Source organism: Oncorhynchus keta, chromosome 12, assembly GCF_023373465.1.
Source record: "Oncorhynchus keta strain PuntledgeMale-10-30-2019 chromosome 12, Oket_V2, whole genome shotgun sequence".
Taxonomy (NCBI): domain Eukaryota; kingdom Metazoa; phylum Chordata; class Actinopteri; order Salmoniformes; family Salmonidae; genus Oncorhynchus; species Oncorhynchus keta.
Genome location: NC_068432.1, coordinates 33,368,793 through 33,482,591, shown reverse-complemented (window position 1 = coordinate 33,482,591; position 113,799 = coordinate 33,368,793). Strand labels below are relative to the sequence as shown.

The following is a 113,799-nucleotide window of genomic DNA, read 5'->3' as shown; positions in this document are numbered from 1 at the left end:
GGTCCTAAGCCATCATTGAAAATCAGAATTTGTTCTTAACTGTATCCCTAATTTACTCATGTTTTCTTTATTTTGGCAGTAACCTGTACTATGCTAGTCAACTCTATATAATGTAATTATAAAATATTAACTTACAGTAGCAGGCACTGTAAGTGACATAGAAGTTTAGGAGCTGCATACAAAACAGGACTAAATGTTCTTTGCAAAACTTCCTGTGTTACTTTGTCCATCAAAGAACCTAGATTTGTCATTCCTTTGGGGTGCAGTCTGTCAAGGCACACATCTTGTTCGAGTAGCAGTTTGTTGCTGGCGAGAACAGGCTGTCAAACAGACTCAGTACTAATGGTGCTATTTAAGAAACTACAGTATCATGGAAACCAATCGTTTGTTACTCTGACCATGGGGAAAACAATCCTAACATGAAATATACATTGTCTTTAATTATAACTTTCATATTTTTCCATGATTGAAGTAAGAGCAAGCATTTCAACAGAGTCATAGCTCTACTACTCATACTACATTGTCTACTCTATTTTGGTTAGGCCAGGGTGTGACTAGGTTGGGCATTCTAGTTTCTTTATTTCTGTTTTCTATTTCCTTTTTGGCCGAGTGTGGTTCCCAATCAGAGGCAGCTGTCTATTTTCCCACCTGTGTTTTGTGGGTAGTTGTTTTCTGTAGAGTTTATTTGCCTTACAGAACTGTTTTTTTCTCTTTGTTATTTTGTTAGTGTTTTTTGAGTAATAAAGAATCATGACCACTTACCATGCTGCCCTTTGGTCCGATCCTCATTCCGACGAGAGCCGTAACAACTAGTGTTTCATGTTTTCTAAAACATAATTGCAAAGCAGCTTTGTCTTGCTGAAAGGATGGCATACTTTGTCCATGATCCCATCTCATTCAAAGGCTTTTTGGTCGCTGTCAGAATTGATGAAATAGCTGCAAAATTAACATGTTTTCGGTTGCCACAAGATTTCAATGAATTTATTTGAATCAGGTACGCATCCAAAAGCAAATATGTTATATATATGCAATCATCAGATCATGCCAGTTAAGTCTATGTCTCATATTGTATAACTGTGCTGTGTGTCTTTCAAAGTAAACAACACATTTGCTACTTTCTTCCTGGTCTTTATTATTTTTCTAAAATGGAGTCATTCGCTTGTTTTTCCATTTATCATAACACTCTTCACACTGTTCAATACCAGCAATCTTATCCTTTACTTTCTACTCAAGATGGTCTTTCTACTTAATGTCAACAAACAGGTCAACTCAAGAGCATCTGACATTGAATGTAGAGACCAAAGAGATTCCTGATGAATGACCAAACTACAGTGTATATTATCTAATTTCATCTCATATTACATGAGAATAATTCTCTCATGTTTTTTTAATCACAGATAAAAATACAACTTCAGACCTGGCTGAGAATCACTGGGGAAGCAGCAGAAATTATTGATAACAGAGCTCATGATCTTTCTTCTCCTGTTTCTCCTGTTTCTCTTGCACTCACGCTACCAAATCCTTAGATCATTTTGCTCTGCTTAGTCACCTCACATATGCACTCTCTCTTGGGTTCTCAGTTCAGCCTGATGGACACAATCAGAGCTCAGATACTGATTGTGAGTAATCAGAAATTTCAATAGCTGCTTTCTCCTCCCCTCTGAGCAGCTAGGAATGTTTTCCACTTGACAGTCAGCAGAACCACTGCATTGCATTCATCAGAACAGAATGGAGTAGAATCAATGCTTCCTCCAGCCCATGCCCAGCATAGCCCATTCACTTCACTTCACACTATCTTGATAGAAGGAGTATATTACTTTCCCCAGCAGGACATCTGATTGATATATCCATGTGAACATTTGAGCTGTGAATGGAGTCATGGGAGATTGGAGAGATTGAAATTGTATATAAGATGGGTTATGAAACGTGACTATTTTCTAGTCATACACTCAGACAATTTTCAATTTTTGTTTGATGGAACATGTCTGTAAAAGGAGAGGAGTAGAATTCTGATGCCGTCATTTACTCTCTCTGGTTGGTAGACATAATGCATACAGTCTTGTCTGCCATGTGTCTTCCTGTGATAGGTCACCGTAGATGGATCGTTTAATTTGAACATCAATAGTAGATGTATTTTTGACTGGGTCATTCTCTGTCTAGATGGAGGTGGTGCACATAATGAAGGCTATGTGGAAAAGGTCTGACCCTGTCCTAAATAAAGAACTTTGACTAAGATTAGTTGTGGCTGCATTCTCCTCTGGACTCTTTTGATGGGGATTCAGTTATTACTCTTTTCCTAAAATGTAATTATTTGTTCCTCAGTGTTGCCAGAATATCAGTTATTAGATTTATCAGCAAATTACCCTCGTTATTGTATTCTTAAACACAGGCATTAAGATTTTGTCAAGGGTTCTGTGTGGTCAGAAAAGTTGCACTTGATTTTAATTCCTCTTGCCAAGTGTGAAGAATTAGCATTCCTTCATGTCTACACAAGTGTAAACCATAAGCAAAATATGCACAAAGCGTAAACAGTATTTTACATCCCAATCATACCGCTTTCTCTCTCTCTCACACACACACACACCAGTCTAGATGACCTGATTTACCTCAACACAGAATCATTAATTCTGAATCAGCAATGACAGCCGTAAACTTAGACATTATAGCCAGCTATCTGTGGTACACAGACATGTAGGCATACTACTGCCAAGACACTATATTTTATATGAGGGAAGTCTGGTAGACAGATAAACAACAAATTAATGAATGCTTCAAAGAGGCAATGAATTAAGCAATTGCACAGATGGTTCCATGACTCATCTGCCCCAATCCCTCACCTTTTTAAAAGTAATTCATTTGGACAAAGAAAAAGATGGTAACACCTCCATTTAAGTGGTCCTTACTACAGTGCAATTACATGTGTAATTACACTGTAACAAGTATTGTAGGAAACTGTAACAACTCATAGTTACAATGTAATAACAACATGTAACTGGTAGTAATTGCTGTCTGTAATTACAGAAGTGTAACAATGAATGCTTGTTACAAATGGGCAAGTTTCCACTAAATTTACAAACTTATACAGCACATTACCCATCATGACATCCTGGCCCTCATTTTCAAGCTTCTGGAAGTGCGATCCAAGTGGGATGATAAATACAAGTAATATCTGCAAGTGTACAATGTAATTACTAGGTGTTACACAGGATTTGGCTAGTTAAAATGGAGTGTATCTTGAGGGGTACTTGTGATTATAGTTTACCAACATCCAGTGGTGGAACTCATTGTTCTATCTTGCTCTATACAGTTTCTATTCCCAAATCTAGAATATGTTATGAACAGACTCAGTAGACTGAGTTTTTTTTAGACTTTACAATTTGCCAGAGTTTCTAAAAATGGTGTTGTTCAGAAGGAGTGCGAGGGCAAATTGAGTTATTGCCCACACGCACTTCACAGACTAGGTGTTACCTAATGGAAATATGAAAATTTAGTTAGTTGGTGTTAGCATGCACGCTTATAGCTATCTGGATAACACAAGGACTAGCTAGGTAGCTAGCTAGGTAACATGCTGTTACGGTTTTCTAATGGTGAAGGAGAGTCGGACCAAAATGCAGCATGTAGATTGCGATCCATGTTTAATCAAACAAACGTAACACGAATCAATACAAAAACACTACAAAACAATAAACGTAACGAAAACCGAAAACAGCCTATACTTGTGTCAACTAACACAGAACAAGGACATCAGGACACTAAGGACAATCACCCACCACACAACCAAAGAATATGGCTGCCTAAATATGGTTCCCAATCAGAGACAACGATAAACACCTGCCTCTGATTGAGAACCACTTCAGACAGCCATAAACTTACCTAGAACACCCCACTAAGCTACATACAAAAACCCATGTCACACCCTGGCCTGACCAAATAAACGAAGATAAACACAAAATACTTCGACCAGGGAGTGACAGAACCCCCCCCTAAGGTGCGGACTCCCGAACGCACCTCAAAACAATAGGGAGGGTCCGGGTGGGCGTCTGTCCATGGTGGCGGCTCCAGCGCGGGACGTGGACTCCACTCAACCACTGTCTTAGTCCCTCCTCGCGTCCTTGAATAGTCCACCCTCGCCGCCGACCATGGCCTAGTAGTCCTCACCCAGAACCCCACTAGACTGAGGAGCAGATTGGGACTGAGGGGCAGCTCGGGACTGAGGGGAAGCTCGGGACTGAGGGGAAGCTCAGGCAGGTTGATGGATCTACCAGATCCTGGCTGACTGGCATATCATGGCTGACTGGCGGATCCTGGCTGACTGGCGGATCCTGGCAGATCCTGGCCGACTGGAAGTTCTGGCGGATCCTGGCCGACTGGCAGATCCTGGCCGACTGGCAGATCCTGGCCGACTGGCAGATCCTGGCCGACTGGCAGATCCTGGCCGACTGGCAGATCCTGGCCGACTGGCACCTCTGGTGGATCCTGGCTGACTGGCACTTCTGGCGGATCCTGGCTGACTGGCACTTCTGGCGGATCCTGGCAGACTGGTGGATCCTGGCAGACTGGCGGATCCTTGCAGACTGGCAGCTCCTTGTAGACTGGCAGCTCCTTGTAGACTGGCAGCTCTTTGCAGACTGGTAGCTCTTTGCAGACTGGTAGCTCTGGCTGCTTCATGCAGACTGACAGATCTGGCTGCTCCATGCAGGCTGACAGCTCCTTGCAGACTGGCAGCTCCTTGCAGACTGGCAGCTCCTTGCAGACTGGCAGCTCCTTGCAGACTGGCAGCTCCTTGCAGACTGACAGATCTGGCTGCTTCATGCAGACTGACAGCTCTGGCTGCTCTGAACAGACAGGAGACTCCAGCAGTGCTGTAGAGGAAGAAGGCTCTAGATGCGTTGAACAGACAGGAGACTCCAGCAGCGCTGTAGAGGAGGAAGGCTCTAGATGCGCTGAACAGACAGGAGACTCTGGGCCGAGAACACGCACAGGAAGCCTGGTGCGGGGAGCTGCTCCCGGAGGGCTGGTGTGTGGAGGTGGCACAGGATGGGCTAGACCGTGAAGGCGTACTGGAGATCTTGAGAGCAGTGTTGGCACAGGACGTGCAAGGCTAGGGATGTGCACAGGAGGCCTGGTGCGTGAGGCTGGCACCAACTTCACCAGCCGACTAACACACACCTCAGGACGAGTATGGAGCGCTGACCCAGGTGCCATCAAATCCCTGACACGTTCCGTCAGGCGAATTCCATGCAAAAAGCACCAACACAGCAACTCCCTCATTTCTCTCTCCTCCAATTTCCCCATTAACTCCTTCACAGTCTCTGCTTCGCTCACCTCCAACACCGGCTCTGGTCTCCTCCTTGGCTCCTCACGATAAACAGGGAGAGTTGGCTCAGGTCTGACTCCTGACTCTGCCACTCTCTCCCTGAGCCCACCCCCCAATACATTTTTGGGGCTGACTCTCAGGCTTCCTTGCCAACCGTGTTCCCTCATATCGCCGGCTCCTCTCTCCGGCTGACTCTGCTCTCCTCGCTGCCTCCACCTGTTCCACCTTTGGGGGGCTACACTCCCCTGGTTTAGCCCAGGGTCCTCTCCCGTCGAGGATTTCCTCCCATGTCCAGAAATCCTTAATATGCATCTCCTCTTTGGGCTGCTCCTGCCTGTTGACACGCTGCTTGGTCCGTTTACGGTGGGTGATTCTGTTATGGTTTTCTAATGGTGAAGGAGAGTCGGACGAAAATGCAGCGTGTAGATTGCGATCCATGTTTAATCAAACAAACGTAACACGAATCAATACAAAAACACTACAAAACAATAAACGTAACGAAAACCGACAACAGCCTATACTTGTGTCAACTAACACAGAACAAGGACATCAGGACACTAAGGACAATCACCCACCACACAACCAAAGAATATGGCTGCCTAAATATGGTTCCCAATCAGAGACAACGATAAACACCTGCCTCTGATTGAGAACCACTTCAGACAGCCATAGACTTACCTAGAACACCCCACTAAGCTACAATCCCACTACATACACACCACATACAAAAACCCATGTCACACCCTGGCCTGACCAAATAAACGAAGATAAACACAAAATACTTTGACCAGGGCATGACACATGCGCCGAACACAACGAAACCTTACCATGAAAGGCTTACTTACAAGCCCTTAACCAACAGCGCAGCTCAATAAATAGAGTTGTGAAGATATTTACTAAATAAACTAAAGCAGAATTTTAAAATGTTTTTTAAAGCAACACAAAAAAAAAAAAAACAACGAGGCGATATACAGAGGGTACCGATACCGAGTCTATGTGCGGGGTACTGGCTAGTGGTCTTTCTGTGGTCCTTCTGTAGCTCAGTTGGTAGAGCATGGCGCTTGTAACGCCAGGGTAGTGGGTTCGATTCCCGGGACCACCCATACGTAGAATGTATGCACACATGACTGTAAGTCGCTTTGGATAAAAGCGTCTGCTAAATGGCATATTATTTTATTTATTATTTAGTTGAGGAAATTTGTACATGTACTGTAGGTAGGGGTAAAGTGACTATGCATAAATAATAAATAGCGAGTAGCAGTACTGTAAAAACAAAGGGGTGGGGGATAGCAGTTTTATGGCTTGGGGGTAGAAGGTGATATCTAGTATTGGGTAAGGTAGTGTCTAATGCTGAATTGTCATAGGCTACAGATTTGAGTAGAGTCTTATTCCTCACCTGGGATGACACTCATATTAGATCTGTTTTCATAAGCTCAACCGACTTAATTTACCCATATGGCTTTATTTTGGGGACAAGTGCTAGCAATAACTTTGACTGGCGATATATTTTCAGCAGTTCACATTCATGGGTAGGCCATAATAGCATAGGCTATAATCTCCCAGACACCCAGCACAACCACAAGGGATCCCAATCTCAGTCACACTTGTTAATGAATCGGATGCAGCTGAGAAAACCCCGAAAAGTAAGTTGGTGATTTTAGTGGAAACCTGTCCATTTGTAACATACATGATAAAAATAATTTGTTGTTACACTTCTGTAGTTACAGACAGTAATTTGTGGTGAGGTGCGTACTGGCGGCAAAGAAGTCAGAAGCAGGAGAGCGAAAGCTGATTTACAGCAGTGTCATTTAATATCCATAAACCACCGTCAACAGAACAATACAATAAATGGGTCAAACAAAACCCGGTAAATACCAGAATACCGTGCATAATCACTATATGAAACAATTACCGACAAGGACGTGAGGGGAAAGAGAGGGTTAAATACACAACATGTAAGGCTGTAACATGTAAGGCTGATCGAGACCCCAGACGTTCCATGAACGCCTTCCAGACCCTAGACGTGAACTGGGGACCCCGATCAGACACTATATCCTCAGGCACCCTGTAGTGCCAGAAGATGTGTAAACAAGTAGGGCCATAGGGAGACCAGGCAGAGGGAGGAGACAACAGGACTTAGAGAAGCGATCCACAACGACCAGGATCACGGTGTTACCCTGTGAGGGTGGAAGATCAGTCAGAAAATCCACAGGTGCAACCAAGGCCGCAGGTGCAACCAAGGCGCAACCAAGGCCGCTGTGGAATGGGTAAGGGGTGTAGCTTACCTCTGGGCAGGTGCCTAGGAGCCTCACACTGGGCGCACACCAAGCAGGAGGAAAGGGTTAAAGAGGGGTTAAATACACAACATGTAATTGATGGAATTGGAACCAGGTGTGATGGAAGAAAAGACAAATCCAATGGAAAATGAAAAGTGGATCAGCGGTGGCTAGAAGGTCGTCGACATCGACCGCCGAACGCTGCCCGAAACAAGAAGGACAGTAATTACTACCAATTACATGTTGTTATTACATTGTTTCTATGAGTTGTTACAGTTTAACTACAATACTTTTTACAGTGTAGTTACACATGTAATTACACTGTAACAACAACCCCTTAAAAGGACGTGTGAATTATTATGTGTATTATAATTAACTGACATTTCTGTAGGGCTCAATACATTTTTAGTTAGGATAAATCAAGTCTGACATTTTAAAGTGGAAATGACAAACTTTAGAAACCTTTTTAAACCTTGAATACCCTAAAATTTGCATTTCCTGCTGCACAGGAAAATTATCTGTTGTAACAGAGTGATCAAATTAAGATAGTACATCTGTGTAGAGGCCAACAACCATTGCAAGCTCAACTCAATGGGCAAAGCCCATAGAGAATGATAGAGGCCTCTAGTGGCCAATAGGCCGTGTTATGCCATTTTGGGCATGCCATTTTAATGTAGCCAACTGGGTGGGACTCAAAACGGTGCTGCCCATGCTGTCACAGACGCTATAATGGTACAGATACCAGTATGGCAAAGCCATACTCTTTACACCACCCCATGGGGAAATTGTATATGTGCTCACATTCTGAGAATGGTGGTCAAATCTGGAGGAGGTGGTGTGGCAGCCTAACATTTCACAATCTTGTTAAAGGCTCAGTTGTTCAAAACAATCTTGGGTCAAATCCCCCCCCATAAGTAAACTTACTCACAGCTCGTAAAGCAGTGTTGTAACGTCGGACGCAGATGGATTGATGATTGAACAGATGGGTTGCAGGCTTTTAGTACTTATGATTTTTAGCCCACTCATTACTTGTCTTGGAGCCATTGGTTGTATGACCCTGGCAAATACTGCAGTGATTGAACTGATGATTAATTGATGCAACGTTGGAAAATAGAGGTAGAGATACTTTATCATACATAATTCCAGCTGTCATTATGTATTTTTAACGAATGCTAAATTGTCATACATTCTTCCTCTCTAACACAGATTTCCACAAGGTCTCAGACTCTAGGGTGGAAAAATGCTTACAAGAAAGAAACAGATGAAGACAGACAGAGTTGTTGATTTCCATTGTTACTTCTAATGTTAAAAAGGGGAGAAAAGGACAATCCCATTTTCTAAATTAGCTATCTAAGCTACTCACTCTATAATATAATATAATAATATATGCCATTTAGCTGACGCTTTTATCCAAAGCGACTTACAGTCATGTGTGCATACATTCTACGTATGGGTGGTCCCGGGAATCGAACCCACTACCCTGGCGTTACAAGCGCCATGCTCTACCAACTGAGCCACAGAAGGACCACAACTCTATAGGCTACAGATTTCAGTCACCACTAGAATAGTTATTTTTATGTTGTATCTTTGCATCGTCTAATTCATCAAATTATTAATCTAACAATAAAATTCTTAATTGTTTTGTAAGATGTTCCAGCTCATCTATTGTTTGTATGCATTTTCACATGGTATTGAGTAATTATACAGAAATATTACTAGGCAAGTCAGTTAAGAACAAATTCTTATTTTCAATGAGAGCCTAGGAACTAACTGCCTTGTTCAGAGGTAGAACGACAGATTTGTACCTTGTCAGCTCAGGGATTTGAACTTGCAACCTTTTGGTTACTAGCCCAACGCTCTAACCACTAGGCTACCCTGCCGCCCCTGTGTATTTGCACTTCTGTAGATATTAAATTCACTCTGTGGAAAACAATGGACAATTAACACAAAATCTGACACACATAACATCTTATACTCACATTCTAATATCTTCCAAAACAGCAAGTGCAATCATTCAACATACTTGTATAACCTTTACTATTGCAATTGACCTTTCATACAATCTAATATTCAGGTTAATTCCAACATACACTGTATCACTGGCTGGCTGGTAATTCATTGACTGCAGTATCAGTGTCAAACCACCCAGCCTATAACAACAGTTCATCTTTGGAGAGTTAATTTCCCTGTCTGACTCCAATCGCTTACATTCTGCCTTGACCAGGCAGCAAACATCAGACTTAGTGCCTGTGATAACTCTGCTGTCATTCTGTCAAATATTATTTGAATACTATATTTATCCTTGTTCCATCCTTCACACTCCCATTCCTAAGTGGACCTTGTAATGCACCTCAATTATCATTCTAAAAGACATAGCACATTAATATTGTCACGCCCTGACCGTAGAGAGCTTTATATGTCTCTATTTTGGTTTGGTGAGGGTGTGATTTGGGTGGGCATTCTATGTTCCTTGTTCTATGATTTGTATTTTTGTGTGTTTGGCCAGGTGTGGTTCTCAATCAGAGGCAGCTGTCTATTGTTGTCTCTGAGAACCATACTTAGGTAGCATTTTCCAACATGTATTTGTGGGTAGTTGTCCATGTATAGTTGCCTGTGAGCACTACGTAGGCTTCACGTTTTCGTTTGATGTTTATTGTTTTGTTGGCGACAGCTTAAAATAAAGAAGTATGTACGCTCCCCACGCCGCACCTTGGTCCACTGTTTCCACCTTAGACGATCGTGACAAATATTGGCAACGCTGTAATAGTGGCATTGATATATCTACATCCTTGGAAAGACTGTTCTCATGAAACTTGTACTGCCAATTAATGTAAACTAACTTTTGTTGCCTATTCTCAAATTATTTATCACAATTTCAAAATTAGACAATTGTCTGTGACAGTGTATAATCATTTAAATGTTTCTCACATACATTAGACATGCTGTCATTATGAAGAAAATAAAATGACTCCGTGTTGTAAGTTGTCTCGATCGATACCTCTTCTGCTATGCTCAAGGCATTCTGCAGCTAACTAGTCTAGTGGCATAATGAAACTTCTAGAAATCAACTAGACAGGGTTTCCTCTGATCTACAGTACGATCCAAACCACAGAGTAGTGAGTGCCCAATTAGTCTTATATGAGAGCACAACAAAAACAAGATGTACTCACAGCTATAACTAACAAACATTATTCTGTCTGATCCCTGGTGTTAGAAATACATGCTCAGAATAAATGGAAAGTTGTGGTGTTTTTAGTTTGAATGTATGAAAACTTCTCTCAGATACTCTGATATATATAGGTATAGATAGAGAGGCTCATATCTGAACACCATGTGATAGAGATAAAAGAACAGATAAAAATACACCTTATGGATCAGAGGGGACTGTGAACAAACATACACACACACACACACACACAACAACATACGCACTATATACACATGTACACCTGGATTTTGTGTTGTAGATATTGTAGTGTGTGCTCTCAGGCCACTACTCTACTACTACATATTATGTGGTAGTAGAGTAGTGGCCTGAGGGCACACACTTAATGTGTTGTGAAATCTGTTGTGCAATGTATTGTAATTTAAAAAAAATGGTATAACTGCCTTAATTTTGCTGGACCCCAGGAAGAGTAGCTGCTGCCTTAATAAATAATAAATACAAATACACACCTTTAATAACAGATCACACAAAGGATTTCCAAATATTCCCCCCCAACAGGTCTTGACAATTACTTACAGTACTTATCAGCAAAGTAGTGATATTCCCTGCTTCCAACTGAAAGATTAGTTTTATACCCTTACGAAAACACAACGTTCATTGGCCCTACAGGGTTTTCTTATGTCTGTTAAGCCTGTTATACAGTGGGGCAAAAAAAGTATTTAGTCAGCCACCAATTGTGGTGCACCATAATTTGCAAATAAATTCATTAAAAATCCTACAATGTGATTTTCTGGATTGTTTTGTTTATTTTGTCTGTCATAGTTGAAGTGTACCTATGATGAAAATTACAGGCTTCTCTCATCTTTTAAGTGGGAGAACTTGCACAATTGGTGGCTGACTAAATACTTTTTTGCCCCCCTGTATATACACTGCACATGCCCAGGTGGCACTGAAGGGACAAACAGAACTACTGTGGTTTATCAACTGAAACTCACCCACTGTTCAAGTCCACTGACTACACAAACCACCCACATACACATATTGAGGCGTGGGAAGTTGATGTATTTAACATTCTCAGCACTCAACCACTTCCTTTATTAGAATGCTAAGATATGTACCGGTAATATAGTGGCACTAAAATTATTGACATGCACAATGCAGTGTAACTACAATATTGGTACCAAGGTTATTCTATTAAATGAAAACTGAAACTAAAATAAACACTCAAATTGAATAACTATTTAGTAAACTAAAGTAAAAATGAAAATGAAAAACATGTCCTGAAAGTACTATATTTGACTGCAAATTGAACTAAAATAAAATAAAAACCATCATAAATTATGTTTAGTTTGAGTTTTTTTCTACCTGGCTAAAATCAAATGGGGTTTACAAGCATTTTTTCTAATGGGGTTTTTGAGCTTGTAAATATGGTGGGTAAATGCTGCAAGTTAGATGCAAATATTTCAAATAGGCCTAGTTTGTGCATCATCATCACTAGCTATCACTAGCTAATGGAAGAAATCCGAGGGCGAGCACAGAGCTTGACTGGGGCAAGCTAGAGCAGCTTGTGAAGTTGCTGGAGCTGTTTACAATCTACATCGACCAACTTCAAACTGAATCCTCTGGCAGCCATCTTCGATCCAACCCCTGCAGCAGCTTGCTTGATGGACCCAAGAGTGACTCTGGCACTTTGCTCAACAGAGATGGAGCCACTGATGAGGGAAGCAGAGTCTTTGTACTTCAGCAAATCAGAGCGTACAGCCGTGGAGCAGTAGGACCCCCAAAGGTGCCAGCACCTTGAATCCAGCAAGCATCTCGACCACAGTTTTTCTGAAATATAGCTTTGTTGCATCAAAGATTGTGTCTTAGGAGGAGGGTCAACCTGTCAGGGAATTAAGTGCCCCTTGTGAGCTGCGAAAATACCTGGAAGAGGTAAATGGGGCATGGTTACAGATTCAAGTCTCCAGTTTTGTCAAGCAAAGGATGGCTGTTTATCCAAAGCTCTACCCTGTGGTGCTGGATCTGGTTTCTGCCCCTACATCCCAAGCGTTTGTGGAGAGAATATTCAGCCTGTCATCATGCTTGAGAAACCGAACATCCACCTGTCTGGAACGCAGAGTCTACTTGAAGATAAACCAGAAAATCGTGTTTGGTTAAACAAACAAACAAACAAACAAACAAACAAACAAACAAACACATAAACAAACACACACACACACACACACACACACACACACACACACACACACACACACACACACACACACACACACACACACACACACACACACACACACACACACACACACACACACACACATTAAATCATGGCACATTTGACATGTTGTGTTTACAGAGCATTCGGAAAGTATTCAGAGCCCTTGAATTTTTCCACATTTTGTTACGTTACAGCCTTATTCAAACATTGATTCAAAAAATATATACATATATACAGTTGAAGTCGGAAGTTTACATACACTTTAGAAAAATACATTTAAACTCAGTTTATCGCAATTCCTGACATTTAATCAGAGTAAAAATTCCCTGTTTTAGGTCAGTCAGGATCACCACTTTATTTTAAGAATGTGAAAGTCCGGGCTCTATGTAGTCCACTCGAGGACATTCAGAGACTTGTCCCGAAGCCATTCCTGCGTTGTCTTGGCTGTGTGCTTAGGGTCGTTGTCCTGTTGGAAGGTGAACCTTCGCCCTAGTCTGAGGTCCTGAGCGCTTTGGAGCAGGTTTTCATCAAGGATCTCTCTGTACTTTGCTTCGTTCATCTAACCCTTGATCCTGACAAGTCTCTGCCGCTGAAAAATATCTCCACAGCATGATGCTACAACCACCATGCTCCACCATAGGGATGGTGCCATGTTTCCTCAAATGTGATGCTTGGTATTCACGCCAAAGATTTCAATCTTAGTTTCACCAGACCAGAGAATCTTGTTTCTCATGGTCTGAGAGTCCTTTAGGTGCCTTTTGTCAAACTCCAAGCAGGCTGTCATGTGCCTTTTACTGAGGAGAGGGTTCCGTCTGGCCCCTCTACCATAAAGGTATGATTGGTGGAGTGCTGCAGAAATGGGTGTCCTGGAAGGTTCTCCCATCTTCACAGAGGAACTCTAGATCTCTGTCAGAGTGACCATCAGGTTCTTGGTCACCTCCCTGACCAAAGCCCTTCTCCCTCGATGGCCCAGTTTGGCCAGCCGGTCAGCTCTAGGAAGAGTCTTGGTGGTTCCCAACTTCTTCCATTTAAGAATGATGGAGGCCACTTTCTTGGGGACCTTCAATGCTGCAAAAATGTTTTGGTGTCCTTCCCCAGATCTGTATATGAAATATGAAGAGTGGTACCCAATGATGTGTTGTGTTGGATTTGAAACAAAAATACCACTTTGTGATCAGGAGAAAAGGTACATTTCTTTGCCACATTTTTTGCAGTATTACTTTAGTGCCTTATTGCAAACAGGATGTTTTGGAATATTTGGAATATTTGTATTCTGTACAGGCTTCCTTCTTTTCACTCTGTAATTTATGTTAGTATTGTGGAGTAACTACACTTGTTGTTGATCCATCCACAGTTACTGTATCTCCAGTGTTGGGGAGTAACATTGCATGTAAGGGATTACAAAAAACGGTAACTGTAATCCGTTACATTACTAGCAGAAATATTATAATCAGATTACAGATACTTTGAAAAACTAGAGGATTACTTCGAGGATTACTTTTAAATTAAGAAACGATGTTTGCGAAGAAAAAAAATATTGGACACTTCTGTTTTCTCAATGACATTCAAATCAGCATCGACAAAAGGCGCAAGTTTAAGTTTGTTCCACCTCAGCAGAGATTGACCACAAATCAGAGACCCCTATGATGACACAACCAATGTGTTTGATGGATCGCGGGGAAAGAGGAAGGAACAGATTTTTGCACGCTATAGTCCAAGCTACAGTATGGCATTCAAAGATTATCCAATTTGAAAAAAAACTTTTGGAGGTAATGATGACAGCAGTGGTGTAGTCTACTGCGATACGGATATAACTTATTATTGATATCTACATATCGCATTGATGTGAATCACACTATTGCTCTCTCAATTAGCTATTTGCGGCTTATTGATTGGGGTTGTTGTGGATGGCTGTTCGCAAATCTAAATGTGTATTTGAACCCAATAATGGTTGAATTGAAAAAGTTTAATCTGCCTATTGTTATGACGTTGGCCTGGGGGTAGGTTTATGACAGTCATAAATACCTCTTCCCCCCTTTTTCCTCTCTCTACCCTACTGATGTTACATTTGCAAACCCCTTTGGTTAACATAGAGATTCTGGGAACATCAAAAGGTGGGGGAAATGAACTATATTCTGGTAATCTGACCAATTGAACATATGCGGTGGTACTTAATGAATATGATGTCAGTTCGGTTGTCATCTGAGACATTCTCATCAATAATAAGATGACATAAACTCTACAGTGGAAAGTCTACACATCAGAGTTATCGGATTCACATGGAATTGTTGTTCAATTTAAATGTTTGAATATGAAATTATTCTTGATGGGATGAAATGTGAATTTAGCTTCTAAAATGTGAGATTTGGGTTTTCATAAGGTAGGGCTCTGCTCAATCAGTGGCCTGCCCCTGTGAAGGGACATGGGCTATAAAACTTTTCAAACACACCCTCCTCTCCCTTCCTATATAAAGCCTTGATGACAATGTAACCTCCTGTTCCGAGGACGTGAGGACGACAGTCCGATATCAGAATGGTTCAGATAATAACTACAGAATGAAGCCAACATCAGCGTGAGCTTTGGTTGCGAATGGTATGAACCTTGAACTCTTATTCCCTACAGAAGTGATATCTCCTAGCCGTTGAGTTAGCAACAGCAGACAGAGTATCCTGTCTATCAAGCAACGACGTTACTACAACGTATCCAATTGACAACCAGAGACATTCTTCAAAGGACAAAGGACTCGGTTGGACAACACGGCCTTCCATCTACCACCAACCTACTGAAGCGCAGCTCAGAGCAAATATTTATTGCATTTTCCTTTTCCAAATGGGCGGTAATTTAGAATGCATAAGATACTGTATTTACGATAGCACAGCTTCACCCTTCGTTCCTCAGTCTTCCCGCTCTTTCACTCAAACCCAGCCCCTTTTCTTTTGTGTAACAAGCTGTCATATCTGTTCCACCCGCTAGGGACGTTTTCCTTTATGACGTAATTTGTAATCAATGATTTAATTATGTGTATGTGTAATTCTGTGTGATTAGTTAGGTATTTTAGTAAATAAATAATTAAACCCAATTTTGTATTGCTGGTTCAACTTGTTTGCCAGGGTTCGTGAAGAGAACCAAGAATTTACAACTTTCAGATGAGACTGAATTAAGATGACGATTAATATTGACTGCTATTGATGTAAAATATTACTAGGTCTTTAAGAGTTTATTCGGAAGATAACAGCTCTATAAATATTATTTTGTGGTGCCCGACTCTCTAGTTAATTACATTTACGTGATTTGCTCAATCAGTTAATATTAATTACAGGGAAATTATTTTATAGAATAGCATGTCATATCACTTAATCCGGCATAGCCAAAGACATGACATTATCAATCATTGTTTTTGAAACCAGTGCACAGCCAGTACAAAATATGCCCTTGCAAGAGCTGCATAGTGTGGATTCAAGCCAACGGAATAAAAGTGGGGCTTTCCTTCTTAATGTGTTTGAGCCAATCAGTTCTGTTGTGACAAGGTAGGGGTGATATACAGAAGATAGCCCTATTTGGTTAGAGACCAAGCCCATATTATGGCAAGAACCTCTCAAATATGCAAAGAGAATATGACAATCCATCATTACGTTAAGACATGAAGGTCAGTCAATGCTGCACATTTCAAGAACTTTGAACGTTTCAAGTGCAGTCGTAAAAACAATCAAGCGCTGTGATGAAACTGTCTCTCATGCGGACCGCCACAGGAAAGGAAGACCCAGAGTTACCTCTGCTGCAGAGGATAAGTTCATTAGAGTTACCAGACTCAGAAATTGCAGCCAAAAAAAATGCTTCACAGAGTTCAAATAACAGACACATCTCAACATCAACTGTTCAGAGGAGACTGAGTGAATCAGGCCTTCGTGGTTGAATTGCTGCAAAGAAACCACTACTAAAGGACACCAATAATAAGAAGAGACTTGCTTGGTCCAACAAAACACGAGCAATAGACATTAGACCGATAGAAATCTGTCAATTGGTCTGATGAGTCCAAATTTGAGATTTTTGGTTCCAACAAGCCGTGTCTTTGTGAGACGCGGAGTAGGTGAACAGATGATCTCTGCATGTTTTGTTCCCACTGTGAGGCATGGAGGAGGAGGTGTGATGGTGTGGGGGTGCTTTGCTGGTGACACTGTCGGGGATTTAATTAGAATTCAGGACACACTTAACCAACATGGTTACCACAGCATTCTGCCGCAATACGCCATCCCATCAGTTTTGCACTTAGTGGGACTGTCATTTGTTTTTCAACAGGACAATGACACAACACACCTCCAGGCTGTGTAAGGGCTACTTGGAGGAGAGTAATGGAGTGCTAGATCAGATGACCTGGCCTCCACAATCACCTGACCTCAACCCAATTGCGATGGTTTAGTATGAGTTGGCTACAGTTTCAACTGTTCTGCCTTATTATTATACGACCATGCTGGTCATTTATGAACATTTGAACATCTTGGCCATGTTCTGTTATAATCTCCACCCGGCACAGCCAGAAGAGGACTGGCCACCCCACATATGCTCTCTCTAATTCTCTCTTTCTTTCTCTCTCTCGGAGGACCTGAGCCCTAGGACCATGCCCCAGGACTACCTGACATGATGACTCCTTGCTGTCCCCATTCCACCTGGCCGTGCTGCTGCTCCAGTTTCAACTGTTCTGCCTTATTATTATTCGACCATGCTGGTCATTTATGAACATTTTAACATCTTGGCCATGTTCTGTTATAATCTCCACCCAGCACAGCCAGAAGAGGACTGGCCACCCCACATAGCCTGGTTCCTCTCTAGGTTTCTTCCTAGGTTTTGGCCTTTCTAGGGAGTTTTTCCACCGTGCTTCTACACCTGCATTGCTTGCTGTTTGGGGTTCTAGGCTGGGTTTCTGTACAGCACTTTGAGATATCAGCTGATGTACGAAGGGCTATATAAATAAATTTGATTCGATTTGACCGCGAGTGAAGGAAAAGCAGCCAACAAGTGCTCAGCATATGTGGGAATTTCTACATAACTGTTGGAAAATCATTCCAATATTCTGCCTTACAAAGCAAAAAGGCAGTAATTACTCAGATTGGAACTGAGAAAAAATACTTTTATTTTCCTTTGTTTCACAGTAACTTTCTGTAGTTCCTGCTAACAAAAAACAAAACAATAGGCAGGATACTTGTCCACATGATTAAGCATGTATTTAATGTAGCAAAAAAGACATTAACTAATTTGACCAAATGAGCAGTTACTGCCTTCACTATTATTCTACAATGTAGAAAATAGTAAAAAAATAAAGAAAAACTCTTGAATGAGTAGGTGTGTCCAAACCTTTGACTGGTACTGTGTATACAGTGGGGAGAACAAGTATTTGATACACTGCCGATTTTGCAGGTTTCCCCACTTACAAAGCATGTAGAGGTCTGTCATTTTTATCATAGGTAACCTTCAACTGTGAGAGACGGAATCTAAAACAAAAATCCAGAAAATCACATTGTATGATTTTTAAGTAATTCATTTGCATTTTATTGCATGACATAAGTATTTGATCACCTACCAACCAGTAAGAATTCTGGCTCTCACAGACCTGTTAGTTTTTCTTTAAGAAGCACTCCTGTTCTCCACTCATTACCTGTATTAACTGAACTCGTTACCTGTATAAAAGACACCTGTCCACACACTCAATCAAACAGACTCCAACCTCTCAACAATGGCCAAGACCAGAGACCTGTGTAAGGACATCAGGGTGAAAAATTGTAGACCTGCACAAGGCTGAGATGGGCTACAGAACAATAGGCAAGGTAAGGAGGCAACAACTGTTGGCACAATTATTAGAAAATGGAAGAAGTCCAAGATGACGGTCAATCACCCTCGGTCTGGGGCTCCATGCAAGATCTCACCTCGTGGGGCATCAATGATCATGATGAAGGTGAGGGATCAGCCAGAACTACACTGCAGGACCTGGTCAAAGACCTGAAGAGAGCTGGGACCACAGTATCAAAGAAAACCATTAGTAACACACTACGCCATCATGGATTAAAATCCTGCAGCGCACGCAAGGTCCCCCTGCTCAAGCCAGCGCATGTCCAGGCCCGTCTGAAGTTTGCCAATGACCATCTGGATGATCCAGAGGAGGAATGGGAGAAGGTCGTGTGGTCTGATGAGACAAAAATAGAGCTTTTTGGTCTAAACTCCACTCGCCGTGTTTGGAGTAAGAAGAAGGATGAGTACAACCCCAAGAACACCATGCCAACCGTGAAGCATAGAGGTGGAAACATCATTCTTTGGGGATGCTTTTCTGCAAAGGGGACAGGACGACTTCACCGTATTGAGGGGAGGATGGATGGGGCCATGTATCGCGAGATCTTGGCCAACCACCTACTTCCCTCAGTAAGAGCATTTGAAGATGGGTCATGGCTGGGTCTTCCAGCATGACAACAACCCGAAACACACAGCCAGGGCAACTAAGGAGTGCTCCGTAAGAAGCATCTCAAGGTCCTGGAGTGGCCTAGCCAGTCTCCAGACCTGAACCCAATAGAAAATCTTTGGAGGGAGCTGAAAGTCCGTATTGCCCAGCGTCAGCCCCGAAACCTGAAGGATCTGGAGAAGGTCTGTATGGAGGAGTGGGCCAGAATCCCTGCTTCAGTGTGTGCAAAGCTGGTCAAGAACTACAGGAATCGTATGATCTCTGTAATTGCAAACAAATGATTCTGTACCAAATATTAAGTTCTGCTTTTCTGATGCATCAAATACTTATGTCATGCAATAAAATGCTAATTAATTACTTAAAAATCATACAATGTGATTTTCTGGATTTTTGTTTTAGATTCCATCTCTCACAGTTGAAGTGTACCTGTGATAAACATTACAGACCTCTACATGCTTTGTAAGTATGAAAACCTGCAAAATCGACAGTGTATCAAATACTTGTTCTCCCCACTGTATATTTATATATACTGTACCACTTGGCAGTATGTACATCTTGTTGTTTTATTCCTTTTGCTTATTTTCCGAATAACTGTAATATGTAAATATTGTTTCGTTCCTGGAAGCTGTTGCCGTAGTGATAACCAACAGATACCTGTGTATATATATACAGGTATTTGCATTTGTTCCTTATTCCTCATCTCTAAATGTGTGAATTGTACACTCTTAAAAAAAGGTCCTATATGGAACCTAAATGGCTTCTTTTGCCTTCCCCATAGGAGAACCCTTTGAAGAACCCCTTTGGGTTCCATGTAGGACCTTTTCCACAGAGGGTTCTACATGCAACCCAAAAGGGTTCTATATTGAACCAAAAAGGGTTCTCTCTGGAACAAAAAAAGAGTTATCCTATGGGGACAGCCGAAAAAACCTCTTTGAACCCTTGTGTATCATGTAAATTTGATGAAGCCAACAATGCAATCAACCAAATAGAGCTAGTGCATTCATGCTGTATATACCATATAGGTGTGACTTTCTCTCAGACTGTCGCTGTGTCAGTGACATCCATTCCGTCTGGACTGTGTTGAATGGGTGTTAGTGGCAGAGACAGTCCCTCCTGCCCCAGTCCATGCTCCTGATCCTGCCTCTGCCCCTGTCTCAGGCCCTGGCAGCTGTGTGTCCCTGCATTGGCTCTACTCTCCTCCAACATGGCACTAGTCCACAGCCCCTTGAAGACTCTGTTGAGCCCCACCTTAGAGAGCCACAGGCAACATAGAAGGTTCCGTAAGGCTGAGCGAAACTCTGGGCTGTGGCAGTAGATGATGGGGTTGAGGCCTGAGTTCAGGTAGCCTAGCCAGTTGAGCAGAATAAAAACGTCCCTGGTGGGGATATCTGGGTCAAACACCTTGATGATGTTGGACACAAAAAAGGGCAACCAGCACAGAGTAAAGGTCCCCATGATGATCCCCAGGGTCTTGATGGCTTTGTGTTCCTTTAGGACAGTTACCCGAGTGTGCCTGCGGCCCTGGCTTCTCCACTGTATGGAGTCGAAAATGAAGCTGCTCCCAGCCCTGCCGTTGTTCCCAGTCCTGTTCATGCTCCCAGCTCTGCCAGTGGTGCTCCCAGCCCTGCCAGTGATACTACCAGTGGGACTCACAGCCCTGCCAGTGATGCTCCCATCCCTGCCATTGGGACTCCCAGGGCTGACTATTTGACACTCTGATGGGGGGATGTCACACCAATTGAGGAAACGCAGCTTGTTTTCATTCATAAGCCTGACCTGCCGTGTGGCGATGAGGAAGACTCTGCTGTAGATGAAGATCATGATCAGCAGGGGGACGTAGAAGGACACAACAGAGGACACGATGGCGTATGGCATGTTGGTGATGAAGTCACAGCAGTGTGGCTCCTCGTAGCACTGCATGCTCCCGGTGTCGTTATGAGCACGCCACGACTGGCTCATGATTGGGACTATAGAGATGAGGGCTGCCACACTCCACACCACACACACCATGAGCCACGCCTGACGTTTCCCAAGCAGAGACTGGTACCTGAGAGGCTGTGTGATGGCGATATAGCGATCCACAGCGATGGTGCACAGCGTCTCAATGCTGGCTGTCACACAGAGGACATCCATGGATGTCCAGAGCTCACAGGCTGTGCCGCTAAGGAGCCAGTCCCCCGTCACCACTAGGGAGGCCCCCAGAGGCTGCACCAGGCAGCCCATGATAAGGTCAGCACAGGCCAGGGAGATGACAAAGATGTTGGTGGTGGTCTGGAGGTGGAGGGTGCGGGCGATGGTGAGGATGACCAGTAGGTTGCCAGCAACCGTCACGAAGATAATTACCACCAGAACAGGCATCACCAATGGTTCAGCCGGAGGGTGGTACGATCCAGAACTGTGGTTGTTCATACTCTACACAGTCAGTCAGAAGACCACTAAGAAAGCCCTGAAGGACACGAGAGGGAATCATTTAATCACATGTTAAGTGATTGCTCAGTTTCTAGTTAGCAGGTCAAACAGGTGAAATAAAAGCATGCAGTCTGTTCCTCAATAGCTTCTCTCTCACTCTCCTAATCCACTTTCAGTTCTTTCAGAGTATTACATTATATTCTTGAAGTGATATGATTTTGATGAGCAAAGTGCATAATATGCTTGCACCATAGCACTTTGACTAGGTGGAATCCAGATTTGATGGCTTGATCATCAAGACAAAGGAAAATAAGGAGAAGTTTGTCAAACTGCAGCAGCTCACAGCAGACAAGTTAGATCTGCCGCAAAATGTCTTCTCCACTGTTGGACCTTGTTCAGTTTTTTTCTTGACAAAGAGAACAACAATAGCAAGACAAAAAGCAAGGTTTGGATCATCCAAAAGCGTCCTAAATAAATAATGCTTATAAGGAAACTTAGTACCTCCAATTCTTTTTTTAATTTCAATTTATTAAACTCAAGCATTTTAATATGTACACTGTATATCTGTTTTCTACTGACTCTATTATAGATGATTAATTATGATGAATTAACTTTTATAAAATAAACTAATAAGCCAATAATAACAACTCTATCAGTAGAGAAAAGTGATTACATCACAACAACCATACCTGAGTGAAGGTGCTCTCGGAGAGTTTGTTTGTTGGTTTGATGTCACCTTGGTGGTGGACATAATAAAAAAACAGTCCCACTTCAAAACATTCAACAAGTTATGATCTCTGGTACGGAAGTTGCTCATGCAGAGCAGCCTTCTTGCTCATCTCTCTCCATGCACATGCAGTGTGACCTAAATGTATCTTGCAGAGCCAACTCTGTGGTTTTGTCTATTGCAAAAGGGCTTCTCTTATTTTTGCTTTCTGTGTGACAGATGAAACATCTAAGTCTTCACCAGTTTTCCCCTGGTATAAGCTGATGCTATAGGTTGACAGTCTTCAGAAACTTCAGATAGCAAACTGATGATTCTTCCCATTTTCTTCTGCCTTGGCTTTTGGAGACTGACTTCTGTTCCATGGAACTTTTATATGCCTTAACTTTTATATTATATCCAGTCCACCAGTGTGCGGTTCAGGTTCAGGCTGTGGATAAACTTTCCACACAGACCATTTCAAATCAAATTTATTTATAAAGCTGTTTTAACATCAGCAGATGTCACAAAGTGCTTATACAGAAACCCAGCCTAAAACCCCAAATGCAGAAGCATGGTGGCTAGGAAAAACTCCCTAGAAAGGCAGGAACCTAGGAAGAAACCTAGAGAGGAACCAGGCTCTGAGGGGTGGCCAGTGCCCTTCTGGCTGTGTAAGGGGAGAGACAGAACCCAGGCACACCATTTTCACTGACCCTTTAACCCTTATCTTAAGAGTTCAGACTTTTCCCCCCTCAGACCTCACGGTGACTGAAAAACTTAAATTGAAGATAGTTTTATTTTTTTCTGATGGTATTGACCTTATAATCTCATGTGAATTCAATGACCATAGCTATTCACATCTCATCATGGGGTTAAGCTGCAGTGACGTTAAATTAGGCAGCAGTTCTCAGTGCAGAGAAAATCTTGCATTTTGTCTTCTTAATCTTTTGAATAGACTAGAGTCAGAGCATGTCTCCTCTGTGGAGGAATTCAAATCAAGTGTTTGCCTGTCTGGCTTCCCTTTCTGAGACATGTTTGTCTTAGTGGTAATTGTACCCCGACATGGAACACCAACCTGGGTATCCATCACCTGGTATAAAGATGGACGTACAGTATCGACCCCATATTGTGTGAAGTGGAGACACGACATGGTGTAATTAGTGCTGGTTAACACTGGATCATCCAGCTGCAGACCCCAAACCCTGTTGGAAATGTGTTGTTCTGGCTGTTTGTGTCAACAGGATGTTGACTGTAGGTGTGATAGGGTGGTGGTCTGATCAGGATCATTACAATAGCCTGTATAACAGCCTGGACTTGGAACTTGATATATAGGAACCTCACAGAACACTAAAACCCAGGTATGATTCAAAACAACCCAAACAAAACACAAAATTCCCATTGAGCTTTGGCATTGTGAAAACAAACCACAAAATATGCTTATAGAATGAAGTTAACTAGATGCGTGTACTGATGAAATTCCTGTTAAATTCCCAACAAGGCTGTGTACTTGTACAAAAGCTTGTATTCAAGACAATGTACCATATAGAATGATGCAACTGTTTCCAAAGTCATGCAGTTTAATATTTTAACAGTATAAGGTCTCTCTTCTCAGAGCCAGTGAAGTGATCCACCAACTGTAAAGCTTATGGAATAATCTTTAGTTTAGACCCAACAAATAAACTACAAATTATGTTTCCAGCCACCTAAGATTTCCCGAAACAGAGAAGCTGCATTTAGATCAATCTTAACTCGTTCCTGAGTTTATCCCACACCAGAGAATGGTAACGGCGCCACCCCATGGTTTTAACAGGTACTACCACATCTTCCCTTATAAAGGATTCAACATTTCAGAGTTTGATTCTCACAACTCTCTGTGATTAGGCTGTAGGCGTATGAGGGCCTGGGTGAAATGATTAACTACATAGTCTGATTTGGAAGGAAATTAAGAATCATCCAAAAAAGTCAAATGACTCAGAGCTGACTCAACAAACGAGCCATTCAAACAAATGAATTAAACGGACTTCAATCAGTCAGAGATGAAAATGTCCTTCTGCTGAGACAGAGGTGGAAGGCAGAGGTCAATAAGGTCCATATATTATGCTTCCTGAGATGTGTGGCAACAGCTCTCTCTCTCTAAACAACATGAATTAAAGCTGAAGCAGGGGATCAATAAAGACATGCAGGCAGCTGTAAAATGTAACTTGTCTTTGGTTTAATTAGTAATACAAACTGTGAAAAAAGGCATCATGGTTAGTCTCTGAAATGTTTGGGCCACAGAAGAGCTGAGGATATTGAAAGAGCTGGAAGCAAAGGAAACAGCAGATAGGAGATGCACCAATGGTGTTGTTGCAGAGTGAAGTCATCGTTGAATGATGTCCTAGACGTTCAATGCCCTACTCTCCACATAACTCCAGCAAGATTTTGCGGTAATCTCCAGATGAGTCTCCCTTAACAATACAGAGACACTCGGATTACTTCAAGATAACAGAAAGAAATGGGCACAAATCTACATTTTAAATCATTACTCAATCTCTAGTGACCAGGGTCTCACATTGATGAAGGAATGGAGAGTCTTCCCATACGCCTTAGAGAACTCGGTCTTGATGTCCAACATGTCAATTTCTGCCCGAGCCACCATGATTCTAATCAGGATGCTGTCTGTAGTTCCCAGACCCTGAGGAGACAGGAGGGAGCGTCAACATTCTGACCAATTCTGTCTGATAACCCATAAGTGTAGGCATCATGAAGTGCTTTGAGAGACTAGTCAAGGACCATATCACCTCCACCCTACCTGACACCCTAGACCCACTCCAATTTGCTTACCGCCCAAATAGGTCCACAGATGATGCAATCTCAACCACACTGCACACTGCCCTAACCCATCTGGACAAGAGGAATACCTATGTGAGAATGCTGTTCATCGACTACAGCTCGGCATTTAACACCATAGTGCCCTCCAAGCTCGTCACCAAGCTCGAGACCCTGGGTCTCGACCCGGCCCTGTGCAACTGGGTACTGGACTTCCTGACGGGCCGCCCCCCAGGTGGTGAGGGTAGGCAATAACATCTCCACCCCGCTGATCCTCAACACTGGGGCACCACAAGGGTGTGTTCTGAGCCCTCTCCTGTACTCCCTGTTCACCCACGAATGCGTGGCCACGCACGCCTCCAACTCAATCATCAAGTTTGCGGACGACACAACAGTGGTAGGCTTGATTACCAACAACGACGAGACGGCCTACAGGGAGGAGGTGAGGGCCCTCGGAGTGTGGTGTCAGGAAAATAACCTCACACTCAACGTCAACAAAACTAAGGAGATGATTGTGGACTTCAGGAAGCAACAGAGGGAACACCCCCCTATCCACATCGATGGAACAGTAGTGGAGAGGGTAGTAAGTTAAGTTCCTCGGCGTACACATCACAGACAAACTGAATTGGTCCACCCACACAGATAGCATCGTGAAGAAGGCGCAGCAGCACCTCTTCAACCTCAGGAGGCTGAAGAAATTTGGCTAGTCACCAAAAGCACTCACAAACGTCTACAGATGCACAGATGGTACGGCAACTGCTCCGCCCACAACCGTAAGGCTCTCCAGAGGGTAGTGAGGTCTGCACAACACATCACCGGGGGCAAACTACCTGCCCTCCAGGACACCTACACCACCCGATGTCACAGGAAGGCCATAAAGATCATCAAGGACAACAACCACCCGAGCCACTGCCTGTTCACCCCGCTATCATCCAGAAGGCGAGGTCAGTACAGGTGCATCAAAGCTGGGACCGAGAGACTGAAAAACAGCTTCTATCTCAAGGCCATCAGACTGTTAAACAGCCACCACTAACATTGAGTGGCTGCTGCCAACACACTGACTCAACTCCAGCCACTTTAATAATGGGAATTGATGGGAAATGATGTAAAATATAACACTAGCCACTTTAAACAATGCTACCTAATATAATGTTTACATACCCTACATTATTCATCTCATATGTATACGTATATACTGTACTCTATATCATCTACTGCATCCTTATATAATACATGTATCACTAGCCACTTTAACTATTCCACTTTGTTTACATACTCATCTCATATGTATATACTGCACTCAATACCATCTACTGTATCTTGCCTATGCCGCTCTGTACCATCACTCATTCATATATCTTTATGTACATATTCTTTATCCCCGTATACTTGTGTCTATAAGGTAGTAGTTTTGGAATTGTTAGCTAGATTACTTGTTGGTTATTACTGCATTGTCGGAACTAGAAGCACAAGCATTTCGCTACACTCGCATTAACATCTGCTAACCATGTGTATGTGACAAATCAAATTTGATTTGAGATATGCACACTTCATGGGAGAGTATGTAAAAAAGGCTTCACCTTCATGGATTTGTATAACCGCTCTGCAAAGAATGCTGGCTTGTTTCGGAGACACTTCACTGCAAAAAGAAAGAAAAAAAAAGCGATATATCAGGCATGGTAGCTGAACAAGATTTAGTTCCAAATTAGTATTATAAACTGGGTGGTTCGAGCCCCGAATGCTGATTGGCTGACAGCCATGGTATATCAGAACGTATACCACGGATATGACAAAGCATTTATTTTTACTGCTCTAATTACGTTGGTAACCAGTTTATAATAGCAATAAGGCACCTCTGGGGTTTGTAGTACATGGCCAAAATACCACGGCTAAGTGCTGTATCCAGGCACCTTAGTTGCATCGTGCCTAAGAACAGTCCTTAGCTGTGTATATTGGCCATATACCACACCCCTCGTGCCTTATTGCTTAATTATAGCACTGTGCCCTTAGTCCGGTTCAGGATACTTTTTATGTGCTTATTTTCATCAGAACTGATCTGTTTCTCAGTCAAGGCTTATCCCACTTGGCACAGATGTCAGTTCAACGTCTAGTTATTATTTACAGTTGGTTGTGTTGTCAACTAATGTGAAATCAAGTAAAATGTAGTTTAAGAAAATGTTGGTTAAAAGTCAGGTGGGAAAAAAATGTAATAAATATTCCACAAAGTCATCACAGTGAATTTTTCAGTTGAAATTACGTGGAAACATCGCTGATTCAACCAGTTCGACCCCCAATGGGATCTGTCTTCAGTACATTATTACAAGAGGCAGTGAAACAAATTGGATCGGTCTGACAGACCTATTGCCAGGAAAACATCCTCCAGAGATCCAGACATCTCCCTCTTAATGCTATCCTCGATGTCCCTCCCAGAGATCTTCTGATACTCCTCAAACACTGAGGGAACGAGAGAAGGGCAGAGATGTGGAATCACTGTTTGAATGAGTAAGCCGTTATAAATTATTTGTTCCCCAAATCACCACAAGAGGACAGCAGAACCGTGTCTGTACATTAATTTCTGTAGCAAAATCTATTTGGAAGTATATATTTTCTTTATTAAAGTAGAGCACTGTAAAGAATAATGAACAATTTGAATGTTGCACTGAATCATAAAACAAAGGGAAAATTCGATCACTTCCCACTCCCAAAACAAGATCTAACAAACTCCGCTATAATGTAATATAATTACCTCGGAGTAGGTGGTTTCTGTTCCTCACACAGAGCACAGTGAGGAACTTGACCTCATCTGTTCCCCAACAAGCCTCCCCAGCCTCGTAGATATCCTGAGAACCCACAGCAAAAGCATTTCACAAACCCAAAAGGACAATCTCCGAACACTGTTTTTGGGACATACAGTGCCTTCAGAAAGTATTCACACTCCTTTACTTTTTCCATTTTTTTTTGCGTTACAAAGTGGGATTTAATTGTGATTTTGTTGTCAATGACCTAAACACAAAGTGGAAGACAATTTTTAACATAATGTAAAAAATAAAACACTAATATATCTTGGTTGGTATTCAACCCCCTGAGTCTATACATTTGGCAGCAAATAAAGCTGTGAGTCTTTCTGGGTAAGTCTAAGAGCTTTCCACAAAAATTGTCAGAGACTCCAACCACCCTAGTCATAGACTGTTCTCTCTGCTCCTGCAGCTTCAACTCGGAAGCCCCCCACTGCTTCTCTGTTATCATCTATGCATAGTCACTTTAATAACTCTACCTACATACACATATTACCTCAACTAACCGGTGCACTCGCACATTGACTCTGTACCGGTACCCCCCTGTATATAGTCTCGCTATTGTTATTTTACTGCTGCTCTTTAACTACTTGTTACTTTTTTCAACTGCATTGTTGGTTAGAGGCTCGTAAGTAAGCAAGCATTTCACTGCAAGGTCTACCTGTTGTATTCGGTGCATATAACTAATACAATTTGATTTGACACCTGGATTGTGCAAAATTTGCCCATTATTCTTTTCAAATTTCTTCAAGCTTTGTCAAATTGGTGTTGATCATTGTTAGACAACCATTTTCAGGTCTTGCCACAGATCTTACTTAAATCTGCTTGAAATCTGCTTGAAAGTCTAACTCAGCCACATGAACGGTCTTCTTTGTAAGCAACTCCAGTGTAGATTTGTTCTTTTTGAGGTTATTGTCCTACTGAAAGGTGACTGAACCAGGTTTTGCTCTAGAATTTTGCCTATGCTCCATTCCATTTATTTTTATTATGAAAAACTCCCCAGTCCTTAACGATTACAAGCACATAACAGTTACCGCCAACCTTGAAAATATGGAGCGGCATGACGTAATGTGTTGTATTGGATTTGCCCTAAACATTAAACATTGTATTCAGGATAAAAATTGAATTGCTTTGCCACTTTTTTTGTAGTATTACTTTAGTGCCTTGTTACAAACAGGATGCATGTTTTGGAATATTTTTATTATTATTATTTCCGTCTTTTCACTCTGTCAATTAGGTTACTATTGTGGGGTAACTACAATGTTGGTGATCCATCTATCACAGCCATTAAACTAACTGTTTTAAAGTCACCATTGGCTTAATGGTGAAATCCCTGACCGGTTTCCTTCCTGTCCGGCAACTGAGTTAGGAAGGACGCCTGTAACTTAGTAGTGACTGGGTGTATTAATATACCATTCCAACTGTAATTAATAAATTCACCATGCTCAAAGGGACAGTCAATGTCTGCTGTTTTAATTTTTTACCCATCTACCAATAGGTGCCCTTATTTGCGAGGCATTGGAAAACCTCCCTGGTCTTTGTGGTTGAATCAGTATTTGAAAATCACTGCTTGACTGAGGGACCTCATAGATAATTGTATGTGTGGGGTAGAGAGATGAGGTAGTCATTATAAATCATGTTAAACACTATTATTGCACATTGATCCTGATACCGCAGCATGTGCTACTGAGTTAGACAGCGCCAGATCACCTCCTCTCTGGGTCCATATCCTCACCTTAGCATCCTGCACAGCCTGAGTCTCATTCACAGTGTTGCTCTCATCTCGCCCTGCCTGTCAGTCAAAGCACAGAGGCAGAGGCAATGTTAGCAATGAGTCAGACAATAACATGATCATTACCTGGTTATAAGAGACCTCTAAAAACTACAAATCATCCACTATGTGTTAAACTGTACATAATGGATGAAGTGAAGGAGGACAAACTACTTCCCTTACAACAATCCATGTACTGTAGTTCTGTTTGCTTTGACTGTTGGAATGCATTTAGAGAGATCAATACAGGAAGATTCTCACCGTGAGCAAAGAGACCAGAACCCTCTTGAACATTCCAGAAGTATCAGCCTCAATATCATCCTCCAGGCTCGTCCCATGTTCTGTCGTCACATGATTGAGTAAAATTAAGTAGAAGTTATGAATTATCTAAGTCCCAGTGGTCTGACTAGGCAGTTCTAACCACAACACTTGAAACGGTTTGTGAACACCCTGTCAATAGCTTTGGCAGGTAACAAAAGTTTAATATTGCTGTATAGAAAACAATAATTCTCATACACTCTAAAGATGACTCGACACCGATATCTTATATCAGGTTTATTCTTTATACACAGTGATCAATACTAAGGTATCGACTTATACCACACACCACATGTGATAAATGGGCTGCATTTGCAAAGGCAGTCCAATTCTGATATTTTCTCCACTAATTGGTCTTTTGACCAATCACAGATCTTTTTCAGAGCTGCTCTGTTTGCTCAAAACGCCAAATATACAGTTGAAGTCAGAAGTTTAAATACACTTAGGTTGGAGTCATTAAAACAAGTTTTCAACCACATTTCTTGTTAACAAACTATAGTTTTGGCAAGTCGGTTAGGACATCTACTTTGTGAATGACAAGTAATTTTTCCAACAATTGTTTACAGAAAGATTATTTCACTCATTATTTCACTCATAATTCACTGTATCACAATTGAAGTGGGTCAGAAGTTTGTTACACTAAGTTGACTGTGCCTTTAAACAGCTTGGAAAATTCCAGAAAATGATGTCTTGGCTTTAGAAGCTTCTGGCTAATTTACATAATTTACATAATTTGAGTGAATTGGAGGTGTACCTGTGGATGTATTTCAAGGCCTACCTTCAAACTCAGTGCCTCTTTGCTTGACATCATGGGAAAATCAAAAGAAAATCAGCAAAGACCTCAGAAAAGAGATTGTATACCTCAACAAGTCTGGTTCACCCTGGGGAGCAATTTCCAAACGCCTGAAGCTACCACGTTCATCTGTACAAACAACAATACGCAAGTATAAACACCATGGGACCACACAGCCATCATACCAATCAGGAAGGAGGCGCGGTCTATCTCCTGGAGATTAATGTACTTGGTGCGAAAAGTGCAAATCAATCCTAGAACAACAGCAAAGGACCTTGTGAAGATGCTGGAGGAAACCGGTACAAAAGTATCTATATCCACAGTGAAACGAGTCCTATATTGACATAATCTGAAAGGCCACTCAGCAAGGAAGAAGCCACTGCTCCATAAAAAAAGACAGACTACGGTTTGCAACTGCATATGGGGATAAAGATAGTACTTTTTTGGAGAAATGTGCTCTGGTCTGATGAAACAAAATTAGGACTGTTTGGCCATAATGACCATCGTTATCTTTGGAGGAAAAAGGGATACGCTTGCAAGCTGAAGAACACCATCCCAACAGTGAAGCACGGGGGTGCCAGCATCATGTGGGGGTGCTTTGCTGCAGGAGGGTGGTGCACTTCCCAAAATAGATGGCATCATGAGATAGGAAAATTATGTGGATATATTGAAGCAACATCTCAAGACATTAGTCAGGAAGTTAAAGCTTGGTCGCAAATGGGTCTTCCAAATGAACAATGACCCCAAGCATACTTCCAAAGTTGTGGCAAAATGGCTTAAAGGACAACAAAGTCAAGGTATTGGAGTGGCCATCACAAAGCCCTGACCTCAATCCCATAAACAATTTGTGGGCAGAACTGAAAAAGCGTGTGCGAGCAAGGAGGCCTACAAACCGGACTCAGTTACACCAGCTCTTGTCACAAGGAATGGGGCAAAATTCACCCACCTTATTGTGAGAAGCTACCCGCAACGTTTGACCCAAGTTAAACAATTTTAAGGCAACGCTACCAAATAATAATTGAGTGTATGTAAACTTCTGACCCACTGGGAATGTGATGAAAGAAATAAAAGCTTAAATAAAATCACTACTATTATTATGACATTTCACATTCTTAAAATAAAAGTGGTGATCCTAACTGACCTAAGACAAGGAATTTTTACTCTGATTAAATGTCAGGAATTGTGAAAAACTGAGTTTAAATGTATATGTAAACGTCTGACTTCAACTGTGTGTGTGTGGTGTGTGTGATATATGCCAAAGGCAGGGTAGCCTAGTGGTTAGAGCGTTGGACTAGTAACCGAAGGTACAAATCTGACAAGGTACAAATCTGTCGTTCTGCCCCTGAACAGGCAGTTAACCCACTGTTCCTAGGCCATCATTGAAAATAAGAATTTGTTCTTAACTGACTTGCCTAGTTAAATAAAGGTAAAATAAATACATCTGATTGGGCTGCCTGTTTAAATACACCACTCTTACACAGATTCAATACATTCCACAGAGAGGCTGTGTGCTGTGATATACCTTTCATGTAGACCTCCGTGATAGCTCTAATTTCAGCATTTGTCCTTGAGGCCAGGATATCAATGAGAGCAGCCTCCTCTGTTCCAGAACCCTAGCATTCAGTAGAAGAGATGCGGAGAGATATGTTAATACTTCATTGAGTAGTGTGAGGCAACACATGGATGAGGTGAATAGCCCCATACAATAGCTCTGAGACGTACAGTATTGAAAAGTGTTACATACAGTGGGGCAAAAAAGTATTGTCAGCCACCAATTGTGCAAGTTCTCCCACTTAAAAAGATGAGAAAGGCCTGTAATGTATCATTATTAGGTACACTTCAACTATGACAGACAAAATGGGAAGAAAAAAAATCCAGAAAATCACATTATAGGATTTTTAATGAATTTATTTGCTAATTATGGTGAAAAATAAGTATTTGGTCAATAACAAAAGTTTATCTCAATACTTTGTTATATACCCTTTGTTGGCAATGACAGAGGTCAAACGCTTTCTGTAAGTCTTCACAAGGTTTTCACACACTGTTGCTGGTATTTTGGCCCATTCCTCCATGCAGATCTCCTCTAGAGCAGTGATGTTTTGGGGCTGTTGCTGGGCAACACGGACTTTCAACTCCCTCCAAAGATTTTCTATGGGGTTGAGATCTGGAGACTGGCTAGGCCACTCCAGGACACTCCAGGACCTTGAAATGCTTCTTACGAAGCCACTCCTTCGGGCTGTGTTTTTGGGACCATTGTCATTCTACAAAACTCTTGAACGTGCCGTCCTTGGCCAGCTCTCCCGCTATCTCTCTCAGAATGACCTTCTTGATCCAAATCAGTCAGGTTTCAAGACTAGTCATTCAACTGAGACTGCTCTTCTCTGTATCACGGAGGCGCTCCGCACTGCTAAAGCTAACTCTCTCTCCTCTGCTCTCATCCTTCTAGACCTATCGGCTGCCTTCGATACTGTGAACCATCAGATCCTCCTCTCCACCCTCTCCGAGTTGGGCATCTCCGGCGCGGCCCACGCTTGGATTGCGTCCTACCTGACAGGTCGCTCCTACCAGGTGGCGTGGCGAGAATCTGTCTCCTCACCACGCGCTCTCACCACTGGTGTCCCCAGGGCTCTGTTCTAGGCCCTCTCCTATTCTCGCTATACACCAAGTCACTTGGCTCTGTCATAACCTCACATGGTCTCTCCTATCATTGCTATGCAGACGACACACAATTAATCTTCTCCTTTCCCCCTTCTGATGACCAGGTGGCGAATCGCATCTCTGCATGTCTGGCAGACATATCAGTGTGGATGACGGATCACCACCTCAAGCTGAACCTCGGCAAGACGGAGCTGCTCTTCCTCCCGGGGAAGGACTGCCCGTTCCATGATCTCGCCATCACGGTTGACAACTCCATTGTGTCCTCCTCCCAGAGCGCTAAGAACCTTGGCGTGATCCTGGACAACACCCTGTCGTTCTCAACTAACATCAAGGCGGTGGCCCGTTCCTGTAGGTTCATGCTCTACAACATCCGCAGAGTACGACCCTGCCTCACACAGGAAGCGGCGCAGGTCCTAATCCAGGCACTTGTCATCTCCCGTCTGGATTACTGCAACTCGCTGTTGGCTGGGCTCCCTGCCTGTGCCATTAAACCCCTACAACTCATCCAGAACGCTGCAGCCCGTCTGGTGTTCAACCTTCCCAAGTTCTCTCACGTCACCCCGCTCCTCCGCTCTCTCCACTGGCTTCCAGTTGAAGCTCGCATCCGCTACAAGACCATGGTGCTTGCCTACGGAGCTGTGAGGGGAACGGCACCTCAGTACCTCCAGGCTCTGATCAGGCCCTACACCCAAACAAGGGCACTGCGTTCATCCACCTCTGGCCTGCTCGCCTCCCTACCACTGAGGAAGTACAGTTCCCGCTCAGCCCAGTCAAAACTGTTCGCTGCTCTGGCCCCCAATGGTGGAACAAACTCCCTCACGACGCCAGGACAGCGGAGTCAATCACCACCTTCCGGAGACACCTGAAACCCCACCTCTTTAAGGAATACCTAGGATAGGATAAAGTAATCCTTCTCACCCCCCCCTTAAAAGATTTAGATGCACTATTGTAAAGTGGCTGTTCCACTGGATGTCATAAGGTGAATGCACCAATTTGTAAGTCGCTCTGGATAAGAGCGTCTGCTAAATGACTTAAATGTAAATGTAAATGTATGCTGAAAGACCCAGCCACGTTTCATCTTCAATGCCCTTGCTGATGAAAGGAGGTTTTCACTCAAAATCTCACGATACATGGCCCCATTCATTCTTTCCTTTACACGGATCAGTCGTCCTGGTCCCTTTGCAGAAAAACAGCCCCAAAGCATGATGTTTCCACCCCCATGCTTCACAGTAGGTATGGTGTTATTTGGATGCAACTCAGCATTCTTTGTCTTCCAAACACGACGAGTTGAGTTTTTACCAAAAAGTTCTATTTTGGTTTCATCTGACCATATGACATTCTCCCAATCTTCTTCTGGATCATCCAAATGCTCTCTAGCAAACTTCAGATGGGCCTGGACATGTACTGGCTTAAGCAGGGGGACACGTCTGGCACTGCAGGATTTGAGTCCCTGGCGGCGTAGTCCCCCGTGGTCCCCCCGTGTGGTTCTGGGATTTTTGCTCACCGTTCTTGTGATCATTTTGACCCCACGGGGTGAGATCTTGCGTGGAGCCCCAGATCGAGGGAGAGTATCAGTGGTCTTGTATGTCTTCCATTACCTAATAATTGCTCCCACAGTTGATTTCTTCAAACCAAGCAGCTTACCTATTGCAGATTCAGTATTCCCAGCCTGGTGCAGGTCTACAATTTTGTTTCTTGTGTCCTTTGATAGCTCTTTGGTCTTGGCCATAGTGAAGTTTGGAATGTGACTGTTTGAGGTTGTGGACAGGTGTCTTTTATACTGATAAGTTCAAACAGGTGCCATTAATACAGGTAACGAGTGGAGGACAGAGGAGAAGAAGAAGAAGTTACAGGTCTGTGAGAGCCAGAAATCTTGCTTGTTTGTAGGTGACCAAATACTTATTTTCCACCATAATTTGCAAATAAATTCATAAAAAAATCCTACAATGTGATTTTCTGGATTTTTTTTCTTCTCATTTTGTCTGTCATAGTTGAAGTGTGCCTATGATGAAAATTACAGGCCTCTCTCATCTTAAGTGGGAGAACTTGCACAATTGGTGGCTGACTAAATACTTTTTTGCCCCACTGTATATCCCCATTGTAACGGTCTCCCTGGCAGTAATAACCTCTGACCTTTATAGCGGTCCTCAGCTCGTAAGCGTCATACTTAGGAGCGATCATCAGGAGGCCCAGCACCACTTTCTCAGTGTTCCCCGTCAGCTCTCCTTGCAGATCATCTGCCAGGTCCTACAGTGGCATTACACAGACATTTAAAATGGGTCCAATGGACACAATCCCCTGCCGAGTGCTCAACCTAGCATTCACGATTTCTCAATACACTCATATCTCCGATTGTTTAAACTAGCACATTCTAGATACAATTCAATTGCCAGAAGGGTGTGGTTGCAGAGGAGTTGAACAAACAACACAGCTAGTAAAGAGTGACCTCGTCTGTCTGGGCGTCCACACACACTATATATGTCTCCCTGTCTCTGACCAGGAGGATTTCACTAGCAATATTTGCCCTTCCCTTTGGCAAGCATTCTCATTCAACCATGGGTCTTTATAACTTTAATTAATTGTATTGTATTTTACCCCCCAATTTCGATCTTTTCTCGTTGCTGCAACTCCCCAACGGGCTCAGGAGGCAAAGGTCGAGTCATGTGTCCTCCAAAACATGACCCACCAAACCGCGCTTCTTAACACCCGCTCGCTTAACCCGGAAGCCAGCCACACCAATGTGTCGGAGGAAACACTGTTCACCTGAGGACCGAGATCAGCCTGCAGGCACCCGGCCCCCCACAAGGAGCCGCTAGGGCGCGATGAGCCAAGTAAAGCACCACGGCCAAACCCTCCCCTAACCTGGACGACGCTGGAAGAATTGTGTCCGTCACCCAAAGGGGGTCTAGATAACTTTATCAAGAATTCATTTTATGCCAGACCAAATGACAGCTCCTATCTCACTGTTTCAGTAGGGCAGAAGGTAGCCTAGCTGTTTGAGTGTAACCTGAAAGGTTGCTAATAAGGTGAAAAAGCTGTTGATGTGCCCTTGAGGGGCGCTGTTCATAATGGCTGAGACATTGTTTCAGGGAGAGTGAGATATGCAAAAAAGACATTAACAATTCACACATATAAATTCAACACTTGTACATGTGAAATAGGGCAGATAAGCACCCACCAGTAGAGTAAACATTGATCAGACTTCCCTTTCGGTTTTAAATGTCGAGTTAAATAATAACTTAACATAGGGTCTGTCACTTTGTAATCTTCCTACTTCACTTAAACACACAATGCAGTATGCTGACTGAAACTGGTCTTCAACCCTCATGAGGAGTATTATTCACCTAATCTTTGAAGGTAGATCAAATCAAATGTATTTATATAGCCCTTCTTACATCAGATGATATCTCAAAGTGCTGTACAGAAACCCAGCCTAAAACCCCAAACATCAAGCAATGTAGGTGTAGAAGCACAGTGGCTAGGAAAAACTCCCTAGAAAGGCCAGAACCTAGAGACGAACCAGGCTATGAGGGGTGGCCAGTCCTAGATAATCCTCTCTCTATCCTCAACACCATCTGTTTGTAAGAGTTAATGATGAACCCGAGGCACCAACTGTCAACACAAAGTAAACATTAACACCAGACAGACACCACCACACCCATAGTAACACACAAAACCACACACCAGGAACGAAGATGATAAATGTAACTATTTACACAATCCCTGCATACTCCTGCCATGCACTTGAACTATATCTAATATAAGAATATCTAAATAGTCTTCCTCAATTACTGTAGCTGGCATTGTTTGGCTTTGGAAAACTTAAGAATAGTCTGATAATTCAAACTGGGATATGAGAAATGTCATAAACACAGGTATTGTCCATTGCTTTCGACAGGTGCGTCACTCCATCTGATATAAGTAAAGATGAACACTTATTACCTTCCCCACGGTCAGCTTGTAAGCCTCCTTGATGCGTTGCCTCTGAGCAATGGTACGACGTGCCAGGACCTCAATGACAGCTGCCTCATCAGTGCCTATAAGAAAACATCCCAGACTAACATTACTGTATACCTTCACATTATAATGCTGCATTATAAGATAAAATAACTTGCTATTGACAAAACAGCGTTGATCACCATTGCAATTAAGAATACAATTTTTCACACATTGACATCTCAACCAATGTTAAAAACTTGACACTGACAGAACTTTGACATTAAATGGCACTTGTCCATAGTGTGGCTGCATTTTCAATAGAAATAATGGACAGAAATATCTCCCTGATACCACAGCTAGAAAGTGCTCAACCAGAGTTCTACATGAATGCTGAACTGACACACTTCCTGTTTCCAAGCTCCTCCCCTTGGACCAGTTTCTCGATGTATGTGCCATCAGTTTCTAATACATCTCACATTAGACCCAGGTGAAGCATTAGCATTCCAAACATGGTGCCAAGATTCACCCATTTAGAGACAAATTGTGTAAACATTACAATTATGAAATAAGACATATGGAATCATGTAGTAATCCAAAACATATTATATATATTTTGATTCTTCAAAGTAGCCACACTGCCTTGATGACAGCTTTGCACACTCTTGGCATTCTCTCAACCTGCTTCACCTGGAATGCTTCTCCAACCGTCTTGAAAGAGTTCCAGCATATGCTGAGCACTTGTTAGCTGCGTTTCCTTCCCTCTGCGTTCAGACTCATCCCAAACCATCTCAAATAGGTTGAGGTCGGGTGTTTGTGGAGACCCGGCCATCTGATGCAGCACTCGATCCCTCTCCTTCTTGGTCAAATAGCCCTTACACAGCCTGGAGGTGTTTTGGGTCATTGTAGTGGTTTCTTTGCAGCAATTCGACCATGAATGCCTGATTCACACAGTCTCCTCTGAACAGTTGATGTTGAGGTGTGTCTGTTACTTGAACTCTGTGAAGCATTTATTTGTGCTGCAATTTCTGGGGCTAGTAACTCTTATGAACTCATCCTCTGCAGCAGAGGTAACTCTGGGTCTTTCTTTCCAGTGGTGGTCCTCATGAGAGCCAGTTTCATCATAGCGCTTGATGGTTTTTGCGACTGCACTTGAAGAAACGTTCAAAGTTCTTGAAATTTTCCGAATTGACTGATCTTCACGTCTTAAAGTAATGATGGAATGCCGTTTTCTCTTTGTTTATTTGAGCTGTCATTGCCATAATATGGACTTGGTCCTTTACCAAATATGGCTATATTCTGTATACCAACCCTACCCTGTCACAACACAACTGATTGGCTCAAATGCATTAAGAAGGAAAGAAATTGCAAAAATTAACTTTTAAGAAGGCACACCTGTTCCAGGTGAATGATGCTGTTTGAGAGAATGCCAAGAGTGTATAAAGCTGTCATCAAGGCAAAGGGTGGCTACTTTGAAGAATTTTAAATATAAAATGTATTTTGATTTGTTTAACACTTTTTTGGTTACTACATGATTCAATGTGTGGTAGTTCATAGTTTTGATGTCTTCATCAAGGGTTTCAAGAAAAACCCTTGAATGAGTAGGTGAGTCCAACATTTTGAATGGTACTGTACATCAGCAAGGCAACGATAATGCAATCCTAACTTTCAAATAGAACAAGAGAAAAGCAAAATACTGTAAAGGCTACGGATGAGTCAAGTATAAAGAAAGTACTCTCGGGGCACAATTAGAGGAATAAATGAGATCATCAAAATGGAAAGTACAGGAACTACAGTCGTGTCGGGCGCCTGTATTGAGGTCTAGAAGAAATACAAATTGTGACTGCACTTATAGTGCCTTCGGAAATAATTCAGACCCCTTGACTTTTTCCACATTGTTACTTTTGGATTAAATAAAACAAATTTCCTCAGCAATCTACACATACTCTATAAAGACAAAGCAAAAACAGTTTTAGACATTTTAGCAAATCTATTACAAACAAAAAACAGAAATACCTTATTCATGTAACTATTCAGACCCTTTGCTATGAGATTCGAAATTGAGCTCAGGTACAGTTGTAGTCGGAAGTTTACATACACTTAGGTTGGAGTCATTAAAACTTGTTTTTTTAACCACGCCAAATTTCTTCACTGTGTCACAATTCTAAAAGGGCCATAAGTTTACACATTAATTTGTCTATGCCTTTAAACAGCTTGGAAAATTCCAGAGAATTATGTCATGGCTTTAGAAGCTTCTGATAGGCTAATTGACATCATTTGAGTCAATCCAAATGCCTTAAGGTACCACGTTTATCTGCACAAACAATAGTACGCAAGTATAAACATCATGGGACCACACAGCTGTCATACCGCTCAGGAAGGAGACATGTTCTGTCTCCTAGAGATGAACGTACTTTGGTGCGAAACATGCAAATCAATCCCGGAACAACAGCAAAGGACCTTGTCAAGCTGCTGGAGGAAACAGGTACAAAAGTATCTATATCCACAGGTACGAAAGTATCTATATGTACAGTAAAAAGAGTCCTATATCGACATAACCTGAAAGGCCGCTCAGCAAGGAAGAAGCCACTGCTCCAAAACTGCCATAAAAAAGCCAGACTACGGTTTGCAACTGCACATGGGGATAAAGATAGTACTTTTTGGAGAAATGTCCTCTGGTCTGATGAAACAAAAATAGAACTGTTATGCCATAATGACCATCATTATGTTTGGAGGGAAAAGGGGGAGGCTTGCAAGCCAAAGAACACCATCCCAACCGTGAAGCATGGGGGTGGCAGCATCATGTTGTGTGGGTGCATTGACGCAGGAGAGACTGGTGCACTTCACAAATTAGATGGCATCATGAGGTAGGAAAATTATGTGGATATATTGAAGCAACATCTTAAGATATCAGTCAGGAAGTTAAAGCTTGGTCACAAATGGGTCTTCCAAATGGACAAGCATACTTCCAAAGTTGTGGCAAAATGGCTTAAGGACAACAAAGTCATGGTATTGGAGTGGCCATCACAAAGCCCTGACCTCAATCCTATAGAACATTTGTGGGCAGAACTGAAAAAGTGTGTGCGAGCAAGGAAGTCTGGAGAAAACCTGGCACCATCCCTATGGTGAAGCAGGGTGGGGATGTTTTTCAGCGGCAGGGACTGGGAGACTAGTTTGGAATGAGGCAAAGATGAACAGAGCAAAGTACAGAGATCCTTGATGAAAACCTGCTCCAGAGCACTCAGGACCTCAGACTGGGGTGAAGGTTCACCCTCCAACAGGACAACTGTTATGCAGAGATCGGTCTGTACTTTGCTCTGTTCATCTCTGGTTACCTCCCCGACCAAGAATCTGATGGTCACTCTGACAGAGCTCCTCTGTGGAGTTGGGAGAACCTTCCAGAAGTACAACCATTTCCAAGGAATTTATTGAATCACAGGGGGAAGATGAAGTGCAGGCCAGGGGAAGCTCGGGCAGGCAGGAAACCAGGTGCTGAGGCTGAGGCTGGAGCGAGAGGGGTTGGGACAGGGTAAGAAGATCCAGAGCGGAACCCAAGGGATAAGGAGATGTGAGACTGGAGACAGGGACCAGAGTCAGAGCGGGAAGAATGAGCAGAGATTATGATCTGGCAGGAATGAGAATTTGTTAGAGGTCTTGATTATGGAACAGGTTGCAGCTGGTGGGGATATGCTCTGACCCCAACACACCTGTCTCAGCTAGAGGTCGACCGATTATGATTTTTCAACGCCTATACCGATTATTGGAGGACCAAAAAAGCCGATGCCGATTAAATCGGCTGATTTTTATTTTATTTATATTTGTAATAATGAGAATTACAACAATACTGAATGAATACTTATTTTAACTTAATATAATACATCAATAATATCCATTTAGCCTCAAGTAAATAATGAAACATGTTCAATTTGGTTTAAATAATGCAAAAACAAATTATTGGAGAAGAGAGTAAAAGTGCAATATGTGCTATGTAAGAAAGCTAACGTTTCAGTTCCTTGCTCAGAACATATGACAGCTGGTGGTCTAGATAATATACGAATAATAGGACTATTTCCCTCTATACCATTTGTATTTCATTAACCTTTGACTATTGGATGTTCTTATAGACACTTTAGTATATGCCAGTGTAACAGTAAAACTTCCGTCCCTCTCCTCGCTCCTACCTGGGCTCGAACCGGGAACACATTGACAACAGCCACACTCGAAGCAGCGTTACCAATGCAGAGCAAGGGAAACAACCACAGGCTCAGAGCAAGTGACGTTTGAAACGCTATTAGCGCGCTAACTAGCTAGCCATTTCACATCGGTTACACCAGCCTCACCTCGGGAGTTGATAGGCTTGAAGTCATGAACAGCGAAAAGTGCTGTTTGAATGAATGTTTACAAGCCTGCTTCTGCCTACCACCGCTCAGTCAGATACTTGTATGCTTGTATGCTCAGTCAGATTACATGCAACGCAGGACACGCTAGATAATATCTAGTAATATCATCAACCATGTACCTTAATAATATAATAAAATGTGTAGTTAACTAGTGATTATGATCGATTGTTTTTTATAGGATAAGTTTCATGCTAGCTAGCAACTTACCTTGCCTTACTGCATTCGCGTAACAGGCAGTCTCCTTGTGGAGTGCAACGAGAGAGAGGTAGGTCGTTATTGCGTTGGACTAGTTAACTGTAAGGTGCAAGATTGGATCCCCCCCGAGCTAACAAGGTGAAAATATGTCGTTAAAATAGCAAAAATATCGAAATACCCATTTTTGCTTTCTCTTTATAGGTACTGTGTGTAGATTGATGAGGAAAGAAAACTATTTAAACAATTTTAGAATAAGGCTGTAACCTAACAAAATGTGGAAAAATTTGAGGGATCTGAATACTTTCCGAAGGCACTGCATAGCATACTGTATAACAGGAAGGTAGGTTGGGGCTTTTATGGAAAGGACAAACTATTTTAGGATATAACGCTTTCTGAGAAGAAAAAATGTGACACTAACGCTCACATCCGGCCTATCTGACACCTCATTCTGATCACTCACCAGCCCCCTTCATGGCTCCTCTCAGACGGTTCACATCCTCCTCTACATTGAAAGCAGCGGCTTCAACCACGGTTCCACGGTTGCCGATCTACAGTGGGAGAAAGTTATATGGCATATGTTTAAACGGCCCATGCATTGGTATCGCAGTCACTCTGCATTGGTATCGCAGTCACTCTGCATTGGTATCGCAGTCACTCTGCATTGGTATCGCAGTCACTCTGCATTGGTATCGCAGTCACTCTGCATTGGTATCGCAGTCACTCTGCATTGGTATCGCAGTCACTCTGCATTGGTATCGCAGTCACTCTGCATTGGTATCGCAGTCACTCTGCATTGGTATCGCAGTCACTCTGCATTGGTATCGCAGTCACTCTGCATTGGTATCGCAGTCACTCTGCATTGGTATCGCAGTCACTCTGCATTGGTATCGCAGTCACTCTGCATTGGTATCGCAGTCACTCTGCATTGGTATCGCAGTCACATGTTTGATGCCATTTCATTTGCTCCATTCCAGCCATTAAGAGCCGCCCTCCCCTCAGCTGCCGCCACTGGTATCTACTGTTTACAGTGTATGCCAGACTACCTCGCCTGCTCTATGGCTGATATTTTCAAAAAGCAGGCTTGTCAGTTGGCCTACAGCAGTAAGGATTTAGTCTTTTTAGGGCCTATTTCCATCAGCTATCTTTCTGCAAACTTGAATGAATACACTGTTGATACAGCATCTACCCCCAAGCTATAAGACTGCAAAACAATTAATCAAATGGCCATCCGGACTATTTACATTGACCTCCCCCCCTTTGTTTTTACACTGCTGCTACTCACTGTTTATTATCTATGCATAGTCACTTTACCCCTGCAGTACCTATGTGTAGAAATGACCTAGACTAAGCTGTAAATATTTTCTTAATTCTATTTCTTTAACTGCATTGTTGGTTAAAGGCTTGTAAGTACGCATTTCACGGTAAGGTCTACACCGGTTGTATTCGGCGCATGTAACAAATAAAACTTGATAAGAAAATAAACTCCAAGACTAAGCAAACAAAACCTAATTCAAATGTGAGCATGCATGCAAATGTATGGAAATGTTGACCACTATCATTACTAGTCCAGTCAAAGCGTACTACAGTACACACGTTGGGTGCTGGGACTTACCGCTGCCATTGTAGAGTTTCAAAACTTTATCAAGAGATGGGAAAGCTATGAAAAGAAACATTGTTATTACTTCTTAGGATTCTTAGTAATGCGTTCTTCATTGAACAATGTGGTGAGCTTTGAAAGCAGATGAAACAGCATTGCTCTCTAATTAATACTATATACAGTTGTGAAAAGTTCTTCAGTACAAATACTTTAAAGTACTACTTATATCATTTTTTGGGGTATTATTAAAACTTTTACTTCATTACATTCCTAAAGAAAGTAATGTACCTTTTACTCCATATATTTTCCCTGACACCCAAAATGACTGGTTACATTTTGAATGCTTAGCAGGACAGACAATGGTCAAATTAACACACTTATCAAGAGAACAACACTGGTCATCCCTACTACCTCTCATCTGGCGGACTCACTAAACATAAATGCTTCATTTGTCAATTATGTCTGAGTGTTGGAGTGTGCCCCTGGCTATCCATAAATAAAAAAAAACAAGAAGATTGTGCCTTCTGGTTTTCCTAATTCAAGGAATTTAAAATTATTCATAACTTGATTTTTGATACTGAAGTATATTTTACCAATTACATTTACTTTTGATACTTAGGTATATTTAAAACCCAAATACTTTTAGACTTTTCCTCAATTAGTATTTTGCTGGGTGACTTTCACCCAAGTATGACAATTGGATACTTTTTCCACTACTGACTGTATGCGATTACCCAAAACACATTTCATCATCCAGTCTTCCCAGTGGAACAATCTTCACAGGTCAACTAATTACACACACACCTGTAATTACACTACTCAGTAAGAGAGGGCCAGTGGGTATTTAGCTAGTGTTCTATTCTAAGAGACCAGCTTTACCCACTGAAAAAATTAGCTCACGACAGTTTCCCGAAAGTCCAATTGAGACAAAATACATCAGTCTCTGGGCAGGGCATATTGCCTCAGGCAGTCACTAGTTTATGTTGATAATGTTTCTAATAACATAGGGAGCCAACAATCTTTATAGTCCCACTTCAAATGCAAAAATATACATTTTAGTCCAGGGGTGTTATCCATATTGTGCCGCTGGAACATTAGCCAAGGATAACAACTCTTTCACTGTATATCTGGTCCGTTAAGCCTGCTGCGTTATGTTAGTTTGGCGTGAAAATACCTGGTACAACAAGAACCCTTTTGACATCTGCCTCTGCCTCTGTCCAACTGCCACTTCAAAACATTAGAAATAGCCTACTAGATATACAGTACATTATTTCAATATGATCACCCCTGCACATTATGCAGATAATGCTGTTGGTGCATTTAGAGCTCTTTTACGTCAAAATGACCATTAGCCCACTAGAGTAAATGCAACCAATGAAATGCAGTTCACAAAATTACCACAACGCAGGCACTACAAGTCTATCGTACATATAGGTAAATATGGAGACATTGTTACCCAACACAGTTCTTATAATTGTTCGTTAGTTGTTTCCCTGTTTGTGGGTGTAATGTTAAGGATAAATTAAATCAACCCAACAATAGGTCTCAGGAAGCGATGTCTGTCAGCTGGCGGCCAGCAATGGAAGAATAACTTCTGAGGTTTAGTTTATGTTCGAGACACACCCTTGAATGTGTCAGAAATAATATTCTAAAGCTTTGAGTAAAAACAACAACCGAAAACACGAATCTATAGCTTATTGGTGCCTATTTTAACCTCACCCTAAAATGACAGTAAAATATTTACTTACAATGAGGAACAATGGAGTGGTGACAAAACGGAACTCTTCTGAGAACGGAACGTCGGCTTTAAAACGCAGTCCAGGGGCTGACACAGAAAGATTTTCGGTCCCACCCCTTTATACTTACACAGGTCACATTATATTTCAGTCAAGAGCTTCATATCTCTCTTAATGGTACCTTGGCCTTTTGCTTACCACCTAGATCTCTCTGCAACAGACTTATTGTATTGTATTTGTATTATGCGACAAGAAGACAAATAGCCAGTCATCCCATATACTAGATTGGAATATACAAATAGGGAAAAAAACGTTAATTTCATTAACCAGGTTCCCATCCAACCATTTCGTGCGAATGAATTACCTGACGCATGAAAAAGTGATGTAAACATTAAATGCCGGTACAATTTATAAATGCTGTCAGAAAATTGCTGGATATTTGTGTCGGTGAAATGTATAATGTGAAAATGGGGGCAGTGGAAACGCCTTTATGCGCAAATATTGATATAATAACCAGAAGTAATAGTGGAGTCACGCGATGAAATGATGTGTTGTTAATTGGGAGAGATGTGTTGCTTTATTCTAAATGAAAATATTTTCCTCAATCTACACACACTACCCCATAATGACAAAGAAAAACCAGGTTTAGACATTTTTGCAAATGTATTACAAATAAATAAATAAATATTAAATATCACATTTACATAAGTATTCAGACCCTTTACTCAGTATTTTGTTGAAACACCTTTGGGATTGAGTACAGCATCGAGTCTTCTTGAGTATGAAGATATAAGTTTGGCACACATGTATTAGGGTACTTTTTCCCATTCTTCTCTGCATATCCTCTCAAGCTCTGTCAGGTTGGATGGGGAGCGTTGCTGCACAGCTATTTCCAGGGCTCTCCAGAGATGTTAGATCGGGTTCTAGTCTGGGCTCTGGCTGGGCCACTCAAGGACATTCAGAGACTTGTCCTGAAGCCACTCCTGTGTTTTCTTGGCTGTGTGCTTTGGGTTGTTGTACTGTGGAAGGTGAACATTTTCCCCAGACTGAGGTCCTGAGTGCTCTGGAGCAGGTTTTCATCAAGGATCTCTCTGTACTTTGCTCCATTCATCTTTGCCTCGATCCTGACTAGTCTCTCAGTCCCTGCCGCTGAAAAACATCCCCACAGCATGCTGCCACCACCATGCTTCACGGTAGGGATGGTGCCAGGTTTCCCACAGATGTGACGGTTGGCATTCAGGCCAAGGAGTTCAATCTTGGTGTCATCAGACCAGAGAATCTTGTTTCTCATGGTCTGAGAGTCTTTAGGTGCCTTTTGGCAAACTCCAAGTGGGCTGTCACGTGCATTTTACTGAGGAGTGGCTTCCGTCTGGCCCACTCTACCATAAAGGCCTGATTGGTGGAGTGTTGCAGAGATGGTTGCCCTTCTGAAAGGTTCTCCCATCTCCACAGAGGAACTCTAGAGCTCTGTCAGTGACCATCAGGTTCTTGGTCACCTCCCTTACCCTTCTCCCCCTATTGTGCAGTTTGGCCGGGTGGCCAGCTCTAGGAAGAGTCTCGGTGGTTCCAAACTTCATCCATTTAAGAATGATGGAGGTCACTGTGTTCTTGGGGACCTTTAATGCTGCAGAAATATTTTGGTATAATTCCCCAGATCTGTACCTCAACACAATCCTGTCTCTGAGCTCTACAAGACAATTCCTTTGACCTCATGGCTTAGTTTTCGCTCTGACATGCACCATTTCTTCTTCAATGAGGTTTATTTGTGGTTGACATCCAATATGTTGCATTACTACCACCTAGTAGATTGAAGTACAACTCCCTTATACTTTGCTTGAAAAAGTAAATACATAAAAACCCTACCATCTAACACTACACTCACAAAAAAATAAAATCACCCTACTCCACTATTTAAATCTATTTAGTCCTACCTCAATGCCAACAACCTGAAAGGACGTGACAACACCACTTAACACACCCGGTAACTCTTCTGATGTCAAGTCTTGCACACCCAAATACCTCTCTGCAGCTGCCACCACAACCTCAGTTTTCTGTGACTCACCAGCAGCAAAGTTGATAACCATGGCTATAAATGCTAAAAATCCAATCTTACTGAAACATATCACTTACTGGGCTATCCCTCTGTATTGGTACAGATCTTTTACTCACACTACTGCCTCACCCTTGACCCATCTTCTTCTACTTTCATAATTGCCTCAGCATACAACAACTTCTGCACTACTCTAACTCTGGAAACCTCAACCTGCCTCTATTGCACGAGGCATTTCTGATCCCCAGCCCCATGGGCACCCCTATAATGAACACATACCACTACTTTCCCCCATTAATACATATTTATTTGACTCATGCCCTTCTGCACACTTCTCACACCTAGGAACCTCCCTACTATACACTGCTGCCACATGCCAATAAACTTGACAACTGTAACAACGTGATGTATTCGACACAAAAATTCATACATCTTAACATCACTTTGTCGGGCAAAGAGACAACATATAATCTCAAAAGAACAGGCAATGACTCTTGTTTCACCAACCTGTCTGCGTCGCACCACACTACGAGCATCACAAACACCGGGAATCTTCCCCTTCAGTTGGTCAACTTTTACATTTACTGCTACCCCAGTAATCACTTCTTTCAATGGCGCCCTTTTGAGAGCGGAAGAATTCACGTCTCGCCTCCCATTCGTTTAACGCCGATCGCCTTCACCCTCTGACCAGCAGAAACACAAACAATTATGACAAGACCACTTCTGGTTACACTCCGATTCCACAGTACCCAATTCTGCTTCCACACACCCTGAAACAACAAATGGATCAGCCAAAAGGCAAGGGTCCACTTTTTCAAAACAATTCACTCCATCGGTCTTCATCCTGACCCTCAGTGCAAGCCTCTGGCCCCAGAGAACTTCACCACACCTACCACCTCCGATACTTCGCCCTCATTCACACCATTTCTCCTTCTGTCTTCAGCTCACTACACGTTTTACCATTCTTCTTTAACAAACCATCTCCCCTTTTCCAGCCATTTTTAACCAAGTCGAGTTCACCGTCTTCCTCCCTCTCGCGCTTAGACCTCTTCTGCCTCTCCTTTCCCCCTCCAAAATCATAATAAAACACTGACAACTAAAATATGTTATTATTATTATTGGGGAGGGGGGGTTAAAAAAAAACAAAAGTGATTCAAAAGGTTATTCGAGGAACTATTAAAAGGGGTTCCTTGAAGAACTTATAGGTTTCAATTTGAAGAACCCCTAAAGGATACTCGGGGAACCGTTTCTTTTTAGAGCGTATGATAATACTGAACTTCTCCTGACACAACTTATTACTTTCTCAAGGGACGAAATTCCGGCTGTCAATCTCCGTAAAATCAGCACGAACCCTTCGGGATGTAGCGTTCAACAGTGCCTTCCCACTTATAATGCAGCTGCTTTGTCTTGATGTAATTTCTTCATCAAAAGCTACCGTGACGCATTTCAATTTCAAACAAGCGCGCTCTTCCAACCACCATCCCCGGGTCGTGATTCAGCCTGCCTTCTCTGTGAAAATGAATCCCGCTGATGAACCAACATCTTCTGAACCACATCCACATTCCTCTGAGATACACTGTCAATTGTGGGACCTTACTGTATATAGACAGGCGTGTGCCTTTCCAAATCATGTCCAATCAATTGAATTTACCACAGGTGGACTCCAATTAAGTTGTAGAAACATTTCAAGGATGATACATGGAAACAGGATGCACCTGAGCTCAATTTCGTGTTTCATAGCAAAGGGTCTGAATACTTGTGTAAATAAGGTATTTCTGTTTTTAATGTTTAATACATTTGCAAACATTTCTAAAACCCTGTTTTCCTTTTGTCATCGTGTTTAGATTGCTAAGGATTTGTATTTATTTAATCAATTGTAGAATAAGGCTGTAACTTAACAACATGTGGGAAAAGTCCAGGGGTCTGAATACTTTCCGAATGTACTGTATGTGAAACTGATAGATGCACACACACTACATGTTAATGTTTTTAAATGTAAATAGTAAAGTATTTTGTCTGTAATGTCTTTTTCGTTGTATGTCGGACCCCAGTAAGCCTAGCTGTCGCCATTGGCGTCGTCTAATGGGGATCCTAATGGATCCAATCAAAAACAGGGTGGTGAATGTGCAAGGTGATGAGCTTGATGCAATTTATTCCAATAAATATCGAGGGTCTTATTCTGGTGACATGATGATCGAAGCTTGGCTGCTGTTTGAAAATATAAATAATATCGCTCACAATTATTATACATTCATAATGGGGTAGCCTACGCACTTTATCTGCGAGTTGTTGGCTAGAGCGCATGTGCCAAGAAAGATTGGGCACATTTTCAATATAACAATTTTATGACAAAACCATCAGTAGAGTTGAACATGCGATGGAAACCCATTTAACCTGTATTTTTCATTCGGTAGCCTTCATGGGAATGTAACGGGTAAAAGTTTTACATGCACTACGTCATCCCGCACTGCCTTTCATCTGTAAAAAGCCCGTTTGATATAAACATATCTCTGGTGGGAAAATTTGCATATTTTTTATGCATTTGAGAGTATTCGCATTAAAATCTGTCGCAAATTGGATAGAAACCTAGCTATAGATGCTCCCCACCAGTGCCCCCCAATCGTAGAAATACAGATATCATGACTCCACTGCTGTAAGCCTTAGCAGGCAGCTATGTTGATGTTGTCGTAGTAGCCGAAGCTTGTATTAGCCTAGCTTGCGCACATAACATGAACTACTAACTAGCTGGCTATTTTTATCTATATTTTCTAACGGAGCTATCAAACCAAACTGAGATCGAAAGTATCTAGCTCCAATCGGTATACTCAGTATCGGAATGACCATTTCCTGTCAGTTTGATATTAATTTCCTGTTGCGAAATAGCTAGCTATAGCTAATTGTAGCTAGCTAGATGATGTGTTGTAGTAGGCTTGGAAATAATCATATTTGCCGAAAGACATTGAATATGGAAGGATCGTGTAACATTTGCACGTTGCACCGGGGATATATTGCAACGGACATCATTTTTAGAGGATAACCTGGATAACCTTAGCTACATGAAATGTCATAAACTAGCCGCGGAGTTGGAGGGACCCACAACCTCCTGAACAGCTGTATTGATGGAGAAATGTCCTCCGAGGCGATAGCAAATATAATACTGCACAAGGTTTAGCGGAATTATTATAGTCTGTTATCTTGTCTCTGTATCTCGTCTGTCAAGCAAATAGTAGACGGGTCATTCCGAGATTGCTAGCTCCTTAGTCAATGATGAGATAGCTATCTGCTGCCAGTGCTGGTGAAGAAATCACAGCTGTTTTGGCATCTGCAAACAACAAGACTGGCTGTGTCAGACAAACCTTCGGCCCTGTCCAGAAATACAAGATTTGTGAAACTGGCACAATACATACATTTGTGAAACTGGCACAACTGTAAACAAGGACATTTGAACAGTCTGTATCGAAGTGAGGATAACTCTTCCTGATCATCGAGACTTGACAAAACTATAATGAGGAAGTTTTTTGATTCATCTCGTCGGGAGTTGGTCAGTTCTGGACCTGCTTCTGGAGGGGGTAGCAGTGGATCCAGCCATGCAGGTGGCAATTTAATTGGACGTTCATGTACAATTGGGCGGCACCAAGTAACTATTGAAGAAACAGTGGCCGAAGGTGAGATGTAGGAATTGATGCTTGTCTTTTGGAAACAATGTTTTGATGTTCATGTTGACTGAGAACATGGTCATGTGACATTTCAGTCAGACAGCAAACTGCAACAATGGTCAACATCAATCAGTCATTACCAATCAAGTTAGCTGCTGCATGAAATATGGAATGATGGAATTAATTTATGCTCAAGCCAGAGGCAAGCTGAGGTTTCAGTGTGATATGGCTACTTTATGCCATTGGTAAAGACATACTGTTGTGTCAACTTTCCACATGATGTACTCCTATTCCTGACACTCCTGCATCTGACACACCCAGCCAATGACTATTTCACTGTAGATGGATAAGCCATCGTGCCATATTGTTTGTAGTGTGGCTTTCATGGCATCAGTTTTGAGGATCAAGTGTGTGGCTGCTGCAAGATGTGACTTATGTCATATCAGTCAAATGATTGACAGCTCTGTCATTGTTGGAGCAGCATCTGCATTTGGTAAATTAATTGTCAGGAAATCCCCTTACGTATTAGGCACTTAAATGGACTCAGAACTGTCTGTTTTCGGTGTTCTATGAATTATTAAAATGAGTGACCATGGACTCAGGAACCGGCTGTTTTCAGTGTTCTGTGAATTATTAAAATTAGTAACCATGGGCACGAGAAGAGGCTCACTAGGAATGATAGCTAATTTTCAGGTACTGAAGAGCACAGATAGATGTTTGGGGTGTCAAAGAATTTTTACAATAAAAAAAAAGCCAATTGGACACATTAATCCTGGCATTTTTGTAATTTTGACAACCCAATACCATGCAAATCAAGTTGCTGATTGTTTGATATCACTCATGTACTTGGTAGTGAAATCCAAAGAATCTGAAGATAATTGTACATTTACATTTGAGTAATTTAGCAGACACTCTTATCCAGAGCGACTTACAGTAGTGAGTGCCTACATTTTCTTACTTGTCCTCTGCAAGTGCCATGCTATACCAACTTAGCCACACAGGACCATAATGCCTTGATGTGAGGAAGTGATGTGACATTAATCCCTGACTCCCTGTGCAGTGGTGTAAAATCACCTCTCAAAACAGTATATTTTTCTCATTAAGCATCTGGCTTGGATTCAATTCCATGTAAACTCAGTCAATCCTTTAAATTAATAAAAAAAATTGAAAAATAAATGGGCTTAGTCTTTGAAAATGGCAAATGCATAACCTAGCCTAAATAAACACAATCATCTAAATACAAATAAATGCCTGGCCCCAGTTATCACATAACACTAGCATTTTGTATCATACACCTGAGTGAAAGGTGCAGTGTCTGCATTATCCTGCACAGTGGAGTCATTTGTGTGGATTGTGTTCACTGATATGGTAATGATGTAGCCCTGACATCTTGTAAAATTAATTTACTTTGCACAACTTTCTTAAAGACTGCAACTTTGCTCTAACAACCTCAGTTCACGATGACAATGTTTCTATCACTTTCTCACATCCAATGCTTTTGTTGACGAGTATGGCAAATTGCATCTCATGATTTCTGCCTATTCTGTCCATCCTTTTAGAGTGCCGCTTTGCAGTGTACACTGAGTCTGAAACATGGTGAATGGAGACAGTCTAGCCTATCCCTGCCTCAGTTTTAGCTCAGCAACTCCCACTGCAATATTGTATAGATCTACACAGTACACTGCAGTTTAAACACATTGAAATTCAACACCATTATGGTATAACATGTAGGCTATCAACATTGACTTACTGTAAATTCCATGCTAAGATAGTTAAGCTAGATATACTGTAAATTTCACAGCCTACAGTTGCAATGAAGATTACTAATCTAACATGATGCCACAAAGACAGTTGGCAGAAGATGACAAATAATGCTCTTATGGTTTATGGATTGTGGTGTATGGAATGGTTAGGCCAATTTGATTTATTTACTTCAATATCTTGTCTTGTCTTCTAGTCATATACAGTTGAAGTCAGAAGTTTACATACACCTTAGCCAAATACATTTAAACTCATTATTTCACAATTCCTGACATTTAATACAGGAAAAGATTCCCTGTTTTAGATCAGTTAGGATCACCACTTTATTTTAAGAATGTGAAATGTCAGAATAATAGTAGAGAGAATAATTTATTTCAGATTTGATTTATTTCATCACATTCCCAGTGGGTCAGAAGTTTACATATACTCAATTAATATTTGGTAGCATTGCCTTTAAATTGTTTAACTTGGGTCAAATGTTTCGGGGGAGCCTTCCACAAGCTTCCCACAATAATTTGGGTGAATTTTGGCCCATTCCTCCTGACAGAGCTGGTGTAACTGAGTCAGGTTTGTAGGTCTCCTTGCTCGCACACACTTTTTCAGTTCTGCCCACAAATTGTTTATGGGATTGAGGTCAGGGCTTTGTGATGGCCACTCCAATACCTTGACTTTGTTGTCCTTAAGCCATTTTGCCACAACTTTGGAAGTATGCTTGGGGTCATTGTCCATTTGGAAGACGCATTTGCGACCAAGCTTTAACTTCCTGACTGATGTCTTGAGATGTTGCTTCAATATCTTCACATAATTCCCCCCCCTAATGATGCCATCTATTTTGTGAAGTGCACCAGTCCCTCCTGCAGCATTTCTCCAAAAAGTTCAATTTTTGTTCCCATGTGCAGTTGCAAACCGTTGTCTGGCTTTTTTATGGCAGTTTTGGAGCAGCGGCTTCTTCCTTGCTGAGCGGCCTTTCAGGTTATGTCAATATAGGACTCATTTTACTGTGGATATAGATTTATTTGTACCTGTTTCCTCCAGCATCTTCACAATGTCCTTTGCTGCTGTTCTGGGATTGATTTTAACTCCCATCACCAAACTCCTATCATCTCTAGGAGACGGTAGAGACGGCAGGTACACCTCCAATTGGTACACCATCCACAGGTACACCTCCAATTGACTCTAATGATGTCAATTAGCCTATCAGAAGCTTCTAAAGCCATGACCTAATTTTCTGGAATTTTCCAAACTGTTTAAAGGCACAGTCAACTTAGTGTATGTAACCTTCTGACCCACTGGAATTGTAAGTGAAATTATCTGTCTGTAAACAATTGTTGGAAAATTGACTTGTGTCATGCACAAAGTAGATGTCCTAACCGACTTGTCAAAACTCTAGTTTGTTAACAAGAAATTTGTGGAGTGGTTGAAAAACTTGTTTTAATGACTCCAACCTAAGTGTATGTAAACTTCCGTCTTCAACTGTAGTTTCATAATGAGACTGGAATCAAATAAAATGTTATTTGTTACATGCGTCGAATACAATAGGTATGGACTTTTACAGTGAAATGCTTACTTACAAGACGTTAACCATCATTGCAGTATCAAGAAAAATACATGTTAATTAAGAAATAAAAGTAATAAATAAATTTAGAGCAGCAGTAAAAATCACCATTATAAGAGTAGTTATTCAATCTTCCACTCTTCTATCCCCATTAATTCCAATGGCGGAATGCAAGATACAACATTCTAAACTGAAATCATGGCCACAAAAGGAAAAATTAGAATGTTCAAACTAAAACATTTTGAGTGCTTAAAAACAAATTCTATGGATTATTGAAGCAAATTACAAGGTTTAGACAAACCCAAACTGCTGCAAACCAAATGCTAGCCTAGTAGCATGAGGACATATTGTCTAGATGCTTTTTTCCAGGGGAGATTAAGTTTATAAATTGACTGTCTGGGCTGTAGGACAGTGGATGCACATTTTATTAGATGTTACAGTACTAACTCTAGCCTACTTTTCATTGATTGCACTTCCGTCACTCGGTTGCGTCCATGCCATTGTTGTGAAAGTTCTCAAAATGCCTCTGCCATATTGCTGCTCAGTCATTCTGAATGGGGGCTAATAACGGTTTTGTCAAAATTAAACTACATTGGTCTGTAAATACAATGATATAGGAGTTGGCAAATAATTAGTAGGAATCAACTTTGCCATCATTATGATGTCATCAAATTTACTTTGGAGTGATGGCAATGTTTACAAAGTCAATTTGACGACATCACAATAGCTACGTTTCCAGATTTTCATGTAAATATTCAAAAATCCACATAAAACAATGCACATTTTCCCACCAGACATGTGCGTGATGACGTACACTAAGTGTACAAAACATTAAGGACACCTTCCTAATATTGAGTTGCACCCCGCCCTCCCTTTTGCACTAATTTCTTTGGGGTATGGACTCTACAAGGTGTCGAAGCGTTCCACAGGGATGCTGGCCCATGTTGACTCCAATGCTTCCCATAGCTTTGTGAAGCTTACTGGATGTCCTTTGGGTAGTGGACCATTATTGATACACACGGGAAACTGTTGAGCGTGAAAACCCAGCAGCGTTGCACTTCGACACAAACCGGTGCACCAGGCACATGCTACAATATCCCGTTCAAAGGCACTTAAATCTTTTGTCTTGCTCATTCACCCTCTGAATGGCACACATACACAATCCATGTCTGAATTTTCTCAAGACTTAAAAATAATTTTTTAACCTGTCTCCTCCCCTTCATCTACACTGATTTTGAAGTGGATTTAACAAATTACATCAATAATGTTACAGTCATCGTTGCATGAAGAAGTGACCAAAGCGCAACGTGGTAAGTGTTCACGATTTATTAATAGAACTGAACCCTGAATAACAAAGAGAATGAACGAAACAGTTCTGTCTGGTGCAGACACAAAAACACAACTACCCACAAAACACAGGTGGGAAAAGGCTACCTAAGTATGGTTCTCAATCAAAGACAACGATAGACAGCTGCCTCTGATTGAGAACCACACCCTGCCAAACACACAGAAATAGAAAACAGAATGCCCACCCCAACTCACGCCCTGACCAAACCAAAAGAGAGACATAAAAAGGATCTCTAAGGTCAGGGCGTGACAAATAAGGGATCAAAGCTGGACTCTCATTCATCTGGAAAGAGCAGGTGTCCTTAATGTTTTGTACATTCTGTGGAGTGCACAAAACTACCTTTTGCCGTTAAATTCCCATGTACCGAATAAAAGATACAAGTTAAATGGGTTTCCATCACATTTTCAAATCGACTGATGGGTTCTCATAAATACATTAAATCAAAGTTGTCACGTCCTCCTAATACAACACATGCGCGATTACAACCTCACAGTGAAATGCTTACTTGCAGGCTCTAAACAATGGTGCAAAAAAAGAAAAAAAGTTGGGTGTGTAGGTAAGTACAGAAATAAAACAACGGTAAAAAGGCATTTGAAAAAAGAGTAGCAAGGCTATATACAGACACCTGTTAGTCAGCCTTTTTGAGGTAGTAAGTACATGTTGGTATCGTTAAAGTGACTATGCATATATGATAAACAGAGAGTAGCAGAAGTGTAAAAAGAGGAGTTGGCGGGTGGTGGGACACAATGCAGATAGCCCGGTTAACCAATGTGCGAGAGCACTGGTAAGTCGGGCCAATTTAGGTAGTATGTACGAGGCGACCGATTAATCAGAATGGTCGATTAATTAGGGCCGATTTCATGTTTTCATAGAATCGGAAATCGGTATTTTTGGGCGCCGATTTAGCAGATTGTTTTTTTTACACACACACACATACACATATATACATATATACATACATACATACATACATACATACACCTTGATTTAACTAGGCAAGTCAGTTAAGAACACATTCTCATTTTCAGTGACAATCTATGAACGGTGGGTTAACTGCCTTGTTCAGAACGACAAATTTTCACCTTGTCAGCTCGGGGGATTCAATCTTGCAACCTTACAGTTAACTAGTCCAACGTTCTAACCACCTGCCTCTCATTGCACTCCACGAGGAGACTGCTTGTTACGTGAATGCAGTAGAAGCCAAGGTAAGTTGCTAACTGGCATTAAACTTATCTTATAAAAAACAATCAATTAATCATAATCACTAGTTAACTACACATGATGATATTAATCGTTTATCTAGCGTGTCCTGCGTTGGATATAATCGATGCAACGCTGGGGATTGATTTAACAACAGCAGATTTGCGAACAAAGCACAATCGTTGGACGACTGTACCTGACCATAAACACCAATGCCTTTCTTAAAATCAATACACAGAAGTATATATTTTTAAACCTGCATATTTAGCTAAAAGAAATCCAGGTTAGCAGGCAATATTATCCAGTTGAAATTGTCTCATTTCTCTTGCGTTCATTGCAGGGTATATGCAACAGTTGGGGCAGCCTGGCTCATTGCGAACTAATTTGCCAGAATGTTACGAAATTATGACATAACATTGAAGGTTGTGCAATGTAACAAGGATATTTAGACTTAGGGATGCCACCCGTTAGATGAAATACCGAACGGTTCCGTATTTCTCTGAAATAAACGTTTTGTTTTCGACATTATAGTTTCCGGATTCGACCATATTAATGACCTTAAGGTTTGTATTTCTGTGTGTTATTATGTTATAATTAAGTCTTTGATGTGATAGAGCAGTCTGACTGAGCGATGGTAGGCACCAGCAGACTCGTAAGCATTCATTCAAACAGCACTTTAGTGCGTTTTGACAGCAGCTTTTTGCAAGCACAGCGCTGTTTATGACTTCAAGCCTATCAGCCTAATGGCTGGTGTAACCGATGTGAAATGGCTAGCTAGTTAGCTGGGTGTGCGCTAATAGCGTTTCAAACATCACTCGGTCTGAAACTTAGATGAGTTATTTCCCTTGCTCTGCAAGGGCTGTGGCTTTTGTGGAGCGATGGGTAACGCTGCTTCGAGTGTGGCTGTTGTCGATGTGTTCCTGGTTCGAGCCCAGGTAGGGGCAAGGAGAGGGACGGAAGGTATACTGTTACACTGGCAATACTATAGTACCTATAAGAACATCCAATAGTCAAAGGTATATGAAATACAAGTGGTAGAGAGAGAAATAGTCCTATAAATGCTATATTAACTACAACCTAAAACCTCTTACCTTGGAATATTGAAGTCTCATGTTAAAAGGAACGACCAATTTTCATATGTTCTCATGTTCTGAGCAAGGAACTCAAACGTTAGCTTTTTTACATGGCACATATTGCACTTTTACTTCTCCAACACTTTGCTTTTGCATTATTTAAACCAAATTGAACATGTTTCATTATTTATTTGAGGCTAAATTGATTTTTGTTGATGTATTATATTAAGTTAAAATAAGTATTCATTCAGTATTGTTGTAATTGTCATTATTACAAATGTAAAAATATCAGTATCTGCTTTTTTGGTCCTCCAATAATCAGTATCGGCTTTGAAAAATCATAATCAGTCGACTATGCATATATGATGAACAGAGAGTAGCAGCAGCGTAAAAGAGGGGTTGGGAGGGGCACACAATGCAAATAGTCCAGGAAACCATTTGGTTACCTGTTCAGGAGTCTTATGGCTTGGGGGTAAAAACTGTTGAGAAGCCTTTTTGTCCTAGACTTGGCATTCTGGTACCGCTTGCCATGCGGTAGTAGAGAGAACAGTCTATGACTGGGGTCTTTGACAATTTTTCGGGCCTTCCTCTGACACCGCCTGGTGTAGAGGTCCTGGATGGCAGGCAGCTTTGCCCCAGTGATATACTGGGCCGTACGCACTACCCTCTGAAGGGCCTTGCGGTCGGGGGCCGAGCAATTGCCGTACCAGGCAGTGATGCATCCGGTCAGGATGCTCTCGATGATGCAGCTGTAGAACCGTTTGAGGATCTCAGGACCCATGCCAAATCTTTTTAGTTTCCTGAGGGGGAATAGGCTTTGTCATGCCCTCTTCACGACTGTCTTGGTGTGTTTGGACCAATCTAGTTTGTTGATGATGTGGACACCAAGGAATTTGAAGCTCTCAACCTGCTCCACTACAGCCCCGTCGATGAGAATGGGGACATGCTCGGTGCTCCTTTTCCTGTAGTCCACAATCATCTCCTTAGTCATGGTTACGTTGAGGGATAGGTTGTTATTCTGGCACCACCCAGCCAGGTCTCTGACCTCCCTATAGGCTGTCTTGTCGTTATCGGTGATCAGGCCTACCACTGTTGTGTCGTCAACAAACTTAATGATGGTGTTGGGAGTCGTCCCTGGCCATGCAGTCGTGGGTGAACGGGGAGTACAGGAGGGGACTGAGCACGCACCCCTGGGGAGCTCCTGTGTTGAGGATCAGTGTGGCAGATGTGTTGCTACCCACCCTCACTACCTGGGGGTGGCCTGTCAGGAAGTCCAGGATCCAGTTGCAGAGGGAGGTGTTTAGTCCCAGGTTCCTTAGTTTGGTGATGAGCTTTGAGGGTACTATGGTGTTGAACGCTGAACTGTAGTCAATGAACAGCTGTTACGAATCCCTTTTGGCCCGACAGTCTAGGGGGGATGGGAATGAGACCCGTAACACAACTCATGCAAATTATAATACTGACAAAGTAAAAGTGTGAACGAAATAACTAGGACAACTGAAATCTACCGTCAAACTCAAGGTTTATTTGAAAATACACGGTAATGGGGGGGAGCAGGAAAAGGGGCTGAGCTGGACCCAAGGAAAGAAACAATAATTATTTTTAAAAAACCTAAGCTCGACTAGCCTATTTTAACAACAGTTAACTAACTAACCAAAAATACAGTGGGTGGTCCACCCAGTTCTAACTAGTGTATTTAACAAAGTCTACCTACGGGTAGTGTATGCCCATGGGCGACTTGTCTTGGTTTCCCCTTTTCCCACCAGCAATCAAACAAACACCATAACCAAAACAATACTCACAGGTGATGACAAAGTGCTATGGAAGTGCTCAAACAAAAGAGAGGTTAATACACAAAGAGAGAGTGAAACACAGAGACCTACAGACATGGCATTTACAGAGAGATTGAGCTCTAGAGCAAACAACTGATGGGGTTTTTAAACCAAGGGAAAGGAACTGTGATTGGGTAGGAAACAGGAGAAGGTGTGTCTTCTGATTGATGATTGGATTGGTGACTGACTGGGGAGTGATGATTTTCACCTGTGAGGAGAGAAGGAGAGAAAACAACACAGGATACACACACACACACACACACACACACACACACACACACACACACACACACACACACACACACACACACACACACACACACACACACACACACACACACACACACACACACACAGGATACCTGTATCCGTAACAACAGCATTCTCACATAAGTGTTCCTTTTGTCCAGGTGGGAAAGGGCAGTGTGGAGTGCAATAGAAATTGCATCATCTGTGGATATGTTTGGGTGGAATGCAAATTGGAGTGGGTCTAGGGTTTCTGGGATAATGGTGTTGATGTGCGCCATTACCAGCCTTTCAAAGCACTTCATGGCTACGGACGTGAGTGCTACGGGTCTGTAGTCATTTAGGCAGGTTGCCTTTGTGTTGTTGGGCACAGGGACTATAGTGGTCTGCTTGAAGCATGTTGGTATTACAGACTCAATCAGGGACATGTTGAAAATGTCAGTGAAGACACCTGCCAGTTGGTCAGCACATGGCCGGAGCACACGTCCTGGTAATCCGTCTGGCCCCGCAGCCTTGTGTATTTTGACCTGTTGAAAGGTCTTCCTCACGTTGGCTACGGAGAGCGTGATCACACAGTCGTCTGGAACAGCTGATGCTCTCATGCATGCCTCCTTGTTGTTTGCCTCAAAGTGAGCATAGAACTGATTTCGCTCGTCTGGCAGCGAGCGAAATCAGTCTGTAATAGTTTGCAAGCCCCGTCGAGCGTCGGAGCCGATTCAATCTTAGCCCTGTATTGACGCTTTACCTGTTTGGTGGTTCGTCGCAGGGCATAGCGGGATTTCTTGTAAGCTTCCTGGTTAGAGTCCCACATCTTGAAAGCGGCAGCTCTACCCTTTAGCGAATGTTGTCTGTAATCCATGGCTTCTGGTTGGGGTATGTACGTACAGTTACTGTGGGGACGACGTCCTCAATGCACTTATTGATAATGCCAGTGACTGATGTGGTGTATTCCTCAATGTCATCTGAAGAATCCCGGAACATGTTCCTGTCTGTGATAGCAAAGCAGTCCTGTAGTTTAGCATCTGCTTCATCTGACAATTTTTTTATAGACCGAGTCACTGGTGCTTCCTGCTTTTATTTTTGCTTGTAAGCAGGAATCAGGAGGATAGAGTTGTGGTCAGATTTACCAAATGGAGGACGAGGGAGAGCTTTGTACGCGTCTCTGTGTGTGGAGTACATGTGATCTAGAAATTTTTCCCCCTCTGGTTGCACATTTAACATGTTGATAGAGATTTGGTAGAACTGATTTAAGTTTCCCTGCATTAAAGTCTCCAGCCACTAGGAGTGCCACCTCTGGGTGAGTGGTTTCCCGTTTGCTTATTTCCTTATACAGCTGACTGAGTGTGGTCTTAGTGCCAGCATCTGTCTGTGGTGGTAAATAAACAGCCACGAAAAGTATAGCTGAGAACCCTCTAGGCAAGTGGTGTGGCCTGCAGTTTATCACAATATACTCTTCTTCAGGCGAGCAAAATCTAGAGACTTCCTTAGATTTCGTGCACCAGCTGTTGTTTACAATTATGCACAGACCGCCCCCCCTCATTTTACCGGAGTGTGTTGTTCTATCCTGCCGGTGCAGCGTGTATCCCGCTAGCTGAATATCCACGTCGTCATTCAGCCACGATTCCGTGAAGCATAGGATATTACAGTTTTTTATGTCCCGTTGGTAGGATATTCGTGATCGTACCTCTTCTAGACTATTGTCCAATGATTTCACGTTGGCGAGTAATATTGACAGTAACGGCAGCTTTCCTAGTTGGCTTCTGCGGGTCCAGACGAGGCATCCGGCTCTTCGTCCTCTGCGTCACTTCCTTTTGTGAATAATTGCTATGTCTGCCCTGTGGGGTGTTTGGAGAATATCGTGTGAGTCCTGCTTGTTGTTGTTTTTGTTGTTGAAGAAATCTTTGTCTAATCCGAGGTGAGTGATCGCTGTCCTGATATCCAGAAGCTCTTTTCTTCCATAAGATACGGTTGCAGAAACATTATGTTCAAAATAATTTACAAATATCGCGAAAATACCCACATAATAGCACAATTGGTTATGAGACAGTAAAACGGCGGCCATCTCCTCTGGCGCCAAGTTGTGTTAATAAGCGAGTGTACCCACTCTGGTGCCCACTCTGCTATTTGTGCAATGTTGGCTAGTGCGCACATACAGCCTAAATCAGGGATGTGTAACGGAACTCATCATGCAGGGCTGCAGTGGCTCCTGGGTGTACATACCCACATCCATACACCTCAGCTTGCGAGCAAAACATTTGTACTTTTTCTGTGCATTTTGCCATTGGGCGTAGAGAGAATGTAGCTATTTTCTAACTAATTTCCTGCAATTCTACACATTTTGCCATAGGGTGGAGGCAAATGTTTGAAGTTTTCAATATGATAACCAATGATCAAATAGGCCCTACCCCGGTCAGTAGTTCGACCATGCTTACTAGTTTAGATAGCTGGCCGTTAGACTAACTTATCAATCTAAAAACATTTAGCTGACGTGGGCTAATTGAGTGACTGCTAATGCACAACCAAATGTGGAAATTGTGTATTCGATTATTCTAACTCTCAACAGTAAGTTGAGATCCCGACTGAGTCCATTTGAATTGATTTTTATTTCGATTTCATGTAATTGACATACACAAAATAGTCCAAATTGGTGAACTGAATTTTTGTTTTTAAATAAAAAAATGCACAAAAAAATAATAATGGAAAAGTGGTGCGGGCATATGTATTCAATCTCTTTGCTATGAAGCCCCTAAATAAGATCTGGTCCAAACAATTACCTTCAGAAGTCACATAATTAGTTAGATTGCACACAGGTGGACTTCATTTAAGTGTCACATGATTTTCCACAGGATCTTAGTATATATACACCTGCCCTAAAATGCCCCAGACAATGGAACACCATTAAACAAGGGGCACCACCAAGTTGTGAAGTACAGATCAGGGTTGGGTTATAAAAAAAGATCCAAAACTTTGAACATCCCACGGAGCACCATTAAATCCATTATAAATCATGGAAAGAATATGACACCACAACAAACCTGCCAAGAGAGGGCCGCCCACCAAAACTCACGGACTGGGCAAGGATGGAATTAATCAGAGAGGCAACAAAGAAACCAAAGATAACCCTGAAGGAGTTGCAAAGCTCCACAGCGGTGATTGGAGTATCTGTCCATAGAGCCACTTTAAGCCAAACACTCCACAGAGCTGGGCTTTACGGAAGAGAGGCCAGAAAAAAGCCTTTGCTTAAAGTAAAAAATAAGCAAACCCGTTTGGTGTTTTCCAAAAGGCATGTGGGAGACTCCCCAAACATATGGAAGAAGGTGCTCTGGTCAGATGACTAAATACAGGGAAATTGTTGAGGGAAACCTGTTTCAGTCTTCCAGACATTTGAGACTGGGACGGAGGTTCACCTTCCAGCAGGACAATGACCCTAAGCATACTGCTAAAACAACACTTGAGTGGTTTAAGGGGAAACATTTAAATGTCTTGGAATGGCCAGTCAAAGCCCAGACCTCAATCCAATTGAGAATCTGTGGTATGACTTAAAGATTGATGTACACCAGCGGAACCCATCCATCTTGAAGGAGCTGGAGCAGTTTAGCCTTGAGGAATGGGCAAAAATCACAGTGGCTACATGTGCCAAGCTTATAGCGACATACCCCAAGAGACTTGCAGCTGTAATTGCTGCAAAAAGTATTCCCTTTTGGGGCGTTATGCACGCACGAATAGTTATGCATGCTTAAGTTTTCATTTTTGTTGTTATTTGTTGTTTGTTAAACAATTAAAACTATATTGCATCTTCAAAGTGGTAAACACTTTGTAAATCAAATGATACAAATCCCCCAAAAATATAAATTTTAATTCCAGGTTTTAACAAAATAGGAAAAATGCCATGGGTGAATACTTTCGCAAGCCACTGTATATACAAGTATTCAGACCCCTTCCTTTTTTCCACATTTTGTCACGTTACAGCCTTAAATATGGAAATTAGTCTATTTTGTGATGTCATTAAAATTGTCATAAAGGCATTATAACAAAACATTGCAATTACATTACTTGAAGAGTTTTTACACTGTGTACATCTGGTTTAGAGGTCGACTGATTAATCGGAATGGCCGATTAATTAGGGTATTTTTGGACACCGATTTGGCGGATTATTTTTTGTATTTTTTTTACACCTTTATTTAATCTTTATTTAACTAGGCAAGTCAGTTAAGAACACATTCTTATTTTCACCTTGTCAGCTCGGGGGATTCAGTCTTGCAACCTTACAGTTAACTAGCCCAACACTCTAACCATCTGCCTCTCATTGCACTCCACGAGGAGACTGCCTGTTACACGAATGCAGTAAGCCAAGGTAAGTTGCTAGCTAGCATTTAAATTATTTTATAAAAAAACAATCAATTAACCATAATCACTAGTTAACTACACATGGTTGATGATATTCAGAACTGGGTTGTAAAATGACAGCAGTTCAATTATACTGAGAAAATTCCCACTGTTGGCCTGCCCCAGCTTTCCACGGTGCCCTCTGAACGCCAATTACATGATGCAAGTGTGAGAGTTACATTAACTACGCGCTCCAACATCTGTCGCCAGAAATTGTCTGCATTACCCCACGCCTCTCTCCATTTCTGCATCAATAGTGCCATTGAGCTTCATTACTCATATACCAAACAGGCACCCATGTGAATTTGGGATGTCTCATGACATGCTAGTATGGATGTTAGATGGCGCCAATCTCTCACCCCATTCACCCACGCAACAGAGAAGAAAAGGGCACTCCGATCTCCAAACAGGCAGAAAGGTTGACAATACGCGCAATCTAGCTTGACCGAATAACATAGCCATGTACGTGATAATTTGATTCCAGCCTTGGTTGTAGTGGTGTAATATGACTTGGAAAAACACTGCCTTTCGTCAACTCTTGGGAATGGGCCAGCAGGCTTACACGAGCCTAATGCAATAACATGCCGTTTAACTTTTCCACATTTGTTGCATAATGTCCCATCAGTTGGATAGGTAAAAAGGCCGTCTGTCCCACTTCCACCTGTTTCCTCAGCCGCCACGATTCTATCCTCGCCCTGCTCCTCCCCGCCCGCTTGTCCGACCTGGCTTGTGCTCAGGGTCGTATCCACCGATACCTGACAACCTGTATCCTCCTCTGTCAAAGTTGCTTTTTCTGGCACGATGGAACAGCTTGGCATTGGCTCACTTGACCCGCTAAAAGCTGCTGCTGGCGACGATAAACCTACATCCTCTTCTGGTCCCGCTACATTGCTTGTGCTAGCAATGGCTGCACTTGAACTGCATTTGAAAAAGGAATCCAATTTAACAAATTTTGATATCACCCTGGTGCGACCGCACTGGCTGCCCCGGCTGAAGCTACACCACTGGTCTGAATACTTATGCAAATAAGGTATGTCATGATGTGACTATCATTAATGTGATGACTGTTATTCATCGAATAATTAACTATGTTTAGTTGTTATTAGATTAAATTCATCACATAACAATGAACTCATTAGGAAATTGGGGCACCACGGAAAAAGTTTGTTTAACAGGTTACCGTCTCCCGAATTAACTTGTTTTTTTATTTAACTAGACAAGTCAGTTAAGAAAAAAATCTTATTTACAATGACGGCCTACCAAGAGGCAAAAGCTCTCCTGTGGGGACGGGGGCCTGGAATTGAAAATAAATATAAAATACAATACAAATCAAGTCACTAATTAATAATTTCCTCATATCAGTCTCCTTTTGAACATCGCAGACTTCGTGAATCTGCAGAAATCTGAGTCTCACTGATCATTCTATACCACACAAATTGATTTGATTATTTATTTACTAAGAAACTAAATGATAACATAGGATACACACACGGTATAGCTTATCGATTAGAAACTCAATGCAATGACAACAGGTCCCTAATAGACTAACACAATATGACACTTGTTACACAAGATGGAGAGTTAGAGAGAGAAAGCGAGAAAGAGAAGCAACACTTGGATACATTTGCAAACTACACTTACAGTAGTCCTAATACCTTGCGCTGAAAGGCCGCTCTTTTGGGGAAGAAGTAATGCATGTATTTACGTGCATTATTTACGTAAATTGAGAAGGGTTTGATTGGGCCCTATTTCGGATGGCCTTCTTCTTCTCTGATTGCCCACAAGAGGTCACAATGTCCTTCTTCTTAGTTGTCTGTTTACTTGCACTCGTTCTAGAAGAGTGGTCTCCTGAGGACGGCTAATCAGCCGTGTCGATGATCCCAGAGTGGTGATGAAAGCAGTGCAGGCAACGATGATTTGAAGAGAATAACCGGTCCTACTAAAATGAATCTTCTTAGATACAGTACTTAGATACAGCTACTCAACCGTAGCATTGGATTGTTAGAGGTTCTTTTGTCTTCTTCAACCTCGTGTTGCGTTCTGTGGTAGTGACTATCCTAGACTTCGCTACAGCTGTGGTCTGTTTTAGTCTGATATGTTAATTTTTAACAGAACCCTTTATACCCTTGGGTAAAAAGGGGAGTTTCCGTCATGCTGACATGCTCTCTGGTTACGAGGTAATGTATGATAATTTACTATGATCTTGTTAGAGAACTAAAATCACAATCTTAATCGTCACAAACACATTCTCTTTATCCTTGATATTTTCTTCACAACGTAAAGGATGTAAACCAGATTAGAGGACGACTGATTATGATTTTTCAACGCCGATAACGATTATTGGAGGACCAAAAAAAGCCGAAACCGATTATTGGAGGACCAAAAAAAGCCGATACCGATAAGTCGGCCGATTTTAAAATGTATTTGTAATAATGACATTTACAACAATACTGAATGAAAACTTAATATAATACATCAATAACATCAATTTAGCTTTAAATAAATAATGAAACATGTTCAATTTGGTTTAAATAATGCAAAAACAAAATGTTGGAGAAGAAAGTAAAAGTGTAATATGTGCCATGTAAGAAAGCTAACGTTTAAATTCCTTGCTCAGAACATGAGAACGTATGACAGCTGGTTTAACATGAGTCTTCAATATTCCCAGGTAAGAAGTTTTAGGTTGTAGTTATTATAGGAATTATAGGACTATTTCTCTCTATACCATTTGTATTTCATTAACCTCTCCTCGCTCCTCCATGGGCTCGAACCAGGAACACAACGACAACAGCCACCCTTGAAGCAGCGTTACCCATGCAGAGCAAGGGGAACAACCACTCCAAGTCTCAGAGCGAGTAACGTTTGAAACGCTATTAGCGCGCACCCCGCTAACTAGCTAGCCATTTCACATCAGTTACACGAGCCTAATCCCGGGAGTCGATAGGCTTGAAGTCATAAACAGCGCAATGCTTGACGCACAACGAGGAGCTGCTGGCAAAACGCACGAAAGTGCTGTTTGAATGAATGCTTACGAGCCTGCTGCTGCCTACCACCGATCAGTCAGACTGCTCTATCAAATCATAGACTTAGTTATAACATAATAACACACAGAAATACGAGCCTTAGGTCATTAATATGGTCAAATCCGGAAACTATCATGCTCGAAAACAAGAAGTTTATTCTTTCAGTGAAATACGTAATCGTTCTGTATTTTATCTAAGGGGTGGCATCCATTAGTCTAAATATTCCTGTTACGTTGCACAACCTTCAATGTTATGTCATAATTACGTAACATTCTGACAAATTAGGCGGCCCAAACTGTTGCATATACACTGACTCTGCGTGCAATGAATGCAAGAGAAGTGACACAATTCCACCGGGTTAATATTAATATTGCCTGCTATCCTGGATATATTTTAGCTAAATATGCAGGTTTAAAAATATATACTTCTGTGTATTGATGTTAAGAAGGGCATTGATGTTCATGGTTAGGTACACATTGGAGCAACGATACGCACCGCATCAATTACATGCAATGCAGGACACACTAATGGTAGTGGCCAGACAGAAGCCACTCCTTAGTACAATGCATATGGCAGTCCCCTTGAAGTTTTCCAAAAGGCACCTAAAGTACTCTCAGACCATGAGAAATACGATTCTCTGGTCTGATGAAACCAAGACGGAACTCTTTGGCCTGATTGCCAAGCGCCACGTCTGGAGGAAACCTGGCACCATCCCTACGGTGAAGCATGGTGGTGGCAGCATCATGCTGTGGGGATGTTTTTCAGAACCCAATCGAACATCTCTGGAGAGACCTGAAATTGGCTGTGCAGCGATGCTCCTCATCCAATGTGACAGAGCTTGAGAGGATCTGCAGAGAAGAATGGGAGAAACTCCCCAAAAACAGGTGTGCCAATCTTGTAGCGTCATACCCAAGGCTGTAATCGCTGTCTAAGGTGCTTCAACAAAGTACTGAGTAAAGGGTCTTAATACTTATGTAAATGTGACTTAATGATATATTTTTTATATAAATTTGATAATTTGTTAACCTGTTTTGCTTTGTCAATTTTGGGTATTGTGTGTAGTAGATTGACTAGGGGGAAAAATGATTTAATCTATTTTATAATAAAGCTGTAATGTAACAAAATGTTGAAAAATTCAAGCGGTCTGAATACGGTCTTATTTTGGTCATATTGGTCTGCAAGCCTATAAAATGGGGGCCACATTTTGCCCATCCTGGCTTACATGATGAGATTAGTATTTTATAGACGAAGGAGCGAGTTTATTTTTATTTGTCATATGCCAAGCATCGGTTTTCGTGTCACCAGAATAAAGCACCTCAATATTTATTGGAAAGGAGTATCAAGCTCATCACCTTGCACTTTCACCACCCTGTGAACTTCATAATTTGTCATCTATAGCTTAATAAACTGCATGCTTTCCTGTCATCGCATGACTCCATGTTTACTTTGCTATGATGGTTATTATATCAATATTTGCACATTAGTGTTTTCACTGACAATTATCGCATAATTAATTTTACTGACAGAAAAAGATCCCAACTTGTCTAGCATATTTTGTTCTCTCTACATTTCGAAAGTTTACTGAAAAATGTTCTGTTTCCATTAGGCCTGTCATGACATTTTTTTTATCTGATGTACTTTACTCACATAAAAAGGTTGGATTTAAACATGCTTAATGCCAAATAAAAATCCTACAAATGATTTGCCTCCTTTTAAAGATCATCGGGTTTCCAAGCCCCAAAACATTATCATGGTGTCTTTTATCCCACTACTGTAATTTGGACGGCAGGTAACCTAGTGGTTAGAGCGTTGGGCCAGTAACCGAAAGGTTGCTAGATCGAATCCCCGAGCTGTCTTTCTTCCCCTTCCCCTGAACAAGGCACTGTTCCAAGGCTGTCATTGTAAATAAGAATTTGTTCTTAATTAACTGACTTCCCTAGTTAAGTAAAGGTAAATAATTACTATACTAGCCTTGGTCTCAGTCATACTGAGACCAAGGTCTCTTTTACAGATGAGCCCTGAATTACATAAATTACAGTAAATACACACACATCCATATAAATACAAAATGCAAGCAGTTCTTGATACCTGAATACACTTGAAAGTGATTTGTTCCTGACGTGGAATATCTCTTATATTCAGTTTTCTCTATTACTTCAGACTTCCAATGGTTGCTTGCCTCCAAACACTGAACATTTCATTTGGTCTCATTCACTCTATATCACAGGGGGGTTTGCAATTGTGTTCCTGGTACGAACCAGCCAGGGGCTCCGCTGTGCCCTCAAGAGGATGTATGTCAACAATGAGCACGACCTGCAGGTGTGCAAGCGAGAGATCCAGATTATGGTGAGTTGCTGTGGGATTACCCCACGGCATGCTTGAAAAGGGAGCTATTATGTCTAGTTCTCTCCTTTGCTCACATGAAAACACATACATGACACGCATACAGGCAGCTCTACAAACTGCAGCATGTTATGTATCAGCAATAATGATTTCCAACCAAATTATCCTCAGGAGACAAAGTTTGAATTTGAGTGGCATGATAATGTTCACTCTGTCTTTTATTGTAATGTGGTTGTCCTTGTGCTCTCGCAGAAGGACCTGGTTGGCCATAAAAACATTGTTGGCTATCTGGACTCTAGTATCACCACTTGTGGAGGAGGAGATGTGTGGGAAGTGCTCATCCTCATGGACTACTGTAAAGGTGAGTGTTTACTGAAGGATCTGTGTTCAATCAAGTGTAGTTCATTCCTCAAAAGTGACTATGAAAGGTAGAAATAAAGGTGGGCCACTGTCACTCCACTTGTAGTCCACATGAGGGCGCTTTCTGTCTAACTATATTCTGTCCTAGATATAGGCCTACGGCTGGGGTGGTGAATTTCTTTAAATGTTGTGTTTAACCGTTCAGTTTTTCCACATAAAATGTGAAGGTGTAGATAATGTGATTGTTTAAGCGTATCTCTAGGAAATACTTGTTTTAAATCAAAGCCTTGTTTTTTTCAGGACTGTTCACATCAAACATTTCTTACTTCTGTCTTTGTATCTTTGCAACTCATTTGACTTCTGTACTGCACCAGGTTGTTTTCCCAGGATGTGAATGTATGTTCAAACTTGCGGTTCTAAGAATGAATAAAATAGGCCTGCGTGAACTAAAAACCTACCCCCTTTAAGAAAAATATGTGTTTCCTTTGAACTGTGAATGTTGCCATTCTTTTGCGAGTGTTGTTATTCATTGTGACATTGGGGTTTCTAGCACTCTTTCACTCCAAGGCTAACTTTACGTATCACGCTAACAGCTAGTCAAGCACGGCCAATCTGGGGTCATATATTTCATTCTTTCTTTCATTCACAGAATAATTTGCTCTTAATAATGGAATGATAGAGCAGCCTAACCTTTTCCGCTCTTTGGGAGAACTGTCACAATGAAGAGGACACTTAAGTGTTCATTGAAAGACAACCTCACAACTTTTTAATAATTTCAGACATGTGTTATGAATTGGCTCTTTAAGTTTTGTGTATTGGACAATTTTTTATTTAATTTGATCTCTGTGGCTCAACCTTGAAGACCATACATACTGTAGAGACGGTTTTATAAATCTATCAACATGTTGATAATACACTGTTTGATATACTGTACAGTAGATCCTACTACTCAGACTGCATTTTCTTCAGTGAGCTTTATCCCGATTTTCATACCATCATACTGTTTCTGTACCATACCGGGGTGTACGATTTTACCAATTGTGCACACAAGGGGAGCTATTTCAACAAAAAACGAATAAATATAAGCATTTTAACTCAGCAAAAAAAGAAACATCCCCTTTTCAGGACCCTGTTTTTCAAAGATAATTCATAAAAATTCAAATAACTTCACAGATCTTCATTGTAAAGGGTTTTAAAACGGTTCTTATGCTTGTTCAATAAACAATTAATGAACATGCACCTGTGGAACCGTCATTAAGACACTAACAGCTTACAGACGGTAGGTAATTAAGGTCACATTTATGAAAACTTAGGACACTAAAGAGGCCTTTCTACTGACTCTGGGAAAAAAAAGAAAGATGCCCAGGGCCCTTGCTCATCTGCGTAAATGTGCCTTAGGCATGCTGCAGGACTACAGATGTGGCCAGGGCGATACATTTCAATGTCTGTACTGTGAGACTGCTAAGACAGCGCTACAGGGAGACAGGACAGACAGCTAATCGTCTTCGCAGTGGCAGACCACATGTAACAACACATGCACAGGATCGATGCATCCGAACATCACACCTGCGCGACACGTACAGGATGGCAACAATAACTGCCCGAGTTACACCAGGAACGCACAATCCCTCCATCCGTGCTCAGACTGTCCGCAATGGGCTGAGAGAGGCTGGACTGACGGCTTGTAGGCCTGTTGTAAGGCAGGTCCTCACCAGACATCACCGACAACAATGTCGTCTATGGGCACAAACCCACCGTCGCTGGACCAGACAGGAATGGCAAAAAGTGCTCTTCACTTGCCTATGGGCACAAACCCACCGTTGACCTTTGATGAATTGCGGTTTTGTCACATCAGGGGTGATGGTTCAGATTCATATTTATCTTTGAGGGAATGAGCGTTACACTTTTAGCCACTTAGCTAGCAAGTTAGCAAACCAAATGCATAGCTGGAGCCCCTGAGCTGGATGTAATTTATTTGAGACATCTTAGATTTTTTATAGTTCTACTTAACTTATAGTTAGTTATAAGCAGTGGAGCAGCATGCACCCCAGCAGCCCACTACGATGTTGAAAATCATATTATTGGTATTTTGAAACACCCTGGTATATGGTATATTCCACAAGCCCAGTGAGCTTCCACATCACAGCTATATAACACCATGTGCAACCACTGAGGCCCCTATTGTGAAGTGGTCATTTTAGATTATCAAGAGACTGAGTCTGAGTGCAAGATAGGTGTGACTGAGTGTGGCTGTAAGCTCCATTCCCAGTGTGTGTTCAGTAATGAAATTGTGTGGTGTATCTTTGCAGGAGGCCAGGTGGTGAACCTGATGAACCAGCGTCTGCAGACAGGCTTCACCGAGGCAGAGGTACTGCAGATCTTCTGTGATACGTGTGACGCCGTGTCTCGACTGCACCAGGGCAAGACACCCATCATCCACAGGGACCTTAAGGTATGTGGAGGACAGATGTATGATTTTAATTTGATCACCCAGTTGCAGGAGAACTTTCCTGCAATGTGGGAAATGTAAAACTTATAGTGTATTTGAGGTTTAAAAAAGCTTCTGAAATTTGAAATTTCCACTTTGATATTTCAGACATGATTTTCCCTTACGAAAAATGTATCAACCCCCCCCAAAAATTCCATTAATTATAATTCACATGAAAATTCACTGTTGCTGCAGGATTATTTTCCTGCTGTAGCGAACGGGCTCAAATTAAGATCCTACATCTGTAGGAACCCTCTCCTGTGTTTTCTCCCACCTCCCTTCTCTGCTCTTGGTTCCTCTCTCCTCATCTTCTTATTGGCTTAGTCTTGCTGTTATATAGGCAAGCTGTTACCGGTATTTATATATGCCGTTCAGCAGACACATTTTTTTATCCATTTCACATTATATATTTTTTAAATAGCATGACCATTACGTGACTCATTCTGTAGTTCTCTGGCTCTGTTTGACTCTTCTTCTCCTTTGTGTTTCTGCAGGTGGAAAACATCCTGTTACATGATAAGGGTCACTACGTGCTGTGTGACTTCGGAAGCGCCACCAATAAGTTCCAGAACCCACAGACCGAAGGAGTGCCAGTAGTCGATGAGGAAATAAAAAAGTTTGTGAACCGACAGTCAGAAGTTTACATACAACTTAGCCGAATACATTTAAACTCAGTTTTTCACAATTCCTGACATTTAATCCTAGTAAAGATTCCCTGTCTTAGGTCAGTTAGTATCACCACTTTATTTTAATAATGTGAAATGTCAGAATAATAGTAGAGCAAATGATTTATTTCAGCTTTTATTTCTTTCATCGCATTCCCAGTGGATCAGAAGTTTACATATACTCAATTAGTATTTGGTAGCATTGCCTTTAAATATTTAATTTGGGTCAAATGTTTCGGGTAGCTTTCCACAAGCTTCCCATAATAAGTTGGGTGAATTCCTCCTGACAGAGCTGGTGTAACTGAGTCAGGGTTGTAGGTCTCCTTGCTCGCACATGCTTTTTCAGTTCTGCCCACAAATTATCTATAGGATTGAGGTCAGGGCTTTGTGATGGCCACTCCAATACCTTGCCTTTGTTGTCCTTAAGTCATTTTGCCACAACTTTGGAAGTATGCTTGGGGTCATTGCCCATTTGGAAGACCCATTTGCGACCAAGCTTCAACTTCCTGATTGATGTCTTGAGATGTTGCTTCAATATATCCACATAATTTTCCTACCTCATGATGCCATCTATTTTGTGAAGTGCACCAGTCCCTCCTGCAGCAAAGCACCCCCACAACATGATCTTGCCAACCCTGTGCTTCACGGTTGGGATGGTGTTCTTCGGCTTGCAAGCCTCCCCCTCTTTCCTCCAAACATAACGATGGTCATTATGGCCAAACAGTTCTATTTTTGTTTCATCAGACCAAAGGACATTTCTCCAAAAAGTACGATGTTTGTCCCCATGTGCAAACTGTAGTCTGGCTTTTTTATGGCGGTTTTGGAGCAGTGGCTTCTTCCTTGCTGAGCGAACTTTCAGGTTATGTCGATATAGGACTTGTTTTTACTGTGGATATAGATACTTTTGTACCTGTTTCCTCCAGCATCTTCACAAGGTCCTTTGCTGTTGTTCTTGGATTGAGTTGCACTTTTCGCACCAAAGTACGTTCATCTCTAGGAGACAGAACGCGTCTCCTTCCTGAGCGGTATGACGGCTGAGTGGTCCCATGGTGTTTATACTTGCTTACTATTGTTTGTACAGATGAACGTGGTACCTTCAGGCATTTGGAAATCTCTCCCAAGGATGAACCACAGTTGTGGAGGTCTACAATTGTTTTTCTTAGGTCTTGGTTGATTTGTTTTGATTTTCCCATGATGTCAAGCAACCAGGCACTGAGTTTGAAGGAAGGCCAAGAAATACATCCACAGGTACACCTCCAATTGACTCAAATTATGTCAATTAACCTATCAGAAGCTTCTAAAGCCATGGCATAATTTTCTGGAATTCTCCAAGCTGTTTAAAGGCACAGTCAACTGTGATACAGTGTATTGTACGTGAAATAATCTATCGACTTGCCAAACTATAGTTTGTTAACAAGAAATTTGTGAAGTGGTTGAAAACTAGTTTTAATGACTCCAAACTTACGACTTCAACTGTATATGCGTACCATTTCCTGCCATTTCATTTTTTTTTTTTACATTTTATTTTACAGCCATAGAAAAGTCCTTTCAAAGTCCACCTGAGCCGAGCCTTTTGGAAATTAGTGTTCATTAGATAAAGCTTATGATGTTCATCTTCCTGTTTGTGACCTTGTTCTGTTCTCTCTAAGGTACACCACTCTGTCATATCGTGCTCCTGAGATGGTTAACCTCTACAACAGCAAGATTATCACTACTAAAGCTGACATATGGGTGAGTGGATGTTGTATTTTAGTTCTATGCTTTAGTCATGTTATCAGTGCCAGCTTCTGATTTGTATGGTGCTTTTTTACAATACACTTTTCAGCAATTTGTCACAGAATGCCCATGAAAATGTTATAAAATATAAATAAACTAAATGAAAACGTATAGCAAGTCTTTGGCCAGTGGCAATAGGAATCTCAGGTAGTTGGTACAGTAGGACATTTTAAAAGACATATTTGTATGGAGAAGCCTTTCCCATCTTGTTTCTCAAGGCATTTGGATGTTTGTTCTACATTTTATATAGCTTAATTAGTGTGTGTGTGTGTTGAGGCAGGTAGCCTAGAGGTTAAGAGCATTGTGTTTGTGTGGTGTGTGTGTGTTCCCTCCCTCCCTCCAGGCAATGGGCTGTTTGCTGTATAAGCTGTGCTACTTCACTCTACCCTTTGGGGAGAGCCAGGTGGCCATCTGTGATGGCAGTTTCACCATTCCTGACAATTCCCGCTACTCCTACGACCTGCACTGCCTCATCCGTCAGTGTTCCACCACTCACTGTATCTGCTATGAAAATTAGTGTAGATTCTACAGTGCCATTACATATTTTAGAAGTACACTATATTTACAAAAGTATGTGGACACCCCTTCAAATTTGTGGATTCCGCTGTTTTAGCCACACCCATTGCAGACGGGTATAAAATTGAGCACACAGCCATGCAATCTCCATAGACAAACACTGGCAGTAGAATGGCCTTACTGAAGAGCTTAGTGACATTCAACGTGGCACCGCCATAGGATGCCACCTTTCCAACAAGTCAGTTTGTTAAATGTTTGCCATGCAAGAGCTGTAAGCTGTGTTATTGTGAATTAGAAACGTTTAAGCGCAACAATGGCTCAGCCTTGAAGCGCTAGGCAACACAAGCTCACAGAACGGGACTGCTGAAGCGAATCGTGTTTAAAAATTGTCTGTCCTCCATTGCAACACTCACTACCTAGTTCCAAACTGTCTCTGAATGTAACATCAGCACAAAGCTGGGCCTCATGAAATGGGTTTCCATGGCCGAGCAGCCGCACACAAGCCTAAGATCACCATGCCCAATGCCGAGCGTCGGCTGGAGTGTTGTAAAGCTCGCCGACATTGAGGCAGTGGATACGCATTCTCTGGAGTGATGAGTCATGCTCCACCATCTGGCAGTCCAACGGACTAATCTGGGTTTGGCGATGCCAGGAGAACGCTACCTGCGCCAATGCGTAGTGCCAACTGTACATTTTGGTGGATGAGGAATAATGGTCTGGGGCTGTTCTTCATGGTTCGGGCTAGGCCCCTTAGTTCTGGTGAAGGGAAATCTTAATGCTACAGTATAAAATTAAATCAAATTGGATTAGTCACATGCGCCGAATACAACTGGTGTAGACCTTACAGTGAAATGCTTACTTACGAGGCCCTATCCAACAATGCAGTTTTAAAAAATACGGATAAGAATAAGAAATACTAGTAAGAAGTCATTAAAGAGCAGCAGTAAAATAACAATGGCGAGACTATATACAGGGGTGTATCGGTACAGATTCAATGTGCGGGGGGCACCGGTTAGTTGAGGTAATATGTAAATGTAGGAAGTCGTTTTAAAGTGACTATGCATAGATGATAACAACAGAGAGTAGCAGCAGTGTAAACGAGGGGGGGAATGCAAATAGTCTGGGTAGCCATTTAACTATTTACCGGTCTTGTTAAGAATTCTCATTACTTGGGGGTAGAAGCTGTTTAGATGCCTCTTGGACCTAGACTTGGCGCTCCGGTACTGCTTGCTGTGCAGTAGCAGAGAGAACAGTCTCTGACTAGGGTGCCTGGATTCTTTGACAATTTTTAGGGCCTTCCTCTGACACCGCCTGGTGTAGAGGTCCTGGATGGCAGGATGCTTGGCCCCGGTGATGTTCTGGGCCGTTCGCACTACCCTCTGTAGTGCCTTGAGATCGGAGGCCAAGCAGTTGCCATACCAGGAAGTGATGCAACCAGTGATGCAACCATGCTCTTGATGGTGCACCTGTAGAGCCTTTTGAGGATCTGAGGACCCATGCCAAATCTTTTCAGTCTCCTGAGGGGGAATAGGTTTTGTCTTACCCTCTTCAAGACTGTCTTGACATTTCTGAATTATTCTAGACGATTGTGTGATTCTAACTTGGTGCAACAGTTTGGGGAAGGCCCTTTCCTGTTTCAGCATGACAATGCCCCCGTGCACAAAGCAAGGTCTATACAGAACTGTTTTGTTGTGATTGGTGTGGAAGAACTTGACTGGCCTACACAGAGCTCTGACCTCAATCCCATTGAACACCTTTGGGATGATTTGGAACGCCGACTGTGAGCCAGGCCTAATCGCTCAACATTAGTGCACAACCTCACTAATGATATTGTGGCTGAATGGAAGCAAGTCCCCCCAGCAATGTTCCAAAATCTAGTGGACAGCCTTAACCAGAAGAGTGGAGGCTGTTATAGCAGCAAAGGGGGACCATCTCCATATTAATGCCCATGATTTTGGAATGAGATGTTCGATGAGCAGGTGTCCACATACTTTTGTTCACTTAGTGTATATAGTATCAGTTCTGTACAACATGTTACCTCTTCATCCAACCATGCTTAATCTACCCATTGTGGGATAGTCAGTGTGTTGCTTTTGTCTCTTATGTTGTGGTTTGATTGGTGTCTCACTTTTTCTCTCTCATTTCCACCTCTCCTTCTCATTCTGTTGGTGTTTGTCAGGGTACATGCTGGAGCCCGACCCTGACAAAAGACCTGACATCTACCAGGTGTCCTACTTTGCTTTTAAACACGCTCATCGGGACTGCCCTGTTCCGAATGTTAAGGTCAGTCCTTTTCTGCTTTGCGGAAAGTCTACACTGAGTGTACAAAACATTAGGAACACCTTCCTATTATTGAGTTGCACTGCCTTTTGGCCTAAGAACAGCCTCAGTTCATTGGGGCATGGACTCTACAAGGTGTCAAATGCATTCCACAGGGATGCAGGCCCATGTTGACTCCAATGCTTCCCTCAGTTGTGTGAAGTTGGCTGGGTGTCCTTTGATTGGTGGACCATTCTTGAGACACAGGAAACTGTTGAGTGTGAAAAACCCAGCAGTGTTGCAGTTCTTGACGCACTCAAACCGGTGCGCATGGCACCTACTACCATACCCCGCTCAAAGGCACTTAAAACTTTTGTTTTGCCCATTCACCTTCTGAATGGCACATCTCAATTATCTCAAGGCTTAGAAATCATTCTTTAACCTGTCTCCTCCCCTTCCTCTACACTGATTTTGACGTGGATTTAACAAGTGACATCAATAAGGGATTATAGCTTTCACCTGATTTCACCTGGTCAGTCTATGTCATGGAAAGAACAGGTGTCCTTAATGTTTTGTACACTCTGTGTTATGTGGGTCAGTCAATCTCTGTGCTAGGGTGTCTCTCTCTAGTGTTTCCTGTATGTTTGTCTCTCTCTCTGCTCTGAGATTGGCCTCAGGGCCAGATCTACCAATGTTCTATTCAATCCATGCCTGAATCTAATGAATGTGCTTGTCATATGGATCCATTCCCTCCCAAATATGAATTTCCAATACTTTTACCTCTAATCATATAGAACTCTCCAATTCCTGCTCAACTCCCTGAGCCAATCAAAGCCAGCGAGGCTGCTGCAGCGAAGAAGAACCAGAGCCAGACACAGAGTAAGGCCAGGTAGGTTTGTGGTGTTTGTTATACAGGGGGCTGCCTGAGTAATCTTGTAGTTGTTGTTATTATACGCAGCAGTATTGAGGCCAGTATCCATGTTTTTTTAGTTGTGTGTTCTCTGTTCTGCTTTTAACATCATTCATAAGGTAATTTCATACCATTGACATCTTGTTCCAAGATGGCGTAGCAGTCAGACGTCTTTGTCTTGTCTCGTCCATTTACATTTACATTTAAGTCATTTAGCAGACGCTCTTATCCAGAGTGACTTACAAATTGGTGCATTCACCTTATGACATCCAGTGGAACAGCCACTTTACAATTGTATATATCTTTTCCTTCGCATTATTTTTAATATTTTTCCTAAACCGCAACTTCAAAATACTCCCCTGCAACCCGCCTCACCCAATGTGGTGTGGATCCTTTTTTTTCTTTCCCTAAAGTATTTCTATTTACCTCCGAACAGGAATAACTCAACTGAAGCTAGCTAGCTACCAGCTATCAATCAGCTAACCACTGCTAGCGGTCATCAGCTAACCTTTAGCTCGGAAAGCTCTTGCTAGTTTGTACAATGCGCTTCAAACCAGAGCATACCGGACTTATTTTTCTCTCTATATCACCGGAGTCCTACCACAAACTCTGAATCTTTTCATCTGGATCATCACAGCTAGCTAACCGCAACCCGGGTTGACTACTCTTGGCTAACGTTTCCGTCCCGGAGCTAGCACCAACTAGCCTGGGGTTAGCCCATGCTAGACCCATCCCCCGGCTCACTCCTGGGCTACAATATCTGGACCTCTTCTACTGCCGGTACGGGGCACGGAACCCCGCCGATCCTCTATGACTGGAATAACGTCATAATCTGCCCGAGGATTCCAACAGGCCCCTGAGGTGAGATGCCCGCTGAAGGCCCATTCTGCTAACCTGCTAGGCCTGCTAGCTACCTAGAGCTACCTGGAACCCTACTAACTCCACGACTGGTCTATCGACGTCACCGCACAAAGAGGCAAAAACAGACTTACCCCCATCGCGACGTCCCCCGGTCTACTAACTGCTAGCTTGCCTGCCCCGGTCTGCTAACTGCTAGCTTGTTTAGCCTTGGCCTACTAACTGTTATTGTGTTAGCATCGGCCTGCTAACTGTCTGAATCGCCGTGTTCCCATTCAGCCCAACCATTCACTGGACCCACAAGTTCACTTGGCTATGCATGCCTCTCTCTAATATCAATATTCCTCGTCCATTACTGTCCTGGTTAGTGATTAATGTCTTATTTCACTGTAGAGCCTCTAGCCCTGCTCAATATGCCTTAGCCAACCATGTTGTCACACTTCTTACATATGCAATGACATCACCTGGTTTAAACATCTCTAGAGACTATATCTCTCTCATCATTTCTCAATGCCTCGGTTTACCTCCAATGTACTCACATCCTACCATAACTTTATCTGCACACTATGCCTTTAATCTATGCTATCGTGCCCAGAAACCTGATCCTTTTACTCTCTGTGACGAACGTACTAGACGGCCAGTTCGTATAGCATTTAGCCGTACCCTTATCCTACTTCTCGTCTGTTCCTCTGGTGATGTAGAGGTTAATCCAGGTCCTGCAGTGCCTAGCTCCACTCCCCAGGTGCTCTCATTTGTTCACTAATGTAACCGTAAAAGCCTTGGTTTCATGCATGTTAACATTAGAAGCCTACTCTCTAAGTTTGTTTTACTCACTGCTTTAGCACACTCTGCCAACCTGGATGTCTTCGTCGTGTCTGAATCCTGGCTTAGGAAAACCACCAAAAACCTTGAAATCTCCATCGCTAACTATAACATTTTCAGCCAAGATAGAACCTCCAAAGGGGGTGGTGTTGCAATCTACTGCAAAGATAACCTGCAGAGTTCTGTATTACTATCCAAGTCTGTACCCAAACAAGTCGAGCTTCTACTTCTAAAAATTCACCTTTACAGAAACAAGTCTCTCACTGTTGCTGCTTGCTATAGACCTCCCTCTGCCCCCAGCTGTGCCCTGGATACCATATGTGAATTGATTACCCCCATCTATCTTCTGAGCTCGTGCTACTAGGTCACCTAAACTGGGACATGCTTAACACCCCGGCCATCCTACAATCCAAGCTTGATGCCCTCAATCTCACATAAATTATCAATGAACCTACCAGGTACAACTCCAAATCCGTAAACACGGGCACCCTCATAGATGTTATCCTAACTAACTCGCCCTCCAAATACACCTCTGCTGTTTTCAATCAAGATCTCAGCGATCACTGCCTCATTGCCTGCATCCGTAATGGGTCTGCGACCAAACGACCACCCCTCATCACTGTCAAATGCTCCCTAAAACACTTTTGCGTGCAGGCCTTTCTAATTGACCTGGCCGGGGTATCCTGGAATGACATTGACCTCATCCCGTCAGTAGATGATGCCTGGCTATTCTTTAAAAGTGCCTTCCTCACCATCTTAAATAAGCATGCCCCATCCAAAATATTTAGAACTAGGAATAGATATAGTCCTTGGTTCACTCCAGACCTGTCTGCCCATGACCAGCACAAAAACATCCTGTGGCGTTCTGCATTAGCATCGAATAGCCCTCGTAATATGCAACTTTTCAGGGAAGTTAGGAACAAATATACACAGGCAGTTCGGAAAGCTAAGGCTAGCTTTTTCAAACAGAAATTTGCATCCTGTAGTACTAACTCCAAAAAGTTTTTGGACACTGTAAAGTCCCAGCTGCCCACTGCTCTGAGGCTAGGAAACACTGTCACCACCGATAAATCCACTATAATGGAGAATTTCAATAAGCATTTCTCTACGGCTGGCCATGCTTTCCACCTGGCTACCCCTACCCCGGTCAACTGCCTGGCACCCTCTACAGCAACCCACCAAATCCAGATAGCTGATGTTCTGAAAGAGCTGCAAAATCTGAACCACTACAAATCAGCCGGGCTAGACAATCTGGACCCTCTCTTTCTAAAATGATCTGCCGAAATTGTTGCAACCCCTAGTACTAGCCTGTTAAACCTCTCTTTTGTATCGACTGAGATTCCCAAAGATTGGATAGCTGCCGCGGTCATCCCCCTCTTCAAAGGGGGTGACACTCTAGACCCAAACTGCTACAGACCTATATCTATCCTACCCTGTCTTTCTAAGGTCTTCGAAAGCCAAGTTAAGAGACAGATCACCGACCATTTCGAATCCCACCGTACCTTCTCCGCTATGCAATCTGGTTTCAGAGCTGGTCATGGGTGCATCTCAGCCACGCTCAAGGTTCTAAACAACATCATAACTGCCATCGATAAGAGACATTACTGTGCAGCCGTATTCATCGACCTGGCCAAGGCTTTCGACTCTGTCAGTCACCACATTATTATTTGCAGACTTGACAGCCTTGGTTTCTCAAATGATTGCCTCGCCTGGTTTACCAACTACTTCTCTGATAGAGTTCACTGTGTCAAATCGGAGGGCCTGTTGTCCGGACCTCTGGCAGTCTCTATGGGGGTGCCACAGGGTTCAATCCTCGGGCCGACTCTCTTCTCTGTATACATCGATGATGTTGCTCTTGCTGCTGGTGATTCTCCGGTACACCTCAAACGCAGACGACACCATTCTGTATACTTCTGGCCTCTCTTTGGACACTGTGTTAACTAACCTCCAGACGAGCTTCAATGCCATACAACTCTCCCTCCATGGCCTCCAACTGCTCTTAAATGCAAGTAAAACTAAATGCATGCTATTCAACCGATCACTGCCCGCACCCGCTCGCCCGTCCAGCATCACTACTCTGGACGGCTCTGACTTAGAATACGTGGACAACTACAAATACCTAGGTTTCTGGTTAGACTGTAAACTCTCCTTCCAGACTCACATTAAGCATCTCCAATCCAAAATTAAATGTAGAATTTGCTTCCTATATCGCAACAAAGCATCCTTCACTCATGCTGCCAAACCCTCGTAAAACTGACCATCCTACCGATCCTCGACTTTGGTGATGTCATCTATAAAATAGCCTCCAACACTCTACTCAACAAACTGGATGCAGTCTATCACAGTGCCATCCGTTTTGTCACCAAAGCCCCATACGCTACCCACCATTGCGACCTGTACGCTCTCGTTGGTTGGCCCTCTCTTCATACTCGTCGCCAAACCCACTGGCTACAGGTTATCTACAAGTCTCACCAACTCTCACCTTTTTCCCCCCAGACTGACAAACCCCATCCCCACCACTGAGACCTCCATCACGCCCCGGCAGAGGCCCAAAGCGGGCCATGCCCAGCCCAGCGCTGGAATCCTACCCATCCAGCCGGCTGCCCTCACCCCTCGCAAACGGGCCAACCTACCTGCCGGGGGGGCCCTTCCTCTTGGTATGTACCCACCCTCACTCTGCCTATTTACTGCAACTACTATGCTTGAAAATATGGAGAGTGGTACTCAGTAATGTGTTGTATTAGATTTGTCCCAAACATAACACTTTGTACTTCTGAACTTATTTAGGCTTGCCTTAACAAAGAGGTTGAATACTTACTCAAGATATTTCAGCTTTTAATTTTTTATTAATACAAATAAATAAATAATGTATTTCCACTGACATTATGGCATATTGTGTAGGTCAGTGAAAAAATATTTGTAAATTAATCCATTTTAAACTCAGGCTGTAACACAATAGCATTTGGAAGCTACTCTAGAGATAAACAGAAGTGACTGAGGTAGATTCTCTACCCTAATGGCAATAGCTAAGTTGGAGAAAATGGAAGTAAATTAAAATGGCGGACAGTGGGCACTAGCCATGATAAATAAATGTATGCCTAAGTGGGCATGTACCCAAATAAGCTAGCTAGTTAACATCGAGCTGGACCTGCACTGACCTAAAACAGTTGTTTTGCCCTCTTTTCTCGGTAACTCAAAGAAATGCCTCTTTGGGTGCAAACTGTTCAGAACATACCAGCCAAATTTGGTTGAATTATAAAAAAAATTTGATCTTAGTTATATTTAGTCCAACATTATATGGCTCTCTTTAGAAACAAATGACTGGTATGCTTAGAATGTCTCTCAACAGTTTCATCTAATGAGGTCTTGCCAGTGATGTATATAGCATGCAATATATTTTCTTAGTTTCATGGCTTGTATAGTAACCATATACTGTATTCCTTGCAGGAGTGAACTTAAACCTTGCCCAGCAAGCGGCAGCCCTCCAATCACAGAAGGCACAGAAGGCACTTCAGCCAGCGACCGGCCAATCACATAACCCTCCCAGTGAGGCAACACCCCAGCTGGGTGGTGCTCAGCAGAAGCAGGTAAACTCAGGCAGCCAGCTAACACCCAAACCCACAGCCATACTACCCTGCATCCCACTCCTGGCTTCTCTCTGAAGCTAAGCAGGGTTGGGTCTGGTCGATCCTTGGATGGGAGACCAGGGGTTGTTTGTATCATGCGTCTCAGAATAGGAGTGCTGATCTAGGTTTCTGCTGCAAAAATAACTGCCATCACCAGGTGGGGGTGGATGACGTATCTTCTGAGCATCTGGAAGCGTTTAATGAATCTAATCAATTATAGTACAAAACCCTGCCAGCTTAAAAAAAAAAGGATTTAAGTGGGTTAATATAATTATGGTTATTAGCAACAACAACAAAAAAATTCTAAAGAAAATGTTCCTCTTTACCCTCTAACGGGTCTGGTAAAATTTATTTCAAAGAAATATAGCTAATTTATTTCATAGGATTTTGTTGCTTAGTGACAAAGCCACTTATGCCAGCTGTAAAGTGCCATCTGTGTGACAAGCTGCTGCCTCAGGGTTGGGTTATTGTTCAGCCAACCTTTGTATAGACTGTCATCATGGAACAAGCTTAGATAAGTAGGTCATTGAAGTGCAGGAAACTCTTGACCAAACAGAGAAGAAATGTGCATTAGGGAGGAAATTGGATGGAAAAAAACATTACCACACAATTGCACCCCATTATATTTTCCTGGGATTACATTTTTTACAGTCTCCTCCTATTGCAACAATTGGTCCTTAGTTTTTAGGTAGGTAAGACAGTTTTACGGTATACCGGTATATAATTCTGTGTGAAAAAGTGAAGTGTTATGCAGGTGAACCCATGATAACAGCCACATGCGTTCTTAGTGGCACACTGTGTTGTCTGTGTGTGAAGCAGCTTCGTCTTCGTTGTCTCGGTTTTTTGACACTGTGTGCTGTCCTACGTCTTTATGTGGTAGCCAGGACAGTTGCAGCAGCAGCCTATCGAAGTAGTGGGAGGAGTCCCACCTATGCAGACCATGGCGGAGGCCCCGAGTACCCCTCAACAGGCCTTGCCTCCCCCGATGGCCAGTCCTTCCCCTCAGAAGGCCCAGGCTCCGTCCAGCCCAGCCCCACCCAAAGCCCCAGCACGTCGTAAGCAGGCCAGCCAGAGCCAGACCCAGCGGCAACCATCTTCTCAGCCTACTCCAGCCCATCCTTCAGCTGCACAGCAGCCTACAGCTCGGCAGCAACCAGTTCCTCAACAACCAGTTGCCCAGCAACCAGTAGCTCAGACAGAAGCGGCCCAGCATCCACCTGTCAAGACCCAGTCCACTCCTGCCGAGACCAGTCACAACACAGCTGAGACTGAGACGGTAACATACCTGCAGTCTGCACCGCGTCTGCTCCCTGAGCTGTCAGACACACTCAAAGCCTGCTTGAAAATGACATCAGGCCATCCATTGTTCCACCCAGCCATCTATCGTCATGCCAATGCCATCAGCCTTCATCATTTTGCTGTCTTTCAGTTTTGCTCGTTAGTGTTGTTCTCTCAGTAACTTGAAAAACTCTGCATCATTGTGAATGTTTGAATGACCCTCATTTCTGTGTGATGGACTTTTTTTCCCTGTCTGTTTTTCACTTCATTTTACTTTGTTTCCCTCATTTTCTTTAGTGTTGTATGTATTTGTATTTGCCATTGAAAGTGAATCATTAGTGAGTGTTATTGGGATTTGTTATTTTTCATGAGTCGTCCTGTTGAATTCTTCTCCCTTCAGTTAGACTGTGAGATCTGTATCGTTTATATTATATTTGTTCTTCTATTTCCTCTCTCTTTCTCTGTCCCTCTGTCCAAGACTCCGTACCACTCTCCAAAGACAGCAGAGCTCACCCCGAGTAACGTTACCCAGAATACAGTCGTTGGGCTACCTGGAAGTGACTTCAGCCTACTACTGCAAGAGGCCACAGCAGAGGATGACCTCAACCAGTTAATGTAAGATATGCATGACATCATCACCAGAAATATCATCCTTAGTTAAATATGTCTAGTTTTCAATGTGTAATAAAAAGCATGAGCTGGCGCACACCCACTGAAAATTGTTTTGTGTAGAGGTGCGGACGAACAACGAATAAACTGTAAACTATAAAAATAAATAGAGTCGCACACTCTATATATCAACTCCTAGTATTGAATTGGGTAAACCACCAACATTTTGGCATCACTGCTTCAGTGAGTTGACCTCTTCCGGCATTTATGTGTTTTTCCAGATCTGTCGGTACATCTCCACCCAATTCCACCCGGTCCCTTCAGCAGAGTGTGTGTGAACCAGCACAAGACGGCAACTTTGCTGCCTTTGCCCATTCCCCTACCCCTGGCCCTGCCACGGGTTCCCCCACGCAGCCCGCCTGGAACCCTTTTGGTGATGATGACTTCTCCAATCTCAGTGCAGAGCAACTGATTAACAAAGACCTGGTTGATGAACAGGCTGATGGTGAGGCTGTTTGTGTGTGTGGACATGTGTGTGTTGCACACACAACGGAATACCGTGTGTTTTCAGCTAGGTGAAGAGAGAGGTGCAAAAAATACACCCGTAGACCTCATTTCCTCTGCTGTAATCGTATTTCCAATCAGATAAAGCTGTATCATTCACTTTGACCTTATCGCTATTAGACGTGGCTGCAGAAGCAGAGGTGGAGACGGCCCCCACAGAGGAACTGATACCTGGCCTGCTGGAGGTCTCCTCCCCTGGGGAAATAACCCCCCAACCTGCTGGTGAGACCCTTCTCATCTCCATCACTCATAGGGGTTCAGTCCTCTCTGGCTCAGTCAGTAGAGACTGGTGCTTGCAACGCCAAGGGTTGTGGGTTCAATTCCCACTGGGGCCACCCATACCTAAAATGTATGTATGCACGACTAAGTCACTTTGGATTGAAGCGTCTGCAAAATGGCATATATTAATATTATATTAATCTTCCTACAGTATACAGTGCATTCGGAAAGTATTCAGACCCTTTGACCATTTCCACATTTTGTTATGTTACAGCCTAAAAATGTATTAAAGTCGATGGCTTGATAGTTTTTGCAGACCACACAGCCGTCATACCACTCAGGAAGGAGACGCGTTCTGTCTCCTAGAGATGAACGTACTTTGGTGCGAAAAGTGCAAATCAATCCCAGAACAACACCATAGGACCGTGTGAAGATGCTGGAGGAAACAGGTACGAAAGTATCTATATCCACAGTAAAACGAGTCCTATATCGACATAACTTGAACGCCCACTCAGCAAGGAAGAAGCCACTGCTCCAAAACCGCCATATAAAAGCCAGACTACGGTTTGCGTCTGCACGCGGGGACAAAGATCATACTTTTTGGAGAAATGTCCTCTGGTCTGATGAAACAAAAATAGAACTGTTTGGCCATTATGACCATTGTTATGTTTGGAGGAAAAGGGTGGGAGGGGGCTTGCAAGCCGAAGAACAAAATCCCAATCGTGAAGCACGGGGGTGGCAACATCATGGTGTGGGGGTGATTTGCTGCAGGAGGGACTGGTGCACTTCACAAAATAGATGGCATCATGAGGTAGGAAAATTATATGGATATATTGAAGCAACATCTCAAGACATCAGTCAGGAAGTTAAAGCTTGGTCGCAAATGGGTCTTTCAAATGGACAATGACCCCAAGCATACTTCCAAAGTTGTGGCAAAATTACTTAAGGACATCAAAGTCAAGGTATTGGAGTGGCCATCACAAAGCCCTGACCTCAATCCTATAGAAAATATGTGGGCAGAACTCAAAAAGCGTGTGCGAGTAAGGAGGCCTACAAACCTGCCTCAGTTACACCAGCTCTGTCAGGAGGAATGGGCCAAAATTCACCCACCTTATTGTGGGAAGCTTGTGGAAGGCTACCCGAAAGTTTGACCCAAGTTAAACAATTTAAAGGCAATGCTACCAAATACTAATTGAGTGTATGTAAACTTCTGACCCACTGGGAATGTGATGAAAGAAATATAAGCCCAAATAAATCATTCTCGCTAATATTATTCTGACACTTCACATTCTTAAAATAAAGTGGTGATCCTAACTGACCTAAGACAGGGAATTTTTACTAGGATTAAATGTCAGGAGTTGTGAAAAACTGAGTTTAACTGTATTTGGCTAAGTTGTATGTAAACTTCTGACTGTAGGTTCACACACTTTTTTATTTCCTCATCGACTATTGGCACTCCAGGTGTGTGCCTTTCCAAATCATGTCCAATCAATTGAATTGTCCCCAGGTATACTCCAATGAAGTTGTAGAAACATCTCAAGGATGATCAATAGAAACAGGATGCCCCTGAGATTAATTTTAGAGTCTCATAGCAAAGGCTCTGAATACTTATTGATGTAAATAAGCTATTTCTGTTTTTTTTTTACTGTATATACAATAAAAAAAATAATTATGTGGGCTATTGTGTGTAGTTTAATGAGGGGGGAAAAATGAATCAATTTTAGAGTAAGACTGTCATGTAACAAAAAGTCAGTGTCTGAATACTTTCCGAATACGCTGTATCTCCCATAGCTCCCCTTCCTTTGTTCTTCCTTTAGCAATCAGATCCTCCATTCTCCATTACAATCATCTCCAGTGACACACCCATAGAAATCCTATAATTCACTATTCTATGTCATACTATGGACTTAGGAAGGGAACTCTGTTACTCCTCCACTCTCCAACCAAGGTGCAGGAACTGAGGAACTGAGGAGCTACTGAAATGAAGAGAAAGTTCAGCAACTCTTGGAGGACAGGAGAAGTTCATAAAAGTGCATATTTTTTCCTGCTGAGTGAATGGTCCTCTGTGACCTCATCAGTAGCAATCTGAACTCTAAGCTCAGCAGAAATCCCTTTCTGAAAGCTTTCATTAACTCTGCGAGCTCAAAATCCTTAGCTAGCTAAGCTGAATAACTGGCCAAGAAAACACTGTGTCTTTGCCTTGAACTATCCATGCCCAATCATCTCTACTTATCAGACGCAGATGGACAACATGCCATGCTTTGTGTATCTCTGCAGTGTTCATTAGTCTACGTCTGTTTTGTTGTCTTTTCTCTGCTGCACCAGTAGAGCAATCTGAAGACATCCTTGGACTGGATACTGGAGAGTCTTTGTTGACTGTTCTGGTCCCTTTCAGCACCCTAGCACTCTCATACACTCCAGGTAAGGTTGTGTCCCTTTTTATTTCTAAAAGTACACTTCAAATCACTTACCCCACATAGAGCATCAACACGACATACTGAGATGCTGCATTCGTAAATCCACTCTGGAAATCTACTCCGAGTTCAGAGCACTCAGGTTTGAGAGTGCCAGAGTGCAGAATAACTGATGCATTTACAAAAACATGTCATGCCTGTTGTTTTAGACAGGTGCCAGTAAACATCAGGCTGAAAAACAAACGCACCCTTGGAAACCACACACAATTACTGTTCCTTAGTGGTCATGGCAACGTTTGGCTGTTTTAGTAAGTGGTTGTCAAAAACCATTCCAAGCCTAATATTCTTTTAATTAAGTCAAAAATGGAGCTCAAAATAATGCAGTACTTCATGTTGTAACGTGTGGGATATTGCTCTAAGAAAGCAAAAGTACTGGTAATCATGTTGCTAGCAGTGATGTACAGTGCTCTCTTTCCCAAGTTAAAGGGGCTAGAGTGGACTTGTGCTGTGCCTTGGTCCATGACTTAACTGTAAGTACAGAGTGGAGAGGCAGGAAGAGAGCAGATGTGTGCATGTGTTGTGTTGGGAGATGACCTGGTGTGTAGAGTGGTCTTTAGGGGGAACCCCAGATAGTGGATGTAGCTACTAGACAGCTCTCTCTGTGTAACTGTGTTATGCATCTGGTGTGAAAATAACGTTTCGGGTTTGGTGGCTGTGTGAACAAACGTCTCGATGTATGCAAGATATTCTAATCGCTTGTTAACTGGCTTGTTGGAATGTGATGGGAAGTTGACCTTGTTGGAATGTGATGGGAAGTTGACCTTGTTGGAATGTGATGGGAAGTTGACCTTGTTGGAATGTGATGGGAAGTTGACCTTGTTGGAATGTGATGGGAAGTTGACCTTGTTGGAATGTGATGGGAAGTTGACCTTGTTGGTTTTTTATAACTTTTCTTCAAAGAGAACGGTTCCACTGCAAACAGTTTCTCTGCTTGAGGTGAACCTTTCATTCATCTGTAGGGCGCTATTCTTTTCTTTATTTAGCTATATTCTAATGCGTCTCTCTCAAATTCTTTGTCTTAATGTCATTCTTCAGCCATTCTGTTATTATCTTTGTCTTATTCATCTGTAATTCATGAATTTATCCCCAACCTCTTTCATTTCCCAATTTTCTCATTCCCTCCATCTCTGTTTTGTTTAAGCTACTGGTACGTAAAAAAAAAAAAAAAATCTATGGTTTTAGTTGCATTTCTTATATTATTGATTACAAAACCCTTGAAAGCTAATGTAAAGGTCAATAGCTTCATTAAACAATTGAATACCGTTCCAGTTCCTTCAGGCTCCTATTGATGAAAATAATATCAATGGTGATAATGTAAATACCATGGCAGGTTATCTCCATGGGGGCTGTCAATCACTTCTGACTGGAAAGCTGCACTTGATAAACGAACATTACATCTCAGCCGTATCAGGTTATTTGGAACTAGGATACACAATTGGCCAGTAAATATAAATTAATCAGCAATGTTTAATGTTTGCTCCCCATGAACTAGGAAACGGGCCTTAACAACATGAGTGGGTTGAGTGGTTATAGTTGTAGTACAACAGCTTATCTGTATAGGCCTATATGTAAGCGATAAATAAGGACGTTCTGTACATTCTCTGAAAGTAATAGATGACACAGGCTTGGAGGACGTGCAGCTGAGTCCATCCACGGAGTGCATATTAGTTCCAAAAAATGTACATTAGCTTATCTATATAGGCCTATATTTATGAAAATGTATAGGATATTGTGGTCTCTGTCCTTGCATCACGTTATGTGCTGGAGGCTCAGCTGTACCATCATGTTCCCGCATTAAACACCCATCCTCTCACATTCCCTATTGCCTAGTTCCCTTGCCCTCAGTCCTATTTATTATTTGTCCTTCACCTTCTCTCTCTTCCTTTCTTCACCCCTTATCTCCATCCTCTCACATGCCCTATTGCCTAGTTCCCTTGCCCTCAGTCCTATTTATTATTTGTCCTTCACCTTCTCTCTCTTCCTTTCTTCACCCCTTATCTCCATCCTCTCACATTCCCTATTGCCTAGTTCCCTTGTCCTCAGTCCTATTTATTATTTGTCCTTCACCTTCTCTCTCTTCCTTTCTTCACCCCTTATCTCCATCCTCACAAATTCCTTAATTGCTTGACCATGTCAAATGCAGTATTTGCTAGCTAGAGTGTTGCTGCCACTCACTTTTTCTTACTGTTCTCTCCCTTTCCATGTACTCTTCCTCGCTCTTCATTTCTCTCTGGGCCTTTAGAGAAGCTTATTGAGGGACTGAAGTCCCCAGATACACACCACCTGCTCCCTGACCTCCTGTCCATGGCTGATCCCTTTGGCAGAACGGTGGTGGAGGCTGTTAATGGTATGGTAAAATACTTTCACTGCTGGAGATTTCATTGCTGTACACACTTTGTTACATTTGTTTTTCCCAATGTAAATGTTTTACCGTGGAATGCTACATCGCAATATCCTCTGTCTGCCCTCAGTGCACCCTTTCTTCCTCTCTCCCTCTCTCTGCTTCCATTTCTCGTTCTCTTCCTCCCCATCTCCCTCTCTCTGCTTCCCCCTCTCCTCGTCTTTGTCTCTTCCTCCCTCTCTCTACATGTACAGTAGTGGGTCCAGCAGAGAACTCTCTTTTGAGTCTGGACTCTCTGATCCCTGGTCTGGAGGCTCCTGTGTCCCAGTCTGAGACAGATTCTACACTGCTTCATGGTTAGTTTCTGTCTCACAGGCAATGCGACACACAATCTAGATGCTTCCAAAATTGAATGCTACAGTGGAAGAAGATAATTTAGATCTGACGAAACCAACATTTTTTGGTTTCTGTTATTACTGATAATACCACCTGCCTCGACACTGGTCTTTGATCATTGTATAAGGTTTTCAGAGGACGGAGTGGAGCCAGCCCATTGAGTACAATGAGACTGTCTGATTGATATTTTGAGTGTCTGTCTACCCAGCTAACAGTTCTAGGGAGATTGAATGTAATGTTACCCGTAATGTTCCCCTAATGTGTGTCCAGTTTTCCGTTAGGGGAACATTCTATCTATGTTAGCAAAAACCTTCTGTCAACCTCTTTAACGTATTTTGGTGTGAAAGTTAGGAGAACATTCCCTTAATGTCTAGAATGTGGTTACAATGTTCTCAGAATATTCTACAACGTTCTAGATGCGTTTTATGGAACGTTGCAAGAACATTTGTGTCCAGTTTTCTCAGGTTTAGGAGAATATTCCATCAACATCACATCAAACATACACAGAACGTGGTTGCCATGTTTTCAGAATATACAATATTCATGTTCTAAACACGTTTCATGAGAACGTTGCAAAAACATTCCTGTGTATCAGTTGTCAGGACGTTGCCTGATGGTCCCAAAGAAACATTCTCCCCCCAAAAATGTTTTTGTTACACATCACGCCTTGTTACTGTTGCCAAGCCCATTGAGGCCCATTGCGTGCAGATCAACCTCCACTTAGGCTACTGCTAGTAGATTGAGCACTGTGCTCAACAATGCCTGCGAAAGTGGTTTCAAATGGCTAATAATCAAAACCACAAAGCAATGTAAAACAATAAGACATGATCACTGAAAGTAACTAATCAAACGTTCAAGTAGATCTACCGAATAATAGCAGTTTTGGAATTGATAAAAGGAAGTTGAAGCTAAGTCATTTTTTTATGCTGGACTTCATATTAGTGTTTGTGAAACACCAAAAGAATACCTCATGTTGGAAGTACTGAAAAAGCTGATGCGGATAGTTACCTCATTTTTTTATGGTTTCAAAGGAAACCTCCCCATACCCCGACTTACGGTTGGATACTTTGATGTTTAGTGCCTCTATGACCATACATTATATACTATAGCATGACATTGAGAGCTATTTGGAACACACATTATTTTTCATCCCTTTTCCTTGTCGCTTACAATCTAGCTATTATTTACCTTTATTTAACAAGGCAAGTCGGTTAAGAACAAATTCTTATTTTCAATGACAGCCAAGGAACAGTGGGTTAACTGCCTGTTCAGGGGCAGAACGACCGATTTGTACCTTGTCAGCTCAGGGATATGAACTTGCAACCTTTCGGTTATTAGTCCAATGCTCTAACCACTAGGTTTCCCTGCCGCCCCATTATATTATACTTGATACAGTAATATATTTTGGCCATATCCTGAACTAAACATTCCAGTCTAACCCTTGCCCCCCCTCCCACTCCTCTGCCCTCCCTCCCGCAGATCCCCTGCTTGGGGAGGACTCTCTGCTGGGTTGCTCTCTCATCTCTCCCCCTTCTAGAGCCTCCTCTCTCTCCTCTGCTCCCGCTTCTGCTGGCTTTAGGTCTGTTCTGGAAGAGTTTGACCTGGCATCTGGGGGTTCCACCCAGTTTCTGTCAGGTAAGGCTCTGTTTCCAAAATCACACGTCCATAACAAGCCCAAACTGGACCACTTAGTCCCACAATTGGAGAGGCAGAAGTGCTGCCACTTATACTTGATGTGTACCGTAGGAACAAATGGTTTGGTTCTCCCTGTTAGGAAGCTAGCTGTTCTCCCTGTTAGGAAGCTAGCTGTTCTCCCTGTTAGGAAGCTAGTTCTTCTCCCTGTGAAGAGAGAGACAACTACACTAGCAGGCTACTGACTTGCAGTCTAACTCTAACCCTCTGTAGTTGTGTGGCACACTGCTCTGTAACTCCCCTTATCTGCTTCCTCCTCTATCTCTCTCCCTTTCTGACATTTCTTATTCTTCCTTTATACTCTTGGTTGTGCTGCTTGCTTTTCTCAATGCTTCTCCCAAACACCTTAACCTCCCCTTCCTCCATTCTCGGCTCCATCTTCTGCAGACTCTTCTGATCTCCTGATCCCAGGCTTTGAGCCTCCACCCAGTGCAGAGACAGTCAACGAGGATGAGTTTGACCCCATCCCTGTCATGGCCTCCTCCCAAGGTAAGCCCAGTGGGCTTCCAGCCTTCAGACCAGAGGCAGGGACAGGCAGGGAGTCTCTGTCCTGTCCCACTAAGATTGCCATTCATACCTCAACCAGGGTCAGAGGAACTCTGGGATTTGATTCCGGTCAATGTCCTCAGTAGTGTATTAAACCCTGTTCCCTCTTCCCCTTGTAGATTCATCTGAGTAGCCATCCTCGCATCCTTTGTGTAGTTATTCCGTAACATTCTTAGATTGTATCTGGAGAGAAATTCCTCTTCCTGTCTTTCTCTGTCTTCTGTAACCTTATCTTTTCTCCCTCTTTTCCCTGGCACCTGTTCTTTCTTACTTACCTCCCTTGCTTTTCCCCCCTGTCCCCCCTGCTTTGCCTTGGCCCACCTCCCTACCGCACTCCTCTCTGTCCGGACAGTTTCAGGAGGCCACTCTCGAAGTAACAGTGGCAGCTCTGAGTCCAGCCTTCCCAGCCTGGCCCGCTCCCTGCTCATGGTGGACCAGCTCATAGACCTGTAGATGCCGGTGGGGAGCCGGGACACTAAAGAGAGGGGGAGTGGGGGGATGGAGAGACGAGGTAGAAGTATTGATGCTGGAGAGGAAAATAGACCCCACCATTTGTCGTTACACCCGTACACCATTCATCACCAACGCTTGTTCCATGGGAACTCCTGCTGTCATTCCGAACGCACTGGGCGATAGAGTTCTAGATCCATAATCATTGTCCTGTCTGTGTTTGTCCCATCATGCCTCTGATATTGATTCCCGTCATGTCCACCACTTTTCTTCTTCCCCCCTCTGCCCTCTCATTTCATGCTCTCACAGCATTTAGGCCTATGTTCTGTTGCCTTCTGCGGTCATCATGGCAAACAAGTTCATGGCACACTGCTTCTAGCTTTTGCGTTCATGGCACCCTAACAATATAACTTTTGCTTTCACGACACACTAACTTTTTCTAGCTTTTGTATTTGTCACTCTAACTTGATCCAAGAGTTCTTCTTTCTGTAGACCAGGGTCAAATGTTTCACCATGTTTCAATCCTATCTCTCTGGTCAGTCTTGTCCTGTAAGCAGCCCAGATAATTCCACTCTTGTTGTTAGTAGATGTTGTTATGGTGGACAAGTAGATGTTTTGTCTCCTGCCTTTCTCCAGGGTTATATTTATATTTCACTTGGATTATTATTTGCGCACATTCGGTAACAACAATATCACAACATTGATTTATTCTAAACATCTTGAGTTGTACTGTAGAACGTTGAAAAAAATGGTTGTCTGTCTGCCAATTTAGTTTGCCACACTTCAGTGGCTGAGTTTTCAGGGATTGTGTTTTAACCCTTAGCGTGAGGTATCATAGCCGGCGTGATGGGATAGATGTCAATATCAAAAAGGACTGATTACTCCACCAGCTGGTCCAGAGATTGAGCCTCCCTGTGGACGCATCCTCCCAGCTGCCATTAGCAGAGCACTGTAAGAGCCACCAGGCATGTTACCTGTCTATGGTCAAAATGAGCTAGGAAGTTATTCAAAAAAGTTATAAGTTAGCACCAACATATCTTAAGACTTTTTAAAGCCTACATTAACATAAATATGGAGCTAACAATCCCAAAGGAAGAAGCTAAGATTTAAAAACACCAGCTTGGCTCGGGACTCAGCTGCACATTGACAACATTGATGCTTTTCTAAAGCATTTGCTTGTTTTCCTCTCGTTGACCTCTCCTTAGCCTGACTATACAGACCGTCGGTCAATATCATCCCTTTCATTTCAGCCTGTTTGTGCCCACGCAATCCTTTCATTCTATTCAAACATGCATTCCCACAGAAAGTCCATTCCTACTTGTACATAGATCCTATATTCCAGTAATTTATCAGCCCTACACAGTGTAAATGTATGTATATCTGCAATACCCACATACTCTGATCCAGTGATCATACGTGTGGTTCCTCTCGTGTATAAAGTTAACGTTACAAAACATGTATGTCCTCTGTTACTCATCGGTCATCATAGCTTACATTGTGAAAAAAATATCTAGAAAAGTTGATTTCATATATAGCTAATAATAAATGTGAATATGAATAGAGTGTTAGAGAATGAATGTATGACATTAATATCATTATAAATAAAGATTAATATATTTAAATATAATTCTTAAGATGACTATTATAGACAAATACTTTGTTTTTCCTGTGCAGCTGTGTTTTTTCCACCATATTTCTCCCCAGATTCCTATTGTGACATTATCATAACATACAGTTGTGACAATCTTAGCTTTGATCTGTTGTTGAGGGTTGGGTAGGATTTCTCCTTCAAGTAGTGTCTATTAACTTGCCTTGACCTAAGGAGGGTTTTATTGCAAACAAAGTAGTTTGTTGTACATTGGGACCGCAACCCAGGGAGCTTTACCATGTCTTATACTGTACCATACTTAATCACGCTGTACAAAAGGCAGAGAACTACAGTCGTTGCTGAAATAGTGCTCTACAAAGCCATGCTTTCTCCACGCAGATGTTATATTATCAAAAAGATGCATATCGAAGCATGACCGTGCTGTTGAATGTTCTGTTGTGTTGGTAGACAGTGTTATCATCGGTGTGTGAATGTGTGAACATACAGTAATGGAACTCCTAGCCAGTCTGACTCGTTGGATGTGATGCGGTTGTGTTGTTGTCTAACCTCGCTGCAATAACTGACATCTATAATGATGTTTGTGTTGACTTCGTCACATTTGAAAAGCACAGGCCCTCTTAATTAAATAGCGCTGAGTTCACTCTGTTGCCCATAGAGGAAGCCACTGTTTTTGAGAGCACATCAGTGTCTCTCTGAGTGGACCACTAGACTCAGTGATCTGACTGAATTTGAGGAAAGGAATATATTGGTTATCAGACAGAGAGGGGCAAGCACTACACAGGACTCAACACTATGACCACATACACGTCAGAACCTATGAAGATAGGAATGCTCACTATACATTTCAAGGAATTACAGATAATTGCTCTACTGCAGTTTTCCAAACAATGCATGCCAAGCAACAGCACTTATTGGCAGTATTCTAAAATTCAATGTTGTGTCACATCTATCTCAAGCTGAAGTTCACATCTTATCCCCTCCACTACTGTACAGTCTAGTCATCTGCAGACACTCATGAGGCTATTGACCTATGCAATCTTTGCTTCTTCCTGTAGACAACACTGTGCTGTTGTTCTTGGTAAAGGTCTTGCCCTCCAGGTAGTTACACTTGTGTTGTTGTGAAGAAGAAATCCTTCATGTTGCCCAGTTGTTTTTGGCAAAAGTGGAAAAAGCTGTTTCTGATGACCATTGTTCTCCTGAATGTTCTGGATCTCTGTCCGTTCATATGACACCTAATCCCTCTGAATGTTCTGGATCTCTGTCCGTCTATATGACACCTAATCCCTCTGAATGTTCTGGATCTCTGTCCGTCTATATGACACCTAATCCCTCTGAATGTTCTGGATCTCTGTCCGTCTATATGACACCTAATCCCTCTGAATGTTCTGGATCTCTGTCCGTCTATATGACACCTAATCCCTCTGAATGTTCTGGATCTCTGTCCGTCTATATGACACCTAATCCCTCTGAATGTTCTGGATCTCTGTCCGTCTATATGACACCTAATCCCTCTGAATGTTCTGGATCTCTGTCCGTCTATATGACACCTAATCCCTCTGAATGTTCTGGATCTCTGTCCGTCTATATGACACCTAATCCCTCTGAATGTTCTGGATCTCTGTCCGTCTATATGACCCCTAATCCCTCTGAATGTTCTGGATCTCTGTCCGTCTATATGACACCTAATCCCTCTGAATGTTCTGGATCTCTGTCCGTCTATATGACACCTAATCCCTCTGAATGTTCTGGATCTCTGTCCGTCTATATGACACCTAATCCCTCTGAATGTTCTGGATCTCTGTCCGTCTATATGACACCTAATCCCTCTGAATGTTCTGGATCTCTGTCCGTCTATATGACACCTAATCCCTCTGAATGTTCTGGATCTCTGTCCGTCTATATGACACCTAATCCCTCTGAATGTTCTGGATCTCTGTCCGTCTATATGACCCCTAATCCCTCTGAATGTTCTGGATCTCTGTCCGTCTATATGACACCTAATCCTGCGTCAGCGCAGTCATTTCTGTGTGCACCTTCTATTTTTGTGAGATAACTAAAGAATTACAAAGAAAGGGATGTTGAATAAACATATACATGTGAATGTACTTTTGTTTTGACTATTGATTGAGTGACTGAAGGGAGTTGATTGCTGAGAATTTGACCCTGTCATGGTAGTCATGTGGTTAACGTGATTTATTGGCAGACAGATTGATTCAGATGGAGAGGGGCGACACATTTAGCTAGCTGTTATCTTTTAGACACTCACTTCTACTAATGGGGATCCTTAATAAATACAAATACTCAAGTACAATCAATTAAATAATGTACTGTGAATTAATCACAACTTATTATCATCTTATTTACATATGCGCAGAGGTTTAATCACATTTGGGGGATGACATTGAGTAGATTTCATACTCATTATGCAAAATGATGTTGAAAAAAAGTGTTTTCCAAACGTTGAAGTTAGGTTAATTTTAGGTTCTGAATGAAAAATGAAATGATGTCATTTACAGAGGGTGAAAATATGTATTTTTTGCTCATTCATTCAATGGCCAGATTTCAGCTGCAAATTTCATCTCAATAAAGTAAGCAATCTATCACATGCTTTTTAAAGTCCATTTAATATAGGAAAGGTGAGCCAACTGCAACATAGCATATATATTATTGCTCCCATCTGTCACATGCACTTACAGTACCAGTCAAAAGTTTGGGCACACCTACTCATTCAAGTTTTTATTTTATTTTTTATTTTTACGATCTTCTACATTGTAGAATAATATTGAAGACATCTAAACTTATGGAATCATGTAGTAACCAAAAAAGTGTTAAACAAATCCAAATATATTTTATATTTGAGGTTCTTCAAAGTAGCCACCCTTTGCCTTGATGATAGCTTTGCACACAAAAAAAAGAAAAAGATTGACTTCAGATTATTTTTGTCGTTGGCCTGCACACAATACCCCATAATGTCAAAGTGGAATTATGTATTTTTACAAATTAATACAATTGAAAAGCTGAAATGTCTTGAGTCAATAAGTATTCAACCCCTTTGTTATGGCAAGCCTAAATAAGTTCAGGAGTAAAATAAAAAAAGTTCCATATACTCAGTGTCTAATAATAGAGTTAGAATTATCTTTAAGTTCCCTCAGTCGAGCAGTGAGTTTGAAACACCAATTCAACCATAAAGACCAGGGAGGTTTTCCAATGCCTTGCAAAGAAGGGCACCTATTGGTAACAGACCTTGAATATCCCTTTGATTATTCATTACACTTTGGATGGTGTATCAATACACCCAGTCACTACAAAGATACAGGCATCCTTCCTAACTTAGTTGCTGGAGAGGAAGGAAACCACTCAGGGATCTCACTTTGAGGCCAATGGTGACTTTAAAACAGTTAGAGTTTAATGGCTGTCATGGGATAAAACTGAGGATGGCTCAACATTGTAGTTACTGCACAATACTAACCTAAATGGCAAAGTGAAAATAAGGAAGCTCATACAGAATAACAATATTCCAAAACATGCATCATGTTTGCAATAAGGAACTAAAGTACAACTGAAAAAATATGGCAAAGAAATTAATTTTATGTCCTGAATACAAAGTGTTAAGTTTGGGGTCAACACATCACTGAGTACCACTCTTCATATTTTCAAGCATGGTGGTGGCTGCATCATGTTATGGCAGGCCCAGCCCAGGTACTCCTGGTGCTCGTGAGGCCCCCCTGTTCCAGCAGCCTGTCGCAGCCCACCGCGTGGTCTCCAGTGTGGGGCAGCAGGCTGCTGTGGGCTCGGTGACTGTGGGGTCCCTGCACTCCTGGACCATTGGATGCAGCTCTATAGTGGACCCATTCCTCAGGGCCCCCTTATACCCCAGATGCCCACAGGGAAAGTCTTGATATATGGACCCCCACCCCTTATCAAAAACCAAAGCTGGCCTCCCAGGGAGGGAGGTGATCTGTTGAAGCCTGGCCCAGGCCAGCCCTGCTCTATATCCACCTATAGAGGTCATATCCCAGTACCAGTGTGCAATCTAGATTGCTCTGTCTCCCTCTGGTGAGGATGTGATACTGTAGGTAGACTGACTGTATTTCTGTACTATTGCAGTATTAACAATGACTTGCTCTATCTTGCCCATATTCTACCTGTTTTGCTACACCCTTGTTCTGCCTCAGCTTTCTGATTCACCTTCAGATGAAGCATTGCGGCACTTTATTTGCCATACATTAGGATTTTCAGGACACATCGAACCGATTTAAACTATTTTGAAACCGAAGATTGTCCAGGATCTACATTTTCTGAATTAGAGAAGTCTCCCATGTAAAGTAGAGCTCAAGGGAAATTTGTTTTTTGTTGAATGGTTTTAATTTAAAATGTTGATATAATTTTGTCACATTGTTTTTAACACCATGTTAATAATATACTAATGTTGTGTAAATTACACTGCTTTTATATGGTTAGACTTGATATACTATTGAAGTACTAAATTACATCAGTTGAGTATTTGCCTGATTAGCATGTGACATTTGACCTCTGTGTGAAACGTATGTAATCTACATCTACTATTCCTTACATTGTAACCGTTGTTTTATGCAGTTTCCTTCTTCAAAGGTCAACATGGAATGGTTTTATAAGAAGTAGGGCTGTCAGAGTTAATCAGTTTACTCAAGTTAACTTTTTGTAATTTGAGTTCACGTTTTTTTAAATCGTGATTAATCGCATTGTCTTAAAGCGTTCAAAATACACTAAAAACATCCCAATACATCTATACAGCTAAAAACAACAATGCAATGTAAAAACAAGTTGACATTAAGATTAAAGAAACTGTGCTTTCTCAATTCACCAAATTTTGCAAACCATTACTTTAGACAAAATCAAGATGTCAATATTCGTGAAATGTTTTTTTCTAAATGAAAAATCTTAATTTGAGCAGATTTCTAATGTGCAATGAATCACGAATAATCACAGCAAACCCTGTGATTAAATCAATGAATTGTTTTTATATTTTGACAGTCCTAATAAAAAGACATGTTGTCAAAAGACAGGGGACTTTGAAAGGCTTATCTTAAAGGATACTTAAGTTTGGTCCATAACCATAGCAGCAGCCTCTATATTGAATTGTATGTCTTAGTGACTATGTATAAAAATGCACTCTAACATATAGGAGGAACATTATGTTGAGCCCAACAGACTGCAGCTTTGTATTGTATGCCTATTTACCTATAATGCAAAATAACCTACCCACAGCAATGATTCTAAAACCTTTTCAACCTACAGACCATAGGAAAAGACATGGGTCTCGATGTACCACCCAAAGGCTGCTACCTAAATAGGGATTAATATGTAATACTACAGTATGTCCCTGTAAAGTAAATGAAAGTTTACTTGTTGAGCCCAGTGGTGGAAATAGTACCCAATGGTCATACTTTAGTAAAAGTAAAAATACCTTAATAGAAAATGCTTCAAGTAAAAGTGAAAGTCCCCCAGTAGAATTCTACTTGAGTAAAAGTATTTGGTTTTAAATATACTTGTACTTTGATATATATATATCAAAGTACATGTAATTGCTAAAATATACTTAAGTATGAAAAGTCAATTGATAAATAATTTCAAATTCCTTTTAAGCAAACCAGACGGCACCATTTTCTTGTTTTTATTTATTTATTGATAGCCAGGGACACGTTCCAACACTCAAATATAATTTACAAATAAAGCATGTGTTTAGTGATTCTGCCAGATCAGAAGCAGTAGGGATGACCAGGGATGTTTTCTTATACAGTGTGTGAATTAGGCAATGTTCCTGTATGGAGTAAAAAGTACATACTTTTCTTTAGGAATGTGGTTGAGTAAAAGTAGCCAAAAATATGAATAGTAAAGTACAGATACCCCCAAAAAACGACTTAAGTAATACTTTCAAGTTTAGGTTGAGCCTTGTGACAAAACAGATTAGGAACCTCTCTGACCTATACTTTTCCAAAGGATCCACCTCAGATGAATGCTGTATGGATGTGACATCCTGTCATATATGTTTTTTTCTCACTCAGTATGTGTCATGTTGTAGGAATGCTGTATAGATTTAATATGCTTTCATGTTACCCCTCCCTCTATGTATCCATATTCCTGGCATTGATCTATGAATCCATTCATTGAGGAAAGCACAGCAGTCTGGTGCTCTAATCTAGGATTACCGTTCCCTACAACAACCTTGCTGTTCAATGTTTTCTTAACAGCCACACTGCTGTAAACTAAAATTATTTTTCATGCAATGCTGTAGTAGGCCTATTACTGATAATGTATTCAGTCACTTGACATGTCTACCAATCTGATTTGAACATTCATTTTAACAATATGCTTATTTAGACATCATTTGTCAAGTGGCTTTCTTACCTCTAATGAATCAGTTGATTGGATTATTGTTTGGATCCCAGAGTAATCAGTCAGAAGGGTATTTTAACAAATGTAGGCTTAATACAAAATGGAATTGAAGAGTCTTATATGGGTGATTAATCCAATGCGAGCAAGCGTGTCCTCAGCATCCCCCTCATCATTTTGAAATTGCAACAGAAATAGCTGTAGTGGAGTGATCTACTTGTCTATCAGACTTAAGGAGTTGATCGAGGGGCAGCTCACAGAACCTCAGCTCTCCCTTGAGTATGTGTGCCTGGTTCTTAGCCCTGGCAGAGGAGGTTATGTCATCATGGTTGGGCCTTTTCTTTTACTGCCTCCAATCCCTCTGCCACCAAGCTCAGCTAGTAGTTACAGTTGGCTCTGTGTTTGGCCACATGGCATGCTTCAGTTCTCTCTCCACAGGATTGTGGCTGTGTCTGCTTCTCAAAGTGTCATTATATGACAGCGTTATACTTTTGGCTCTATACTCCAGCATTTTCAATTTGAGATAGAATGTTTCGTATTAGGCGACAGTACAGAATGTCAGCTTTTATTTGAGGGTGTTTTCATACCAACAGTATCTGCTTTATCATTTAGAAATGAGAGCACTTCATGTGCTAGCTAGCCTAGTGGTTAGAGTGTTGGGCGAGTAACCAAAAGGTTGCTGGATCGAATGCCTGAGAGAATGCCAAGTGTGTGCAAAGCTGTCCTCAAGACAAAGAATCAAATTTCTCCTTTGCCAAGATAATCCACCTGACAGGTGTGGCATATCAAGAAGATGATCATTACACCTTGTGTTGGGGACAATAAAAGGCTACTCTATCATCAAATCAAAGTTTATTTGTCACGTGCTCTGAATACAACAGCTCTAACCAATAGTGAAAAAAAGGAAATAGGTGAACAATAGGTAGTGTCGTGGAAAATTGCAAGATTATGTTATAATGTTTGTATTGCATTGTAATGGTTGTTTTATTCGACAGAATATATTATTGTGTGTGTGTTCCACTGAGGATGGGCCTCTATGATATAGCACTGACAGAGGAGATTTACGATGTCTTTGGGTGATAAAACCTAAAGAGCATTCCAGATTGGATGAGGTAATGGTTTTGTACTATGAAGTAACAGGAACAAGATTAGAACCTCGTCCGAGGGACCAAACTCAACGATAATTAATAGCGAATGTTATCTGGCTAAGGGATACTCCTTTCTCAAGAAAAAGTATTTCTTTGTGAACAATTCCTAAGATCTGTGGTTCGTCATGTAAATTGAGAGGGGTGTATCTTGGCTATAAAAGATCTTTGTATTTTTCTGTAGTCACTTTTCAATGGTTCATTAGAGATAGTGCATCATTGAAAGCCAAAAAAAGGCTATTGCAAAGCTCTTATTATTAAAAATGTAATTTAAGGATAACTCTGACTGGTGTGTAGTTTGTAACTCTCCTCATTTGGTAAAGCAGAAAAATGCCACCACGGTAGGTAAAGACATAAAACAACAGTAAAAAGACAGGCTATATACAGTAGTGAGGCTATAAAAGTAGCAAGGCTGCATACAGACACCGGTTATTCAGGCTGATTGAGGTAGTATGTACATGTAGATATGGTTAAAGTGACTATGCATGTATGATGAACAGAGAGTAGCAGTAGCGTAAAAGAGGGGTTGGCAGTTGGTGGGTGGGACACAATGCAGATAGCCCGGTTAGCCAATGTGCTGGAGCACTGGTTGGTCAGCCAAACTGAGGTAGTATGGACATGAATGTATAGTTAAAGTGACCATGCATCTATGATAAACAGATAGTAGCAGCAGCGTAAAAAGAGGGGCTGGGAGGGGCATACAATGCAAATAGTCCGCGTAGCCGTTTGATTACCTGTTCAGGAGTCTTATGGCTTGGGGGTAAAACTGTTGAGAAGCCTTTTTGTCCTATACTTGGCACTCCGGTACCGCTTGCCATGCGGTAGTAGAGAGAACAGTCTATGACTGGGGTGGCTGGGGTCTTTGACAATTTTTAGGGCCTTCTTCTGACACCGCCTGGTGTAGAGGTCCTGAATGGCAGGCAGCTTAGCCCCAGTGATATACTAGGCCGTACGCACTACCCTCTGTAGGGACTTGCATTCAGAGGCCGAGCAATTGCCGTACCAGGCAGTGATGCAACCAGTCAGGATGCTCTCGAATTTTGCAGCTGTAGAATCTTTTGAGTTCCTGAGGTAGAATAGGATTTATCGTTCCCTCTTCACGACTGTCTTGGTGTGTTTGGACCATTCTAGTTTGTTGTTGATGTGGACACCAAGGAACTTGAAGCTCTCAACCTGCTACACTACAGCCCCGTCGATGAGAATTGGGACGTGCTCGGTCCTCCTTTTCCTGAAGTCTACAATCATCTCCTTAGTCTTGGTTACGTTGAGGGATAGGTCACCCTGCCAGGTCTCTGACTTCCTTCCTTTTGGCTGTCTCCTCGTTGTCGGTGATCAGGCCTACCACTGTTGTGTCTTCAGCAAACTTAATGATGGTGTTGGGAGTCATGCCTGGCCATGCAGTTGTGGGTGAACAGGGAGTACAGGAGGGGACTGAGCACACACCCCTGGGGAGCTCCGGTGTTGAGGATCAGAGTGGCAGATGTGTTGCTACCTACCCTCACCACCTGGGGGCGGTCCGTCAGGAAGTCCAGGATCCAGTTGCAGAGGGAGGTGTTTAGTCCCAGGATCCTTAGCTTAGTAATGAGCTTTGAGGGTACTATGGTGTTGGTGCTGAGCTGTAGTCAATGAACATCATTCTCACATAAGTGTTCCTTTTGTCCAGGTGGGAAAGGGCAGTGTGGAGTGCAATACAGATTCCATCATCTGTGGATATGTTTGGGTGGTATGCAAATTGGAGTGGGTCTAGGGTTTCTGGGATAATGGTGTTGATGTGAGCCATTACCAACCTTTCAAAGCACTTCATGGCTACGGACTTTAGAGCTACGGGTCTGTAGTCATTTAGGCAGGTTGCCTTTATGTTCTTGGGCACAGGGACTATGGTGGTCTGCTTGAAACATGTTGGTATTACAGACTAAATCAGGGACATGTTGAAAATGTCAGTGAAGACACCTGCCAGTTGGTCAGCACATGCCCGGAGCACACATCCTGGTAAGCACCGCAGCCTTGTGTATATTGACCTGTTTAAAGCTCTTACTCACATCGGCTACGGAGAGTGTGATCACACAGTCGTCCAGAACAGCTGATGCTCTCATGCATGCCTCAGTGTTGCATGCTTCAAAGCGAGCATAGAAGGGATTTAGCTCGTCTGGTAGGCTTGTGTCACTGGGCAGCTCGCGGCTGTGCTTCCCAGTGATCACACTCTAGTATGATTCAATCTTAGCCCTGTATTGACGGTTTGCCTGTTTGATGGTTCGTCGCAGGGCAAGATTTCTTGTAAGCTTCCGGGTTAGAGTCCCGTACCTTGAAAGCGGCAGCTCTACCCTTTAGCTGAGTGTGAATGTTGCCTGTAATCCATGGCTTCTGGTTGGGGTATGTACGTGCAGTCACTGTGGGGACGATGTCCTCAATGCACTTATTGGTAAAGCCAGTGACTGATGTGCTGTACTCCTCAATGCCATCGGAAGAATCCCGGATCATGTTCCAGTCTGTGATAGCAAAACAGTCCTGTAGTTTAGCATCTGACCACTTTTTTATAGACCGAGTCACTGGTGATCCCTGCTTTAATTTTTGTTGTAAGCAGGAGTCAGGAGGATAGAGTTGTGGTCGGGTTTACCAAATGGAGGGCGAGGGAGAGCTTTGTACGCGTCTCTGTGTTTGGAGTACAGGTGATCTAGATCTAGATTTTTCTTTCTCTGGTTGCACATTTAACGTGTTGGTGGAAATTTGGTAGAACTAAATTAAGTTTCTCTGCATTAAAGTTTCCGGCTACTAGGAGCGTCGTCTCTAGATGAGTGGTTTCCTGTTTGCTTATTTCCTTATACAGCTGACTGAGTGCGGTCTTAGTGCCAGCATCTGTCTGTGGTGGTAAATACACAGCTACGAAAAGTATAGCTGAGAACTCTCTAGGCAAGTAGTGTGGCCTGCAATTTATCACAATATACTCTACTTCAGGCAGGCAAAATCTAGAGACTGTCTTAGATTTCGTACACCAGCTGTTGTTTACAAATATGCACAGACCCCCCTCATCTTACCGGAGTGTGCTGTTCTATCTTGCCGGTGCAGCGTGTATCCCGCGAGCTGAATATCCATGTCGTCATTCAGCCACGATTCCGTGAAACATAGGATATTTGTCACGTCCTGACCTTAGTTCCTTTTTTATGTCTCTATTTTAGTTTGGTTGGGGTGGGCATTCTATGTTTTATGTTCTATGTTTTCTATCTCTGTGTTTGGCCTGGTATGGTTCCCAATCAGAGGCAGCTGGCAATTGAGAACCATACTTAGGCAGCCTGTTTTCCCATTTTGAGTTGTGGGCGATTGTTTTCTGTTTTGTGTGAGTACCTGACAGAACTGTTGCGTTTTATTCTACTTTTGTTTTTGTTTCAGTGTTCCGGGTATAATAAACAACATGGACACTTTCCACGTTGCGCATTGGTCTGATATTTCCTACTCCTCCTCAGAAGAGGATTAGGGTTAACCCTAACCCTAACCCTTACAATATTATAGTTTTGGATGTCCGGTTGGTAGGATATTCGTGATCGTACCTCGTCTAGTTTATTGTCCAATGATTGCACGTTGGCGAGTAGTATTGACGGTAACGGCAGCTTTCCCACTCGCCTTTTCCGGGTCCTCACCAGGCATCCGGTACTCTGTACCTACTTCGCTTCTTCTTGCAAATAACGGGGATGTCGGCCCTGCCGGGTGTTTGGAGAATGTCTTGTGCATCTTGTTTGTTGAAGAAGAAATCTTTGTCTAATCCGAGGTGAGTGATCGCTGTCCTGATATCCAGAAGCTCTTTTTTTGCCGTAAGACATGGTTGCAGAAACATTATGTACAAAATAAGTTGCAAAAACCCCACATAGTAGCACAATTGGTTGGGCGCCCGTAAAACTGCTGCCATTTCTTCCTGCGCCATTTTGCAGTTTTGTCACACAACACAATGCCGCAGATGTCTCACACAACACAATGCCGCAGATGTCTCAAGTTTTGAGGGAGCGTGTAATTGGCATGCTGACTGCAGGATTGTCCATCAGAGCTGTTGCCAGAAAATGTCATGTTAATTTCTCTACCATAAACTGCCATCAATGTCATTTTAGAGAATTTGGCAGTACGTCCAACTGGCCTCACAACCGTAGACAACGTGTTAGGTGGGCGAGTGGTTTGCTGATGTCAGCATTGTAAACAGAGTGCCCCATGGTGGCTGTGGCGTTATGTTATGGGCAGGAATAAGCTACAGATAACAAACACAATTGCATTTTATTGATTGCAATTTGAATGCACAGAGATACTGCGACGAGTTCCTGAGGCCCATTGTCGTGCCATTCATCCATCACCTCAAGTTTCAGCATAATAATGCATGGCTCCATGTCACAAGGATCTGTACACAAGTCCTGCAAGGTGAAAATGTCCCAGTTCTTCCTTGGCCTGCATATTCACCAGACATGTCACCCATGTCTGGCGAATACAAAAATTAAAACAGATACCTTATTTATGTAAGTATTCAGACCCTTTGTTATGAGATGCAAAATTGAGCTCAGGTACATCCGGTTTCTATTGATCATCCTTAAGATGTTTCTACAACTTGATTGGAGTCCACCTGTGGTAAATTCAATTGATTGAACATGATTTGGAAAGGCACACACCTCTCTGTATAAGGATCCACAGTTGACAGTGCATCTCAGAGCAAAAAAGAAGCCATGACGTCGAAGGAATTGTCCGTAAGAGCTCGGAGACAGGATTGTGTCGAGGCACCGATCTGGGGAATGGTACCAAAATAATTATGTAGCGTGGAAAGGTTCCCAAGTACACAGTGGCCTCCATCCTTAAATGGAAGAAGTTTGAAACCACCAAGACCTTTCCTAGAGCTGGCCGCCTGGCCAAACTGAGCAAACGGGGGAGAATGGACTTGGTCGGGGATGTGACCAAGAACACCATCGTCACTCAGACAGAGCTGCAGAGTTTCTCTGTGGGGATGGGAGAACCTTCCAGAAGAGGATCTTCAGAGAAGAATGGGAGAAACTCCCCAAATACAGGTGTGCCAAGCTTGTAGCGTCATACCCAAAAAGACTTGAGGCTGTAATCGCTGCCAGAAGTGCTTGGAAAAAAGTAGTGAGTAAAGGGTCTGAATACTTATATAAATGTGATATAAAAAAAAAAATGTTTTATATAAATTTGCAAGTCATCATTTGGTCATCATTTGGTATTGTGTGTTGATTTATGAGTAAAAAAAACAAGCAATTGAAACCATTTTAGAATAAGGCTGTAACATAACAAAATGTGGATTTTGTTTTTAAATGTACAGCGATATTATTCAGAACATGGGTCGTTATTACAGTATTAGTCCTGTACACCAAGTCAATACTGTAGGATAAATAAAGGGGCATATAAGCAGACAATGAAAGCTCTTAATATTAAATTATTGCATTTCTCTAAAACAGGCTATAGGCTACATGTGTACCATAAAGTCAGAACAGTAGGCGAAGTTATGAGGGAAAAGGGGACCAAATTATTATGGTGAGAAGACATTTCTGGACTCACCTTCTTGTGGACTGGATATTCATTGGCCAGTCTGAGATAAGGTTTGTTATTTGCAACTCTGCCTAGAAGGCCAGCATCCCGGCGTCACCTCTTCACTGTTGACGTTGAGACTGGTGTTTTGTGGGTACTATTTAATGAAGCTGCCAGTTGAGGACTTGTGAGGCATCGGTTTCTCAAACTAGACATTCTAATGTACTTGTCCTCTTGCTCATTGTGCACCGGTGCCTCCCGCTGCTCTTTCTATTCTGGTGAGAGCCAGTTTGTGCTGTTCTGTGATGGGAGTCGTACACAGCCTTGTATGAGATCTTCGGTTTCTTGTCAATTTCTCACATGGAATAGCCTTAATTTCTCAGAACAAGAATAGCGTATTTTCAACAACCTCAGTCCTCAAACAAAGATTTCCACATTGTTTGTATGAACTGTTTGACCAATAATAGAATAGATTGAAAATGACACAGAATATGTACTGAATTCATACACATACAATACATGACACCAAATACCCTTTCTAAATGACATGGTAAGGACCATGACATGCAGGTCCACAAATGTATCCCTGTAGTTTCTTTGTTTGGAGAGGAGAAACTCATGTTTGTCTTCTAGTGCACTTACCTCATCCACAGACCAATTTCCCACAGACATTGTAGGTTGAACCTACTGGCATTTTCTTATTACTTTACTTGCTACTATGAGTTATGTTACTTTTCTCTGTTCATCTGATTTGACTGCCCCTAAACCCTATCATGACAACTGATGGTGATTACCTGTGTCCATGTTGATCTGGCTTGTCAGTGGAAATCTGTCTGGACCAGAGACGAGGGGTTAGAACATCTCCGGTGCTCAACATTACAACTGCTGTGTTCAAGGCTGCTTTATATTACATGTACATTTAAGTCATTTAGCAGACGCTCTTATCCAGAGCGACTTACAAATTGGTGCATTCACCTTATGACATCCAGTGGAACAGCCACTTTACAATAGTGCATCTAAATCTTTTAAGGGGGGTGAGAAGGATTACTTTATCCTATCCTAGGTATTCCTTAAAGAGGTGGGGTTTCAGGTGTCTCCGGAAGGTGGTGATTGACTCCGCTGTCCTGGCGTCGTGAGGGAGTTTGTTCCACCATTGGGGGCCAGAGCAGCGAACAGTTTTGACTGGGCTGAGCGGGAACTGTACTTCCTCAGTGGTAGGGAGGCGAGCAGGCCAGAGGTGGATGAACGCAGTGCCCTTGTTTGGGTGTAGGGCCTGATCAGAGCCTGGAGGTACTGAGGTGCTGTTCCCCTCACAGCTCCGTAGGCAAGCACCATGGTCTTGTAGCGGATGCAAGCTTCAACTGGAAGCCAGTGGAGAGAGTGGAGGAGCGGGGTGACGTGAGAGAACTTGGGAAGGTTGAACACCAGACGGGCTGCGGCGTTCTGGATGAGTTGTAGGGGTTTAATGGCACAGGCAGGGAGCCCAGCCAACAGCGAGTTGCAGTAATCCAGACGGGAGATGACAAGTGTCTGGATTAGGACCTGCGCCGCTTCCTGTGTGAGGCAGGGTCGTACTCTGCGGATGTTGTAGAGCATGAACCTACAGGAACGGGCCACCGCCTTGATGTTAGTTGAGAACGACAGGGTGTTGTCCAGGATCACGCCAAGGTTCTTAGCGCTCTGGGAGGAGGACACAATGGAGTTGTCAACCGTGATGGCGAGATCATGGAACGGGCAGTCCTTCCCCGGGAGGAAGAGCAGCTCCATCTTGCCGAGGTTCAGCTTGAGGTGGTGATCCGTCATCCACACTGATATGTCTGCCAGACATGCAGAGATGCGATTTGCCACCTGGTCATCAGAAGGGGGAAAGGAGAAGATTAATTGTGTGTCGTCTGCATAACAATGATAGGAGAGACCATGTGAGGTTATGACAGAGCCAAGTGACTTGGTGTATAGCGAGAATAGGAGAGGGCCTAGAACAGAGCCCTGGGGGACACCAGTGGTGAGAGCGCGTGGTGAGGAGACAGATTCTCGCCACGCCACCTGGTAGGAGCGACCTGTCAGGTAGGACGCAATCCAAGCGTGGGCCGCGCCAGAGATGCCCAACTCGGAGAGGGTGGAGAGGAGGATCTGATGGTTCACAGTATCGAAGGCAGCCGATAGGTCTAGAAGGATGAGAGCAGAGGAGAGAGAGTTAGCTTTAGCAGTGCGGAGCGCCTCCGTGATACAGAGAAGAGCAGTCTCAGTTGAATGATTAGTCTTGAATCTTTAATGAAACTTTGATGAAACTGTACAAGTGCACCTTAAAGTCCAGGGACATGACAATATGTACTCTCTTATAGAATCCATATGCGGATGCTGCTAACAATTAAGACGTGTGTACATGCGTTCTGTATATAATGGGAAGTGGGTGGACTGAGGCATCTAAGCATGTGTGAATACAGTGATTGGTGTCAGTGTCACGTTCTGACCTTTATTTCCTTTGTTTTGTATTTATTTAGTATGGTCAGGGCGTGAGTTGGGTGGGCAGTCTATGTTTGTTTTTCTATGTTTTGGGGTATTTCTATGTTTCGGCCTAGTATGGTTCTCAGAGGCAGGTGTCATTAGTTGTCTCTGATTGAGAATCATACTTAGGTAGCCTGGGTTGCACTGTTTGTTTGTGGGTGATTGTCTATGTTGATGGCTTGTTTCAGCTCACATTAGCTTCATGGTTGTTATTTTGTTTACTGTTTTTGTATAGTGTTTCAGTGTTCAGTTCTTTCTTTCATTAAACATTCAACATGAACACATATCACGCTGCATATTGGTCCTTCGATCCTTCTCGCCTCTCCTCTTCAGATGAAGAGGAGGACGACCGTGACAGAATCACCCACCTACCAAGGACCAAGCGGCGTGGTAAAAGACAACGACAGCAGCAGCAGCAACAGCAACAACAGCGGCCAGCATCACAGGACTCCTGGACATGGGAGGAGATACTGAACGGAGAGGGACCCTGGGCACAGGCTGGGGAATATCGCCGCCCCAAAGCAGAGTTGGAGGCAGCGAAAGCTGAGCGGCGGCGATATGAGGAGGCAGTGCGACAGGTATGAGAGGCAGCCCCAAAACATTTTTTGGGGGGGGCAGACGAGGTGTGGTACTAAGCCAGGTAGCAGACCTGAGCTCACTCCTCGTGCTTATTATAAGCAGCGCATTACTGGTCAGGCACCGTGTTATGCGGTTAAGCGCACGGTGTCGCCAGCACGTGCCCATAGCCCGGTGCGCTATAGGGCAGCCCCCCGAAAGTGTCATGTGAGTGTGGGCATCGAGCCAGGGCGTATGGTGCCTGCTCAGCGGGTCTGGTCACCGGTACGCAGTTTTGGTCCAGGGTATCCTGCGCCGGCTCTGCGTGCTGTGTCTCCGGGGCGCTGGGAGGGTGCAGTGCGTCCTCTGCCTGCGCTCCGCTCGTGCCGGGCAAATGTGGGAGTGGAGCCTAAGGGAGAGGTGCATGTAGTAAGCACTAGATCTCCCGTGCTTACCCACAGCCCGGTTCAACCTGTGCCTGCACTCTGGAGGGTCCGGGCTAGAGTAGTTGTCCAGCCTGGGGAAGTGGTGCCAAGGTTGCGCACCAGAGCTCCAGTGCTCCCCCACAGCCCGGTCTTTCAGGTGCCTCCTCCTAACACCAAGCCTCCTGAAGGTCTCCCCAGCCTGGTGGTTCCTGTGGCAGCCCCACGCACCAGGCTGTCTCTCTGTCTCCTCCCTGCAGGTGGTCCTGTCTGTCCCGAGCTTCTGCCCCTCTGTCCCGAGCTTCTGCCCCTCTGTCCAGAGCTTCTGCCCCTCTGTCCAGAGCTTCTGCCCCTCTGTCCAGAGCTTCTGCCCCTCTGTCCAGAGCTTCTGCCCCTCTGTCCCGAGCTGCCCCTCTGTCCAGTGGGGTCATTGAGAGGGGTGGCCATGGTTAGAAAGCCATGGAGGCGGATAATAAAGCGGACTAAGACAATGGTGAAGTGGGGTCCGCGTCCCGCGCCAGGGCCGCCACCGCGGACAGACGCCCACCCAGACCCTCCCCTATAGGTCAAGGTTTTGCGGCCGGAGTCCGCACCTTTGGGGGGGGTACTGTCACGTTCTGACCTTTATTTCCTTTGTTTTGTATTTATTTAGTATGGTCAGGGCGTGAGTTGGGTGGGCAGTCTATGTTTGTTTTTCTATGTTTCGGCCTAGTATGGTTCTCAATCAGAGGCAAGTGTCATTAGTTGTCTCTGATTGAGAATCATACTTAGGTAGCCTGGGTTGCACTGTTTGTTTGTGGGTGATTGTCTATGTTGATGGCAT

At 42.6% G+C, this 113,799-nt stretch overlaps 3 protein-coding genes across 13 annotated transcripts; 1 reads left to right on the top strand and 2 right to left on the bottom strand.

The window, feature by feature from the left end:
- Positions 1-18,081: 18,081 nt before the first annotated feature.
- LOC118375823 (beta-3 adrenergic receptor-like) lies at positions 18,082-24,572 on the bottom strand. Its single transcript, XM_035762430.2, has 2 exons — positions 22,521-24,572; positions 18,082-21,868 (listed from the first exon to the last, which is right to left on the bottom strand). The coding sequence occupies exon 2, from the start codon at positions 21,829-21,831 to the stop codon at positions 20,458-20,460; it is 1,374 nt and encodes a 457-aa protein (XP_035618323.1). The 5' UTR covers positions 21,832-21,868; positions 22,521-24,572; the 3' UTR covers positions 18,082-20,457.
- A 152-nt stretch (positions 24,573-24,724) lies between these two features.
- On the bottom strand, positions 24,725-45,668 carry LOC118375824 (annexin A4-like). The gene is made up of 13 exons (XM_035762431.1): positions 45,554-45,668; positions 43,821-43,865; positions 42,669-42,756; positions 37,620-37,714; positions 35,811-35,924; positions 32,542-32,632; positions 30,170-30,249; positions 29,873-29,929; positions 28,089-28,182; positions 27,701-27,796; positions 26,923-26,981; positions 25,086-25,208; positions 24,725-24,981 (listed from the first exon to the last, which is right to left on the bottom strand). Exons 2-13 carry the CDS (start codon positions 43,827-43,829, stop codon positions 24,928-24,930), a joined length of 960 nt encoding a protein of 319 aa, XP_035618324.1. The 5' UTR covers positions 43,830-43,865; positions 45,554-45,668; the 3' UTR covers positions 24,725-24,927.
- Positions 45,669-50,115: 4,447 nt separating this feature from the next.
- Positions 50,116-98,577, top strand: LOC118375829 (AP2-associated protein kinase 1-like). 11 transcript variants are annotated; one of them, XM_035762443.2, is made up of 21 exons: positions 50,118-51,256; positions 69,899-70,017; positions 70,267-70,375; positions 72,684-72,826; positions 73,357-73,478; positions 75,177-75,258; positions 75,647-75,779; positions 77,999-78,102; positions 78,873-78,967; positions 83,165-83,325; positions 84,116-84,255; positions 85,175-85,570; positions 86,051-86,187; positions 86,463-86,686; positions 86,866-86,967; positions 89,290-89,385; positions 91,681-91,785; positions 92,034-92,135; positions 93,655-93,810; positions 94,255-94,356; positions 94,766-98,577. In XM_035762443.2, exons 1-21 carry the CDS (start codon positions 51,097-51,099, stop codon positions 94,864-94,866), a joined length of 2,889 nt encoding a protein of 962 aa, XP_035618336.1. In that variant the 5' UTR covers positions 50,118-51,096; the 3' UTR covers positions 94,867-98,577. The 11 variants fall into 11 exon arrangements, 8 of the variants coding, with proteins under 8 accessions (XP_035618335.1, XP_035618337.1, XP_035618340.1 ...); XM_035762442.2 differs by having other exon boundaries at positions 50,116-51,256; positions 92,037-92,135; positions 94,255-98,577; XM_035762440.2 differs by having other exon boundaries at positions 50,117-51,256; positions 94,255-98,577.
- Positions 98,578-113,799: the final 15,222 nt, after the last annotated feature.

What these genes read in the sequence shown, in the direction of transcription:
- LOC118375823 (XM_035762430.2), bottom strand. Translation starts at nt 21,831, where the DNA reads ATGAACAACCACAGTTCTGGATCGTACCACCCTCCGGCTGAACCATTG.
- LOC118375824 (XM_035762431.1), bottom strand. An exon ending in CAGAAACCACCTACTCCGAG is followed by an intron (nt 27,797 to 28,088) that starts GTAATTATATTA and finishes TCGTTCCCTCAG; the next exon opens with TGTTTGAGGAGTATCAGAAG. An exon ending in GGATGTTTTCCTGGCAATAG is followed by an intron (nt 26,982 to 27,700) that starts GTCTGTCAGACC and finishes TTCTTTTTGCAG; the next exon opens with TGAAGTGTCTCCGAAACAAG.
- LOC118375829 (XM_035762440.2), top strand. Translation starts at nt 51,097, where the DNA reads ATGAGGAAGTTTTTTGATTCATCTCGTCGGGAGTTGGTCAGTTCTGGA. An exon ending in AGCACTCTCATACACTCCAG is followed by an intron (nt 89,386 to 91,680) that starts GTAAGGTTGTGT and finishes CTGGGCCTTTAG; the next exon opens with AGAAGCTTATTGAGGGACTG. An exon ending in TTCCACCCAGTTTCTGTCAG is followed by an intron (nt 93,811 to 94,254) that starts GTAAGGCTCTGT and finishes CATCTTCTGCAG; the next exon opens with ACTCTTCTGATCTCCTGATC.